At 49.6% G+C, this 120,789-nt stretch overlaps 3 protein-coding genes and 1 non-coding gene across 4 annotated transcripts; 2 read left to right on the top strand and 2 right to left on the bottom strand.

Moving 5' to 3' along the window:
• Positions 1 to 5,900: 5,900 nt before the first annotated feature.
• On the bottom strand, positions 5,901 to 81,954 carry LOC122212856 (protein Shroom2-like). The gene is given in 10 exon segments (XM_042926831.1): positions 5,901 to 6,213; positions 9,142 to 9,414; positions 15,513 to 15,684; positions 16,590 to 16,767; positions 16,770 to 17,113; positions 21,580 to 22,158; positions 55,018 to 55,115; positions 56,624 to 59,084; positions 64,235 to 64,366; positions 81,772 to 81,954. Coding segments are annotated over 10 exon segments (4,680 nt in total). The 5' UTR covers positions 81,948 to 81,954; the 3' UTR covers positions 5,901 to 5,946.
• Positions 11,893 to 11,977, bottom strand: TRNAR-GCG. The gene has a single exon. It is a non-coding gene; the product is annotated as a tRNA-Arg (tRNA).
• A 5,848-nt stretch (positions 81,955 to 87,802) lies between the features above and the next one.
• LOC122212858 (testis-specific Y-encoded protein 3-like) lies at positions 87,803 to 94,832 on the top strand. The gene is made up of 8 exons (XM_042926836.1): positions 87,803 to 87,902; positions 91,650 to 91,962; positions 92,143 to 92,671; positions 93,365 to 93,442; positions 93,587 to 93,698; positions 93,791 to 93,936; positions 94,030 to 94,114; positions 94,640 to 94,832. The coding sequence occupies exons 1-8, from the start codon at positions 87,803 to 87,805 to the stop codon at positions 94,666 to 94,668; spliced, it is 1,392 nt and encodes a 463-aa protein (XP_042782770.1). The 3' UTR covers positions 94,669 to 94,832.
• A 6,023-nt stretch (positions 94,833 to 100,855) lies between these two features.
• LOC122212853 (testis-specific Y-encoded protein 1-like) lies at positions 100,856 to 103,719 on the top strand. The gene is made up of 5 exons (XM_042926829.1): positions 100,856 to 101,677; positions 102,900 to 102,977; positions 103,134 to 103,245; positions 103,384 to 103,529; positions 103,635 to 103,719. The coding sequence occupies exons 1-5, from the start codon at positions 100,994 to 100,996 to the stop codon at positions 103,704 to 103,706; spliced, it is 1,092 nt and encodes a 363-aa protein (XP_042782763.1). The 5' UTR covers positions 100,856 to 100,993; the 3' UTR covers positions 103,707 to 103,719.
• The last annotated feature ends 17,070 nt before the right edge of the window (positions 103,720 to 120,789 follow it).

Below are 120,789 nucleotides of genomic sequence, written 5' to 3'. Positions count from 1 at the left end.
ATCTACACAAAATCGAATTTGAAGACCGCGGCCTTATACGGAGACAGACAGACTTAGGTTTTCCCCCCACCTCTGGGGACAGGAGCCCCCTAGACCAAACACTCACAGTGCTCCATTACCACCAGTGGTGGCCAACCTTATTACTGGGTCTCTCAAGATATGCTGACATTTTGACTGATTAAAAATATTAGAACAGGGGCGCCTGGGTGGCTCAGTCGGTTAAGCGGCCGACTTCGGCTCAGGTCATGATCTCGCGGTCCGTGAGTTCGAGCCCCGCGTCGGGCTCTGTGCTGACAGCTCGGAGCCTGGAGCTTGTTTCCGATTCTGTGTCTCTCTCTCTCTGACCCTCCCCTGTTCATGCTCTGTCTCTCCCTGTCTCAAAAATAAATAAAACGTTAAAAAAAAATTTTTTTTTAAATTAAATTGGGGGCACCTGGGTGGCTTGGTCAGTTCAGCATCTGACTCTAGATTTGGGCTCAGGTTATGGTCCCACGGTTCCCGAATTCGAGCCCCACATCAGGCTCTGCTCTGCGCAGACAGCGCGGAGCCTGCTTGGGATTCTGTCCCTCTCCCTCTCTGCCTGTCCCCTGCTTGCTCTGTCTCAAAAATAAAATAAATAAATCAAAATATTAACTTTTTAAACACAGGGTGGAAGCAATCCAAGTTCAAGTACATTTGGAAACCCTGAGTGAATCTGAAAACTAGTCTTTATTGCAGTCTTCCTTGGAAACTTCACTATACTCTGAGAATCTCTTCGAGAGAAATACATAGCAGAGACACCCAGGCTCACTGGATAGTTTTCCTCTTGGCTTTTCTCTGGAGACTATCCTGCGTGCCTTTCAGTACTTAGATCCCAGGGGCTGTTCCTGTTTGGAACCTTCAAAAATTGGCACACCCCATCGGCTCCTCCCTGCTGACCTTGCGTTCTATGTCCTTTCTGGTCTCAGGCTTGACAGTAATAAAATCAAGGCACTCGCTTCCTGTGACCCATGCAACATCCCTCTATCTCTGGACACCGACGCAGAAGAGGCTGAAGGGAGAACCTGGGAGGGTAAAGGTAGAGGCAGCAAGATTGAGACGGTAATGCGACGAACTCGGTTCTTGTTTCCCTCTGTGCGTTAAGTCAGCAGCACGTGCTCCATGGCCCGACCTCAAGTGCCTGGCACACAGGTGTTCCATACATGGCACCCAGGAGGAGGGGAAAAAAAGGAAATCTCACGCTGCTCGGTGATCCATACTGTGTAACCGGTTTTATTTCTTCGCCCATTCAATACCTGTGTATAAATTAAGCGCCCACTCATACCAGGCACCAAGCAGAGAAGCACAGACATACACAAAACCCTGCCTTGTGCTCTGAGGGCTGAGGGTTTAGTGAGCTACGACTGACAGCCCTGAATACACCTCCACGTGGTCCTCGCTGGGACGGATCACGCCATCTAGTAGGCCTCATCTTTGAATCTGATGACCTGGTTTATCTGGCACAGCCCTATGCTTTCGTGAAATTTGCCAAAGACATCGTCATCACGTTCTGTTAGGTCTACCATGTCATTCCTCTCCGCCTGCCTGTGTCAGGAGGTGCCGGAATGACCACAAGCCTCTGGGGGACCTGGAGGAGACGAGGAGAGGGAGCACTATCCAGCTTGGGTTGACTGGGATGTTTATGTGGGTCACCGGGACTCAAGATGTAGCACACACGAACGATAAACACACCGTGCATTGCTTTTCTTCTCTTAACGGGAAGTGCACAACCCAGGCTCTCAGAATGTCTGTGCTTGTAGGTACAGACCTGCAGCAGTCCCGGCAGACAGGTCTGAAAATGGAGCAAGTGTCTGGTGTCCCCATATCCCAGGCTGTCTCAGGGTACCCGGCACAGCTCATCCCGTACAAGTCTGATGGGCCCGCACCAAAGACCAAGCCGTCACCAATGTGGTTCACCAGCCCGAGCACACAAGTTCTCAGGGACGCAACCCTGCACGCTGTCATCAGCGGGTCATGGAACATGGCAGACAGATCGCAGAACGGCCCAGCCTAGCACCACAGCAGCACTCTCGGACTGCATTTGAACTGCCCCCAGTTAGTAATCTCTTGACCATTCCAGAACTCAAAGGAGACACGCTGAAGTCACCTGGCAGAAGCCAGAAATAAAAACAAAATGTGTGGTATTCATCCACTGAAAAAAAATCTGACTTGTGAGTTTTTCATTCTCAGTAAATATCCACTCTAATTCTGAATAATTTTTACTTATGAAATTTGTTTCTTTAATGCTTATTTTTGTGATAGAGCAGGGGATAGGCAGAGCGGGGAGGGGGGGTAGACAGAGGGTCTGAAGCAGGCTCTGAGATGTCAGCGCGGTGCCCCACGCGGGCCTCAAACTCATGAACTGCAAGATGGTGACCTGAGCCAAAGTCGGACGCTTAACCGACCGAGCCACCCAGGTGCCCGTTGAATAATTTTTATTAAAGAGACTCCCCGCTCCCATCCAGCCTTGACGCCTCGCAAACCTGCTGCAGACCAGAACCCTTTCTCATCCTCCCATGCAACAGAAATCCCCGTCTCCTGCGCGGCTCTGGCAGATCGTTCAGGGAAGGCCTGTCCCTCCAAGACCAGAGAGAATGATGCACCCACAAGAGTAGACGCCTCCGCAGCACTTTTTTCCAGGCCTAGTGTGGCCTCTAAGCACATGAACAACATGTGCTTGCTTGAGCTCCCCAGGCCTTCTCCAGTGACACAGGACGAAACTCGGAGAGCCCGAGTACCTTGGTCACGGCCATACGACTAGGGAGCGGCAGGCAGAGGTGGCCTCGCCCTGGGGACGTGGCTTCTGGGTCCAGGACGCTTGAGCGCTACCCCATCAGAGCAGACGCCGGCGTGGGAGATGCAGCTCATCAGTGGCCCAAATTCTTCACACCTGGTGCCCACACTCTGCCACGTGACGACACGGCTCCTCCCACCGAAGAGGTGGGGCACATCCCACCACCTCTCTGAGTTCAGCTGTGGGGCTTGCTTTGGCAACAGAAGGTTAGCGGTGTGATATAATCAGGTATGTGGAAAAACACCTTTGTGCCCGGGTCGGTTCTCTCGTGCATCCGCCACAGACTTCCCCAGGCCAGGCTGCCGGTTCCAGGAGAAAGATGAGAGACACACGGAGCAGAGTACCATGATCGCCGCGTGCATGAGCTCAAGAGATACCGTACTGCACACTGAGATCCCACAGTTGCTTGTTATGCAGCATCACTACGGCCACGGCTGACTGATACAACCTGTGTCCCCTGACTTTTGCCTGCCTGCAAACCGATCAGCCTTAGCTAGGCTGGCCTAAAGTTACACACATATAGAGAATCCATCCCACAATTTATCAGTGGCTTAAGAATTTGACCTATGGTGAGGACAGTTGGATTAAAAAAAAAAAAAAAAGATAGAACATAGGTAAGTCAAGACATGCTCCATTCACTCAAAGACACATTTATTCTGTTAAAAGTCAAGCAGGACGATACGATGAGAGCTAAGTGGTAAGGGTCGAGCATGAATTACGTACACATTTTCCACACTGGACTGCAGGATAAAAGCCACAGGCCATACCCCTGACTGAAATCTCGCCATACAGAGCATTCCACAGCTGTGCTACGACAGAGGGGGAGGAATCAGCCGCCACCTAAGAATGCCAAGGGCAAAACATTAGCACCAGATTGTTGTTGTATGCAATAACATAGCTATGTACAAAGATATGTACATCGACTCACTGGAATCTTTGGGTCCCTGCTGACTAGACGCTGAAGAGGCAAACAGGGGAAGGTACAGGACAGTGACCCCATGTGCTTCGCGGCAAGGGGGACAGAGCACTGTATACTGCTGTGTGTGAGAGAAGGTCCTCAAAAGACCTAAAAGGCTGGATAGAGACACACACCTCCTGTTACTCACATTTTACATATATATCATCAGAATGATTCACTGTATTCGAGGGGAAAGATCACAGATAAACGCTTTGTCTAAATTAAAAGCAAAACACGCTGAAATTACTGTGTTTGTCCCCCTGAGGAGAATGACAGTGGTCCGTGGACAGCCAACTTCACCTTCTCTGAAGTGACCAGTTTTCACAGGAAGGGACTACAGCAGGAGGAAAGGAGGACACGTCATTGGCAGGATGGGGATTTTTTTTCAAGTCAGAAATCGCTTAATTCAATAGGACTGGAAACTTCTGAAAAGGCATAGAGCTTTCTGGCATGAGTGGATTGCCAAAAAGAGGGTTTATTGCGTGCGTTACTGAAGCTTGCCACTTTGGGACCCCCGTGGGGTGCAGAGACGTCAGTGCTGTGGCTCAGGGGTCCAGCTCCCCCGCTCTGGCTCATCAAGTACAGACAGCGGTCTGTTAAGACATTTGTGTGCACGTGTGTTCTGGGAAGGCAACCGTCGCCGCGGCCAAAGGGACGTGTCCCCACCTGTTGGAAAACTTTCATGGGAATAGGGGAAACGAGGATCCAAATGATCCCTCGATCAAACAAATGTCCGATCATCACATCAACATGACGTCGTCCAAGGGGCTGTCTTGCCATTTACCACACGTTTAATCGGATGAGCATCTGTGAAGAAGCTCTACATCGGCGTAGATTAAACAGAAGTTATAACCAAGCCGATGGCAGTTGAATGTCTTTCCACGCGCTTATTTTATTGCCTGTGCACACGGCCTCTGTGCTGAAGCACCCAGTTATGTTTCTTGCCCATGTACTAACCAGCTGTTTGTTCTCTTGCTTCTGAAAGTTCTTCACACGTTCTAGATCCTTTGTCATAGACATGATTAGCACATCTTTCCTCCCAGTCTGTGACTTGTCCACTGGAAACTGACAGCATGACAGTGTTTTCTTAGTGAGCAGACTCTCTTGAGAAACTTGCGATTTCAGCTAACAGGGGACAGAATCTATAAACTGTGGCAGAAAAAGATCGGGTTTGGGAGTTGTAATACTCCATGGGGCCTCTGAAAGCGCAGAGAGGAAAGGTTCTTACAAGTAAATGGAAAGTAACCCTTACGGCATGGCAATAGATTTAATTAAAGAGGCAAAAACAGAAACGTAGGCAATTGTCACTAACAACCATACGCACACAAAATAAGTGTTACAGGCAGAAGGTAATTTCAGAAATATGCTGTTGGTCTCATGAAACAAGTATCTAGCAAGCACATGACTCCTACTGGACACACTATTGACCGAGGACTTTCACTTTGCAGGAAAAGATCACTTGAACCGTGACGCCAGGACTGAAGCTCCTTGTGCTGTGCACGTGTTTTAAAGCATGCACACGATTCTTTCTGTGGCGATTTCAGGATGCGTGAAGCCAACACATAAGGTGTTCATTTCACAGTGGGTTTTTAACCACTGGGAAACCATTCCCCTTTCCAAAAGGTTAGTAACTTCTCATCATATCATCGTGGTTTTGCTGGGAGACTGAATGAAGGACGAGGAAGGGTCCACACCATCGGACGAATGGGGTACAATGGGGCAGCCCACGCTTCCCAGGGTAAGGAATCGCAGGGTAAGACGGGAGCCAGGGGTTCCCCGCTCATGCGCCTTCGAGACTCACTCAGGCTGCTTCCCGGGCGGTTGGTTCAGGATGTGAAGACAGGAAGGGCACCCCTACCAGTGAGAAGGACCACTTGCATGCACTACATAGTCTATACTGAGGGAACCCGCCACCCTCCGGAGGCTGGGCCACGTGTGGTAACTGGCAAAGCAAAATGGCTAATGGTCAGATGTTCTGCTCAGCGTTCAACGAGGAAGCTAAAACACACTAAATAGACCATCGCAAACACACACGGAAGTTATTGCTTCTCTAAAGCAGCCATCCCGCTAGGGGACGACTCGGGTTGCAGGACATAAATACCGGCTGGGGTCTCCGCGTGCCCTCCGGAACCGAGCTCAGAGGGGCACTTTCCGGCCTCCGCCAGGGAGGGCCCTCCTATTTGCCTCTTTCGGGCTGCAGGCTGTCGAACAGACACTTGAGCTGCTCTTCGCCCAGGTGTATCTTGTCTTCCAGCTCGCGCTGCTCGATGATGAGGGCGGACTTCATCTTCACGAAGTGCTCGCAGTCGGCCAGGCTCTCCTCGCTGAGGTAGCTGGCCAGGATGTCGAACACGATCCGCTCCCAGCGGTCCAGGTTCTCCTTCAGTTCCTTGGCGTCCTCGTGCTGCTGGATGAGGACCTGCTGCTTCTCGAGCAGCGATTGCTGGGGAGAGAGAGAGAGACAAGCCCGTTGAGGACCAGGGCGAGAGCAGGGGCTCCGGGCGGCCGCCGCAAGATGCCGGCCACGCTGTGGGCTGCTTCAGGGGACACCCTGACGCCAGGTTAGGGACCAGAGGTCTGACGGCCTCTGCACGGAGATACTCGGGCGCGGCTAGCCCCAGCCCTTCCTCGAGAGCTCACAGGCTCGTCCCGCCTCCCATTTCTTCCCACTGGCCTGGAACGGCTCACAGGAACAGCCTTGACGAGAAGAGCTGTCCCCGGACAGATAAGGACAGAATTCTGAGAGGCTCGAAAGGTGTAAAGGACTTAGGGATCCCATGCGCGTCAGAGGCCTGCCCGTGACAACACCGCGGCAAAGGCAACAAAAGGCGCGGATTCCGAAGAACTCATGGAGCGGGGTGTGTACACCCTTCCGCAGGAGAAGAGCCCCTGGGCGAGCTTGCAGGGCATGCGTGAGGGAGCAAGGACAGGCAGGACAGACGCAGGGTGACGGGGGAGATTCCCCGGCTCCCCGCACGGGGCCCGCTCTGGGGGACACGGACGACCCCGTTCCCAAAATGTGGCACTCACAGCCGCACCGTCTCTCCGCAAAATACACACCTAACGGTCCCTGCCTTCTCTAAGTTTAACAAAAACTAAGAAAGGAAGAGATGAGTGCATTCAGTCTCCCACCGTCGGCTGGGGGAGGCCGGGGCTTCATTTCCTCCGTGTGATTTTTACTTGGGCAGCAGGACAGCCGCTCTCATTCCGCCACTTTGCAACGTGGCCACGCACAGTTACCAACAGCCACCGTGAGAGTCCAGCATGTGGCGGCTCTCTGTAAAACGCCCGCACACAGAGAGCGCGCGATGAACGTGAGCGGCCACCGTCACTAAGCAGAAACTGTCTTGGTGGGCGGGTCACTAAGCAGAAACTGTCTTGGTGGGCGGGTCACTAAGCAGAAACTGTCTTGGTAGGCGTCAGGTCCCCTGCCCACTCCCGTGCAACACCGCCCTCTTCAGGTCACGTGCACAGGGAATTCTCACGCAAAGAGGAGGCAAAGCAAATCCGTTATACCCAAAGGGAAAGGTGCTAACAGACCCTAGAAGTGTGCTTTGGATTATTAACATCGGTCCGGCTGGGGCGCCTGCACGGCTTTGTCAGGTAAGTGTCCGACTCTTGAATGTTGGCTCAGGTCACGATCTTGTGGGTTGTGAGTCCGAGCCCCGCATCAGGGGAAAGAGCCTTGGGATTCTCTCTTTCCCTCTCTCTCTGCCCCTCCCATGCTGGTGTGTGCAGGAACTCTCTCTCAAAATAAATACATAAAAACTTAAAACCAGTCAGGCTGACTAGGGACAGGAGGCTGCAGAGGCTGGGAGAGGACCTGATGGGGACATTTTCTGTCTGGAAAGATGGAGGGAGCCTCAGAAAACGTTCTGCGGTGTCTTTTAACTAGTTACTATGTTGTCTCTGAAAACCTTAGCGTCTCCAAACTTCCGCTGCCTGATACAGATTTTCCTCCAACGCCAACCCTGCTGGAGACGGGGCCTCCTCACTGCCCCTGGCTGGGGGAATGCAACACTCCATTCACAGGGAGCCCCCGGGACGTGCTGAGGGCTCCAGAGCCTGGTACTCAGGAGGACCACGTGCGTGGTCCTTAGCGTTGGCATTCCTTCATCATCCCCAAATTCTAAATAAAGTATCTGTCCGTTCCACCCACACGGAGGGAAAGATAGATTATAGAGGAGCTGAGTTGCAAAGACCACACTAGTTGTTCACTTAAATCAATACTCGAGAACATTCCAATTATGTATAAACGAATCTCTTTCTCGTTCAAGTTTTTTTTTAAGAATATTTTTATTTTTGAGAGAGACAGAGCACACATGAGTGGGGTAGAAGCAGATAGAGAGAGACTCCCAAGCAGGCTCTGTGCTGACAGCAGAGAGCTCAATACGGGGCTCCAACGCTCGAACCACAGATCATGACCTGAGCCAGTCGGACACTCAACAGGCGGAGACACCCGGGCACCCCTCGCGTTATCTTCCTCTCCTCAGATACACGTGGCAAAGACGAGGAAATCAGAAAGTAGAATCTGAACATCACCCAAGGGTCCCAGCTATTTTGTCAATGCTTATCCAGTATGTTCAAACGGTAGTCATCAACGACTTAGCTAAGCACAGAACGACAACGTCTGCGAGCTGCGCTCGAGAACATTTAGGTCGCCTGAAAGCGCTCTCACCTACAGTAAGGGAGAGGGCTAACTCTTCTGCTCCCCTTTCAGAGAAGGAGCCGTATTAATAATAAAGATGATCATTTGAGGGCCTACACAGAGAAGCAAACTCCATGTTCTACTGATATTTGACCCAGGAAGTGAAGCCAACAAGGGGGCTATTACTTCCTGCATTCTGCAAACCCCCTAAGAGACACGTTCCAGGCTGCACACCTCAAGAGAGGGGGAAGAGGCAGACAAGTCCTCGACTGCTTCCAGACTGCCGTGTGCACTCCTGTTAAAAGCAGCGACAACATCACATTCCATTCTCAGTGAGACCCACTTACACGCATGGTCAAGAAAGGTGAAAGAGACTATTTCCTAGGAAGAGACGCTTATCAGTAATGATCCGTGGGAACAGGTGAGAAGATGTGAAAAGGAGCCCACAGTTCTTCCTGAACATCACAACAGCCCTGCAGTCCCATGACCACGCCTGTCAGGCCCTGCCCACCACACCCCCCAGCACCTGTCTCCCTCAGTTACCAGCAAAGTGAGGGAGAGCCCTGGACACCCGAAGGCGTCCTGCGCTGGGAGGTGCACAGGCCGCCGCAGGGACCGCATGAGGCTTCAGGGCACCAACTCATGACGCCCCCCGCGGAACCTTCCCGCAACCACCTCCCGCCCCGCCCCCCGCCGAGTCCAGGTCAGACACGTTGTATCTACCCGATCACCAGGAGAAGTAGTGTCATCCAAATTATTGAGGGCGTTTTCTACCCTCGCCAGACGGCCCGACAGCGACAGCAGAAGGTTCACCACTTTGTCCAGGTCCCCAATGAACATCCGGAACTTGTCAAACTCGTTGGGTTTGCACACATCTTTGGCGATGGCGTCCACCTCGTCCCCCAGTGCGCTGTTGGCACGGATGTCCTCCAGCAGGCTCTCCCGGGCTTCCCGAAGCACTTGCAGCTTGCGACTGATGCTCTCGATGAGCTCCTGCTGTAGGGCACAGGGGGGCATGCAAACACTCGTTAGGGTGACCCGACCTGGCACCTACAGCGGCTGCCCGGGCCCTGTGGTCTCACGTAAGTGACCTGCGTGGGGAAGAGTTGATTTTGCATCAACTTTCTAAGAGAGGCTTTCTAAGACCCGGAGAGGGAGAACAACTCCCGGTGAAGTCCCTGGCGTGACATTTAGACATGCAACTAACCTATTCTCCTCCCGTTAGTGTCCTATCACACAGCGATAGGTAGGACGTGGCCCCTCGAGATAAACCTCATTTCACCTTCACCTTGGCCGGGATTCTCGGGGCCCACGTGAGATTCTGTGCTTCATAGTCTGCAATCTTCCAGTGCAAGAACTGACACGTGCACAAGTTATGGAGTCTCACGCCTGCTACTGAATGGCGTGATTTAAACATATGCTCCACACACAACTGGCAGCTTAAAGTTAAAACAAATAAAGGGATGTCAGTAAAATTAAAAGTCTTTTGAGAGCAACCTGACTTGAATGTGACCGAAATGCACATATATTACTAACTTTTAAAAAATATGGCAAGAAAGGGGCGTCTGGGTGGCTCAGTCGGTTAAGAGTCCGACTTTGGCTCAGGTAATGATCACGGTTTGTGGGTTCGAGCCCCGAGTTGGGCTCTGCTGACAGTTGAGAGCCTGGAGCCTGCTCTGGATTCTGTGCCCCCTCTCTCTCTCTGTCCCTCCCCCACTCATGCTTTGTCCCCCTCTCTCTCAAAAACAAAAGCATTAAAAAAATATTTTAGATAAAATAAAATAAAATAAATATGGCAAGATATAGTCTCAAAAGTTATCATTTTATGCGTTTTTAAGCGTACCACTCTGTGGCATTAAGTACATTCATGTCGTGGGCAACCGTGACCACCGCCCATCTCCAGAACTTCCTCATGTTACCCAACTGACACTCTGACCATTAAACGTGAGTTCCCCACCCCCCTTTTCCACAGGCCCTTTAAGTGATTGTCTTTTAAAGGGGCAAAAATAAAAAACAAAACACGTAAACTGGCCTTCCTGCTGAAGTGGCAGGATTTGAGTGGCAAAGATGGTCTGCCCCCTCTGGCAGATCTGGGGAAACGTACAGGGATGGCTCTAAAGGAACGCAGCAGGTGAGCCCAGGCTGCCAAAACCACTGTCTTCCGAGCACGGATGTCTGTGTGCCGTCAGGCCCACCCACAGCAGAAGCGCCAGGGCGTTCACCCCCACGTGCTGAACCACACACAGCCCACGTGAACCCCCGCACGCCACAGCGCCGAGGTGCACAAACCCAGATGAAGACTGCAGAATGTGAACGCTCATGTCCAGTTAGGATGTTCAGCTCAGCCTGCTGCAACAAGGGACGCCACGTATAGAAAGCGGACCCATGAAGTCCCCCCACACCGTCACCGCGTGTCCTGGGCCCTTTACAGACTCCAACCCCACAGGGAGCCGGCAGAGCCGAGCGGAGAGAAGTCACCCGCCCGGAGGGAGCGACGTCTCATCAAGCTCTCCAGGACCGTGATCTTGGCTGCACAGGGGAAAAGGAGCCCGCACCTCCAGGACTGACACGAAAGCTGAACGCGTGCCTGCGTGACAATCACCAGCCTGGCGGCTTGCGGTAGGTACCCGTACTTGGCAGGTATCAGCAGTCCTGCGTGCAGGCTGAGAAGGTGCCCCGGCTTAACAGACAACAGTGGGGTAAAACCCGCCTGTCATGGGGCCGCCGGGGTGGCTCAGTCGGTTAAGTGGCCGACGTCAGCTCTGGTCGTGATCTCACGGTTTGTGGGCTCGGGACGACAGCTCAGAGCCTGCAGCCTGCTTCAGACTCTGTGTCTCCCTCTCTCTTTGCCCCTTCCCCGCTCGTGCTCTGCCTCACTCTCTCTCTAAAAAATAAGTAAACGTTAACAAAAATTCAAAAACAAAAAACGCCTGTCCCGATGACAGTTTAGGTGGGCAAAGTCACACGGCGGGATGAAAGACACGCTGAACCACGAGCAAGCCATCGCACGCTTTGCAGGAGCTGATGACGTGGAGCTGATGACGTGTCCGCTTTGTCTGCGGAGGAGACGCTGACGAGAATCCCCATCTGGCGTTGATGCGCGTGCACAAGTAAGTATGACGATAAGTCCACGGCCTGGAAAGGCATGGGCACTGCCTGCTCGTGGTCCAATCTGCCTAGGGCTTATCACATTGTCTGGGTATCCTGCAGATTAAGATAGCAGGCAGTTTCAGAGGAGAGCTGTCCTTGTCCTCACTGCAGATTAATCGGCATGGGTTTTCTCCTAAAACACCCAACATGGAATTTATAAACTGCTTTGGGCTTTTTCGGGTCACGTTCTAGTTAGTCTTCCCTCACTAATTTATTTATTTTACTTATTATTTTGAGAGAGAGAGAGGGAGAGCAGAGGAGGGGCAGATACAGAGAGAGACACAGATTCCGAAGCAGACTCCAGGCTCCATGCTGTCAGCACAGAGCCCGATGCGGGGCTTGAACCCACAAACTGTGAGATCACGACCTGAGCCGCAGTCAGACGCTCAACCAACTGAGCCACCCAGGCACCCCTTCCCTCACTAATGTAAAGCTGTATGCGTCTACAGTTCTGATATTTTCTCTCAGAATGTGGGCTGATGCTTGTGTCTCGGTGCGTCTGGTTACCTACCTATCTGGGGAGACGGTTTAAGTCAACTTCGAGTCCCACGGCTAAGATGGCCTTTTTCAGATACTCATAACTTGAGGGAAGAGCACAAAATGGATTGTAGGGATGGAGAACCTTCCAAATTGTCACCTGCAGGCAACCCGTAACCCGAGTGAACACCTCAAGCAATTCAGAGGATTGTGGATGTGTGAGGACCCCTAGCCAGGGCTTCTGGTAACTTTCCTGTTTCATTCTTCTTTAGCAATTATCGTGATAAAGATTTCACACCAATGCATGATACGCGCCTTCAAAACCTGCAATAACAGCTGAGCGAACTTGAAGCTGGGCGTTTTGGAAGGAGCCCAAATTCCTCTGATTCCTTTATATGTCGTGCGTAAAGTTTTATTAGAAATACCCTCCCCTTCTTCCATAAAGGGGCAGACACTGACTTTCAGGGATCTTGGGACAAGGCCTGGCCCAGGAAGCATACGGATCACTGGCTATCAGCACCAGCCGGGGTGCAGCAGGCCTCACCCGCCACGTCAGATGAGCCTCGCGTGAGCCCATCCGCTTGTGTTCTGCAGCACATGGCATTCAAGAGGGCCTGGGGGGAGAGCAAGTGGTGGCAGAGGCCAGCCACCCCCCCCGCCCACCCTGGGTCTCACAGCAGGTGCACTCCTGCCCCTTACCTCTGTTTCCGGTGCCCCCCGCACACCTACTTTTGTCCCCCTCTGGGCGGGGAATGAGGTCTTTTCTCTCTGGGCCTCGTGCCCACGTCTAAGTTCCAGGGAAGAACCACAACCCTCAGATTCCAGATGTTGACCATGGAGTGTCTGCTTCTGCTGAAGAATCCCATATCTCAGTTGGGCCTCTTTCTGGGCAGAGTGTGCCTGAGCCGCCTCGGGTGTAAAAACGGATTTCGCCTTCCTGGGGTAATGCTTCCAACCAGCCACCACAATTCCCTCTCTGCATCCCTGTGTCCTCAGCCTTCTCCTAAAACACAGGGTCACCCGATTTGGCACTCGGGCTCTGTGAGCATGCAGCGATGCTGGGACCATGACAGCCAAGGTCCCTCTGGGCACGTGGGTCCACATGCGATTCGGGGTCAAGCCGCTCTACCGTTACGGCCCATCAGGTACATCCACACGGCACGGACCTCCTTCTCCCCACCGTGAACACTTTGTACAACCACACGACACAGTGTATTTGTGGGTTATGAGAAGAAGGCTGAAAAGACAGGGTGCCAGCTGCCTTTGTCAAATCAAGCCGAAAAGCAAGATTACTGAGTCACTAACACCACAGAGAACTGTGATTTACAGCATTTGCCGTTTACTGTGAAATTACTCAACATTTGCATCTGGAATAAGATATGTCAGTTGGGTTAAGAATTTAATCATGCGAGGGTGCCTGGGTGGCTCAGTCGGTTGAGAGTCTGGCTTCAGCTCAGGTCATGATCTCATAGTTTGTGAGTTCGAGCCCCGCATCGGGCTCTCTGCTGACAGCTCAGAGCCTGTTTCGGATCCTCTGGCCCCCTCTCTTGCTGCTCCTCCGGCCCCCAAAATAAATAAACATTAAAAAAACCCAAGAATATAATCATGCGGAGTAGGTTGGGGGGGTGCGGGGAGTAGGCTGTCAGGAGCCAAGTTCACAGGGATTCATCTCAATCCCAAAGCAGTCATCTAAGGTGAGGCAGTTGCCCAGCAACTTGAGCCTCCCAAAAGCAGAAAGAGAAAAGAGCCACCCAGATGAAGGCTGGGCAGTACCAGGGCGTGCCCCACCCCAAACTCATCACAGCACGAGAAACAAGGCCATGTCGTAAAAAGAGTCTGCCTTTGTTCGGCTCAGGTCATGATCTTGCGGTTCGCGGGTTCGAGCCCCACGTCAGGCTCTGTGCTGACAGCTCAGAACCTGGAGCCTGCTTCACATTCTGCGTGTCCCTCTCTCTCTCCCCACCCCCCCCGGCTCACGTTTGGTATGTCTGTCTGTCTCTCTCTCTCAAAAATAAACATTAAAAAAGAAGAAAGAAAAAAGAAAGAAATTGGATATGTGATTGGAAGCCAGATACAAGCCCAGGACTAAAATTCTTATCTTTTATTCCCTTTAATTCCCTTGAACAAAAAAGCAAATATTCCCCAAACTGAAAGTAAATTTCTGTCATGCATGGGTCACAATATTTCTTCTATTATATCTGAAATCAGCCAGTGGTGTTTTTAAACCACCAACTATACACGCATAATCTTTTGGTAAGATTTCTGTTAAAAGAAAAAAAAAAGTGTTTGTTTTATGAAAGCAGTTTTCCAAAGTACTAAGCATATGGCAAATGCTCACAAAAGGCTGCTTCCCTCCTTTTCTTTCCCTGGTAGTATTTGACGGGCTCAAGGCCCTGGAATAAAGAGTACGTGCTAGCCTCCGAAACGGACTTTCTTTGGCAATCCCGTCATCCGTTTAATGCTAAGGCCTTCCTAAAAAACTAGGTAATCACCTAGATGCCACAGGTCTGGCGTGCTGACAGATCATGGAGATTTAAAGCTAACAGAGCAGTAATGCCATTGACACTGACAGCAGTAATGCTGTCCCTACCATGACTTCATGGCCACTCACTATGTAGTCCCTGACCTCATTTCTGACTTTATCTCCAGTCCTACCCTCCTGGTCCACATAGCTCCAGCTAAAGCCACTGCTGCTTCTCCAATGTGTCACGAGCCTACCACCTCAGGACCTTCGCAGCGGCTGGTCCCCTTACCCCAGTGCACCCAGATATCCACACGGCTCACCCTTCACACCACTCTAGGTCACTGTTCAATCATCCCCTCGCCGGAGCCCTCTCTAGAATCACCTTCCTTTGTTTCACTCGATTCTTTCACTCTGTTTTGATTCTCTCACCATCCAATGTACCACATTAAACGTTGGCAAACTCTTTCCATAAAGGGGTAGACAGTAAAGATCCTCGACGTTCCAGGTGGCGTGGTCAGCTGCAACTACTCAACCCTGCTTCTGTGGAAGGAAAGCCACCAGAGAGCGTCTCTAAATGAAAAAATGTGCCTGTGCGTCAATACAGCTTTGCTCACAAAACCAGGTTTGGCCCACAGGCTGCAGTGTGCCGACCCCCTACTGTGTATTTGTTTTCATGTGGGCTGAACAGAGGCTCCCCTCTGGAAAGGAAGGGCTCCGTTCTGTTTGGTCTCCTGCTGTACCCCTAAGCGCCTGGGAGTTCTAGGAGACAAGAAATGACGCTGCTTGGTGGACAAAGCACTTTACAAGCACTATGTGGGGACTGTGATCTCCTGGCTGCAGGTATTAGAACCTGATATTCAAAGAGAACAGGTAACTCGCCGAAGGTCACAGAATGAAGTCCGCAGCATTTTAACTAGGGTGGAAGGCACAGATTACTTGGACCGTGACGTGCGGCCCCTTCTCTGCCAACGAGCACGGTTTCATTGGCCACGGCCTTTCCTACCTTCTTCACCGACAGGTCGTGGTCCAAGTCGCTCCCCGAATCCTCCTCGGGCTCCTGCTGCTCCTGCAGATCCTTCATCTTGATCAGCAGCTCCGCCTTGGGGACCGAAGTGCTGTAGTACGTGGAACTGGCGGCCAGGGACACGGCCGCCGGCACGCTCGGCTCCTCTCTCCTACGTAGAAAGGTCAGAACCGCAACTGGCTGTGACCCTACGCGCACGTGCCCCCTTCCGGCTCACGGCCTCGGTCCCGACGAGCCAACGGGGCCGCTAACCAAAAGACAACAGCCGGGGGATGGGACCGCCAAAGGGGGGCGGAGGGGCAGCCCTTGGCTGCAGCCGTGTCTGCTCCCTCTTGCTTTGATCCGACTCACCCCCCCGCCCCTGTCTCGGGCATCTCACGGGCACTCCCACCTACTGTCAGTTAACGACGTGTACGGACACAATGGATATAAACAGGACAGATGTGAGCACACGCCTGTGCAGGTGGCCCACGGAATGAGACAGGTCGCAAAGCACGTTCCCCCAAACCGTGGAAATGCATCCGTTCGCTCCGTTCCACAAGCGGGAACAGAAAGCCTCCTTAGTAACTAGGACATTCAGGAGCCTTCGTGACTGACATCTGGGGCTGTGGGGGTGTCCTGTCCGCCGCACGGTGTTGGGCAGCCTCCCTGTCTCCACCCACAGGATGCCGGGAGCACCTCGCGGGGGCGACAACTAAAAACGTACCCGGACATTGCCAAGTGTCCCCTGGAGGGAGACGACGGCCCAGCTGAGAAGCGCTGTCTTCTGAGAGGCGCCTGCGGGCATCGCAGGAGCTGCGCTATCCTCACATCTTTGCCAGGCCTCAGAGTCGTCATCCCCAGCCACGGGCCTTAGCGCTTCTTTTGGGAGGGTCCCCGGACGGCCAAAACGTGCTAAGTAAGCACTGGGCAGTACTTTCGGAAACCTGCCCCCCAGAAGCAATCATGAAAACAGACACACGGAGAAGGCACTTGCCCCCTGGAGCGAACCAGATGCTAAGAGGGAGCAGCGCCCCAAGCGGCCACACCGCGCCCCTGAAGGCGGTGCTTACTCACTTCTCGTCCGTGGTCCCAGGAGAGGGGACTTTGGCGAGCAGCTTCCTCCGCTGCTGGGCTTCTTCCAGCAGGTGCTCGTCTTTGGGGAAGATCCCCTCCATCAGGTCCATGGTGGTTCTGATCTTCACGCTGGGGTCCAGGATGTCGGCCAGAGACTTCTCCTTGCCCACGATCTCCGGGCCAGCTCTTCTGACTTCAGGTCTTCGGCTGTCCTCTCCTTGGTCTTCACGTAGCTGAGCCCGGACGGAGAGGCCCCGCTGTCCTTGGCAGTGGGCGCGGGGGCTTCGGGGGGCTGGGGCGGGGGCTCGGCGCCCTGGCGGCTGTACACGCAGAAGCGGGAGTAGGACTGCTCCGAGGTGCTGAGGGTCTTGATGTGGTCTTTCTCCAGCCCGCTGGGCAGTGTGGGCAGCTCGGTGGCGCGGGCCAGGCCCTGGCGGCTCTCCTTCTCAGGCCGGCTCTCCGAGTGCACAATCTTGATGGGCACCATCTTCACAGTGGTATTGTTGTCAATCACCCGCTCGATTCTGGAAAGAGAAGAGCCGTGTGCTGAAAACGCAAAGTGAGCCCTGCCGTCGACGCCTACCCGGGAGAGAAACCCGCTGGTCCCTCACCTGCTCTTCCGGCTGGGGAACCCAGGCTCAAAGACCTTTGGCCACTGAGCTGGAAGGAGCCTCCGTGATCACAGACCCAGGACGGGGAATGGAGGTCGAGGAGGCCTGCGTTCCTGACCCTGAGCGTCTGGACACCTTTTCCATTTTCAAAATCACCCACACCCCTAGGGGAGCCGGGGGTGTATCCCTGGGCTTGCTGACTGAGAGGAGGGTGGTTTAACACGCGTTTTCATGCGGATAATAGTGCAAACATTAACAGGCCCTGCTCGGTGACATTCTCCTTTGTCGGGGGACCTGCAACAGGCTTCCTTTCACAGTTATCATTAGAGCCTTCCCTCGCTGCCTCTCCAAGCAGGGCCAGTACATACCCACGGGTGCCTGCGTGGTTCTGGGGCCGCCGGGAGACTTCTAGCAAGATTGCCCGTGTTTTTTTTTTTCTTTTAATGTTTATTTTTGAAAAAGAAAGTGCAAGTGGGGTAGGGGCAGATGGGGGAGCAGAGGACCGTTTGAAGTTTAAGCAAAAAATCCCCAGACGACTGTTAAAGATTTAAAAGTAAGCCACCTAGGGGCACCTGGGTGGCTCAGCCGGCTGAGCGTCCGATTTCGGCTCAGGTTATGATCTCACGGCTCGTGGGTTCGAGCCCCGTGTCGGGCTCTGTGCTGACACCTTGGAGCCTAGAGTCTGCTTCCGATTCTGTGTCTCCCCCTCTCTCTGTCCCTTTCCCACTCACACTTTTCTCTCTCTCAAAAATGAACAAACGTTGGAAAAACAAATAAGTAAAAAAGTCAGCTACCTAGTGTTAGCACACGAGTTGAAGCATTTGTTTTGGTAGGAATGCCCATTCTGAAATCCCTCAGAGGCTAGGAATGCTTCCTCTCCTCTCTCCGCACTCCTGCTGGGGGCTCAGGGCCTGGTACACAGGGAAGGCTCAACAGCGCGTGAAGGTGGGAGCCTGCCCTGCACCCCGGCTGGCGCCCCAGCAGGCAGGAGCGCGTGCACACTCATGGTCAAGGGGTAGCTGGAAGGAGGGAGAGGCCGGACATGGAGGGAGATGAGGCGAGCAGCTCTGCTCAAGAGATCCAAGTCAGCAGAGAGCAGGGCAATTTCTTTTACATTTTTATTTATTTCTAAAATTATTTTTGTTAATGTTTATTTATCGTTGAGAGAGACAGACAGAGCATACGTGGGGGAGGGACAGAGACAGAGGGAGACACAGAATCGGAAGCAGGCTCCAGGTTCTGAGCTGTCAGCACAGAGCCCGATGTGGGGCTCGAACTCAGGGACCGTGAGATCATGACCCGAGCTGAAGTTGGACGCTTAACTGACTGCCCCACCGAAGCACCCCTTTCTTTTAAATGTTTAAACGTTTATTCATTTTTGAGAGTGGGGGAGGGCAGAGAGAAGGGGATAGAGGATCGATCCAAGCAGGCTCCATGCCATCAATGCAGAGCCCGACGTGGGGCTCGAACTCACGCACTGTGAGACGCTTAGTTGGATGCTTAACTGACTGAACCACTCAGGCGCCCCAAGAACAGTATCTCTGAGCTGAGCCTAAATGACCGGCAGCTCAGGAAGCCCTGACACAGGGGGACCCTGACCCTTCCCCTGCTGACCCATCGGTAGCTGACCGTGCCTCCCTGGTTTCTTGTTCAGCCTGCAGGTCACTGGGATCGCACGCTCTCATACCAGGATTGACCGACGGGGCACACCGTGGGGACGGTGACTAATTCAGTGCACTGTGAGCGACTTTCTGGGTAGCAGCTCTTGGAGGTGGCACGGCCACCATGTGCCTCACTGAGCTTCCTAAGAACAAAGTGTACACATGTGGGTCTGGGTATAGACACTGACCCGGATTCGGGCCCTCTGTGAGCACTCATACAGCAGGGGACATGGTGCACAGGCAACCTTTTCCGACCCAAAAGACACGATGGGTGGGAACACTAAATAATGTGGGTACCCATCACCCCCCAGTATCTTCAATAGGCACTGTCCCTGTTTACTGAAATCCCTCTCAAGCTCCTGGAAAAGACAGAATGAGAAAATCAACACTGGCTTCAGGCAAGAAAAAAATGAAACCCACTCCCTACGTCCTGAGCCAACGCAGGTCACGAGCACTGTGGGAACACATGGCTGTTTCTCCGAGGAGCCCGCAGAGCTCAGACCAGCTCCCGAGAAGCGGGGGGCCTGAGGGGCCCAGGCCAGCTCGCCTGGAACAGTGTCGCACACTTGACCCGCCACACAGACCACGTTATTGCTTCTTCTTCCCTTCAGAACGGACAACGCTGCCTCCCACTGACAGGTTATCTCAGTGGTGCCCACAGTCTGCATGACACAGAACACAGACGTGGCCCCCAGATGAAGCTGTGGTTACGAGGCCACACTTGCGGAGATACAGGATGCTATCAGTGGTGTCCTCTCTGCCGAGTTATTTTCAAGGTGGAAAGAAAAGAACAGGGGCGCCTGGGTGGCTCAGTTGGTTAAACATCTGACTTTTTAAAAAAAATTTTTAATTTTTTTTTTTTTTAATTTTTTTTTTAACGTTTATTTATTTTTGAGACAGAGAGAGACAGAGCATGAACGGGGGAGGGTCAGAGAGAGAGGGAGACACAGAATCTGAAACAGGCTCCAGGCTCTGAGCAGTCAGCACAGAGCCCGATGCAGGGCTCGAACTCACAGACAGTGAGATCGTGACCTGAGCCAAAGTCGGACGCTTAACCGACTGAGCCACCCAGGCGCCCCAATGTTTATTTATTTTTGAGAGAGAGAGAGATACAGTGTGAGTGGGGGAGGGGCAGAGAGAGAGAGAGGGAGACACAGAATGTGAAACAGACTCCGGGCTCTGAGCTGTCAGCACAGAGCCCAACGCGGGGCTCGAACCCACGAACCGTGAGATCATGACCTGAGCCGAAGTCGGACGCTCAACCAACTGAGCCACCCAGGCGCCCCTTAACATCTGACTCTTGATTTCGGCTCAGGACATGATCTCTTGGGTCTGGAGTCTGAGCCCTGCGTTGGGCTCTGTGCTGAGAGTGTGGAGCCTGCTTTGGGATTATCTCTCACTCTCTCTCTGCCCCTCCCGTGCTCATGCTCTTTCTCAAAATAAATCAATGAACTTAAAAAAAAAAGAACGGCTTGAGACTCTACAACAAAAAGGTCCAACAGAACTTTCTGGGATGATGGAAATAAATGGTATGTGTGCCATTAACCACACGTGGTGCAGCTGATGCACAGAATTTATTTTGCTTTTCATTAACTTCCATTCCTACGGCCACATGTGACTGTGGCTACCATATTGGACAGCAGGGGACATCGGGGCCAGAGCATTCCCTGCTGCGGGGCTCACCTGTGCACTGCAGGATGCGAGGCGTCCCGGCCTCTGCCCGCTGGATGCCAGCAGCAACACTCGCTCTTCAGCTGCGACCCCCCAAACCTCTCCAGACACAGCCAAATGCCCCCCCGGGGGCAAAGCCACCCTCCCCCAGATGGACAACCATGGCCCTAGCGAGCAAGATGAAAATTCTGCACTTCTGCCCTTTCCCAGTTCTTCAAAGGCACTCTGAGAGGACGGCAAAGGGAAACATTCAGTGTTCGGGACCGGTCGGTCCCTGCCTGACCATATTTATCAACGTCTCCACGGGCACGGCAGACAAGTCCACGTCGGAAATTCTAACAGCAGCGCCATGGAGTTGAACAGGTTTTTCCTCTGCCTTTATAACATGTGTATACCAGCTCTGCTTTTCACATATGACACAGAAAAAAAATGTGTTGGGGCACCTGGGTGGCTCAGTCGGTGAAGCGTCCAACTCTTGATTTTGGCTCAGGTCTGATCTCACAGTTTGACCGTGTGAGGCCCCGCGTGAGCCCCACATGAGCCCCGCATGAGTCCTGGCTGGGGCTCTGCGGTGACAGCGTGGAGCCTCCTTGCGATTCTGTCTCCCCCTCTGTCTCTGCCCCTCCTCTGCTCACACTCTCTCTCAAAAATAGAAACATAAACCTACAAAACGTGTGGAAATACCGGACATTATGAAAAACACCAAAGTCTCCTGAAGGCGTCAGGCTTACTGCACACCGGACTCTCCAACCAACAAGTGCTCAGGGAAAGCACAGCCCTCATGGGCAGATGCCCGGAGGGAAGGCACACACCACCGCTGGGCCTGGACCACGGGGACAGAGGACAGTCCGCACCTGCGGCACATCCCCTTTGCTCCTGGAGAACAGGGCACCCCCGCCCCGACCCCAAGTTAAAAATCCACGTGGCCCCTGGAGCTGTGGGTTGTCCCCCATGGGGTCCAGACACCGCCCACACCGCCCAGGAAAGACACCAGGGACACCTCCCGCGGGAGCCCAGGGAAGGGCAGGCGCGGGGCCAGGGCCCTACCTGGTGGAACTCTCGTCCTGGACCAGCAGGGGAGGTCTGTCCGTGAGCTTCTGCGGGGCGAACTGGGGCGAAGGGGAGCGAGAAGTCTCCATGGCGGCCGGGCGCGGGGCCCGCAGCGAGGAAGGGAGCGGGGCTTGGCGCTCAGGCCCGGCCCGGTGCCCGTCTACATGCCTCCCCGCGCACTCGCCGTCTTCGGGCCTTTGGCCGAGGGCCGGGCGGGGGGCGCACGCGTCCGGGGCCTCGGGGGACGGCGGGGGCCCGCTGGGGGTGCCGCCGGCCAGGCCCCCCAACTGCCCGGGCTCACGCTTGGGCGGCGGTGGCGGCGGCGGCCTCCGCGGGGCTGGCTGCTTGGGGACGGGCGCGGCGCTCAAGGGCCTGGGCTCCTGCCCGCGGGTGTGCGGGGCCGAGGGCGCGCCCTCCGAGGATCTGTAGTCTCGAGGGAGGGTCCCCGCTCGGCCGCGGGCCTCCGGGGGCACCTCCGGAGCCCCCCAGGCGGGAGACGGCTGACCGAGCTGGGCCAGCGTCCGGGAGTCCTGCTGTCCTGCCGCACCGCTTGCCGGCCGTCGGACATCTGCTTGTCTACAGGGAGAAAGTGTACAAGTGAGCGCACGATGCCAAGCCGCATCTCTCCAAACCGGACTAGATCCAGATCTCGATGACCTTCTTAACTCATTTTCGGTAATGAAAGCCAGATACGTTTTCCCACACCTGTCCCCGCCGTTCGTGACGCGAGGTATCCAGTCCAAGCACACACAGGAGGCTGCATGTTGCTACCTCACGTAACAGGACGGGAAATACTAAAATCACACGCACACACTTAAGGTACAGACGTGTACTTGCAGACACAAGTTGCATTGTGGGGCAAGAAAATTCACTATTTATTTATTTATAAAGGTTCAGACCTCTTAAAATTTTTTTTCAATGTTTATTTACTTTTGAGAGAGAGAAAAAGAGAGAGACAGAGACAGAGAGCGTGTGGGGGAGGGGCAGAGAGAGAGAGACACACACACACAGAATCCAAAGCAGGCTCCAGGCTCTGAGCTGTCAGCACGGAGCCTGACGTGGGGCTTCAACTCGGGAACCACGAGATCGCGACCTGAGCCCAAGTCAGATGCTTAACGGACTGAGCTACCCAGGAGTCCCCTTTACACATTTTTAAAAACAACACTGGTGAAAAATCTCATATGGCTATATTTAGAAATATTTGTTTCTTGATGTAACAGTATTTTTATGTGGCTTATTTAGGAAAATTGCCATTTACAAAAAGGCATAGAGCTTTCTAACATGAGCCTCAAATCAATTTATGAATAAAGCCTTTAAAATCAGTAGTATATTATTTTTCTCCTAAAGTTTTATTTATTTTGAGAGAGACAGAGGCAGCGTGAGTAGGGAAGGGGTAGAGAGAGAGGTAGACAGAGAGAATCCCCAGCAGGCTCCATGCTGCCTGCGTGGAGTGTGATGCGGGGCTTGAACTCACAAAGCCGTGAGATCATGACCCGACCCAAAAGGAAGCGTTGGACGCTTAACCGATGGAGCCACCCATGCACCCCAATCAGTCGTATATTATTAAAAAGGAGAAAAACATGGGGCACCTGGGTGGCTCAGTTGGTTGACCGTCCCACCCTTGATCCCTCGATTTTGGCTCAGGTCGTGATCCCAGGGTCAAAGGATCGAGCCCCACGTTGGGCTCTGTGCTGAGTGTGGAGTCTGCTTAAGAGTCTGTCTCTCTCTCTCTCACTCTCGCTCTCTCTCCCTCTGCCCCCTCCCCCACTCATGCTCTCTCTCTCTCTCTCAAATAAAATTTAAAACAAGAGACAAAAACAAAGACTTTGGGCGCTGCAGTGGCTCACTGATCATTCCATACTGCTACCCGTTCCCAGCTCTACCGCCACATTCGATGCACATACGCGTGTGCTCAGTACGCACAGACGCACACACAGGAAGGTCTCCGCAAAACCCGGACGGAGGCACACGCTCCAAGCACGTTTCTCTGCGCTGCAAGCAGCGCTCACTCACGGGCTAAGCACTCTCAACTCTGTGACAGAGCAGCCTGCCATGCCTTTGCCAGCACAGTTCCTTCCAACCTGACACAGTAAGAAAAGGAGCCTCTGAAGGACCGTTCCATTCAGGGAAGAGCAATTTGGCATTGACGAGATCACCTCAGAGCTGTTAAAGCAAACTCTAACGAGGGCAGCACGGGGGGAACCAGAAGACAGAGCACCGGTGCCCGTAAGTGACGTCCCCCTCTAACAAGCTAGGTAAGGCTTTCCCCCTCATTCCAGCACCCCCTTGGGGCCCAGGAGCGAGCCTGCCTCCTGGGATGTGATGCCCGGCCTGGGTGTTATGGATGCCCCAACCCCAGCCAGGCTGCTGCACGACAAAGTCCAGTGCCCGGCGCGTGTCCCTCTGACCGTGTCCCTCGGGGAAAGGGCCCCTCAGCTTCAGTGGATGCTCTGGAGGAGAACCCTGACCATGCCCAAGTCCCTCCCCTTCCCGTCGTCAGCCAGCCGGGGGCGGCTCCCCACCTTGTGCTGCCGTGAGCACAGCCACACACGGCTGGCCCCGGCCGCACCTAGAAGCTGGAAGCCGTCCACATCTGGGAGAAGTCCGAAGAGCTCAAGTCCCACAGGGGCCCTGAGAGAGGGCGGGTGTGGTCTCTGCTTTCAAGACGCTGAAGACACGGCCTCGGCTTCGAAGATGCACGGTGACAAAACAGCCAAGCAAAAGAGCTTAAAATATTAACCCAGCTTCAGAAAGTTAGATATGCAAGAAAAACATACATACTAGCTACACACTAAGAGAAACTAGAAGTTTTCAAAATAACTTTTTAATAAAAACGATTTTTTTAGATGTTTATTTTTGAGAGACAGAGAGTGAGCAGGGGAGAGGCAGAGAGGGAGGGAGACACAGAATCCGAAGCAGGTTCCAGGCTCTGAGGTCAGCACAGACCCCGACGCGGGGCTCCAACTCACAAACCATGAGATCATGATTTCAGCTGAAATCAGACGCTGAACTGACTGAGCCACCAAGGCACCTCGGAGCCCTTCCTTTTTAAATGTTGAAAAAATTTTCAAGGATAGGGGCTCCTGGGTGGCTCAGTTGGTTGAGTGTCCAACTTCAGCTCATGTCATGACCTCATGGCTCATGAGTTTGAGCCCGCATCGGGCTCTATGCTGACAGCTCGGAACCCAGAGCCTGTGTCTCCCGATTCTGTCTCCCTCTCTCTCTCTGCCCCGAACCCACTCGCATTCTCTGTCTCTCTTAAAAATAAACATTTAAAAAAATTTTTAAAAATTTTCAAGGATAAAGTCAATGGTGATAGAAATGGTGATAGAAAGATCCACACAGAGTAAGAAAATAAGAAGTCTTAAGGATTTGCCAGCAAAGGCACCTAACCATTTAGCTCCTAGGAATGCCTGGAACAGTGAGTCAAGCCATACAAAGGAACATTTAAAAGGCAGCTGCATTCCAGACTCCCAGCAATTGATATGCAGCTCAGGTCACTCACTGTCATGCAGAACATGCTAATGACACGTTATCAAGGAGAAGGCTGCTCCAGGAGGAGGCTCCCAGGACACCTGCAACCCCTGGGCAGGTGGGAGCCCAGCGCCTGGGTCTGAGGCAGGGCAGCAAAGCAAAACCAACCTCATCTGGATTCTCTCTCTGCCCCTCCCCTGCTGGTGTGCACTCTCTCTCTCTCCTAAAATAAATAAATAGACTTTAAAATAAAAGCTGACGGGTGCCGGGGTAGCTTAGTCAAGTCAGCATCTGACTCTTGATTTCAGCTGAGTTCATGATCTCATGGTCGTGGGTTTGAGACCCAAGTCCGGCCCAGCACTGATAGCATGCAGTCTGCTTGGGATTCTCTCTCCCCCCAGCGCCTGGCTGTTTTCTCCTCTGCCTGCTGCCATGAAAGGTCCGAGGCAGGGCAGCGAAGCAAAACAAACCTCATCTGAAGAGGAACCCCCACCCCCCGCCCCGCCCCAAGGCCACATAAATGCTGCTCAGGACCCCAGACACCCTGTGATAGGGGCAGAAATGACCAGAAGTCCAAAAGGAGAAAGACTATATACAGACACATACATACATACACACACACACACCAAATGCCCAGGGAATCCCATCAACACCGGTATTATTCAAATCTACGTTGTTGATTTGGGGATGCGGCCGGTCAGCCCCATGTCTAACTGTGCTTTCTAGATCCGAGAAGTGACGGTTTTATTTCCAGGTTCTTTCTGCTCGTGATGAGCCCTGTTGTGGCCCTGGGTTCCTCTCTCTGGGCCACAGGTTTCTGTTCCGTCTCACACAGGCCCTCTGCTCCTGGTCACCCGTAGCCCAGGACTGCTCTCACTCTCCAATGCTTGCGTGGTTCACAGTCTCCACTCGCCTCACTGGCCTATAAGCGCCTCCACGGAGGGCAGGAGACCAGGCTATCTTCTTGAAGCCTCACAAGCAAATATTGCATGCACCATGGCACACGGTCACCCAAACATCAACGTACAAATGCATCTGCTGCTTTCAGTCACTGTGCACAATGGTAAGGAGCAAGGCTGTGTTGCTTTCCTTCCTCCCTTCCTCCCTCCCCTTTCTTTTATGTTTATTTTTTATTCTTGAGGGGGGGAGGGAGGAAGGGGGGGGAGGGGGAGAGAGAGAGAGAGAGAGAGAGAGAGAGAGAGAGAGAGAGAGAGAACAAGTGGGGGAGGGGCAGAAAGAGAGGGAGACACAGAATCCAAAGCAGGCTCCAGGCTCTGACCTGTCAGCGCAGAGCCGGATGTGGGGCTCGAACTCACAAACTGTGAGATCATGACATGAGCCGAAGTCGGACGCTTAACCGACTGAGCCACCCAGGTACCCCATTTCTTTTCTTTTCTTTTTTTTTTCTTTTCTTTTTTCTTTTCTTTTCTTTTTTTTTAAAGTTTACTTATTTACTTTGAGAGAGAGAGAGAGAAAGAGAGAGAGAAAGAGAAAAGAGAGAGAAAGAGAAAAGAGAAAGAGAGAGAGAGAAAGACAGCAAGCTGGGGAGGGACAGAGAATCCCAAGCAGGCTTCACACTGTCAGCTCGGTGCCTGACGCAGGGCTCGAACTCACAAACTGTGAGATCATGACCTGAGCCCAAATCAAGAGTCGGATGCTTCACGGGCTGAGTCACCCAGGCGCCCTGCGAGGCTGCATTTTCTGAGACGCAGCCAGTCAGGTTCTCAGAGAAATAACTTTGCAGGTGAACATTCCCATCATAAGTGAACATTTTTAGACTGCTCTGCAATCACTAATTAATTCAGCACTGCTTTGCAAGTAGGGTTAACCATTGTCTCCATCAAGGAAAAGAGAAACATTTCTAGCTCTCGGATGACTTACGTGACGCGTACCACAGGGTCCTCCTTTCCTATGTACTTAGAGGGACAATGAGAGGAGAGGGACACACGGTCACTTGTGACCTGGACACACATTTCCTGCTCACGGCTCTTCCTCCTGATGCACTTCAGTGTCTGAGGCCATGGTGAGGCTCTGGCCCACATTTCATTTGGGGTTTCGCTAGGCAGACGCTTCCCATCACAGCACCATTTACCAGCTGTGTGACATCGGCAAGAGACAGTGTGTCACCAAGCCTCATTTCCTCACCATGGGATACCGCGGGGGGAGGGGAGCCACGCGAGGCAGAGGCGGCAGAGCCCCCCGCGCGGCGGGATCCATGTGGCGGCCCCCACCGGCCACACGCTGCGCGGAGCCCCCAACGGGAGAGTGCCCCGTGTGGCGGAGCAGACCCGAACGCAGGTCTCCGCGGCAGCACCGCGTACCCCCCGCCCACGCCACGCCACAGCGCGGCACGGCGAGGCAGGGCCGCCCAGGCCTCCACCTGGGGAAGGGCATCCCCGTGGCAGCTGCTCCGGGGCGCTTACGGTACCGCCACAATCCCGTGGGATGGAACTGCCCAAGTGAACGACGGGGAGAGACAGAGCAACCTTCCGGTGGAAGACAACACTCGGGTGTTTCCTCCTTTCATTTCAATATTGCGAAAAATGCTAACTCCCACCGTTCACAAAGCCAGCCCGCCGCCGACGCCAGCGACGGACAGGGTGGCTGGCGTACCGGAGACGGTTCAAGAGCAGTACTTGCGAGTGTATGTGGCAAAGCCAGGTCTGCACGGGACAAAATGACTCCACAGGCCAACCGGGTAGGACTCGGAAGTGCTGCCTTCCAGGCAGAGACAGGCCTCCCAGAAGCGGTGGAGGTCGACATTCACAGTTTTAGGTGGCACACATCCATTGCCTGCGGGTATGGAGGACGGCGATTTTGCGAAGGCTGGAACCGTTTATTAGAAATCACAGCTTCTCTCCCTGTATCTGCACGGAACACCACCAGGCAGGCTGTCTCAAGAAGAACACTGCCACCGGACATTCAGACGAGCCAGGTGGCTGGACAGACACGGGACGCTCACGCCACAAGTACAAGTCTCCGGAACGAGTCCCTGGTGTCTCCGCTGATCTTTGTGTGCCCCAGGGAACTCCCAGCACACACACATGGCCGCAGTGAAGCACACGCAGGAAGGTCTTCTGTCTACACAGCACCCCTCAGGGCCAAACAAGGTGGGAAAAGGTGACGATGATGGGCAAGGCATGGAAGCGAAAGAGGCAATCGACCGATTCACTGATGAACGGACGGAAACGACTAGAAACGTCTCCAACAGCATGAACACCCAGGGATAATGGCACCACCCACTCTTTCCTTGGAAATGCCAGACTACCACAGGATTTCCCAGATGGTGAGCCCCTGGAGGCTAAAGGCTGTCTGGCTGTCGTATCCCAGTTTCCGAGTATGCAAACGACATCTACCAAATGCATGGACAGGTACACTAGTGATGAGGGAGAGAGCGGTTTCCATGAGTCCTGTCCCAATTCCGTGTCTCGCAGAATCACCTTCTGGGAGGGGAGGGGCGCTGAAATCGTTTTCAATCCAGTCATCTCTTTACTGCAACGTCTCCACTAAAGTTATTCCCTCTGCGTCAGACCCAAAGAGGCTCTCTCTTCTGTGATTCTAATGCCACATGGGGAAAGAAATCACTTTAGAAAATCAGATGAATGTTACTTCTTCATTATCTTAACAGATGGATAAAAAGACTTGCTTCCTTTGGGTTTTGTTTTTTACTTGCAGGAATTTGGGTGGTAAATAGGAATGAAGCTGAATTGAGAGGGACTGGTAAGACGTTTGTAGTTAAGTGGAGGAGAACAGATTAATAGAGAGATTCCACACACACAGAGGATCCAAATCAGAACGTACAACAAGCACAGATTTCTTGAAGGACTAGTGTCCAATCACAGAAAATACTTAGATTTAGAGACTGCAGTCTGTGACCGCCCCTCAAGCATCCAACTCTGTGTTCAGAACACGTGTTTTGAATCTATTCCAGGCCTCTTTCATTTCTGTGGCTAGAGATACTTGTTCCTGGTTCCAAGATGTGACACTTGGAAATTTTTGTTTGTTTTAATGTGTTCATTTCATTTATTTTTGAGAGAGAGAGAGAGCGCGAGAGGGCGCATGAGTGGGGGGAGCACAGAGAGGGGGACAGAGGATCTGAAGCAGGCTCTATGCTGACAGTAGACAGCCCGACATGGGGCTCAAACTCACGAACCGTGAGATCATGATCTGATGATCTGAGTCAAAGTCAAACAAACACTTAACCTACTCAGCCACCCAGGCACCCCTGAAAATTGATGAATTGTTTTGTTTTGATTGAACCAAAATCAGGCAAATTCTCTCTGCCAATGAAAGCTCCAGACCAGTGAGAAACAGGCACAAATGGACTAAAGATGACATTTTCACGTGCTCGGTTAGCAAAGTTTTCTTCAGGCATTCCGTTATCAGCTTTCCTAAAAATACGTTCTGTGCAAAGTTCAAAGTGGGCAAGCCCGATCCGAACTGCAAGGTTTTAGAACTAGCCGAACTGATCAAATCAAGATTTCAGGGGGAAGTGGGGCTGGCCAATGACACTGCTCCACTGCTGGCTATAGACTGCACTCACTGTGGTCTGCAGGCTTTAAGTAGGTGACCCGGCAGGGCACGATTAGTCTTCTGAAACCGCAGGACACAAGAGTGTGTGCCACAAGTCACCCCACAGTCTCAGCGCACCCTGCCGTCTCTTCTGATGGGTGTTTGGATCCCCTGGTCCAGCTGCACCTGCGGCCAGCCAGGACCCCACTCTCAGCATGGGTCAGCCCATGTCCGACCAGAAAATACCTGAAGCAGGACACACAATACAAACCACAAGAGATACAGTAAAAAGTTCTCTCTGCCTTCTGAGACCCTGGCAGCTCCTTCCGCAACTCATGGGAAGCTATTACCAGTTTGAAGCCTATCAAAGGAAACAGGGGAAATGTAATCAATGTCAGAGGCTTTCGACCCTCCCAGGCATGAGGTTACCCTGTCCATATTTCTTTCCAAGATGTGTAAAAAAGCAGCTTCCTGAACCCACCCCTCCAATTCTCAAGAACATTCTGAAGGAACGTAGGGGATGATGCTACAGAGATGCAAATCTAAGCTCTCCTCGAACTTACTCCAGGAGAAGCCAGCTCGGGGCAGAGGTAGGGGCTGATGAGGACACGTACGCCTGCAAATCTGTTATCTTAGCAAAAGCCTTCCTGGGAATCTGGATGTCAAGCCAGTGCTGAGAATCTCTGCTTTATGGGACCCTCCCCTCCCAAATTCCTTCTCTCCCCTTGTTCTAACCACTTGATCTGAGTATTACAAACTATGCCTGAAGCTTTAATCCTTGGCTTGGCATGTCCCTTCGAAACCAGACGATCATCCTCTGAAGACACAGTGAGATTAAGTACCCCTTGGTACCAGCCTTGGAGGGATAAAGCCTTGATGTTTCATTCTCCACCAAGAAAGGCTTCTCAAACCCTGGGCCCAGGGGATTTGGGCCTTGGCCTGTAGTTTGTCAAACCCTGCTCTAAAAGGCAAGGCAGATATTAATTTCTAAACAATTTTAACTCCTTTTGCTAAGTACTATGAAGAGAATGCCAAGGGAGAAAAGAGGAGAGACTTTACAGAGAGGGGGGCCTGCTGAGTTCCTCTAAAGCTATGATTTTATAACTGCAATGGCTCCTTTTTAGCTATTAGTGGGAGCAATGGTCTCTTGTGAACATCCTTGGGTGAACCATGGTGAATGTTGCAACCTGTCGCTGCAAATCATTAGAAGCAGTCAGAAGGAAAAATCAGGTTAGTATCGTATTATGGCAGACACTTCATTTACCTCAATAATAGTTTCGGGAACATCTAGGCTGCGTAAGTTTTTATTAGGTATGATATGTTCTTGATAAAAACTTAAAAGCTGCAAACATTAGGGCACAGGGAACAAGTGATACATGAATTTGGGTTTACCCTACATCTTGTGCCCTACATGTACAAGCTTTTCTCCTGAGCCACTTAAGTTTTTAAAAACACATGTTTGTATTCCTAGAAATCTAGCTATGGATCTGGGAAGTCTTGACATTATAGAACATCTCCACCTCTATTCCTCCCCACACCCCACCACAATTTTATCTTTTATTTTTATTTTGGGAGAGAGAGAGACAGAGAACACACACATGCATGCAAGAGGGGGAGGGGCAAAGGGAGGGAGAGAGAGAGAGAAAGAGAAGGAAGGAGGGAGGGAGGGAGGGAGGGAGAGAGAGAGAGAGAGAGAGAGAGAGAGAGAGAATCTTAAGCAGGCTTCAAGTTCAGTGCAGAGTCCGACTCAGAGCTCGATCCCATGACCACACCACAATCTTATCAAGGTATTGTTTACACACCATAAAATTCAAGCGATGGGAGGTTTGGGTAAATGTATAGAGTTGTGTATTCACCACCACAATCAAGTCAAAATACAACTGCACTGCCCCAGAAAGTTCCCTCTTGCTCTAAGGCACTTACTGCAGCCCTGACTGAAAACCCTGTAACGTAGTGTGTTTGTCTGCAAGGACAGCCAACTTTAGGCAGACGTAGAAGATTAAAATTCCTTAAAACTACAAGTCAGGGGTGCCTGGGTAGCTCAGTCAGTTAAATATCTGACTCCTGATTTCAGCTCAGGTCATGATCTCATGGTTCATGGGTTCAGGCCCTGCATCAGGCTCTGTGCTGACGGCGTGGAGCCTGCTTGGGATTCCTTCTCTTCCCTTCTCTGTCTGTCCTTCCCCCATTTATGCTCTCTCTCTCTCTCTCAAAATAAACTTTTGGGGGAAAAAAAACACCTACAAATCAAACCCTACTGAAATCATTGGGAAATGCCCATTTCAACAAATTTGAGAGTGAATCTATTCACGACTTGCACAAATTAATGTTCTGAAAGCAAAGCCACGTTGCAGTGACCTTTCCAGACTGTGAGCAAAGTATTCCATGGGAAGGATCAGCCACCCTGGGCCTTTCCACTCTTCTTCTGTCCTCCCCTTGTTGCATTTTACAAACATGCGTATGCTTTAGCCACCATTAGCATGGAAAGTAGATATGCCTGACCCTGTCCCCCAGAAACTTCTGGCTCCTCCTGCCACCACCACCAGATCAAGGCCAGACTGCATGCTTGATCTTGCAGGCTCCCTCTCATCCCTCCCAAGCCACCTGCCACTCCTCAGGGATGCATGTTCCTGCAACATACATTTTGGCCAAAGGCCCTCCCCTGCCATTTATGCCTCACGGTTTCCATATCTCTGCTTTGATCCACACTCTTCAGAATACGCCCCATGGACACCATTCCCATTTTCTTTAAGATCCAATCTTTTCCATGAAGCGTTTCCAGGACCTGTTTTTGTTTTTGTTTTGTTTTGAGAGAGACAGACAGAACGTAAGCAAGTGGGGGGGGGGCAGAGAGGGAGACACAGAATCTGAAGCAGGCTCCAGGCTCTGAGCAGTCAGCATAGAGCCCGATGCGGGGCTCAAACTCACGAACTGCAAGATCATGACCTGAGCTGAGGTCACATGCCCAACTGAGGAGCCATCCAGGTGCCCCCATTTCCAGGACCTGTTGACAAACAAGCCTTTCTTCTGATGAACCCCCATAAGGACTTAATCTTTACCTGTTTGTCCCCAAACTATACTCAATTTATCTGTATTATTTCCGTTGAATATCACTTCTCCTGGATACGGTGATAACACCCACTTCTGTCCGTAGGCCTAACGCAGTGCCCTGGCACAAGGCAGGCTTCAGCAAAGACTCAGTGAGGTAACAGGAAGAAAGGAGGGAGGGAGTAAGGGAGGAGAGGAAGCCAAGGCCGGCAGGCTGATTTTCTTGGGCCTTCTGACTACCTGACATCACAGTGTTTATTTCTGTAACCCTCCAAAATTCGTATGTTAAATCCTAACTCCCCCTCACCCAGGGGATAGTGTTAGGGGGTGGGACGTGGGGGAGGTAATTAGGGCATAAAGATGGAGCCCTCAGCAGTGGGAGAGTGCCCTTGTAAAAGAGACATGAGGGGCACCTGGGTGGTTCAGCTGGCTGACTGTCTGACTTCGGCTCAGGTCATGATCTCAAGGTTCCTGAGTTTGAGTCTTGCATCGGGCTCGCTGATATCAGTACGGAGCCTGCTTCTGATCCTCTGTCCCCCCCCTCACTTGTGCGCGCTCTCTTTCTCTCTTTAAAAAGAAAAAAAAAGAGAGAGAGAGACACAGGAAAGCGTTTGTGGCCCCTCTCTCTGCCCTCCACCACGTAAGGACACGGCAAGAACAGAGCTGTCTGCAAACCAGGAAACGGGTCTCACCAGGAACCAAGTCAGCTGCACTTCAATCTTGGATTTCCAGCCTCTGGAACTGGTGAAAAGTAAATGTCTGTTGTTTAAGCACCAAGTCTACGGTAATCTGTTTATATTATTATCTTCCCTGACAACAGAGGAGAAGATCCTTCAAGGGAGCTTCTCTCTGTACCTGATTCCATTTTGCAGGCTTCCTGGCACCTCACCACGTAAATACAGATCAGTAACCAGAAACATACTGATGTCACCCAAAGACCTGTCCACAGAGCCCGTGGTTCTGATCGAATACTAATTAAAACATAGGGGCAAACACACACACACACACACACACACACACACACACACACACACACACACCCAGTATGCTGGAGCTGTGAGGCCTGGGAGAAGATTCCATGCCCCGACCTGGTCTTAAATGAGAGGCGGACGGCGTCAGCTCTACTGCGCAGCCATGTCCTGACTCAGTCCTTGCAATTTCACATCACGTTGCATGAATGCTATAGAAACCGACGCAACTCACAGAAGCAGTTAGGTTTCCTTGCCCATTAAACACAATCTGAAGCCCCTCAATTTTTCAACAAAGCGATGACCATAATAAAAATATTAACTGGGGACTGACTAGCCCTTTACTCTTTCCAATGTGTTTGTATCTATAGTTAAATGGCTTCTATGTATTTTACTTGGACGCACTTACACCCTGAGCAATCAAATGCTTTTGGGGCGGTGGGCCACAGCAAAACTCACAACAGGAACATTATAATGAACATAAAAACATCCTGATGAGGGAGAACGAAAAGGAGAAAGGCACAGGCATGGAAAAGTGCTCAAGCGAGCAGACCCTGGCAGGTATGGAAGTCTGACAGCTGTGCCTCAGACGGGCTCCTGTCAACCAGAGCAGGTGGCCGGAGGTGCTGGGGTACTGGGTAGGCAGGCACTTCCCAATTCTTCAGCACACACAACCCTAACCCTAACGTCCATTGGCAGAGGGCAAGCATAACTGAGAAAATCCAGTACTTCTGCCTGGCCTGGGAGGACACGGCAGCCCCAGAGCCTACGTGACTTACTGATAACCTGAGCTAGGGTGTAGACATTCATCTGTGACTCCTACTCTCTGTCTACAACATCACGTGAGACACTCCTCTGAAACCCCTATGTTCTTCTCTTCCTGACCAGTTTTATCTTCTTTGCAAAAACTCTGTAGAATGTTTCAGGTGGCAGTCTACAGCTCATAGTAAGGTCACAGACCCAGAGCCCCAGATGGTTATGCTTGTGACGTCACTAACGCAAAGGCTAGTACACAACTGCCAGGGGCCAGGAGCCAGCAGGATGGGAATGGACTGTGCAAAACCACCAGGCAGGGGCAATGGCATGATTATTAAATACTTATACACAGAAAAGGACAAAACTAAGCATAACCAACCCTAAATGTTTGAAAAGCACACAACGCACTTCAGGGATCTATCTGCAATCTAAATAACAATGATCATGAAGAGAGAGGTCCTACCGCCAACAGGAAAATGAACACAAGATATGAACAGTAATGAACCAAAGAAAAAATACAAATGGCTAGACAAGACACAAACTCAACTTCGCTAGTTACTGGGCAAATGCAAGTTAAAAATGAAATTGCTCTTTTCCTGTCGAATCACAGAACTTTTAAAATGTCTGATGTGGGTGCCTGGGTGGCTTAGTCAGTTAAGCATTCGACTTCAGCTCAGGTCATGAGCTCACGGTTTGTGGGTTCAAGGTCCGTGTCGGGCTCTGTGCTGACAGCTCAGACCTTGGAGCCTGCTTCAGATTTTGTGTCTCCCCCTTTCTCTCTGCCCCTCCCCTGCTCACACTCTGCCTCTCTTTCTCTCAAAAATAAACACTACATTTTTTTTTTAATTTATAGTTGGGGCACTGGCTGGCTTAGTTGGTTGAGCGTCCAACTTCAGCTCAGCTCATGATCTCAGGGTTCGTGAGTTCGAGCCCCACATTGGGCTCGTTGCTGTCAGTGCAGAGCCTGCTTCAGATCCTCTGTCCTCCTCTCTCCCTGCCCCTCCTCTGTTCTCTCTCAAAAAATAAATAAGCATAAAAATAAATAAATGAATGAACAAATAAATGTCTGATGTAGCCAGAGTTTTGAGAAAGCAGGACTGCCCTAGGCTACTAGGTGGTAGGGCACAAACAGCATGCACTTTATGGAAGGCAATTTGCGCGTATTTTCCAAAAGCCTACCAAGCAATTCCGTATCTAGAATTTGATCCTAGGGAAATCAGCATGCCAGAACATGAGTATTTCACAAGATGTTTGCTGCAGCCTCACCTATATAACTGTGAAAGTGTGGAAATAATCCTAAAAGTCTACAGGACCTCTACTGGACATTCGTATCTTACAATGCCACGCATCATACACAGAACTTCCTTATATATTTTTAAAGTTTTTCTTAAAAAAATTTTTTTTAATGTTTATTCATTTTTGAGAGACAGAGATAGCGCAAGTGGGGTGGGGCAGGGAGAGATGGAGACACAGAATCTGAAGCAGGCTCCAGGCTCTGAGCTGTTAGCACAGGGCCCGACGCAGGGCTCGAACTCAGAGAGTGTGAGATTATGACCTGAGCTGAAGTCAGACACTCAACCGACTGAGCCACCCAGGTGCCCCTAAACTTTTTCTTTTTTAAATGTTTATCTATTTTAGAGAGAGAGAGAGAGAGAGAGAGCGCACACACACAGGGACACACAAGTTGGGGAGGGGCACAGAGGATCCGAAGAGGGCTCTGTGCTGACCAAAGAACTTCCTTATATTTTTACTTTTTTGTTTTAATGTTTATTTATATTTGAGAGAGACAGAGAGAGAATGCGAACAGGCGAGGGGCACAGAGAGAGGGAGAGAGAGAATCACAGGCAGGCTCTGTACCATCAGTGCAGAGCTTGATGTGGGGATCAAATCCATGAACCTTGAGATCGTGACCTGAACCAAAACCCAGAGTTGAACGCTTAACTGACTGAGCCACCCAGGCGCCCCTAGTCTCCCCATAATTTAAGAGAAAATCATTTGCTTCAGCTGTCTTTCTCTTACCACAATTGTATGTGACCCCAAATTCTCAAAATTCTATACATTGGATTGTCTAATTATTGTCACTCAGCTAAACCATATTTGGAAATGGGTTATTTACCCAATAGGCTTTAGATATATTAATTGTACATAAAAGCTTACCTTATATACTTTATTACTCTATAAAATGTCTAATATGTGAGTGTGCCTATGTTGTACACATATATACATATACGTGCATGCACGTGGATATAAATGTTAAAACACCATCCTAGAGTTTCTAATTATTCCATCTTTAATGGCCTCTGAGTATGTTTAAGGGCCCACTGGCTAGACTTTGCAAGAGTCATTAAATAACAAATGTTATGCAAGTTATACCCCAAAGCACTTCATCTGTTAGCAGCTGACTTTATGAGGCATTAGCACAGGACACCGGATGGGTTTGACTGTCAAGGGCACTGCTATTCCATCAACAAAGCCTGCAGGCAGGAACACCATTGGCAGACAGGAGCTCATTTTATTTTAAATGGATCTCAAAGACATTAATGTGTGTGTGTGTGTGTGTGTGTGTGTGTGTGTGTGTGTGTGTGTGTGACTTATATTTATAGGTCTTCTTTCCCATGAATGTTGATGGCACTAAGACAATACAACCTGGGGGCTGGGTGTGTGACCTCAAGGGGGATTGCAGTGCCTGGCTTCTGTCCCTGCGAATGAAAAACTAGTATGGTCTCAAGGGACCTCAGAAATCAGTGATTCCAAACGCTTTATCCTTCCTTCCTTCTTCTTTTTTTTTTTTAATAAGTATTTTAAAGCTTTCTCAGTCTTTTTTTTTTCAATGTTTACATATTTGAGAGACAGAGTACAAGCGGGGGAGGGGCAGAGAGAGAGGGAGCCACAGAATCTGAAGCAGGCTCCAGGCCCCGAGCTGTCGGCATAGAGCCCGATGCGGGACTCAAACCCACGAACCGTGAGATCATGACCTGAGCCGAAGTCGGACGCTTAACCGACTGAGCCACTCATGCGCCCCTTATTATAGTTAATTAAAAAAAAAATCTCCTAAGTCCACATGAAATTTAACTTGCTAGATGACACAAAATAAGAATATACTTTTTTCCTAATCTATTTTTTTCAACAGCATATGTGACATGATTTTTTTTTATTTTTTTTTTAACGTTTTATTTATTTTTGAGACAGGGAGAGACAGAGCATGAACAGGGGAGGGTCAGAGAGAGGGCGACACAGAATCCGAAACAGGCTCCAGGCTCTGAGCTGTCAGCACAGAGCCCGATGCGGGGCTCGAACTCACGGACCGCGAGATCATGACCGGAGCTGAAGTCGGCCGCTTAACCAACTGAGCCACCCAGGCGCCCCGTGACATGATTTTTTGTCTTCTGTTGTTTTTCATGCGTTATTAAATCTTCAATTAAAAAATAAGCTCATTTTTGGGCTACTGATTCTCTTGTATTAATTAACTTTTGTCTGTTCTCGAACCACTGCTGCACTACTTGAATTCTTGTTGCTTTATAATACATTTAAGTTCCTGTGAGGACTCGTCTTCTCCCTTATTACACTTTAAAAAATAATTTTTTGTTAAAGATTTTATTTATTTTTAATGTTTATTTATTTTTGAGAGAGACAGAGTGTGAGGAAGGGGAGGGGTGGAGAGAGAGGGAGACACAGAATCCGAAGCAGCTCCAGGCCCTGAGCCGTCAGCACAGAGCCCGACGCGGGGCTCGAACTCACGAACTGCGATCATGACCTGAGCCGAAGTCAGATGCTTAACTGACTGAGCCACCCAGGCGCCCCAAACTCCTTATCGTATGGACAAAGAAACGGAGGGTCAGAAAGGCAGCCTGCAAGTTATACCCGCGCAGCTCAGGATACACGTCCCCAGTCTCTCAGCCTGGTTAGGGATTCTTTGTACCACACGCCCCCTCGGGAGTCCACACTGCAATTCCTTCCCACTGCACTATAAGCATCCTGGGTTTGAGACATGAAAGGTCAGAAGAGACTAGCTTTGCCAACGAGCACCGCCATCTCCTCTCCTACTTCCTTGTAGGTCCTTTCAACGTCAGAGGTGGCATGAATCCGCAGGAACCCAACAGATTAAAAACCAGCCATACTGCACGCAAGGGCTGTGTGAATCCAGCACTTAAGCCCCGGTTTGCTTACTGTAAAGTGAACATGGTATGCAATGTGCTCAGGCCCAAGATATGTGTGTGTGTGTGTGTGTGTGTGTGTGTGTGTATGAAAATGCTTGTGAACTTTAAGAATTAACACAAGAGATTCTGCAAATGTTTTTTTAAAGGCAAAAAACTAAGTAACTGTAGGATCTCGTCAGACCTCCAGCTCTGTCTAGAAGCTGCCCAGAAAGGACCTAATTATCTAAGGAAAAGCCAGCTGGAAAACCCAAGTGTCCACTAACCAGGGAAAGACGGGTTGATCCAGTGGACACAAAATAGCAGCCCTGGTTTCTACCACCTTGACCTTCTTTAATTTTAATGCACATAAGACGCAAAGAATTAAAGGCCGTGAAAGTAAAGCAAACGCATTCTAAAAACCACATAACATATCAGCTTCCCAACACACCACTGAAATTCAAAGGTGGATTTGGGGGAAGCGGCCAGTCTATGTTAAACAGGGGGCACTTAGCACAGGCGCTTCCCAGGGCCATGTCACTCCAACTGGGCAAGAGATGCCTCGTACAACCTGTATGGTTAACACCAACATACATGTGTGTTCCGTTCGTGCATCTATAAGGATACCCTGCAAATTTTTAAGGGGTGTGTGTCAGCTTGAGTGTGTATGTATGTGAGAGAGAAAAGGAAACCATATTTCTTCCACCATGAATGACAAAAAGCAAATGTGGAGATGTACCTCCTACTACTGTCCGTGGAATACTTTTCTGCAACACAATAATGAGAAATATTTATAGAATACCCCTCAAAGATTCTGCTTCACAAGGGAAATATGCCAGCCCTTCATCTGACCTGCACCCAATTTGCAGATATTTTACGTGACATGTTTCATTCATTCATTCTGTAAGTCTTCAGTGTGGAAGGCGGCAGGCCATTTTATAGGTTTCTGAAAACCTTTCTTCAAACTCCTTTTCCTTTTTACTTCTCAATAGCATGGCCACTACATATGCATTTTAAAAGAACGCCTGCCCATGGGAGTCAGTAAATGCAGACTCAAACAGTGTATGCATGTGTGAGCATACACACACACACGTACATGCAGCAATTTCTCTGAAAATGGCATCCTCCCTCCAGACACCAAAGCATCTGCTAATAGCAAAGGCATTTCACAAATCTTTCTTTTACAATATAGAAGGTAAAGACTCAGAGCACACGTACAGTAAAACCTGTGAAGAAACGGCATGCCTCTAAGCTGTCACAATCACAGTGGGGAGCAAAACCTAAGACCTGCACAGTACTCAGAACCACACTGATTCCATTTTCTACATTTAGGCGTTTTTCACTGCAATTAGCAGTCTACGTGTGAATCTAGCCACAGAGCATTGTTCCATACCTAAACGTGCACACCTGATTTTGCTGCCCGCCCCCCCCCCCCATTTCCATGTGGCCGACTCACCATTTCCTTTCAATATCCGCAGTCAGTGCCTCGGTCATGAAAATGCTAATTTCCTACTGGCACAGAAAAAGCAAAGGCGAGACGCTGTTCACACCATGCCGGCCTTCCGCCGATCTCACGCAGAGCGATGCTCCCACATCCCAGGCTACCGGTCTCACCGGCACCATGGCTCGCAGCCCAGAATGCGGTATGGAAAGCCACTGCCTTCTCATTTCAGAGCACGTTTAGCCAGCTGCCAAACCGAAAGCTGCGAAGTCTGCATGGATCCAGAAGCACAGAAGCGGCACAGGCGCGTGTCTGCACACGTACGTGCGTGCGTGCGTGCAGAGCTGGAATCTGCACCCCAACCTGCATCATTTTTCATTTCCAGGCAGCACAATAAACAAGGAAAACATTTACAGACCTCCCCGGATCTCACCCACTGTGCTGCCTGAGCTGACAACCTGCTCGTAAAGACAGGAGAACAAAAGAGACACTCGTAACTACACATGGAAGCAGCAGAGGCATGAGGCGACGGGTCCCATCCCGGGCGAGCTGCCTAAGAACAAATCCGGGAGTCTCTTACCGGCTCCCCGCTGGCTGCCTGCGCGTGGTGGAGCAGCGGGAACACGGCGGGGTGCTCCCTCCAGGGACGGGGCAGCCTCACCCTGCCGCAGCCCCTGGGTCTAGCTGCCTCCGGCACAGAGGAGCCTCAAAGCCATGCTCACAGCAGCTGGCCTGTCTGTGCCTGCTGCCTCGTGATGGACAAGTTCACGCAGGCTCTGTCAACTCTAACCTCCCTGACTCAAGGCTCCCTTGTATTTCATGTTACTTCATCACCAACTCCTGACCTCAGGGGGAACATTCCCAAGGCTTCTATGCTTAGAACCCCCACCCCCAAAGACTTGCCCTTTTAAAGCTACCAAAAGGCTCGGGTGTCTTCCTCCTTACCGTTTAAAAGGAGGAAACACAGGAAAGCCTAGTGAATGTATTTTATGGAGCTTTGTCTATTTAACTATGCTAATCACATAGCATGTGCGATACACTGTTTGACCCTAAAACCGTAATAAAATCAGACAGAACAATGAAAGAAAAAACCCCACTGAAAAGCCTATTTTATATCTGTCTGCATTCTCTTTATACTCTTGGGTTTATTACACACTCATTAGGAACATAATCTACCAAACAACTGATAAAGTATTTCCGGAAGTTTTACTGTGTGCAAAGCCTTCAGTGAAGAAGACAAAGAAGTCACAGGCTGACCGCGCCTTGGCTGACCGTGACTTACCAGTTCATCAGTTCACAATGATCCATATTTAAAGTCCCTGCCCTCCACCTCCCTTCCTAAAGCAGCCCAAGACCTCAGTGCTGCCCCAGTACAGGAAGCATGCTCCCACCCACCACTGGCCCTAACAGCGCCCTCCCATCTGGACAGTCCCAGCCCTCCCGAGTCTTGTGCTTACCTAACTTCAAGGTGGGTTTTCTCTTTTCAACCTGCTTCTATCAGCCTCTTCTAAATTCACGGCAGTTAGTTCTGAGTCTTGCTCATTTAACCGAGTCACACATACTACTCTGCAGTACCTACTGCTATATTCGTAAGAGTGACTTTTTCCTTTTATCCACACCTACTTATCTTCAGCACTGTGCCGACGCATTAATGTTATATCTAGGAAGCACTGAAATAAGTCTCCGAGGAAGGCTGCTGTAGGCCAGGGACATGAAGTCATTAACTGAGGTGGCCTGACGCAATGAGAATGAGAATTTAAACCTGTGTCTTCAACCCCAAAGCTTACCTTCTTCCTAGACTGCTCATGTCCACTGATTATTTACCAAGTACATGGTCCTGTTACTAAGACAAGGCAAAATTGGCCTCAGGCCACACCCTTAACACTCAGTGCACAGGGCACACCCACCCACGTAATACACGTCCAGTAAGATGGTGGCTGATTAGATATTTCACCCCACTCACTGTTCAAAAGGTACGTTCCTAATATTTACAAACTGAGTAACTCAAAATGCATTATACGAATACCATTTTGGGGGTGCCTGGGTGGCTCAGTCAGATAAGTGGCGGACTTCGGCTCAGGTCATGATCTCATGGTTTGTGACCTTGAGCCCCGCATCGGGCTCTGTGCTGACAGCTCTGAGCCTGGTGCCTGCTTCAGATTCTGTGTCTCCCTCTCTCTCTGCTCCTCCCCCACTCATGCTCTCTCTTTCTCTCTCTCTCGAAAGTAAACATTCAAACAAAAAGAAGAGCATTTTAGGGGCGCTTGACTGGCTCAGTCAGGGGAACACTGTGACTCTTGACCTCAGGATTGTGAGTTTGAGCTCCATGTTGGGGTAGAGATCACTTCAAAATAAAATCTTTTTTTTTTCAATGTTTTATTTATTTTTGAGAGAGCGCGCATGAGCAGGGGAGGGGCAGAGAGAGAGGGGGACAGAGGATCCGCAGCAGGCTCTGCACTGATAGCAGTGAGTCCCATGCGGGGCTCGAACTCAGGAACTGTGAGATCATGACCTGAGCCAAAGTCGGACACTCAACCGACTGAGCCACCTAGGCACCCCTCAAAAATAAAATCTTAAAAAAACAAGAATAAAATTTTACATAAACACTTCATTTTAGAATGGCTTTAGGGGTACCATGGTGGCTCAGTTGGTTAAGCAGCCGACTTTGGCTCAGGTCATGATTTCACAGTTTGTGGGTTTGGGCCCCACATCGGGCTCTGTGCTGACAACTGGGAGCCTGGAGCCTGGTTCAAATTCTGTGTCTCCTGTCTCTACCTCTTCCTGGCTCACATTCTGTTTCTCTTTCTCAAAAATAAGCACACATTAAAAAAAAATTTAGAATGGTTTTAGACTTACAGAAAAAATATGACAATAAAAGAGTTCCAATACACCCAACACCCAGTGTCCCCTACAATTAACAACTTACATTAATGTGCTACATTTGTGATAATTAATGAGCCAGTCTGAGGACATTAATATTAACTGCAGCCCACACTCGATTTAGATTGTTTTTTAGTTGTGGTTGCTGTTTTTAAATGTTTATTTACTTTCGAGAGAGAGAGGGAGAGTTCGTGCATGAGCAGGGGAGGGAGAAGGGCAGAGAAAGAGACAGAAAGAACGAGGGAGGGACAAAGGGAGAGGGAGACAGACAGAGAATTCCAAGCAGGCTCCACACTGTCAGCACAGAGCCCGATGTGGGGCTCAAACCCAAGAACCATGAGATCATGACCTGAGTGGAAGTTGGACGCTTAACCGACTGGGGGCACCCAGGCACCCCCAAATTTTTTTTAACTTAATGTCCTTTTTCTGTTCCAGGACTCTACCCAGAGTACCACTTTACATTTAGCTGTGTCTCCCCAGTTTCTCCTAAGGAACAACTTCTCAGAATTTCCTTGTTCTTGACGCCCTTAACAGTTTTGAGGAATATCGCTCAGGCATTTTATAGAACATCTCCCAACAAGGATCCGTCTGATGGTTTTGTCACGATTACGCTGCAGTTATAGGATTTGGGGTAAGATCACGAAGGTAAAGTGCCATCCTCATTACATGACATCGAGGGTCATGCTGTCAACACAACTTATCTCTGCGTATCACCTGGCAGGGGCTAGCATATGTCCTTCTCTCCCTCCACCTTTCCATCCTGTCCTCTCTACACAGTGCATATTTAAAGAGCTGGGAGTTGTGTGCCACCTCCTTGAGGGCAGACAAACTACACAGATTATTTGGAACTTTTCTGCACAGACTTGCCTTTTCTCTCCCCCATTTATTCCATCATTTGTGTATATCAGTATGGACGCAAGAATATTTATTTTATACACTAGGTTATAATCCAACATTATTTTCTTGTTTTAACTATTCCAGTTCTGGTCATAGGAAGCTCTTTAAGACGGCTCCTGTGTCCTTTTGACATGTGCCTACTGTCATTGGGCTTATTTAGTTCAGTGCTTTCTTACTTTTTTGGCACTATAAGACATTCCAGGCTCATTTTGCATATTCCCTGGCCCAGCCCTAAACCCAGCCATTCTCCCAAGGAGCACTGGTTGCTTTGATTCCAGAAGGTTATTGGAGATCAAGATCTGGACGTTAGTTGTGCTTGCGGAATTTTTAAAGAACGCCCTCAATGAATTATTTCCAAAGAGAAAGCACTTTTATAATACTAAGGTTTATAATTTGGGTTTTCATATATCCAAGTCAACTATGTTTACTAGAGCAAGGCATAATTATTACGGTGTCTGGGACACTCACTGGGACACTCATTGCTTGTGCTATGTTAACGGTAGCAAGACTTTACGTTATCGATATTGTTGAAATGTTGATACTATCCAAAGCAATCTACACATTCAATGCAATCCCTATCAAAATACCACCAGCATTTTTCACAGAGCTAGAACAAAGAATTCTAAAATTTGTATGGAGCCAGAAAAGATCCTGAATAGCCAAAATAATGATGAAAAAGAGACCCAAAGCTGGAGGCATCACAATTCCAGACTTGAAGCTGTATTACAAAGCTGTAATCATCAAGACAGTATGGTACTGGCACAAAAACAGACACAGAGATCACAGGAACAGAATAGAGAATCCAGAAATGGACCCACAAACGTGTGGCCAACTAATCTTTGACAAAGCAGGAAAGAATATCCAATGGAATAAAGACAGTCTCTTCAGCAAGTGGTGCTGGGAACACTGGACAGTGACATGCAGAAGAATGAACCTGGACCACTTTCTTACACCTTACACAAAAATAAACTCAAAATGGACGAAAGACCTAAATGTAAGACAAGAAACCACCAAAATCCTAGAGACAAAAACAGGCAGCAACCTCTTTGACCTCGGCTGCAGCAACTTTTTACTAGACATGGCTCCAGAAGCAAGGGAAAAAAAAGCAAAAATGAACTACTGGGATCTCATCAAGATAAAAAGCTTCTGCACAGTGAAGGAAACAATCAACAAAACTAAAAGGCAACCAACGGAATGGGAGAAGATATTTACAAATAATATATCAGATAAAGGGTTAGCATCCACAATCTAGAAAGAACTTACCAAACTCAACACCCAAGAAACAAATAATCCGGTGAAGAAATGGGCAGAAGACATGAACAGATACTTTTCCAAAGAAGACATCCAGATGGCAAAGAGACATGTGAAAAGATGTTCAACATCATTCATCATCAGGAAAATACAAATCCAAACCACACTGAGATACTACCTCACACCCATCAGAATGACTAAAATTAATAACTCAAGAAACAACAGAAGTTGGCAAGGATGCAGAGAAAGGGGAACCCTTTTGCACCGCTGGTGGGAATGCAAACTGGTGCAGTCACTCTGGAAAACAGGAGGTTCCTCAAAAAATTAAAAACAGATCTACCCTAGGACCCTGTAATTGCACTACTAGGTATTTATCCAAAGGATACAGGAGTGCTGATTCATAGGCGCACATGTACCCCAATGTGTATAGCAGCACTTTCAACAATAGTCAAATTATGGAAAAAGTCCAAACGTCCATCAACTGATGAATGGATGAAGAAGATGTGGTTTATATATATACACACAATGGAGTATTACTCAACGATCAAGAAGAATGAAACCTTGCCATTTGCAAAAACGTGGATGGAACTAGAGGGTCTTATTCTAAGCGAATTAAGTCAGAGAAAGACAAATATATGATTTCACTCATATGTGAAATTTAAGAAACACTGCAGATGAACATAGGGGAAGAGAAGGAAAAATAAGGTAAAAACAGGGAGGGATGCAAACCATACGAGACTCTTAAGTACAGAGAACAAACTGAGAGTTGCTGGAGGGGAGGTGGGTGGGGGGACGGGCTAGATGGGTGATGGGCATTAAGGAGGGCACTTTTGGGATGAGCACTGGGTGTCGTATGTAAGAGATGAGTCACTGGGTTCTACTCCTGAAACCATTACTACGCTACATGTTAACTAACTTAAACTTAAATAAAAAAGGGGCGCCTGGATGGCTCAGTCGGTTAAGCACCCAACATTGGCTTAGGTCATGATCTCACGGTTCGTGAGTTCGAGCCCCATGTGGGGCTCTGTGCTGACAGCTCAGAGTCTGGAGCCTGCTTCAGATTCTGTGTCTTCCTCTGTCTCTGCCTCTTCCCTGCTCACGCTCTCTCTCTCAAAAATAAACAAACATTAAAAAAAATTTTTTTTAATTACAAAAAAAGACTTTATATTATAAACACTTGTAATAAATTACATACAAGTCCTGGTCTTTAACTGACACAGAACATTTGCGCTCTTGAAGAATTCCACAAATAAAAAGGGAACAGAACAAGATAAGCACCTTAGCACTTACACTCCAGAAGAACTCTTCTCCCTCGCCTCTTGGGAAGTTTTGGTGAAGCCTTGAGCCCTTCCCGAGTTGGTCATTAGGGTCTGAGGACCCTACCCCACACCATCACTGCGAGTCAGAACATCACAAAGGAGCCCGTGGTTCGAGCATCCCGCACCGTCCCCTACCCCTACGCTGTGAAGGAGCCCCAGCACCTCTACTCGGTGGACCGTTCAAGCTCCAGAAGTTCAACCACCTCCCAGGAGACAAGTACAATGAAGATGACAAGAGAAATGGATCTCATGTGGCAAGAGAATCATAAAAGAAGGCTCTTTGGAATGTGTAAAGAGAGCTCCATTCATGACCTGCATTCCCAACCCTGAAAAGTACACTCACCGACAGCCATCCCTCGGCCAAACCCCAGGGCCGGCGAACCTTTCTGCCACGTTTTTCTGGAGCACAGCCACACACTCCTGTATGTACCTGCCATCGCTGACTTCACGCTGCAAGACCTGAGCCATCACAACGTGAATAGTCTGATCCCCGAAGTCAAGAAAAGTCACTGTCTGACCCTTTACAAACTTTGTCGACCTCAGAGCTACAGCTGCATTTCTCAGACTTGAGTCATGTCCAGATTCATTTCATTTTTCAATTATTTTCAAGATTTTATTTTTGGGGTGCCAGGGTGGCTCAGTCAGTTAAGCATCCAACTTTGGCTCGGGTCATGATCTCACAGTTAGTGGGTTTGAGCTCCGGGTCAGGCTCTGTACTGACAGCTCAAAGCCTAGAGCCTGCTTCAGATTCTGTGTGTCCCTCTCTCTCTGTTCCCTCACCCCTGCCCTGTTTGTGCTCTGTCTCTCTCTTAATAAATAAATAAACATTAAATTTTTTTTTAATAAATAAGATTTTAATTAATCTCTACACCACCATGCGGCTCGAACTCACAAGCCTGAGATCAAGAGTCACATGCTCCACTGACTGAGCCAGCCAGGTTCCCCCAGACTTATTTTATTTTATTTCATTTTTTTTGAACCCTATTACTACTTTTTCATTGAGGCCTTTGTTCAGAGTTGCTCCCCACTGACAACTGAGAGCTGCAGGATGATACTAAGGCAGGCACTTCCCCAGGAGATGTGGGACTCCTCGGAAGGGTCATTTATTTATTTATATATTTTTTTCAATATATGAAATTTATTGTCAAATTGGTTTCCATACAACACCCAGTGCTCATCCCAAAAGGTGCCCTCCTCAATACCCATCACCCACCTTCCCCTCCCTCCCACCCCCCATCAACCCTCAGTTTGTTCTCAGTTTTTAAGAGTCTCTTATGCTTTGGCTCTCTCCCACTCTAACCTCTTTTTTTTTTTTCCTTCCCCTCCCCCATGGGTTTCTGTTACCCCCAGACTTATTTTAAATTAACTTATTTTTTGTGGAATCCCAGTGTTCACAGATTTTTAAAAATTGAGATAAAGTCCACATATCATACAATTCACCCCATGGAAGTATACAACTCAGTATTTTTTAGTATGTTCACAGAGTTGTACAACTATCTATGCTATCTAATTCCAGAACATCCTCGCCACCCCCAGAAGAAACTCCATACCTACCACAGCAGCCATTCTCGTTGCCCCCGACCCCAAATTCCTGGCAACACGAATGTACTTTGTGTCTCTGTAGATTCTGCCGACGTATGCGATCTCACATACGGCTTTGATTATTTCTTACTGTACTGTGAAACATGTCTAAATATAAAACATTTCACTTTCTTTGTTTTCATAGCTCCTAGGCTATAAAACACAAAACAAATTTGCACGTTTTATGAGAGCAAGACTACAAAGCAAATGTTTAATCCGATGGTGGGGGGAGTTTTCTGGGAACAAACTGTTTCTCCCATGGCCCCACCTGATACTCAGCACTACTTCTTTCCAGTTCAGCTACCGGTTTTCTGGATGTCACAGAAGGCCTCATTTCACCCGTCGCTTTTCTTTTGACTGACAGGACAAGGAGCTCTGGGGGCCAGGCACCTTGATATCTTTTGCCGATCTAGAAGGATAGCTTAATGGATGAATGTGGACAGGTTTTTTCCTCCCCACCAGGGTCAGTTATGTGAGTGCCACTGACAATGAGACACTCCCTCATGTACAGGGTGCGGTTACGCACATCACCCAGAATATCCTTTTATGAATTGAAGAATTAGTATGGAAACAATGACAGAAAAGTAAACGCACACGGAGAACATGCTTATTCCCAAGAACATGCTCCGAATGCTGTTTGAGAAAACCTGAAGTAGATCTATTTTTTTCAATAACTTTTTTGGTTTGTTTTTCAATGTTTATTTATTTTTGAGAGAGAGAGAGAGAGTGTGCGAGCGCACAAGCAGGGGGCAGGGGGGAGGGGGGAGGGAGGCAGAGAGAAAGGGAGACACAGAATCCAAAGCAGGCTTCAGGCTCTGAGCTGTCAGCACAGAGCCTGATGTGGGGCTGGAACCCACGAACCATGAGATCATGACCTGAGACGAAGTCGGACACTCAACCGACTGAGCCACCCAGGCGCCCCTGAAGGAGATCTATTTTTCAGGCAACCATTCTGTTACTACCCGTGCTTGTCTTCCTCCCTCGTCTTCCTTTCCTCTGAATTCTGGTGGGGGTGGCAAGGATTTCCGTATTGGGAGTGGGAGGAAAAAGGGCTATTGGGGTGGGGCTGGGGGCACAGACGTAAAACACGCCCCCGGCTCTGTGTGCTCTTCCGTGAAGTCCTGGGCGATGTGTAGTTTTAACACATGCTTAGAAATATTGGGACGCAATCTCAATCGCTTAAGAGAAATAGGTGACTTTTCTTTAATTTCAGGTGTGTGGACCTTCAGCAAATGCAGGGGTTAAGCCGATTGGAGACTGGGTGCGAGAACCTGACAACCAAGCCTGTGGCAAGTGAGTGCCGAGAGCCGAGTCCCCATCTCACCCGCATCTGGCGACAGCTGCGTATTGGTAAGACGTACCCTTGCCCCACGTGGTGGATCACGTCAAGTTATCTCATAAGTTAAAGAAAGTAAGCCTATGTCAGGAGTGACTGCTTAGTGGGTAGGTGGTTTTCTTTTGGGGTGACAAAAATGTTCTGGGATTAGATAGTGGTGATGGTTGCATAACATCAATGTAGTAAATGTCACTGAATGGCACACATTCAAATGGGAAATTTTATGTTGTCTGGATCTTACCACAAATAAATCTTTACAACCTCATTGAAGGGCGGGGGGCGGGTGGCAAGTAATTTGGAGTAACCTCAGAGACAAAGAACGGCCACTGAGGCCCTCTGGATAGAGACCTACAAGCCTGTGAGTCCTAAGGGGAGGAGGTGGAACTGAGAGCCAGACAGCGGGCCAGTCCTCACAGTCATCCTGTGGGGAGCTCAGCGTTGGTGGGCCTGGCATTCCCCAACGGTTTTCTGCACACACAATGATTTCAAAGTTCTAATATAAAAATGCCAACAAAGGAAAAGGAGCAAAGGCGAAACCTGCCATTAGGCTGCCTTATCCTGGCCCCAAACAACGTGCCTGTATTTGGCACGTCTACTGTCCAAAGTTTCTAAAAATGAATGACGCTGAATGGATGGTGGCCTTGAGGTAGGCAGGTATAGAAGGAACGCATCAACTCAGCCAGGACCCTACTGGGTCATCAGGGAGGACTCTGCCGGCCCTACACCTTGCTCCTCTCTGTGAGGCAAGTTTTCAGTCTGCCATCATTTTAGAATGTCCACTTTTGCAATGATGCTTAATCATGTGACCACCCTACAAGAATGCTATCATGCCCCCTCACAGGCTGTACTTTCTGCAGGGCAGGGAACTAAAAGGCAATGTTTATTGGTCATGGATGAGAGGTGTATATATTATTTTTTATTTCTTAATTAAAAAAATTCTATTTTAGAGAGAGACAAAGAGAGAGAGAATAAGCGTGCACATGTGCAGGGGAGGGGGCAGAGTAAGAGAGAGAGAGAGAGAGAGAGAGAGAGAGAGAGAGAATCGTAAGCAGGCTCCACATTTAGCACGGGGCTTGATCCTGTGACCCTAGGATCATGACTTGAGCCAAGATCAAGAGTGGGACGCTCAACCCCAACTGAGCTACCCAGGAGTCCCAGGGATGTGCATATATTTCTAACCTGAGTTAATCACTCAGGTTTGATTAAGACATTTGGCTTCACCCACTAATGGTAGGAAAGCCAACTTAATATGGATCAAATAGAGTGCCACGCTAGGTCCCATTAGAAGAAATTGGAACTGGGGCACCTGGGTGGCTCAGTCGGTTGGGCAACAGACTTTGGCTCGGGTCATAACCTCACAGTTTGTGGGTTCGAGCCCTGCATCCAGCTCTGTGCTGATAGCTTAGAGCCTGGAGCCTACTTCGGATTCTGTGTCTCCCTCTCTTTCTGCCCCTCCCCAACTTGTGCTCTCTCTCTCTAAAATAAATAAACATTAAGAATAAATAAATAAATAAAATAAGAAATAGGAACTTGGTTCTTGAGTCAAAATGGAAGGCACCTTAACTAGACAACCGACCAGAAGAGTCTACAAAAATTAACAGGAAGAAAAGATGATCTCCAAAGGAGGAAAAGCAGACTTTGCCAATGCCTTTGTCAAAATGAACAGCGTTAACGTAAGGAGTATTTAAATGTGTATGGCTGTGAGTGGGTGCTTTCCCAAACCATCTCAGCCCTCAAAAGAGAGGATTTTGACCTCCACCCTGTTCAAAGGCACTACCAGCCATCCAGGCAAGGAGACCAGCAGGCAGCAAGGGGGTGACTCCATGAGAACTGGGAAGGGTGGGGTGCAAACACACCCACCAAGTGAGCATCAGTCCGCACCTCAGTGGGGAATGCCTCTGTGCTGCCGTTCACTTCGAAGGGCAACTCTTCAAAGTGGGATCAGTGCACCAGAAGGTGCCTGCAGTGGTTACGGGCCACCAAAAAGCCCTCCAGAGAGGTTCTGCCAAATTCCTCTCTCTTCACCAGCCACACTCAAGGATGGCCGCCTCCCTCTTCCTTTTATTTTAAATCCTCCCGCAACGGGGCGCCCGAGTGGCTCAGTCCGTCGAACACCGGACTTTTGATTTCAGCCCTCGTCATGATCTCATGGATCATGAGTTTGAGCTCTGCATCGGGCTCAGCACTGATGGCTCGGAGCCTGCTTGGGATTCTCTCTCTTTTTCTCCCTCTGCCCCTCCCTTGCTCTTGCTCTCCCCCACTTCAAAATAAAGAAAGAAAGAAATAAGCAAGTAAATAAATATTTAAAAAATTTTAAATGCTCCCCTATCAGGTGTGGCCTCAGCCACTCAGTGATGGGGTGACACTTCCTGAGAGGGCCGATGTAGCAGACAGCACTGGTTTAAGGTATAAGGCAGAAACGACATTCCTCCCAGTGTTACGGACTCACTGTATCCCCCTAAAATTTATACGCTTGCGTCCTCACCCCCAGGACCTCAGAATGTGACTATTTGGATGGAGGGTTATTGAAGAGGTAAGTAAGGTAAAGTGAAGTCATCAGAGGGGACCCTGATCCAGCCTGGTGCCTTACAAGAGATCACGACACAGACACGTGGAGGGAAGACCACGTGAGGACGCGGGGAGGAGGTGGCTGTCTGCAAGTCATGAAAAATGCCTAGGGGGAAATGAGGCTGACATCTCGAACTTGGACTTCTGGCCTCCAGAAGAGTGAGAAGACAATTTTTTTTTTTTTTTTTTGTGGATGCTACCCAGTCTCTGGTATTTTGTTACGATGGCCAGAATAAGCTACTGCATCCGACTTACGAGGGACCCCAAGTCAGTGGGGGAGCAGCTTTGCAGGAAGCAGACTTGTGCTGGCCAGAATGATGGGGCTTGGAGAGCTGGTACAAAACCTCAGAGAACAGAAGCCAGGAGACTGAGGGTCGGATGTGGGCAGGGGACGCTGCCCACCACAGAGAAAGCTGGTACTAAGTGCATGCGATTGGATTTGCTCTCATGGGAGTGGGCTAATTTCATCTCAAACACCCGTCTTCCCCAGGACTCATCCAGAAGTCACCCCATCCTCTTTCCTCCAAGATTCTGAAGCACCACATAACTTTTCACCCAAATTATACTTATGTGTCACCTCTTCAGTGGTTAAGTATGGGTGTCTGTCCTTCCCTCCTACATTGTGAGGTCCTTCAGGAGCAGAATCTTTGTCCTATTTATCTTTATATAGAACAGAACCTTGACCCTCACAAAAATGTTCTCTATGTGGTTTGCGTAAACAAGTAACTCTTATCTTGATGCCCTACTGTTGTCTCAACAGAATACAATGAAAACCATTCATTATCCTGCCCCACTATCAGATCAGTAATTTTTTTTTAAGATTTTATTTCTAAGCAATCTCTACGCCCAGTGTGGGGCTCAAACTCACAACCCTGAGATCAAAAGTACCATGCTGTACTGACTGAGCCAGCCAGGCACCCCAGTGATTCATATTTTTTATAGACACACTTATATTGTTTTAAATTCATGCAGGGCACCTGGTGGCTCAGTTGATTGAGTGTCTGACTTCGGTTCAGGTCATGATGTCACAGTTTGTGAACCCGAGCCCCACGTTGGGCTCTGTGCTGACAGCTCAGAGCCTGGACCCTGCTTCGGATTCTGTGTCTCCCTCTCCCCCTCTGCCCTTTCCCCACTCGTGCTGTTTCTCTGTCTCTCAAAAATAAATAAAACATTTAAAAAATTTATGCAAAACATTAGGTATCTTAAAATCTTTGTATTACAGGATTTTATTTTTGGTGAGCAAAAGACAGTCCTTAACCTGAGTTTTCATTTCTTTTATTCCCAGATTTAATGTTTTAAGTACATTATTTCTTACTGATATAAAAACAAACTCTGTACTGATACAAAAAACAAACATTCTCTGAAAAAAACTGGGAATGGCTTTTCAATGCTCCTATTCTAGAATTTCATTGAGTCCTGCCACTCTTTGAAAGTGCACACAATTCTGAAAATTGCTGGGTCTGTAGCTCAAAAGCAGAAAGCTTCTGGAACTAATTTCTTCAGGGTGGTTACACAGTCCGCTAGAAGACACATCCATGATAAATGAAGCATATGGTCCCTCCCCCTGTTCCTCTTGACCCTTTCACTATTGATAGTGCCATTTACCACACACACACACACACACACACACACACACACACACACACACACACACTGTACATTAGAGCTATTCATTAGGACTCTGTTCACCGCAGGGGCACTAACTCTAACCACCACACAAACCCTCTGCAGGATCAGTGAAATACATACATGGCAGGAGCACAGGGGTGAAACCAGAGCTCGCACATGCAGGGTGCACCGAGCGCTCTCACAACTGCAACACAGGCTAGAAGTGGGCTTGGAAGAAAGAGTACAGCTGGTGCTGGGCACGTGACTTACCCAGAATGTACAGTAATAAAGCTGTGATTGTGTTTCTCAGAAACTGCTCGATTCCGTAGGTGTATTATTCAGCGGCCATTCCTTCTTACCCAGGGATTCTTGGTTTTAGCCATGCAGATAATTACACAGACTTCCTACACAAAATACCACTCGTGTCCCCTCAGAGCCACGTAAAGATTGGATATTCTCCTGTAAGGCTAACAGCACTCGAGTTCAAAGCCAAACGAAATAAAACCCCAGTATAGAAGGCTCTCAAAAGCAAACATTTAAATTGGTTATTTCTGCAACAGAACCCTGAATTTTGAGGTTAAGTGTTTAAATTTGAATATCACACCAATCACCAGAGATTCTCAAAGCATTAGAAAGATCTGTATTCAGTGACCCAATTGTGTAGTTTTATTTCCACTGTTCTATCAACCCTCTTTTTTTTTTTAAATGTTTTATTTTTGAGAGAGTGTGCATGGGGGAGGGGCAGAGAGAGAGGGACAGAGGATCTGAAGCGAGCTCTGAGCTGACAGCAGCAAGCCTGATGTGGGGGCTGAACTCACGAACCGTGAGATCCTGACCTGAGCTAAAGGTGGACGCTCAACCGACTGAGCCACCCAGGTGCCCCTATCAGCCCTCTCAAAATAAGCTGATACCACAGGTCCTACAGTGTTCTACGCTTCCATCTCCCTCCCTCCTCGTGCGTATCAAGGGCGAGATGACACTATTGATTCATTTACTTAATCAGTCTAAATTCTATCCTCACTACAGTCAAACAGCTACACTGGCCACATTTGAGAACTACGGCACACAACGTGCTAATAACACTGCTACCATCCACCAGTCCTTCAGATCCTCTTGAGGAGCCAACGGACTTGATTTCTATTTTCGAGCTCGAAATAAGCCCGATTTAGAAAGGCTGGCTCCATTCCTTTCTGACAATCTTCGCAGGCAACTCCAATTTGGAGACCACGCCCCGGCAGCCCAGCTGTGTACTAGATCATTAAAGCATCCTTTCAACGAGCATTCTGGATAAAGCATTTCATTCAAGCACGTTACACTGGATTTCTCATTCTGTGAACATAAAGAACCGTACTGTACAGAAAACACAGCAGCCATTTTAAGAACCAAAAAAAAAAAAAAAAGCCACGATGGCATCAGAAGACATCTTCGCCCTTGAGACGCTTCTGCTGGAGGCGGCGCAGGGCTACAGGCTCTGCTCAAACGGCACCACGTCTGCAGCGGGGACGCTGAGGTGCTGGAAACTGCATCCAGTTAGCAGCCATGCTGGGTTTGGCAAAAAAACCACCACCAGAGGCCCAATCACGTGAACCAAGCATTCACCCACCATCGAGAAGGCCACCTCCAAGATGTCTTCTTAGCAACCCCAAATCCAGAATTCACCCACCTCGGATTAGGGCGTCCCTCCTCGGCCCGGACGGTGGCAGAAAGTTGCCTGTGCTCACCAGCGTCCCCCACTTGCTGTTGTGGTTCGATGGCAGCTTCCTGCCAAAAGCAGCACAGTGAGACACCGAATCATCAAGCCGCCTTCCTCAAGACATCTATTATTATGAACCCCCTCATTGTGGGTTTGCCCCGCGAGCCTGTGCCGCGGAGGCGAGGACGCAGCCTGCCGCCTTGTAATGACACTCAGCCACAGGGCTCAGTGTCTCCAAACTGTTGTTTTTTAGTATTTATTTATTTTTGAGAGAGAGAGAGAGAGAGAGCGAGAGAGCGAGCTGGGGAGGGGCTGAGAGAGAGGGAGACAGGATCCGAAGCAGGCTCTGCACGGACAGCACACAGCCTGACACAGGGCTTGAGCCCATGGACTGTGAGATGGTGACCTGAGCTGAAATCAAGAGACAGACGCTTGGGGCACCTGGGTGGTTCAGTCGGTTAAGCGTCTGACATTGCCTCAGGTCATGGTCTCACCGTCCTTGAGTTCGAGCCCCGTGTCAGACTGTGCTGACAGCTTGGACCCGGCTTCAGATTCTGTCTGTCTCTCTCTCTCTCCCCTCCCCCGCTTGCACTGTGTCTCTCAAAAATGAATAAACATTAAAAAAAAAAAAAAGGCGCTCAACCGACTAAGGCTAGGCACCCCCTGAATATTGTGTATTGAACCTACTACTGGTTCTTTTTTAAAAAAAATTTTTTTTAATGTTTATTTATATTTTGAGAGAGAGAGAGAAAGAGGCGAGATGACACTGGAATGTTTTCTTTAAATTTCCTAGAAAGCTTGAAGTCAACTTTCAGCATCAGGACTCTTACCTTATAGAAGCGCCTGGGTGGCTCAGTTAAAGCGTCTGACTCTTGGTTTCAGCTGGGGTCACGATCTCACAGTTTGTGAGTCTGCGACCCGCACTGGGCTCTGTGCTGACAGCATGGAGTCTGCTTGGGATTCTCCCCCCGCCCCTCCCCTGCTCATTCACTCGCTCTCTCTCTCAAAATAAACTTTAAAAAATTCTTTTTAATAAAAAAAATAAAAAGAATTCTCACCTTATAAAAAGTGCAACAGTTTAATGCATTGCATGTTTAATTACATTTGTTCTGGAGGAATCCAAACATATTTGAAAAAAAATACAAGGAACAAATATTAAAAATTTTAAAGGCCTCAGCATTTGAAGAGTGGCTATCGTGTATCATACACTGTCTTCACCCCTTTTCATTTCAGAGAACTGACCATTTTCTAGGCTTCCCCCCAAATTCTTTACGTGGTGTTAAGGTTGGGGCAAGCTAATTATGAGGAAAGACAGCCGAAGCAAGTGACGATGGGGAGGCCGGGGACTCAGGACGGGCACACGGATACGGAGTTAAATTGTCATGGATGTACCTGTTTAGTCCCCAGGTACCTTTCACACAAGTTGACACGAGAAGAGCCGGTGCACACAAACGATGCCCAAACGGCGGGACACAAGCGACACTGACATTGGGCCATCGTATTTTCAGGGCATCCTACATGTGCCTTAAGACAGCAGCCCGGGGCAGCTCTTCCTTGGTTGGGGCACAAACCTTACCTGTTCGTAGGGGTCTGTGGATGGTGAGGAACGGGACCTTCCATGAACGTACTGTGGCCTCTCGTGTTGATCCAGACCTGCGTCCAAGATGTCATCGGCTGAGTGATACCGCCCAGAACTCCTGGCTTCTAGAGCGTTTCTCTGTTCCCTCCAAGAGGCTTGATACTCAGCAAAGGTTCCAAGTCTCTGAGGCGGTTCTGGTTTTCCCATGTTCGCCGTTTTTCCGTGAGTGCTGGGGTTCTCTCCAAAGGAGGTCGTGTGGGCCCTGTTCTGGAACGAAGGCTCTGCACCCTCGTACCCGTGGCCCGCTGTCCGCGGCCTCTCCAGCTTCTCCTTCGGGAATCCACAGAGCGCTTGCCTCTGCCCAGGTCTCTGGTGAATGGGTCTGCTGCTTTCCTCAAAAAACTTGCACCTGTCGGCGAATGTGCCCACGGTGTCCTCGGATGCACCCGGGTGCCGGTGGGGGCGATCGGGCCCTGCGAGCCCCACCTCGTTCATTTTCTCGGGTTCGGAGTACGATTTCAGCTTCTGTTGCACCGTGAACCGTTTCCGGCCCCCAATGCGGGGAACGTGCGGCAGGCCCCCTCCAGACGGGGACGGCTTGGGCAGGCCCCCCTCCCAGAAGTGGGGGGCGGCATCCAGATGTGTGCTGTGCTCCTCAGTCCGCGGCTCTGCTGACCCCGCGGGACGATCGGCCGGGCTGGGCTCCAAGTCGCGGCGCTTAAAGGACGTGGCCCTCAGGACCCGGGCTTGGGCCTCCTTCAGGTGGTCTTTATAGGTGCCCCGGAAGGAACCTTCTGGGGAGGCGCCGGGGACGCCTCCCGGCTCCACCTGCCAGCCGCCGGCCTCCCGAGCCGCCTCGTCGGCCCCAGCCAGCGCCACCGTGCTTCTGCTCTTCTGCAGGTTGGCTCGGCGCATCTGGACCTCGTTCCTCAGGGTGGTGGCGAAGCGGTCGCTTCTCCGGGTGGCTCTGCCCACCTGGCCATCGAACGGGGGCGGCCTTTCGGCACCAGCTCCCGGGCCGTCGTCGGGCGGGCGCGCCCCCTCCCGGGCCAGCGAGTGCAGCATAGGTGTCTTCTGAGGGGAGATCTTGCCGCTTTCTCCCGCGGCCCACAGGAAGCCGTCGGCGGCTTCCTTCCCCGCGGCTCCTGCCCAGTGGGCGGCTGTCTGTGGCTCCTCGCTTCCCATGGGGTGGCCCTTGGCTGCCTGGTCGCTCTCACGGGTGTGCGGGGCCTCCTCCTCGTGCTGGCGGATGTGACCCCAGGGCCCGTGGCCCATCGGGTGCTCAGTGGGGAGTTCGTGGGCTTCTGCGGCCCTGTCAGACTGCCAATATTCCTCGTGGGGCTGTCCCGCCTGGGCGCTTGCCTGCGGGCACTGTCTGCTGGTCACACAGTAGTAGCGGCTCTGCCCACCGCTGTCGCCCTTCTGCTCAGTGGCACCGGGCCACCTGAGCCGAGTGGGGCCGTCGTCCTGGACACGGTGGGCAGAAGGCTCCTGGCAGCCACCAGGGACGGCCACACAGTGCTGCTCCCTCAGCGACGAGGCGGCCCTGGGGCCGTCGTGACAGAAGGGACTCTCGTCACTGTACTGGCGCGGGTGCTGGCAGCCAAAGGAGGCCTGCGGGAAACGCACGTCCGTGCTGGACAGGGAGGCCTGAAGCCGGCCAGGGGCCCCCGGGAGGCCGCCCGGCCTGTGGTCAGGGGTCGGCACCCCACCGTCCAGGGGGACGTGGGGCGCAGGGCCCGAGCTCCCGACTCTCTTCCCATTGCCGGGCCGTGCCGGCCTCCACTGCTGACTGGTGGGCTCTGATCTCCAGTCACTGCGGGGCTGGGCCCGGGGTGGGCCTGGAAAGTGCTGCACACTGGCGGTGTCTGAGAGTGGAGGGCCCTGGGCCTTCTCGTGGCTCTTGGTGGCAGCGAAGCTGTCACTGCGGAGAGGGGGAGGTGGTGGAGGAGGGGAGGAAGGTGCTTTTCTCTTATCGGGGACATACCAAACCGGTCCCAAATTTGATTTCCCAGGGGTGGCCAGCTTGGTCTCAGGACTGTCCTCTGGCCTGGGGCTTCTGCTGCCGTCACGGGGGGCCCGGGGTGGCAAGTACCCGAGCCTGTCCTCCAGGCCCTGGGGGTCACTGGCAGCCTGGCCCTGCCGGCCGCCCGGCCTGGAGGCCTCCCCCAGGCCCACGTTGTAGAGGATGTTCTCTGCAGAGGACGCATCAGCCTTGGGCAAGGCGTGGTCGGGCGTGCTGGAGCTGGTGGAGAATGAGCCGTAAGCTGAGTCCCGCTTGCTTGGGCCGCCCAGGCGGTCAATGCTGCCATTGGACCTGGCGGCGGAGAGGCGTCTGGAGGGGTAGGGCTGGGAAGGGTGGTCCAGGCTGTCGACGCTCCCCAGGGAACTAAAGTGGTCAGAGGTACGCTGTAGATTCGTGTGCTCCCACGTGCCAGACAGGTCATGGGAGGAAGAACTAGGAGGAAAGAACCAGAGAGAAGAGTTTGCTTTTGAAGCGAGCAATAGTAAAGGGGACAAATGAGGAGAGCAGGACCAAGAACACAGCTGGCCCCACACAGAAACGTCCAGATGCCGGGGCGCCCGGGTGGCTCAGTGGGTTAAGCGTTCAACTTCGGCTCGGGTCATGATCTCACGGCTCGTGAGTTTGAGCTGCGCGTCGGGCTCTGTGCTGACAGCTCAGAGCCTGGATGGAGCCTGCTTCGGATTCTATGTCTCCCTCTCTCTCTGTCCCTCCTCTGCTCGCATTCTGTCTCTCTCTCTCTCTCTCTCTCTCTCTCAAAAATAAATTAACATTAAACACATTTTTTAAAAAAGATTATTCTGTGACCCGTGAAAATGACAGGAAATTCACATTGCAGCACTCACAGATAAGCTGTGATTGGAACACAATTATGGCCATTTGTTTACACACTGTTTGTGAATACTTCTGAGCTACAACGGCAGAGCTGGGTACCTGCAACCGACAGAGACCCATGAAGCCTAAAATATTTCCTACCTGCCCCCTCAAAGAACAAGACTGTGGACCCCGGGGTTTAGCGTATAAAAGGATTCTTCTTATGGATTACTAAAACCGAAGAAGCAATCAAATGACAGTAATTTTCTCTTTTCTTTTTAAAATTTTTTTACGTTTATTTATTTATTTTGAGAGAGAGAGAGAGAGAGAGAGAGAGAGAGAGAGAGAGCAGGGAGGGGCAGAGAGAGAGGAAGAGAGGGAGAATCCCAAACAGGCTCTGAGCTGTCAGCGCAGAGCCCGATGTGGGGCTCGAACTCACGAACAGTGAGACCAGGACAAGTTGGATGCTTAACCGAGTGAGCCGCCCCAGTGCCCCAAATAACGATAATTTTCAAATTAAAAGGGGAAATCCAGAGATAGCGTTACTTTTCCACACCCAAATATTAAAGTACCAAGAGCTCCTCTTAACTCTCAGTTAATGGAATATTTGATAAAGGACCCAAGCCACAGGCTTTCTTAGCAAAACAAACACTGCCGTGCTCAGGGGACTCATTAACTTGACAGAGTTCACTGGAGCTGTACCTGAATGCCAAAAATACTGGTTCTGAAGCAGGATGGGGCCTAAGACAGGGAAATACAAAATGAGGTTTGTTGCTACAAGCTGGGAGATATGTTTGTTAAGGAATCAGTTATTCTATGAGGTAGTGACAGTGTATATAGGAGGCTAATGGCTCTCGATGGTAAAACTACTTATCCAAGCATGTTAAAAATGCTTCCGTGGGGAGCCTGGGTGACTCAGTCAGTTGAGCATCCCACTCTTGATTTTGGCTCAGATTACGGTCTTACAGTTTCTGGTTTCAAGCCCCGTGTGGGGCTCTGAGCTGGCAGCGTGGAGCCTGCTTGCGATTCTCTGTCTCCCTAGCTCTCTACCTATTCCCCTACTCTCTCTCTCTCTCTCTCTCTCTCAAAAATAAACATTTAAAAAGAGAAAAACTGTTTTCATTAAAGTTCAACAAAGCTGGAACATTCAGGCTTCAAGGTAAGAAACAAAAAACAAGAAAAACTAGGGGCGCCTGGGTGGCGCAGTCGGTTAAGCGTCCGACTTCAGCCAGGTCACGATCTCGCGGTCCGTGAGTTCGAGCCCCGCGTCAGGCTCTGGGCTGATGGCTCGGAGCCTGGAGCCTGTTTCCGATTCTGTGTCTCCCTCTCTCTCTGCCCCTCCCCCGTTCATGCTCTGTCTCTCTCTGTCCCAAAAATAAATAAAAAACGTTGAAAAAAAAATTAAAAAAAAAAAAAAAAAAAAAAAAACAAGAAAAACTACCACAACCCTGGCGACTTTAGGTTTGGGGAGAACCAGGATGAATGGGAAAAATGTGTGATTAGGGCAAGGACACAGGAGACCGAACTGGCGAAATCACTCTTAAAACAAACACAAGGGTTGGGATGAGCACTGGGTGTTGTATGGAAACCAATTTGACAATAAACTTCATATATTGAAAAAAAATAAATAAATAAAAATAAAATTGCAACCCACTCCCCAAAAAAACCAAAAACAAAAACAAAACACAAGGGGCGCCTGGGTGGCTCAGTGGGTTAAGCGTCCGACTCTTGATGTTGGCTCAGGTCACGGTCTCAGGGTTCGTGAGTTGGAGCCACAAGTCGGGCTCTGGGCTGACAGCGCAGAGCCTCCCTGGGATTCTGTCTCTCCCTCTCTCTCTGCCCCTCCCCTGTTCTTGTGTGCTCCCTCTCTCTCTCTCTCTCTCTCTCTCTCTCTCAAAAAAAACAAACATTTAGAAAAGCACGTCACTGACCATTTATAAATCAAACAAATGAACAAGAGAACCAACGAAAACACACAACAAGGGCTCCATCTACAAGTTCTGAGGATACGGCAGCTACCAGGGACAGTGACATTGTCCTGAAGGCAGGGGACCGTTGGCTTGTATACCCTTTCCTAAAAGGACAGAGCAGTGCCCCTCTCAGACAGAACAGGAGGCGGTTCTCCTGCACCCTCCCCTCAGTGCCCTGGAGGTGATTTCTCTGTAACATTTGAGGTCTGGGCAGCTATAAATAGTGCCCAGCACCGATCCCACACGCATGTGGGCAGCAAACGTGATTCTGTCATCAACAAACCACCAAATGGGCTTAATGGAAATCGTATTACTTTACGTCACTTTGATAATGAAAATAAAAGGCCCACTTTTCACTTAACTTTTACTACGCAGTTGAGAATCTGTGGTTTTTCAAAAATACCCTGGACTCCAAATACCATCATCTCTTGTCACTTTCAACAGGTCAATGCACTGAGATGTATTGCCTTCACAGAAGTACTTCAGAAGTTTGTAGCAGACCGGTGTTTACTAACGATCAAAAACTGATTTTGAGATGGTTACGTTAGCTCTACACACACAGGCACAAATGCCCTTCCATAACAGATATGCACGCACACTCACATACACAAACACATACATTCAAGCACACACGCGCAAGCATGCACTTGCATACATGTGCACACGCCACACTTACAGATACACCTGTACATATACATACATATACACACTCATACATGGGCTCGCACACACCCAAAGCCACCCTGCTTAAAAAATATTAAGTTTACTTATTTATTTGGGGGGGGGGGGTGAGAGAGGGTGAGAGGGAGACAAGAGACAATCCCAAGCAGGCTCTGCACTGTCAGCGAGAAGCCCGAAGCTGGGCTTGAAGCATGAGATCGTGACCTGAGCCGAAGTCGGACGCTTAACCCACTGAGGCAGCCAGGCGCCTCCCCCCTCTCTAAAAATTTTTTTAAGTTTATTTATTTATTTTGAGAGAGGGAGACAGAGCCATCATCCTTTTAATATGAGACTTGTGAGGACGCTGGCCACTCACCCAAGGTGGCCAGGAGAGGCCTCCTCCAGCCAACACCCCTGTGGTGTGGCCACACACCTGCCTGACACATTAGCCCTTCTGGCCCTGAAATGTGGACTCCAGGTAGCCCAGAACTCCCCCTCCATCCACTGACCTACAACTCCCAGCATCTGGGTCTCCTGCTCAGTGGGAAAGCACCCCTGGGCCCCCGAGGCTGGATGGCACCCTGGCATGTGGGCTGTGAAGCCCTGATTTCCTCTATAAGGAGAGCCCTGGGGGCTGGGGAAAGGGTGTTGATGCTTAAGAGAACGGCCTGGGAGCCTCGCTGGAATACACTTGCCGAACCCTTAGGCAGAGCCTGTCTTCTTTTTCTTAAGATTTTTTAATGTTTATTTATTTTTGAGAGACAGAGAAAGACAGAGTGTGAGGGGGGAGGGGCAGCAAGAGACAGGGGGACAGAATCTCAAGTAGGCTCCAGGCTCCGAGCTGTCAGCACAGAGCCCGACGTGGGGCTCGAACTCACGGACCGTGAGATTATGACCTGAGCCCAAGTCAGAGGCTCAACCAACTGAGCCACCCAGGCGCCCCGCTTCTGCCTTCTAATGTGCACATAAAAGTCTCAGAAGAAGGGTGGTTGCTGTAGGCACATGGGTGGACGGACAGCCCTCCCACTCAGCTCAGGACCACCGACCTGGCTGGCCCAAAGGGATTCAGCCCAAAAAGGTAAGTCCCCAAGCTCCTGATTTATTAAACAACATAAATGAGAAAGCACACTTGTTCATCCTTGCCCTTGGTGTTTTAGTTTTTGTTTTCTTTTTTTTTAATGTTAATTTTTTTTTTTTGAGAGAGAGAGAGAGAGAGAGAGAGACATAGAGAGAGAGAGAGAGAGAGAGACAGAGACACAAAGTGTGGGCAGGGGCGGGGGAAGAGAGAGAGGGAGACACAGAATCCAAAGCAGGTTCCAGGCTCTGAGCTGTCAGCATAGAGCCTGACATGGGGTTTGCGAACCACGAGATCATGACCTGAGCCGAAGTCAGACGCTTAACCAACTGGGCCACCCAGGTGCCCCTAGTTTTTGTTTTCAAGGCTTGGACACCTACCTACCCAGTGAAGAATTTAGACATTTCTACTGGTAATGGTGTGTCAGCAGCTTTTCCTCATCAGAAAAAAAGCCTCTGACTGTTGATTTCGGCTCAGGTCATGATTGTACCGTTTGTGAGTTAGAGACCTGCATGGGGCTCTGCGCTGACAGTGCAGAACCTGCTTGGGATTCTCTCTCTCTTCCTCTCTCTCTGCTCCTCCACCACTGGCACGGTGTCTCTCTCTCTCTCTCAAAATAAATAAATTAAAAAAAAAAAAGAGGGGTGCCTGGGTGGCTCAGTTGGTTAAGCATAGGACTTTGACTCAGGTCATGATCTCGCCGTTCATGAATTCAAGCCCCAAATCGGGCTCTATGCTGACTGCTCAGAGTCTGGAGCCTCCTTCAGATTCTGTGTCTCCCTCTCTCTCTCTCTGCCCCTCCTCTGCTCACTCTTTGTCTCTCTGTCTCAAAGACAGATAAATGTTAAAAAAAAAGAAAAGAAAAGAAAAGAAAAGAAAAGAAAAGAAAAGAAAAGAAAAGAAAAGAAAAGAAAAGAAAAGAAAAGAAAAGAAAAGAAAAGAAAAGAAAAGAAAAGAAAAGAAAATCACGCTGAAGTCAAGAAAGGTGCTGTTGTGGCAGGGCTGGGAAGTCATGGGCGTTGGTGGAATGTCGAACACCGTCCATCCCAGTGGGAAACAGTGCCTACCTGGGGTGGTGACGGCCGTGCCAGGAAGGACAGGAGCTGGCAGAGGGGAACGGAGATGCTGATGTGTCGGGGTGGCTATCAGAGAACTTGGTGGCATGCCAGGAGTGAGGCCTCCAGCTCAGTTCATTCTTCCTGAAAAGAACAAAAAAACAAAAAAAACGCAGACAACTCAGGAATTGCAAATAAAGGACAACCCTGTGCCAAGACGGGAGTGAGACACGGAAATATGTTACAGCTACTCCCGCGTGACTGATAGCATTGATTCCGGGGCTTTCCACGGTATCTGGATATGAAAAATTGTTAACTTTTATTAATGCAGAACCCATCCTAAGGCAGAGTGAGAGTCATGAGCTCCAAAATGTGAACTAAGCCTTATTCTTCAATTTTTGCTCTAAACAGGTAAATAAATCTTGTCCTCGCCTCAGCCATCAGTAGGACCCCGGAAGGACTCTTCTGTCTTTCCTGTTTCAGCATAGCTAGGCACACAGCCGTCAGCCTCCTTGAGGAGGAGAGATGCACTAGAGAGAAGTGCAGGGGGTCCCCAGCTCAGCCGGGTCACACACAGTTTAGACCACTTCCTTTTTTTTAAAGTTTATTTATTTATTTTGAGAGAGAGACAGAGAGCAGGGGAGGGGCAGAGAGAGAGAGACAGAGAGAGAGAGAGAGTCCTGAGCAGGTTCTGCACTGTGAGCACAAAGCCCATTGCAGGGCTCCAACTCCTGCACCGTGAAATCACGACCTGAGCCAAAAGCAAGAGTCAGATGCTTAACCGACTGACCCCCAGGCGTCCCTGGATGACTTCTATTTACTCACTTCACTAAGTAAACGCAGACATCTTGACATTAACTGAGACTAGCAGAGGCGCATTCATTCCTCTGAGCCTCTCAAGTGCCTGTGAAGTCAGCTAAGGGTCTCCATCGTGTGAATTCATGATGCCCTAGAACGACGGCTCTAGTCCGTTCAGCCAGGACTTGTGAACACAGTATGCAGCGTCTTCCTGGGCTCCTGCGCCCCTGTCCGCACCCTCCCATCGGTGGCTTATTCTTTTTTTGGCTACACCACCTGGGAATGATAAGGGAGGTTCAGTCGCAAATCCCTACAGCTGCCATGTAAATGTTCACAGAGCATCCAAGAAAACGGTGGTGTGTGAGGAGAGCCACGCACCTGCTTCTCCCAGTCTCCATGTCTCCACGTCTCCAATTTGGGACAGAACTCACTCACTGTGGCCAGTCTGCAGCTCAAGAGGCTCAAACTGAGCCTCTCTAGGTGCTTGACAGAGAGCAGACATTCTTCCAGGCAGGCAAAGACATTAAAGGATATTAATGTTAAAAGCATATTAAAGAAACCCGGGGTGCTTGGGTGGCTCAGTCAGTTGAGCGTCTGATTCTTGACTTTGGCTCAGGTTGTGATCCCAGCGTCATGAGATTGAGCCCCACGATGGGCTCTGGGCTGGGTGTGGAGCCTGCTTGGGACTCTCTCTCCTCCTCTGCCCTTGCCCGGCTCGTGTGTTCGAACACACACACGCTCTTTCAAAACAGTAGTAAAAAGGATTAAAGAAATCTGAAAAGTATGTATAACTTAAACCTTCTGGCAACTCACGGGGCGCCTGAGTGGCCGAGTCACTTAAGTGTCTGACTCTTGATTTCGGCGCAGGTCGTGACCTCACGGTTCCTGTGTTCCAGCCACGCTGACAGTGTGGAGCCTGCTTGGGATTCTCTCTCTCTCCCTCTCTCTCTCTGCGCCTCCCTCAAAAACAAATACATAAACGTTAAAGTAAAAACGTTCTGACAACTCATAATTAAGGAGGAAAAGTAGATGGGTGGCAAAATGTGGAATGTGTTGACTTCAGGAGTTTCCCCATGAACAAGAGCAAAAAAACAGACAACTTCATCACACCACAGAAGTAAGGGGATTGCAATCCCAAAGTGTACCTCGTCGAGTTTCTCCAAATCCTCGTGAGGAAGGTTCTGGCTACGTGAGTCTCGTGTTCAGGTGGCATTTTCTGTGCTATCGCATCAAGGATGTGTTTCATCTTCCTTTATACTTAATTAATGAAGGAAATAAACTAGACTGAGAGTGGAGGCAAAGGAAACAAATAAAAAAAGGAAGCCTGAAAAAGAAAATGCCTTATAATCTGTGGCAACATGTTCCAACCCAGCACATGGCAAGACTGGGATATGTGCTGGCTGACTTGGGAGTGGGGGGCAGCAGGGCTCCAAGAGTGCACGCACTCCCTCCTTTTTAAAAAGACAATACAGGGGTGCCTGCGTGGCTCAGTCGGTTAAGTGGCCGACTTCGGCTCAGGTCATGATCTCACAGTCTGTGAGTTCGAGCCCCGCGTTGGGCTCTGTGCTGACAGCTCAGAGCCTGGAGCCCGTTTCAGATTCTGTGTCTCCCTCCCTCTCTCTCTCTCTCTCTCTCTCTCTCTCTCTGCCCCTCCCCTGCTCATGTTCTGTCTCTTGCTCTCTCAAAAACAGCTAAACATTAAAAAATAAAATAAAAAAATAACACATATAGATGCATGTCTATTCCAAGAAGACATAGTTGACAACCACAGTAGAAATTAAGAGCTTTTAAAAAAAAAAATCACCCAGTGAAAAGGTTGTACCTATAAGCTACACATAAGGATATTCTGGCTATTGGGGATAGTGACGTTTTCCTAAAACATAATGGGCTTTTCATCAGGTCCTTTGAATTTCCTAGTGCATAATGAATGTATTTGGGAAGGTTCCAGCTACCTTCTGTTTCTCAGCCCCTCTGACTACCTAAAACGGCTGGATTCATGCCAATAAGAGAGAGGACGACGTCCTGGACCCAAAAGTGTTCATTCAATCACAATGCTGTGAGGATGCTGGTCTGGCAGGCTGTGGGGAAAGAGCTCTCTGGCGCCACCTAGTGGTCTCACACAGCCACTGTCCCTCTGGCTGCGTTTCAGACAGACCCAGATGAACAGAAACAAGAACAGATTTAAGGTCTTCATTTTCACAAGATCGTGGGCTTTCTTCTCGCACAAGATACACACTCAGGTGGCTTTAAGCCATTCAGCCGCCAGAAATGTGGGGACCCTGAGGAGTGCACAGGCCCACAGGATGTGCCAGGACAGGAGAGCACAAGTCCCCAGTTTGAGGGCCTGGGTGAAACCACTATGCCATACTTGGTTCTTAGTGGTATCCACCCTGGCCACCCGCAGAGCCATGAGCATTAGAAGTGAGTAAATGCGGGGTGCCAGGGTGGCTCCGTTGGTTAAGCATGAGACTCTTGTCTTCCGCTCAGGTCATGATATCTCACGGCTCGTGAGTTCAAGCCCCACATCGGGCTCTGTGCTGATGGTGCAGAGCCTGCTTGGGATTCTCTCTCTCTCCCTCTCTCTCTGCCCCTCCCCTGCTCCCTCTGTCTCTCTCACACACAAAATAAATAAATAAACTTAAAAAAATTTTTTTTAAATAATAAAATACAGAGGTGCCTGGGTGGCTCAGTCAGTTAAGCGTCTGACTTCAGTTCAAGTCATGATCTCACCGTTTGTGAGTTCAAGCCCCGCATCGGGATCCGTGCTGACAGCTCAGAGCCTGGAGCCTGCTTCACATTCTGTGTCTCCCTCTCTCTGACCCTCCCCCATTCAGGCTCTGTTTCTCTCTGTCTCAAAAATAAACATTAAATTTTTTTAAAGTAATAATAAAATACAATGAAATCTCAACAAAATTGTACCGACATTCTTCTCAAAGCTAGAACAAACAATCCTAAAATTTGTATGGAACCACAAAAGCCCCGAATAGCCAAAGTAATACTGAAAAAGAAAACCAAAGCAGGAAGCATCATAATCCCAGACTTTAGCCTCTATTACAAAGCTGTAATCATCAAGACGGTATGGTATTGGCACAAAAACAGACACATAGACCAATGGAACAGAATAGAGAACCCAGAATTGGACCCACAAATGTATGGCCAATTAATCTTTGACAAAGCAGGAAAGAGTATCCAATGGAAAAAAGACAGTCTCGTTAGCAAATGGTGCTGGGAGAACTGGACAGCAACATGCAGAAGAATGAAACTAGACCATTTCTTACACCATACACAAAGTAAACTCAACATGGATGAAAGACCTAAACATGAGACAGGAAGCCATCAAAACCCTAGAGGAGGAAGCAGGCAACTACCTCTTTGACCTCAGCCCCAGCAATTTCTTGCTCAACACATCACCAAAGACGAGGAATTAAAAGCAAAAATGAACTATTGGGACCTCATCAAGATAAAAAGCTTCTGCACAGTGAAGGAAACAATCAACAAAACAAAAAGGCAACCGACGGAATGAGAGAAGATACCTGCAAAGGACATGTTGGATAAAGGGCTAGTACCCAAAATCTATACAGAACTTATCAAACTCAGAACCTGAAAAACAAATAATCCACTGAAGAAATGGGTGGAAGACATGAACAGACACTTCTCCAAAGAAGACCTCCAGATGGCCAACTGACACATGAAAAGATGCTCAACGTCACTCACCATCAGGGAAATAAAAATCAAAGCCACACTGATATACCACCTCACACTGGTCAGGGTGGCTAAAATGCACAACAGGAGATTATATAGATGCTGGAGAGGATGTGGAGAAACGGGAACCCTCTTGCACTGTTGGTGGGAATGCAAACTGGTGCAGCCGCTCTGGAAAACAGTGTGGAGGCTCCTCAAAAAATTAAAAATAGAACCACTCTATGACCCATCAATAGGACTACTAGGAATTTATCCAAAGGATACAGGAGTGTTGATTCATGGGGGCACATGTACCACAATGTTTACAGCAGCGCTTTCAACAACAGCCAAATTATGGAAAGAGCCTAAATGTCCATCAACTGACGAATGGATAAAGAAGATGTGGTTTATATATACAATGGAGTACTACTTGGCAATGAGAAAGAATGGAACCCAGTCATTTGCAGCAACGTGGAAAGAACTGGAGGGTATTATGCTGAGTGAAATAAATGAGTCAGAAAATGACAGATACCGTATGTTTTTGCTCATATGTGGATCTTGAGAAATTTAACAGAAGAGCATGGGGGAAGGGAAGGAAAAAAATAGTTACAGAGAGGGAGGGAGGCAAACCATAAGAGACTCTTAAATACAGAGAACAAACTGAGGGTTGATGGAGGAGGGGAGAGGGGAAAATGGGTGATGGGCATTGAGGAGGGCGCTTGTTGGGATGAGCACTGGGTGCTGTATGTAAGCGATGAACCATGGGAATCTACCCCAAAAACCAAGAGCACGCTTTACACACCGTATGTTACACAATTTGACAGTAAATTATATTACAAAGATTAAAAAAAAAAAAATTCCCTCTGGAAAAAAAATAATAAATAAAATAAAAACAAAGAAAGGAGTAAATGCAAAATGGCATACAGCAAACCAGTCCCGAATCACTCCTTCCTGTGGGATGTCTGCTACGGTCGAGACAGCCCCAAGACAAATATCGAACAGGAATGAATAGGGACGCTACCGAAAGAATGCTCCCTCCTTGGCCGCAGTCAGATGTAAGCCAACTGGAGAGACCGGTAAGGAAGCCCATTCTGGGAGGGAGAAACACAGAGGGTGATTTCTGGCCTCGCAAACAGCCATGAGGGGCGAATGGGAGCGCTAGAGCCACAAAGGCCTGTGCAGCCCAACCCAGAGACGCCGAAGGTCCTGCTTCTGAGCAGGTGCTGCGGGCAGGGATGTGACAGACGGACCAGCAACGCCCCACGTTGAGCCTGGGGCTGCGCAATCCCAGAATCACTGGATAGGCAGTGGGGCTTCGTCCGTGCTCACACCGGGCCAGGGTCAGCCCAGTGTATGTAGGAAAGGAATCCTGTTTGTTCAAACGGCTGTTGATGTTTGGAATCCTTAAAACACATGCTTATTGTAGAAAATATGGAATATTTAAAAATTAAAAGGCCAAAAAGACGCCCAAGGAAAAGAAGCCATGATCTAAAGACAGCCCTCTGCATGACCTCCTCTCTGTCTCTAGACAATTTGGAGAAGCCTGCAGACTCCGTGTCTCCATTTCACTCTGCGGCCCGCCTGGTTTTGGGAGTATTCTCTCATGCCACTGTCACTCTTCCCAAATGGCACCTCTAATCAGTGCTTACTATTCCTTTCATATAAATACAGAAAAGCCATAGTACTGGCTACGAACATTTTCTGCTCCTACAGATGAAATTATTCATCCTAATGAGGGTTGTTCCCCCGAAGCCTTTCCCACAAATTACATACCAAGATTAATAAAAATTTACTTCAATTTTTAGAAATAATTTTATAAGCGAGGTAGTCTTTGGGGGATTTTTGGAAGGACAGGGTTTACACCACAAATATGAAAAATGCTAGCATATCATTTAAAATTAAGAATGAATCCAGGGCCGCCTGCGTGGCTCAGTCGGTTAAGCGTCTGGCTTCAGCCCAGGTCATGATCTCATGGTTTGTGAGTTCGAGCCCTGCATCGGGCTCCATGATGACAGCTCAGAGCCTGGAGCCTGCTTTAGATTCTGTGTCCCCCTCTCTCTCTGCCCCTCTCCCCTGCTCGTGTGCACTCTCTCTCTTAAAAAAGGAATTATTAAAATAAATGCTTCAGTGAAATGTTTGTCATTCTCATAAAGAACAGAATCCCTTCCTTGCCTAAAAAAAAATTTCGTGACTGCTGGGTTATTTTCATAGCCTTTTAGAATGAAGCCAACAGGCACCACCTCACAAAACAAACAGTCTGTGCTTGGTCACCACAAGCTGCGTCAGCCTGACCGTACCGGACCCGCTGGCTGGGAGGCCGGGGAGGCCAGAGGGGGAGGCCAGGTGCCTTGGCTTTGGGTGTGCATTGTGCCGGGGGTTATGATGGGATCTGGGGCTTTTAGGCAACCCTGGGGTTGGAGAAGGCTCCTTGGCGGGAGGAAATCAATAGTGATCCGTTGGGGGCATCTTAGAGAAAAGAATCGGGGGCCCGAGGGGGGAAGAGGCCTGGATTTCAGAGAAGGGGTGGTCTGGGCAGGACTGCAAAGGTGCCTCGGTGACCCGTGGGTGAGGGGAACAGCCCTGTGTGAAGACTTTAGAATTCAAGGAAAGGAGGGGGTACAGGCCAGCAGGGGAGGTGGAAGGTGGTGGGGGGGTTGTACACTGGAGAGGGTGACTGCAAGCACCCTTTTTAGTCCTTCAAAAGGAAACACATAAAAACCAGCACTCTACAAACACAAAATGAACCTTGTTCTGACCCAGCCAAGCCTGTGGATGACTACGTCCTGAGCAGCCTCTCCCTCTGCTGGTCTGTCTACCTCCTGCCAGATCAATCTCCTAGCCACGCTGCTCTAGACAGCTCTTGCTCTCACTCCGGAACCTTCAACTGCTCGCAGCTGCCACAGGAGCCCAAGCTCCCACATTCTCCGGCATCTAGCCAAGCTGTGGTCTGGAGGGTGCCCCTGGGCCAGCTGCGTGGGCATCAGCTGGAGACACATGTGGGCAGGCTGGTGGCCTTGCACTAGCCCTCCCGGCAGCTCAGAGGCAAGCTCAGGGCCAGCACCGTTCTGCCCCCAGCCACCTAGTCACCCGTCCCCCTGCAGTCCGTTTGCCTGCACCCCCTCTGCCCTTCCCTGGTATTGCCGAGGTAGGACCAGATTTGCGGCTCAAACCTGGCTCAGCCTTCCAAGGGCAGGTCAGTGGCCCAGCCTCAGGTAAGACTCTGCTGCAGTCTGCTTCCCGGCCTCCTCACATCTGTTGGCTCACCACCTGTCACAGCTTTCCCAATCCAGGCCTATGAGAGCACCCTCAGCAGGCAGCTCCTGGACGGCAGGACCTAATGGTATGATTGCACGGAGCGCTTCTAACACGTTACACGAATGTATGAAGACACAGGGCCGAGCACTCGAGAAACGGCAAAGGGCTCCCTTCCCCGGTGGTGGTCAGACAACATACTGCTGTGGACGGTGATGTCATGCTGGATTGAATCCATATAGTCCTATGGGATGCGAGCCACAGAGTTCCCGCCTTTATACATGAGAAGAATTAAGATAAAAATTCCCAAATGGCCTAAAGAGCTGAGACTGATACAGGACATCAAAGCTGCATTTGGAACAAACGCCAGGCTGAGAGGCAGCATTCCCACAGGATGAAAGAGGCGGGGCGCCCTAGCCCTGCCTGTAACCCTGCCGCATCGCCACCCATAGCTGCTTCCAAGAACATCGGTGCCAACCAATGTCAGGGCTGCGTGCAGACCCACCTGCTGCAGGATAGCTCCAAGGAGCCAGGAGCAGAGGGGCTCCCAGCACAACACAGGGGCGGTGCGGAGTTCACTGCAGCTTAGTGGCATCCAGAAAACAAAGCAGGCTGCAAGAAATGTGCTCGTAGCGAGCACAGCTGTTGTCACTAGACTTGAAAGCCGCTTTCTTGAAATCTCTAACTCGGCCCGAAGTCTGGCTAACCCTTTCAGCCTCCAGCGAAGAACCTCTACCCTTGGGTGTTAATCTGCTCCTGAACGCAAGCTTAGGGGCTGTAATTAGAGACACAAAAGGATTTAAGGCCGCCGGCAAAGAGGCAGAAAATCACATGAACCAACCCTATCGATAATCCGGACCCGGCAAAACTACCTGCAACACCGGATGATGGTTTGAGAGTACCATAAATGATGAGGTGGGCAGGCGTGCTTCATTGTAACCAAAACTATCTGTTCCCATACGAAGTTGGAAAAAAAAAAAAAAGCCAGAGCAGTTGCAAGCTTTCCAAACTAATGGATAGCGTGGTATTTAAAAGAAATTTTCCCGAGGATATTTGAAATTATATGTACATTTTAGAAGCTGAGGCTATGGTAATTTTGTCTCCAAAGAGAGAGAGGAGGACTGTGTCCCAGCACTCTTCATGCCATTTCAGTGCACATTCGATAGGATCAGAGCGCAGCAGCCTTAACCCCAGGTCTGAGCAAGACGCCCCCTTTCCCAACACGCTGTGCGCATCAGGCAGACCCTGAGCACATCTCCCGAGGCTGATCTAGTAGGATCAGGAAAATGCCACAAGTGACCCGGTTTCTGGTGTTCACCTGTTCCGAGCCCATCTTAGGCCATGGTGTACCCTCTGTGCCTGCCCAGGACAACAGCCGTGGCTGTCTGTGAAAACACAGGCACAGGAGCCACTCCAGACCCGCCCGGCAGCCCTCCCAGGGAGGTGGCGTGGACACACAGGACAAAGGTGCAGATGACGACTGTCAGCGACACAGAAGAAAAGGTTACCGCATCCGCCCCGAACTTTCCAGTGAGTAGCACTTCCTTCCTCCGCCAAGCAAAGTCGGAACAACAGAGTAGCCCGGAGGGAAGGTCTAGGAAGGAGCTTTCGGCTCAGACTCTCTTCATGGCCTAACAGTTCACCTGACTCCCGGGCAGACACCCCCGCCCCCTCCCTGACCACCTGGGCATCGTGCAGGAGAACAGATGTGCACTTGGTGGGGATCACGGTTACAGGTCTCTGTTTCCAGCTGACCCCACACGGGGAGAAAGGAAGAGCTCTCTCTCTTGAGCCTGGGAAAGAAACTTCACCGGGAGAGATAAAGAGCCACTCGCACCTCCTGACTCACCTTCCCTTCCCGGCTCCTAAGCGATGACAAGACAGCACTGCCCATGGCCCAGGAAACCAGATGCCATGGCTTTGTCCAAGCGGCCCCCCTCAATCCCATCCTGCCTGCTCGCTCCCCTGATCACCACACACAACAAAACAAAACAAGCCTACGGGTAAGAGATACACTAGCAGGAAGGAGTTAGCATGTGAACCGCTGTTTCTACTCATGAAACTCTGGGTACGTAGTTTGCACGGAGGTACATTTCCCCAGAACCTCCGAGAACCACCATACCTGCACTGGCCACCCTCAGTCTTTGCCATAAATGTCAGCCCTTCTCTGGGCCTCTGAGGACGGGCTGGGAGTACAATCAAGTTAAATAAGAGTTGAGCAAGCTAATTCATCATTTGGCCATACTCTCCGGCGGGGCAACACAGGATATTTACGTGTTTGTGGTTCAGTCTATGAATAATTTACAGAGTGCCTTTTTTTTTTTTTGAGAGAGACAGAGAGAGAGAGAAAGAGAAAGGGGGCACAAGTGAGTGAGGGGCAGAGAGAAACAGAAGCAGGGCTCACCCGAAGCAGGGCTTGAGCTCACTCGATGTGGGACTCGAACTCACAAACTGTGAGATCATGACCTAGGCTGAAGTCAGATGCTTAACCCACTGAACCACCCAGGCGCCCCCAGAGTGCTTTTCTATAAACTGGTCGGGTTTTGTCTGTTTGTTCGTATTTTTAAGAGTACATGATCTACTTTGGAGCTGTACATAAAGTTCTAGAAAATGCTAATTGATCTGTGAGACAGAAGTCCGATAAGTGGTTGCCTGGGGATGGATAAAGAGGAGAATGGCAGCCTTTAAACACAGATTTAAATTTCGGCAGAGAAGAATACACGTTACCAGTTCCAGAGAAATTGTTTTAAAAGTACCTACTGGTGCCTCTGTAATAAGGACAATGTAAAACTCAGTTTGAAGTTTTAGTGGTCCTTCCTCTGAGCATCTTCAGGATTTTATAGCAGTGAGTTGCCATGTGCTGGGTGACAGCAACAGACCCTAATACTAACTAATTAACCAGGTTACAGAATTTCATTCATGTTTCTGAACAAAGCACCATTTCAGACTTTTTATTTATTTATTTATTTTTTTTGAGAGAGATAGAGAGAGCAAGCGGGGGAGAGGGGCAAAGAGACTGACAGAATCTCAGCACAGAGCCAGACGTGGCTCCACCCCATGACCCTGGGATCATGACCTGAGTTGAAATCAAGAGTTGGATTCTTAACTGAGCCACCCAGGCACCCCTTAGACTTTTTTCTATTAGGCAAAAAATAATATCGACATATCGTATTAAAAATTAATACAAAGTTATTTAAAAAATTGTTGTAATACCTAAGTGTTATTAAAAGTATTTCAAATTGCACAATGGTATATGTCAAATATATATTTTTAAAAATGATCAAAATAAAGTATGTTTTCATAAAAACAGAAGTGAACAATCATTATCTTGTTATACGTATTGCTTAAAACATTAATTCCCATCTAAACCAGAAAATTATCCTGTACACCCCTCATTTAAAGAAAACTGGACATACAGAATGCAAAAGTGGAGTTCTACACAGTGGCTCCCATCAATCCTTTGGGGCAAAAGTCTCTTCCTTCTCCCCAAGAGTCTTTTAGATAACTTGTCACTGGGGCGCCTGGGTGGCCAGTCATTTAAGCATCCGACTTCAGCTCAGGTCGTGATCTCGCGGTCCGTGAGTTCGAGCCCCGCGTCAGGCTCTGTGCTGACAGCTCAGAGCCTGGAGCCTGTTTCAGATTCTGTGTCTCCCTCTCTCTGACCCTTCCCTGTTCATGTTCTGTCTCTCTCTGTCTCAAAAATAAATATTAAATTTAAAAATTAAAAAAAAATTTAGATAACTTGTCACCTCCGTCAGCTAGCAGGCGCCCTGCATCTCCTCCCTGTCCCTCCACTGACCAGTTCTCTGTGGCATAGATGCTTTGCTTGGAATAGAATTCAGATCATTCTGATATCCTTAAAGATGTTCCTCTACTTAAAAAAAAAAAAAAAGCTTCTAAAGATATGGGAAGACGCCCAAATTCATTCATAATGAAAAGTGCCCATTTAAATTGTTTTGAATTTTTAAAAATGTTTATTTTACTTTTGAGATAGAGTGTGCATAAGAGAGAGAAGGGGAGGGGCGGAGAGAGGGAGAGAGAATCCCAAGCAGGCTCCACGCTAACAGCGCAGATGCGAGGCTCAACCTCACAAACCGTGAGATCATGACCTGAGCCGAAATCGAGTCAGATGTTTAACTGACTGAGCCATCAGGTGCCCTAAAAATGCGCATTTAACCAATGAAGCCATTTTTCACCCATCACATTTGAAAAGAGTACAGAACTAAACTGAAAATAACCTCTGCTAGAGTGGACCTGAGCCTGAAAAGTGGTCCGAGAAATTTGGAGGTGGCTATCACAGTTCGTGCTCCCCAAACTTCTGATTCAAGAACCCCAGGTTGGAAATGGACTGCAACGACCTGTACGTACAGGTACACGGACTCGGGTACAGTTACAGGCTTTCACCAGAAGCACCAGAAATATCCGTCTACAGAGGTTCTGTAGAACAGCGGAGGATCCAGACTGTGGAGCAGCGTGGGGTCGTTAAGAGAAATCGCGATCAGACCTCAGCGCAGTCAACCCAGAACGATTTCTGCGGATACAGACGTTAGGTGCACAAGAACGTGTATGATACAAAGAAGCCCAAGATCAGCAGTGAGTGCCAATGCTGCTCTCCGGAGACGCACAACAGAGGTGCAAGGCCCCTGGGCCACCCAATGCCCTTCTGAGCCCGGGGAGTCGACTGCACCCTGGTGTTACTTTAAGAACTGAATAAATGCAGAATACATGTTAGCTTTAGAATATATCGTAGCCAGCACTCCAACACCCGCCTTCTTAGGGTCCTTCTTCTTGTCCCGATCACAGAGCAATAAACAGATCTTCTCTGGGGCACTGCCTAGAACAGAACAGGGTGCACAGCTGACGGTTTCCTGGGGACCAACCCTCCTGCTGACTCCTACGAGCACAGGCACACTGAACCCCCAAAGCTTTTCCTCTTTAAAAATGCAACGAGCTGGGGTGCCTGGGGGGCTCAGCTGGTTAAAGTGTCCGACTCTCGGTTTCAGGCTTAGATCATGAGGTCATGGTCTCACGAGTTCAAGCCCTGTGCTGGGCTCTGTGCTGTCAGCGTGGAGCCTGCTTGGGATTCTCTCTCTCCCTCTCTCTCTGCCCTACCCCACTCACACTGTCTCTCTCAAAATAAACTTAATTTAAAAATTGTTTTAAGTTAAGAAAAAAAAATTTAATATAAAAAATTAAAATAAAAATACAGTGAGTTTTTTTAATGCTAGTTTTTATTGTTATAAACATAACTTGTGAGTATAATAATATAATTTATAAAGTTCTATAAAAGTAATAAGTAATACGTTACTTAAATGTACATTTAAAAATGTTTAAGATGGTAAATTTTTTTTTATTGCTCACCATGATAAATATACTTTTATTTATTTTTTTATTTTTTATTTTTTTTAATTTTTATCCAAATTAGTTAGCATATAGTCAACAACAACTTCAGGAGTAGATTCCTTAGTGCCCCTTCCCCATGTAGCCCATCCCCCCTCCCACACCCCCTCCAGTTACCCTTAGTTTGTTCTCCATATTTAGCAGTCTCTTCTGTTTTGTCCCCCTGCCTGTTTTTAGATTCTTTTTGTTTCCCTTCCCTTACGTTCATCTGTTTTGTCTCTTAAAGTCCTCATGTGAGTGAAGTCATAGGATATTTGTCTTTCTGTGACTGGCTCATTTCACTTAGCATAATACCCTCCAGTTCCATCCACGTAGTTGCAAATGGCAAGACCTCATTCTTTTTGATTGCCAAGTAATACCCCATTGTATATATGTACCACATCTTCTTTATCCATTCATCCATCGATGGACATTTGGGCTCTTTCCATACTTTGGCTATTGTCGATAGTGCTGCTATAAACATAGGGGTGCACGTGTCCCTTTGAAACAGCACACCTGTATCCCATGGACACATGCCTAGTAGTGCAATTGCTGGGTCATAGGGTAGTTCTATTTCTAGTTTTTTGAGGAACCTCCATACTGTTTTCCAGAGTGGCTGCACCAGCCTGCATTCCCAAGATGGTAAATTTTCTGTTATATGTATTGTACCACAATATCTTTAAAAATTAAAACTAAGAACAGGGGGCATCTGGGTGGCTCTGTGGGTTAAATGTCTGACTCTTTTTAAAAAAAATTTTTTTTCATGTTTATTTATTTTTGAGAGAGAGAGAGAGAGAGAGAGAGAGCGCGCACAAGCAGGGGAGGGGCAGAGAGAGAGGGAGACAGAATCCAAAGCAGGCTCCAGGCTCTGAGCTGTCAGCATAGAGCCTGACACGGGGCTCAAACCCACAAGCCGTGAGATCATGACTTGAGCGAAATTCGGATGCTTAACCAACTGAACCACCCAGGTGTCCCCTCTTTTTTTTTAATGTTTATTTTTAAAAGAGAGAGACAGAGACAGAGTGACAGAGAGATACAGACAGAGACAGTATGAGTGGGAGAGGGGCAGAGAGAGAGGGAGACACAGAACCTGAGGCAGGCTCTAGGCTCCAGGCTGTCAGCACAGAACCTACGTGGGGCTCAAACTCACAAACCATGAGATCATGACCTGAGCGAAGGCAGACACTTCCGATTGAGCCACCCAGGAACCCCCTTAATCATCTGACCTTTGATCTCAATTCAGGTCTTGGGCTCATGCCCTATGCTGGGCTGCATGCTGGCGTGAAGCATACCTAACAAACCAACCGACCAACCTTGTAAGAATGGGACATACACAGTTCTCTGACTGCTCTTATGTGTTCCACTCACCTGGACTTTGTGGGGCGCCTTCCCATGTCAGGAAACGCTGACATCATTTGTAACAGCAGCACTTTACAGTTTGGGTGGTCTCTAATTCATTTCAGTAATTTCCCTTTGCTGAGTATCTAGGATCCCAGAAACGAAAACTGTGGGTCCAAGACCTGCCTTTTGAAACATGTCGCCAAACTACTCACCGGAAAGTCTGTCTAACCTGTAGTCCAATCGGCATTGTATCAAATACATGCTGGTTCCCCACAATCTCACCGATGTGTCTTGCTAACTGTTAGATCTCTGCCAACAAGACAGCCAGAGCCTACCATCTCAGGGGGCGCCTCCGGGGGCGGGGGAGGGGGGCTGGCTCAGTTTGTCAGGCGTCTGACTCTTGGTTTTGGCTCAGGTCATGATCTCACAGTCTGTGAATTCAAGCCCCGTGTCAGGCTCTGCGTTGGCACAGCGGAGCCTGCTTGGGATTCTCTCTCCCTCCCTCTCTCTGCCCCTCCTCCCTCCTTCCCAAAACAAATAATAAATAAACATTAAAAAATACTACTGTCTCATTTTCAAGTAAACCCGCAGATTCCTATGAGAGACGACAGAGGCAACCTCAATCAGCTGGGGAGCTGGTAAGGACTCCCCGAGGCAGTTGATAACACCCAGCTCACCTCTGTGGAGCACGCTTCCCTTCGCATCATCATTACTGCACTAAGCGCCACTAAATCCTAGAACACGTATCCTGCCTTAGAAAGGTTGTTAATGTGACCACAAAGGAATAATTATACAATATGACGGTGTCTCCCCTATCTCATCCTCTCCAAAGGGCTCCCAAACTGCCCATCTAAGAGTTTATTTTTCTGATTTACAGAGAGGGTAGTCTGTACCACTTGGAAATGAAGTTGTTAATTCAGTGTGGCAATGAAATAGAGTTTTTTCTTCCTTGTTTCTGAGCCTCCTCCTTGGATGTGGTTTCAGTCACAAAAAAAAAAATTGAGGGGTGCCTGGGTGGCTTAGTCGGTTGAGCATCCGACTTCAGCTCAGGTCATGATCTCGCAGTCTGTGGGTTCGAGCCCCGCGTCGGGCTCTGTGCTGACGGCTCGGGACCTGGAGCCTGCTTCGGATTCTGTGTCTCCCTCTCTCTCTCTGCCCCTTCCCCGCTCATGCTCTGTCTCTCTCTCTGTCAAAAATAAATAAACATTAAAAAAAATAAAAAATAAAAAGTGAATTCCTTTGGGAATAGGCTTTCAAGTCTACTTGTACTAAAAATGGAAGTAAATGCTTCAGTCCATTTATTTTTTAACACACGTTTAAAAAATGTTTATTTGCTTATTTCTGAGAGAGAGACAGAGAGAGAGCGAGCAAGGGAGAGAGAGAGAGAGAGAGAGGGCGACAGAATCCGAAGCAGGCTCCAGGCTCCGAGCTGTCAGCACAGAGCCTGACGCAGGGCTCGAATCCACAAATCCATGAGATCATGACCTGAGCCGAAGTCGGACGCTTAACTGAGCCACTCAGGCTCCTGAGTCCATTTATTTTTTTAAATTTACAGTTAAACTTGAAAGAATACACTAATTCCACTTAAAAAAAAAAGAGGAGGGGCATGCAAACACTTTAGTGTGAATTAGCCAACTACAAAATGCAAGGTAGAGAATTACTTCTATTTGAAGACAAGAAATCACAAGTACCTTTATGGGGGTTCAGGGTCGCTCCTGTGCATAAAAACATCACGCCCCTCATTCCACTTTTCTAACCACTTCAAGTCCTCCAAAGTTCTGCAATCTGATTTGCAGGAACAGGCAGCGCGCTCCCCCCAGACCTCAGCACTGCGCTAGAAACTCCCAGTAGCTGACAAGTGTACAGGCAGCCCTGCACCATTTTCACTCAAAGGCGAAAACGCAGTAGCCTGCCACCTTGTGGAAACAAGAGGTAACAACACTTCATCTGAAGCGTCAGTGCAGCTCTCTAACAGAAGAACCTACATATGCCTGAAGAAAAGAGAAAAGCATTCTAACAGGCACATGAAAAGATGCTCAACGTCGCTCATCATCAGGGAAATACAAATCAAAACCTCAATGAGATACCACCTCACACCGGTCAGAGTGGCAAAATTAACCACTCAGGAAACAACAGATGCTGGCGAGGATGTGGAGAATGGGGAACCCTCCTGCACCGTCGGTGGGAACGCAAACTGGTGCAGCCGCTCTGGAGAACAGTATGGAGGTTCCTCAAAAAATTGAAAATAGAACTACCCTCTGACCCAGCAACTGCACTACTAGGTATTTATCCAAAGGATACAAAAATGCTGATTTGAAGGGGCATATGCACCCCAGTATTTACAGCAGTAATATCAACAATAGCCAAAGTATGGAAACAGCCTAAATGTCCATCAACTGACAAATGGATAAAGAAGATGTGGTTTATGTATACAATGGAATATGTTCCATCGTGATGAAAAAGAATAAAATCTTGCCATTGGAGCAGTGTGGCTGGAACTAGAATGTATGATGCTAAGCGAAATAAGTCAGAGAAAGACAAATATTATGTGATTTCACTCATAAGTGGAATTTAAAAAACACAACAGATGAACCCGGGGAGAGGGAAGGCAAAATAAGATAAAAACAGAAAGGGAGGCAAACAGAGAACAAACTGAGGGTTGACTGGGGTGGTGAAAATGGGTGATGGGCATTAAGAGGGCACTTGTTGGGATGAGCACTGGGTGTCATATGTAAGCGATGAATCCCTGGGTTCTACTCCTGAAACCAAGACCACAGTGTACATTAAATAACTTGATTTTAAATCAAAAAAAGAAAAGAAAAAAGCATTCAAATTCACTTAATGTATCAAATAAACAATGCATAGTACTAGAAGAAGGCATCTTTTAAGTTTTGGATGCTGGATTCACCCTTGGCCAAGGAGTAGAATTTTGTGGTCATGTGTGCGCGCGCACACACACACACACGCACACACACACACACACCCCTTAAGTCCAAATCGGGATTTGCTTGCAGTGATACAGATCAGCAGACCTGGCTTCACCTTTTGCTATTTTACTCACTTCTGTTTGTGAAAATGGCACGAGGCGTGGGTGTTACCTTTTCACTACCAGCTTCAGGGTTTTATGAGAGCCCTTCACCAGGCAAATCGCCTCCTGTCTAAACCCTGAGAGACCAATGTCGTTGATGCCGACGATCTCGTCCCCGGCCAGTAACTTGTCCACTGCCGCAGCTTTACTTCCTTCTTCAATCTGCAACAAAGACGCACGTGCCATGAGCCTCCAAACAAGCAAAGCAAGTCCCCAGAAGTCAGCCAGGAGCAACGTGCCTGTGACGTGTGCCGCCCACAGCTCTATGACTGGCTCTGCGATCGGCCAGGACCCCATCTAGGCCCTGAGGCTGCGCGGATTCCTATTTGACGAATGAGGGATACATCCCTCACCCAGCGCTTGCCTCTGCGGGGACCTGGGTACCTTCACCGAGGGAACAGGAAAGAGCGCATGCGCTCCGGAACACGCACGACCCAAAACGGTGGATCTAAAGATACAGGGCCCTTTTCTGGAATCCTTTATCCAAACAATAATGATGGATTATTTTTATTATGTACTGTTTCTCATACATTAATCCCAGGCCTAGAATCTTGTAACTGCTTTACTGAGAGAGAGTTCAAATACCACAAAACTCACCCACATAAATATACAAGTGAATGACTTTTTAGTATATTCACAGAACTGTGGAACCATCACGTCCTAAACCTAGAAGAAACCTGGTAGCCGTGAGCAGTCACCTCCTGATCCCCTCCAGCCCTGGCCACCACTAACCCACCTGCTGTCTCTATGCATTTGCCTGTGCTAGATAAGCTCACAGAAAAAGGATCCTACAGGGGTGCCTGGGCATTTCAGGTGGTTAAACGTCTGACTCTTGATTTTGACTCAGGTAATGATCTCACAGTTTGTGGGATAGAGACCTCCACTGGGGTCTGTGCTGACAATGTGGAGTCGGCTTGGAATTCTCTCTCTCCCTGTCTCTCTGCCCCTACCCTGCTCGCTCTCTCTCTCTCTCTCTCTCTCTCTCAAAATAAATGAACAATGGGGCGCCTGTGTGGTTCAGCTGGTTAAGCATCCAACTCTTGATTTTGGCTCAGGTCATGATCTCATGGTTCATGAGATCGAGCCCTGTGTCAGGCTCCACATAGGCAGCATGGAGCCTGCTTGGGCTTCTCTCTCCCTCTATCTTTGCTCCTCCCCAACTTGTGCTCTCTCTCTTTCTTTCTCTCAAAATAAATAAATTTAAAAAAACATTTAAACAAATAAAAAGAATTCTGCAACATGTGGCATTTTTAAAAGCGTTTATTTATTTTAAGAGAGAGAAAAAGAGAGAGGAAGAAAGAATCCCAAGCTGGCTTTATGATGTCAGCACAGAGCTCCACTCATGGCTCAAACTCATGAACCAAGAGATCATGACCTGAGACAAAATCAAGAGTCAGATACTTAACCAACTGAGCCACCCAGGCGCCCCGAGAAATCTTGGTCTTTAAATACTAAACCTAGTTTTTTTTTCTATACAGTAATAATAATCTCAGCAGCAATTAACCCTGCCTGCTTTCTCTACTAGTGCTTGGCAAACTATGGTCATGAGCGAAATCCAGCCAGATGCGGATTTTTTTGGAAATAAAATGTTACTGCAATAGAACCACACCCACTTGCTTACATATTGCTACAGGACAGCAATGAGTAGCCTGGCCCACAAAGCCAAGAATATTTACTACTTGGCTTGTTACAAAACAGTTTGCCAACCCCAGTTTTATACCAAAAAGCAATTATCTTGACAAACTGCTAGGAAAACCGGTGAACAAAGTTAATGTTTGTGAGAGTATCTGTGTACAGTCTGAAAGTTCACTGCCTGACTGTTTGCCGCGGCCAACCTAACAGTTACTTACAAAGCCCTCACAAAGCAGTAGAGCAGTACATCTTTCCTCCGGGTTAAAAAACTGGGTACTAAGCAACTTACATGCCTCAGTTCTGCAAGTGAATGATAGTTGCCTCAAACCTCCGCTTAAATCTAAGGACGACATTTGAACTCTCAGGTTAACCAAGCAATTATTCATTGCAAGTCAACACCATCAATGCAAGTAAACGACTACTTCTTAACTGAATGGGTGGGTTCATATTTTTGTTAATAACTGGTTTCAAAAGTCTAGACAATTTTATCCCAACACAGTAACAGACACATTGTAAATAAATTTCCACCTGCCCAAGATTACACACTCAGCCAGGTACACTCAAAGTGCAGGTGACATTCAGTGGAGAGCTTAGGTTTTTGACACGTCCTGTGCGAGAGGCCAAGGGGCTATCCAGATGGAGGGTCCGTGGGCAGCTGGCTGTGGGAGAAGGGCATCCAGGGAAAGGTGGCCCACCCGTGGAGTGACCCCAAGCAGAAGATATTTAAAGATTTGAGGGGCAGGGTGCCTGGGTGGCTCAGTAGGTCAAGCGTCTAACTTCAGCTCAGGTCATGATCTTGTGGCTCATGGGTTCAAGCCCCGTGTCAGGCTCTGTACTGACTGCTCAGAGCCTGGAGCCTGCTTCCATTCTGTTTGTCTCCCTCTCTCTCTCTCTGCCCCTCCCTGACTTGTGCATACACATTCACTCTCTCTCAGAAATAAATAAAACTTAAAAAAAAAAAACCAGGGGGCTGGGGAGACTGAAGGAGGCTGCCCGGACAGAAGACAGAGCCACGGGCAGATAACCACAGAGATGGAACCCTGGATCCCCAACAATTAGAGCGCTGGTGAAAGAGGGCACCAGGTAAACCACAGGAGATAAAGGAGAAAGGGTGAGCATTGCAGAAGCCTCCACCACCAAAGTTCACACTGACAAGGACGGCCGGCGACCCTGCCCGTGCGGGGAAAGCCCCCAGGGGAAGCTGACCAACGCTCTGGCTGGGGTCACTATCAGAGCCCGCAGCACCGTGGTGGCTGGGGTCAAGACCAGCACCTGTCCCCCAAAACAGGGACCCAGAGGCTGCAGACCCTCAAGGCAGCATTCAAGGCGTGCCTGGGTCAGTTTCATCTCCTCTCTCTCTCTCCTCTTGGCGCTAAGTACACAATCTGGAGGGCAAAATCTAGAATACAGAACACATGCAGATGGTAACTTGGGTCTGTACCCAGTGAACTATTGCCTGAATTCCATTAGGTAAATGCTTTGGTGGCATGAGTGCAAAAAAAGCCATCTGCGTTCAGAGTTTGTACTTATTCTTTCAGTAAGCATCTACAGAGCAAGTACGATGCAAAAAACCGCTAGATACTGGACAGTGGGTCTTGCAAGATGTAGTTCCCACCTCGAAGACATTTCTAGGCTTAGAGGCCAATGCTTCTCAACATGTAATGTGCACACAAGTCTCCCAGGGTTTAAAATGCAGATCTGCGGGTGGCTGCATGGCTCAGTCAGTTAGGCATCCAACTCCTGATTTCAGCTCATGTCGTGATCCCACAGTTTGTGAGTTTGAGCCCTGCATCAGGCTCTGCACTGGCAGTGTGGAGCCTGGTTGGGATTCTCTCTCTCTCCCTTTCTCTCTCCCTCTCCACCCCCCCAACCCCGTCTCTGCCCCTCTTCTGCTCTTGCCCTCTCTCTCAAAATAGATAAATAAAACTTAAAAAAAAATTTTTTAAATGCAGATCTGATTCAGCAGGTCCTGGGTGGGGCCTGAACTTCTGCGTCTCTAAGACCATCCTTAACAAGCTCCCAGGAGAGGAGACAATGCTTTGAGTTGCAGTATAGAGATATAGGGACAGATAAATGAAGTACCAGATGAGTGAGAAGTCTGCTTGCCCTCTATGGTGTGGATGGACCCTCCAGGAACATTTTCACAGAGCCCATGGCATTTGGTGCAGCCTTGAAGGATGCACTTTTTGGAGACTCGTCACAACACACAAGGGCCAGGTACCATGAGGAAGCCACAGAACATACAAGTTTTTTTAAGTTTATTTATTTATTTAAAGGAAGAGAGAGAAACCCAAGCTGGCTCTGCACTGACAGTGCAGAGCCCAACACGGGACTCAAACACACGAACCATGAGATCATGACCTGAGCTGAAGCCAGGAGTCGTCACTTAACGGACTGAGTCACCCAGGCGCCCCTGAATCACACATTCTAAAGGGGTTAAAATGGTGAGTTTTGTGTCAGACACATTTAGCATACTAAAAGTCACACATTCTTCTGTATCTACAAGAAAAGATCCTGACCCCACGATAAGAGTGAACATAAGCGTCCTCCCTACAGTGATGCCCTTTGAATTGCAGTGAAAGAGAACGTCTTTAGGCAAAACCACCGTGACTAAGGACCTGCAGGGTCTCACGACAGTTGTTAAGGCAGCAGGCCCTGGAGGGGACACGTCACCAGTGTCTGGCTCAGCTACCACTTGGTGGGTTTCTCCGCGTCATCCCCACAAACCCTTCTATGGACAAGTTGTGCAAGACTCCCGTGAAGCCCCGTCATGTCCTCTGGCTTCGCCAGAGACGAACACCATGTTACTTCCTCTCATCTGTAAAGACTTCTCCAGTTTCTCCTCTATAAAGGAAGACTGCATTCCAAAGCCTCCTTCAGCCTCGCCCTAAGCACTCCACCTACACTTCCCAGAAAAAAAAAAAATCGGTCTGGGTTTGGGAGATAAAGTAACTGGGGCTTTACCCTCCCCCATGCACCCCCGCCCTTGGCTTCCTCCCCAAGACAAAGTTTCTCTTTGATATTTATTGTGCTCCTGGGGGAAGAAGCTGTAAAAGAAAAAGCAGCTTTGAAAACCTGCATTCTATACTCCCCCCCCCCCAACATCTCACAGCAGGTGGGATTAATTAGGCTTCAACTTGGCGAAGAACAAACCTGAAGTCGGTGCTACCTGCACAGGATAAGGACTCTGTGTGCCCGCACGTGACAGTGTATCCAAACCCAACGCTGACGGGCATTCCGTCCCGAGGACCACATGCTACAAAGGACCGTGCTTGGCACTGTTAACCAGTAGGGGCGACCACCTACGCGTACAGAGGGTGGGAGCCACCAGCAGAGTAGTTCCGGCCGAGGTCACCTGCTCCAACCCAAAAGAGTCCCCCGCACAACGGGAGGCGGGCAGAGACAAACCCTGCCTTGCCCACGATGCGGGCCCACGTGGCACGCCCTTCACACGTACAGAACGGGAGTCCCGAGCGCCCACGCCAGTCCACAAATTCCACCCGGAGTCACTAACTGGCATTCCGTACGGCAAACCCACGCTCACCGTCCCGATGAAGTGAGATGTCCCGTGACGTCAAGAAGGCCTTACTCTTCTTATAGGAATATGTTGTCTGGAAACAGCAGTGGGGAGAAACAGTTAACGCAAGCTTTTATTTTTTATCATTTATTTATTTTGAGAGCAAGCGGGCGAGCAGCAACGGGGAAGGGTCACAGAGAGAGAGAGAGGCAGAGAATCCAAAGCAGGTTCTATGCTGGCAGGTCAGAGCCCGACACAGGGCTCGAACCCACAAACCGTGCAATCACGACCTGAGCCAAAGTCAGACACTGAACTGACTGAGTCACCTAAATGCCCAAGAGTCATTTTGGAACAAAGTTTTCATACTTCTTGTAACGGACGTTACAGATGATCGGGAATGAAGACCCACAGAGGCAAAAGAATCGGGTCTGGGAGTGGACCAGACATACACTGAAAGAAATCGCGTCCAATGCAGGGGGCAGCACGAGGGGCAACGTTCACCTCTGTCTCGGGGGCGGAAATGCAGTTTCACAAATGGGAAGGGCCATGAACACAAATTGAAAGGAGGTACGTGTTTCAGGGAAGACATCCCAAAGTCAGGTCTTGACGTGAAGACAGGGGCACGGGCAGGAAGCCCAGGCATGTCACAGGAATGTCAGCCTGGCAGGGTGTAAAGCTCTCACAAGAGGGCATTTGAAGATAAGGGCAGAAGGGAGAAGATTAGGAACTTGACCTTGAATCAGAATCTGGGACAATATCCTGTAGGCAGTGAAGGCCCAGAGAAAGCAGGCATGGAAGTAGGAAAATGATAGTATTCATGCAAGTATTTGTGGAAGATGAACCTTGCAGGCACAACACGTGAAATGAATTTCTGCCTAAGAACAAGGTGGTGATGATGAAGATCCTCACCTTCATCTTGGCGCTGGACAGACACGAGGGCTCAAAACGACACAGGGCAGAGAACAGGAACGTGGGCAAGGACTCTAGACGCTGTGAGGGAAGACCTCACGATGTGGTCACAGATGGACACAATGGGCCAAAGGAAAGAAGCCACTGGTGTGAAGGTGTTGTGCTTGAGTGATTCAGAAAATCACGATGGCCAGAGATCAGAATGAAAGGAGGAAAACGACACGGAGTCTAATATCCTATTTCAAAGGCCACAAATCACACGTGCAACTTATCAGTTCTACCTCAGGAATGGTCCAGACAACAGGAACTGCATGACAAAGCAATGCCTTTTGTTAGACGGGGCAATCCCTGACGTCACCGCTTCAGGCTGCTTAATTTCAGTATTTTACTCATTCTCCCAGAACCAAAAAGTTTCGGAAAGGAAACCTGACTCATCCAGGGGAAGTATCAAGTAGTGAAATAACCTGAATGTGTATCTCTGGTAACAGACAAGCCCACTGAAAACTGGAAACTTCCACCTAAATGTGTTGGAGACTGGAACAAGTAATAATTGCCGGCCCCCCGTGACAAGAGAAGCCACACAAGCCAGGCAGCCGAGCTTCTAGAAGGCTCTTCGGCATCTTGGGACCGACCGGCACCCTCTCCACGGCCAAGATGCCCGAGAGAAAGGTCAACTCGGGTGCAGGGGCGGTGAGGGAGCCCCAGAGAAGACACGCAAGTTGTCAGCTAAAACCTGCACCAGCAAAAGTGGAAATGGAACAAAACCTCTTCAAACAAAAAAAAAAGGGGCAAACAAATGGGAAAACAGGCTGAAGGGACTGGCCAAGAAACTACAGATCTACCTGAGGAAACAGAGGAATGAAAGCTTCAGGAGAGCCCAGCCTCTGGAGAAGCAGAGGTGAAGGAAGCCCAGCCTAAGATCACACGCCACGTCTTACTGGTGGGCCCTGTCTCCTTACAGAATCCAGAGGGGAGTTTCATCGCTATTTTGGAAATGTAAGCTTTTTACTAAGTCTGGGAATATTTTTAAGGAGGGAATCTCACCTCATCCAAGTTAAGTGTAACTTTTTTTTTTAAGAGGAAAAATCATTTGCTGGTTATGTATTTTTTAGTACAACCAGGAAAGAGCAAGATATGGAATCCCAGGAGGCTCTGGCTGTCTGGGTCAGCTTAACATTCCACGGGTCAGGGGAGCAGTTTTTACAGCCGACAGTACAAAGCATTCTATGTGGCAATCTGGAGGCACGGTCGTGTATTTCGTGTGTCTCCAACACTGAAAGTTACCTCTCTCCCCACAATTCCTAAAGAAAACCATTCCCTGATCTTGGCGCACTCAGTTCCTGAGCATGCTAGCCCAGTTTCCCTAAACACTTTGGTTGTGTGCCGTGAAAAACCTGGAAGTTTGAACAAGTCGTGTTTAGGATGTTAAATTGTGAATTGTGAATGAGGTGGGGAGCGCTGTGGTTGAACAGATTATCGACACACAAGATGCTGATACTTATCTCTTCCTAAGGAAAATCTGCCTCCACATTTCAAGCTGTAAAGTCACCGGAATAACGGTTTACGTAAGAGTGACAGACTACATCTGTTTAGGTCTTTGGTATCTGTGTTAAAAACTGTACAAAATGAGGGGCATCTGGGTGGCTCAGTCGGTTAAGCGTCCGACTCTTGATTTCAGCTCAGGTTATGATCTCACTATTTGTGATTTCAAGCCCCATGTCCGGTTCTGTGCTGACACTGTGGAGCCTAGTTGGGATGCTCTCTCTTTCTCAAAATAGATAAATAAACTTCAAGACAATCTAGACAAAATGAAATGTCTGTGTACGGATCATCAAACCACCAACAAAATCTCAATTGTGGAAAGAAAAAAAAAAACACCTCTTCTTTTTCCTCATGGTCAACAACCAAAATCAAAAAGCAAGAGAAAAGACAAAACGATGCCCCCTAAAACTAACAAAAGAAACCACAACCCACCTCCTGGGCTTTGGTCTCCCGGTGAGCGAGTTGGTGTTTACTCCGAGGCATTTAAGAACGCGACGGCTCGCTCTGACTATTCTAACACGTTCCTTTCAGCCTCCCTAAAAGGAGAGCTGGTCACGTGAGACCCCGTAAAAAGAAAGGCAAATGTGGCCTGCACAACGGGACCAAGGCAAGTTAACTACCGGCCAGACCCCGGCCGACGAGATACATAAAAGGAAGACACGCCTGGGTGACGAGCTCGTGCGCGGAGGGGGAATATGGCCAACAAAAGCGTCAAGGCAGAAGTCCCACGGAAGAGGAGGACAAGATCTGGAGGCTGCACTGGACAGCCACAGACAGAAACCGAAATCTGGAGGACGGCTCAAGCACAATCGGCAGAGGAGGGGCTCTGCATCTGGCAGTCGGGAGTACAGCGCAGAAGCCAGGCCAGCTGCGCCAGGAGCCAAAGGAGAAGCATTCCTCCCAAGCCCGGCCAGGCTGCCCACCTGCAGCCGGATGAGGCCTGAGCGGGGCCTCCTCTCTACGGGGCAAAGGTCCGGGACAGGAGGACTCTGCAAAGTCCTCAACACCACATCGTCCCTGCATCCGAGGAACAGAGGCCTACGCACGTAAGGGACGGCTTCCGGAAAGCCACATCCAAGGAGCATCTTCTAAACACCCTCGTGTGTCAGAGAGGGTTCAGGCCAGAAGGGACACGAAGACTTCCGGCTCTCACGTTGCCGGTTAGCAATGTGCCGCCTCCGGTCTAGCTCTGCCCTCCGCGGCCTCCCCTGAAGATCCCGCAGAGGGGCCCTGTGACCATTTCTCCTTGCCGCAGGCACCAGTAAGGACCGTCAGCAGAGGGCACGGGAGGGACACCAGAAGGGGACTCCGTCACCGTTTCCACTTGTGGCCTGCCTTTGTCTGTACCTCCTGCCCTGAGGCGGCCACCAAGTGAACAAGGCAGTTTCGAGGGCATGGCGACTATGTGGGCATGGAGCCAGGCAAATGCGGCTATTACATGAGGGTGGCCATCACTGTAGCATAGCCACGCGTGGAAGCAGCTGTTAGGTGGGGGCAGCCGTCAACTGGCCGTGGCCATGAGTGCGCATGGCAGTTACATTCATGCAGCCTTACAGGGTGTGACAGTCAAGTGGGCACAGCGTGAAGGAATGTGTCAGTCAATGGGTGGGGCAGACACCAGGGCTTGGTCATTAGGTGTTTGTTGCAGTCATGTGGGCTCGGACATTGAATGAGCCCAGCCCGGCAGCGCCTTGGGATGTGGTCAGGCAGATGCATCAGGGACATGGGCGTGGCATTCAGACACAGGCAGCCATTATGGAGCATGGCAGTCACATGGCTGTGGCAGTCGGTGGACACAACAATCATACAGATGCAGCACTCCTGTGGGTGGAGTGCTGGGTGTGGCATTTACCTCAGCATGGGATTCACGGGGCAAGACAGAAAAGAGTCAATTGATGCGCAAGCATCAATTGAGCGTGCGGGCCTGAGGGTGCAGATTCAAGTGTGTGCCATGGTGACATGAGCACAGCACTTGCAGGTGTGCCAGGAAGGAGGCAGTCACATAAGCACGGAAGTCAGATGGGTGTGGCAATCACGTGAGCATATCGTGACACTGGCAGTAAATAGGCAGCCATGACAGGGCATGGCAGTCAAATGAGCATGAAGGTTATGGGCCTGCAGTAAAAAGTAATGAATGTGAATAGAGGGGCCTGTCTTGGAGGTGCCATATTACGGGATATGACAGAAAAGTGACAGTGGCAGTGAATGGGCCTCCCTTTCCGGGCAGGCAGCGTCTGGAAGTGGGTGGTCAAGAGACAGGAGCCCGTGGGACACTGAGTCTCCGGCAGGGCCAGAGGTGCCGCAGGCCGAAGGCTTGCAGGCCACAAGCGAACAGCCTGTGCAGGAAGGCCAGGCCCGACCCGAGAGGCAGGTGGGCGGCCCCAGCGAGATATCGGTGCCGCTGGTGCATGACATAGTGGCGGTGGAGGCGCTGTGGGGCCTGGCGGAGGAGGAGGTTGAGGTGGCGGCCGCGGAAGAGGACGCGCCTGGGGAAGAGGGGCATGAGCAGAGGAAGAAGGGGGAGGAGGACGAGGAGCAGGAGCCGGGGAAGGAGAAGGTCCAAGTTCACGAGGAGGAGGACCTGAAGGGCGAGGGGGAGCAGCAGGACCAGAAGAGCAGAAGGAGGAGGAGGAGGAGGAGGAAGAGGGGGAGAGGCAGCAGGAGTAAAAGATTAGAAGGAGGAGGAGCAGCAGAAGCCCAAGCAGAAGGAGGAAGAGCAGAAGGAGGAGGAGTTGGCGGAAATGAAAGGGGAGGAGCAGGAGCAGCAGGGTATACAAGCAGGCGCGGCGGCGGCCGGGGCGCCGGCCGCGGCGGTGGCGGTGGAGGCATTGGCGGCGGCAGTGGCAGGGGAAGGGGACCAGGAGGAGGAGCAGGAGGAGGAAGGGAAGGCGTGCGAGCCATTAAAGGGAGAGCAGAATTGCAAACCGAGGAGGAAGAGGAGCAGGAGAAGGAAGCGCTGGAGGAGCAGCAGCAGGGCGAGGAGGAGGTGGAGGGCAAGGAGGACAAGGAGGAGCGGGAGGAGGAGGAACAGAAGCCGAGTGAGCAGGAAGGCCGATGGGTGGAAGAAGCCCAGCAGCTGCAGGTGAAGCAGGATAAGAAGGAGCAGGTAGAGTCAGGCCTCCGTCCTTGCCCTTCCCCACTGGAGGCTCTGGAGGCTCTGGCGGCCCTTCAGATAGAGCTACAGCCGGTGAATAAACAAGCCAGCCGGGAGCACGCTCGACTCAAACTCAGGATGTGGCAGAGGCGGCAGCGACATCTGCAGCAGAGAGGTGCCCTTATCCAGGGCATCCGTGGTTTCTGGGCCAAGGCTGTATCCTTCCTGCTGCTGGTGGAGGGTCCAGAGGGGGCTGGGCTTGCGCAAGAGGAAGGAAAGGGCGGTGCCATTTAGAGGAACCCAGGACAGGGACTGGAGCTAAGCCACGCTCCAGTGGCCGGGAACGTGCAAACGTGATCCCATCCGGTGGTCCTGGCTCTGCAATGAGTGTGGGAGGAGGGCAGTGCCGGGGTGGAGGAGGCATGTGTGCTTTACGTCGCACCTGGCACGGAAACAGCGCTGGGAGAGTGGGGAGTGGCGGTGGAGGTCCAGGCCAGGTCGGGGAAATGACCCAGGGCTTCTTCCCACACAAAGCCGCGTGGGGGCACGTTTCTGGGTCCCGCTAAGCATCTTGCTGCGGGGAAGGCGATGTGAATGCCCACTGGTCGGCGCGAGACCGGATGTGTGCTGTCTGGCTGTGTGGAAGTAAGCGTCCTCAGTGTCCTCACGAGCACACAAAGCTAGGCGTGGTTGCGGGCGTCTGGGCATGCACAGCCTCCTGTGCGTGTCTAGCAGAGCCCTGCGCGATCCTGAGACCCCGTGGGCCTGGACGCAGCCTGTGGGGAGGGCTTGAGACCCTGGGGGGAGGACGCCAGTCCCGGGGGGAGGACGCCTGGAGGCTGTCCACACTGGTTCTCTGGTTCGAGCTCTCTCACGCCCAGCACCTGAAGGCTCTTTGACCTGCGGCAGTTTGTGAACCACCCTCAGATGTCAGCCCTGATTAGTAAGCCCGATGAAAGCATGCTTCGCCACATGACCAATTTGAAGGTCGGCCTGGGAGTGGGAGGTGGTGTGGGTGGCTGGCTGTGTGGGGAGGGGAGGTGGTGGGGAGAAGTGATGTGTTCCTTCCTCAGGGGAGGGCGGGTCTCCTGGAACAAGATTTCACATTTCTGCCCCACTGTACCACGGCAGGTGGAGGAACACAAGTTTCCCAGGGAATGCCGGAAGATCCTGCTGTTTTTTGGCAAGAACTCCTACTTCCAGAATGAAGTCGTTACGAAGGAGTATGTCCTAGGCCTTGATGGTAAGTGTCCACTGACTGCATGGGCGGCAGTGGGTGGAGGGTTGAATGCGATAAGTTCTCTGGCGCCTTCTCACATACTCGTCTTCCTGCAGGGTACAGGGCGTCTCATTCCAGTCCCATCCAGTGGTACCCAAGGTACAGACAGGAGGCCTACAGACGCAGGCATGACAACAGCAGCCTCAACTTCTTCAACTGGTTCTCTGACCACAGCTTTGCCGGCTCTAGCAGGATTGCTGAGGTGGGGCCCTGTAACAAGGAAGGGAGGTGATTTTCATGGGTTCCCCCACTGCGTGGGATAGCTACCTGAGGCCTGGCCTGTCTCCCCTACCAGATAATCATAGAGGATCTTTGGCCCAACCCCCTGCCGTATTTCAAGATGAAGGAGGCCCCAGGAGAGAGAACTGAGAGGGAAAGAGGTGAGCAGCCAAGGGTGTGGGCACGGAAATGTGTGCCGTGGGGTCCAGGGCACAATTCTCTTCTGCATGGAGGCACCGAGACTCACAGCGGCACAGGAGGTGACCCCAGGTCAAAAGGGCATCAGCCTGAGACAGGGAGTCTTAAGAAGTAACGTGTCAAAGAGGCTTTGCCCCTTTGGGGAGCCTGAAGGTGGGAAGGGGGCTAGACAAAAAGAATGAGCAAAGCGGGACAACCAAAGCTGGCTCATCACATAGCACGGTGACAACTGTCATTCCCGGACCATGAACCCCACCCTCAGGCCTCCTACCACCATCCCACATGTTGTCTGGCTTCTGGATCCCCTTGTCAGCTTTGGCACAGCTTATCACACCCTCCCATCCTACTTTCCGTTTGGAAACATTCACGCAACCTTACTCAGGGCCAAGATAAGACTCTCACCTGTCCTGTGTGTGTGTGTGTGTGTGTGTGTGTGTGTGTGTGTGTGTGTGTGTGTGTGTCTGTCTGTGTGTACCCATATACCCCAGGGATATGCACGATCTTGAGAAGAGTATGAAGGAGCGTCGCACTTCATCGACCCCAGTGGAAACCCTTCCGATGCTCACCGATGGTCCACAAGATTCTCCTGGCCATGAAATAAGGACAAGGGTGGTGGTGACACGTGGCGCAGGGCGGGGGTCCAATACATTTGAAGAAATATAGAATGGGAGATAAACAGCATGAAGTGTTTGTGTGTGTCTTCCTCTCACGTTCGCTCTGGGGCGTGTCCATGTATACATGCGGCTGTCCAGAGGTGTAAGTGTTCTGTGCCTGCACATTGGAGTTCCAAGGAAGGGCGGGACGTAGGACATTGTCCGTAGGGATGGGTCACACATTGGGATTGCATGTGAGGTCAGTAAGATTGAAGCAATGGGGACTTGAGTGAGGGAGGCCAGGGCACAAACCTGAGAGAAAGGCCAGTGCCCAGGTTCATAGCTTTCCTGTGAAAATGAGGAAATTCAAGGAAACGGAGAGGCCAGCACAGGCCAGGGATGTCCAATATTCAGGGTTTGGGCATGTCCATGATGGTGCCCCCAGAATCCCTCATGGGGACACCCTCAGTCATGTTGACTGAACCGCCACACAGGGAGGAATTCCAGGGTTGATTACCCTCTGGTTTTCAGACGTCTACCAATGCAGACTGTCTTGTGGACAAGGTCAGGATCTCAGGACCAGCCACACATATTTGAGGGATTGTGAGCAGGTTGTAAGATTGGTGTCCAGGGGAAGGAACCGAGGGACCAGAGGCAGAGTGGGTGGGTAAGACCGATGAAGTTCTGCTTCAGGCAGAGTTGACAGGGACAACATACACACTGCAGAGAAAACAGCCCACTACAGTCTCACGCAACTCCAAAATCACAGCCAACTTTTCTGGTTCCACTTCCTGAAGCTGAGCCTCCCAAACACCGCTTCACTTATTCTCACACACACCACACACACACACACACACACACACACACACACACACACACGACTCCTGAAGGAGTCCTAGTGCTGATGCCCTTGTGTGAACTTTGCTGTTTCTGAAAAGACCTCTGGTTACGAATGGGTGGCCCAGATTGCAAGCCAACAGAGGGGAGGGTCGCGGGGAGGTGGGGCTCTTCAAGGGCACGAACACGCCAACCTCTCCCGTGTGCCCTCTGCCCTCTCATCATCAGCCGTGATGAGTCGGGTGATGCTCTTCCTCTGTGTCCACAGGCTTAAGCCGTGTGTCCAACACGCCATGTGAGACTTGTGAGAAGACTCCCAAGTGCAAACACCAGCAGGCGCTCAGGGAGGTCGCCTCGTCCCAGGCAGCCTGTGTTCCTTTGCCTGAGTGCCAGGACAAAGGCTGCCTCAGCCACATAGGGAACGATGGACTTGTGAGGCCTTAGCATTCTGTGCAGAGGTCCCCAGCAGGCCTGGAGCTTAGAAAGGACTGGGACGAGCCTCACCTGCGAAGACGTGAGTGCTGGGATACTCCTTACACAGCAGATGGCTGCTTGCCAGAGATGTCTGTGCTAGGGATGGGGCAAAAGCTCCACCGTGCGAGCAGTGCAGTAGACAGAGTTCAGCCTTGTCCATCGCAGGCTCTTCTGTATCCCCATGTAACACGGCCCCCAGCACAGCGTGCCTGACACTGACATCCCGACACTAATATTCCTGTCTCCCAAGCTGCCCAAGCTCCCCAGGATCCCCACTGCACAGCTCTGCAGTACAAGAGCCTTCTCTGCAGTGGGTCTATTCCAGAGAAGGCGTGGGCAGTCCCAGTGCATGGAGGCCTCTTGCCCCTATCATATGCAGACAACATGGTCAGCGGGGTGTCAGCACGCTGTGGAGTTGAGGATCTGTGCGACCAAGCCTTACCTCTTCCAGGGCAGAGGCTGTCGCACTCTCTAGAAGGGAAGGCAGGCCTTTCTCTCGCTGCTGTCTGCACACTGGCTGGAGAGGCACGTCTTCTCAGCTGCTTGATGGGTAAATGTCAGGGTACCCTGGAAAAGCTCCCAGTGCTGACCCGAGTCTTTGGGTGTGAACATCCAAAGAAAGTATGGCCAGTGATTGTGCAGTGGGAATACGGCCTCAGTGGTCATGAGGCTGGGCCCTTTGGGGCATCTTCCTGCACAAGCAGGCCGTTACTTGATAGGTGTTGCCGAGCAGGAACAGTTTAGGGGACAGGTGAACACAGGGTCCCCCACATGTTAATATCTCCAGCCAATACCTCCTTCGGGGCCAGGGTGACGTTTCCGCCCGGCCTGTCCCAAAGACAAGAAACGGACAAAGTGTGGGTGTGGAATACACTCACGGCACCCAGAGCCAAACCCTCAAGTGTGGACACTTGAGGTCCGTGGGCAGAGGCCTCGGTGCTCTGTGTCCGAGGGATTACAGCCCTCATGCTGCACACCCGGCATCCCCGGGTGTCCTCCCGTATCCGCAGCTCTCCCCGGGGAGCCCTAGGGTCCAGGAGCTGCTAAACCCCCTGCACAACTGTATCTGCTGCCCAGCGGCCTCTTCCACCCCAACATCAGCGTGTGTGGGCTCCAGAGTGCTGTCCCTCGAGAGAGGACACCCTCAGCAATTCAGGAGCCTTCTGACTTCCATGTCTCTGAATCACACGTGTCTCATTGGCCTGTCGGGATCGTCACGTTGTTCTCTGTTCACAGGAAATGTCTCACATTGCCTGTGCTCCTCTGTCTCCCTGAGTGAGCCCTGGCGTGTTTGTGTCTTTTCCTGGCTTTGCCTGTGCCGACACCTCTCTGGTGATGCCTCCTTGCCTGGCCTAAGTGGGCACAGCTGTACCCGTGTAACCGCCTTCGTCTCTGCACACCTGTGTGTTGGGTCAGCTGTGGCTCTGGTGGCCTGTCTTGTCTTTGGTGTATGCTTCTGCGCTTGAGTGTGCTTCCCTCTGCATTCAACCCCTTTCTTCCACTGACAGATCCAATTGCTGTCCTGCTGTCAGGTGGAGGGGCTTCTGCGTGTTCTGTTCTATGTTCCAGGAGCCAGAAATCCTTCCGTGCCTGTAGGACCTTCGTCAGAGGATTGGCCATGCACTCACTGCCAGCCAGTTAATGTCCCCAAATGCAGCTGGCTTGCTGTGAGCATTCCATCACACCTCTATTTTCTGTCCTTCTGTTTTCAAACCCTTTGCGCCCGAGGGGCTCAGTCGTCACTGGCCTGCACATTGCAGATGCAGGCGTAAATTGTGAAAAGCGGACCGGCAACGTTTTCCCACTTACTCTTTTGCCACGTGGCATGTTCCTGGCTGGGAGAGACTTCCCCCTGCCAGTGTGTGTCTCGTTTCCGTGTGCCTCCTGTGTGTTCTGGTCCCTAATTTGTCCATTACGTCCTACCTGGGAGTCTGATCCATGTTTGCAGGAACGAGGCTGACACCTTTGACTGCTGGGTTCTGAGCTCAGCTTAGTCCACCAGGACTAGTGCGTGCCTGAGGGACACAATGGGCAGTGACGGATGTGCCCGTATCCTTCACGTGCAAGCGCTCCGTCCAGCCACCTTCACCGGGACATTTCTCAGCGACCCCTCTTTGTTTGTGGTGAGAGCACTTGCCTCTGAGAAATCTGACGAGGCGGTGAAGCATTGCTTACGGCTGCCCTGTGCAAGTTAGATCTCCAGAACTCATGCACATGGCATGACTGCATCTTCACACCCGAGCCCCGACACCTCCTCATCGCACCCTCCCCTGATTAGCACCACTCTACTCTCTGGTGGACTGCATGCCTTTAACTCCTTTAGTCTCCTCAGGAATCCATCAGGCAGGGCTCACCACCACTGTGCTTCTGTCAGGCGCTGGCTTCTTTCAGTGAGCCCAGTGCTTTCTGCACTGATGCTCAATGCACCCGCAGAAGGGTGAGCCACACTAAGCCCGGCGGCAAACCCTTTGGCCCTACATTTCCCACACGTGTGCCTGGTGGCAGAGGTGCACAAGGAGCCCGCCTGCATGCGTCTCCCAGGTCCTCCACAGGGTACAAAGTACCGCCTCAGGAGGCTGATCCGCATCACATGGGCATAGCTCTGCTTGCACGTGTTAGCCTTTCGTATCATACAGGCAGCCCAGACTTAGAAATCCTGCTACCTGCTTACAACTATCCAGCCCTCGTGCTTCTGCAGACGCTCTGTGTCTGTACGGACATTTGAGTCACGGTCTCGTGACCTTCCAATACAGCTTGATGGTCCGTCCTTAGCTTACAGCCTGGGATGCGGTTCTCACTCATTGTCCTCCCCTCGGGTGCGAGTTTCCTCCATCACTGTGGTGGAAGGTAACCTTTATCACCATACGTTGGCTTGAAATTACTGGGCGGATCACCTGTCTGCGACCGGGGATCCGAAGGAGACCTTGGCTCTTTTGCTCACGGCCCACCTTTTCTATGTGATGAGTCGCTTTGGATGAGAAGCTTGCCAGAGGCGAGGGGGCCTCAGAGTTGAGCACATTTCCTGGGCATCTGTGAGAACTTCGTTGGTTCCACTTGGAAAGCATTGACATTCATGGATGTGCAGCCTCTGCTTTTGCTTGAATTTGCCGAGCTTTGGGACGTGATTTCTTCCCGCACATGCTGTGCCTAAACCTCTGCTGTGTCTTTCCGGCAGTCCCGTTTCCTGTCTCCTGCTGGTAAGTGCAGGGCTTCCAGCAGCCCTGTGGGGAACGGGTCCTTGTTTTCTTCCCTGCGGTGCCCTCTTCCTCACCCCGAATGACCTCATTGCAGCTTCCTTCTAGTTCAGCGATCGTTTCAGACTGCCCTTAAGGTCCAGGTGGGAGCGGTGCCTTTTGTGCTGAGGGCTGACCACTGTACAGCATTCGTCTCTGTGCAAATTGCACAGGTGAATTTCACCAGGTGAAAGTGCACACTGCAGTTGCCCTGTCTTCAGAGTCAGCCCACCTGTCTCCGCCTCGGCTGCCCCTGCTCTCCTTCCTCCTACCCTCTCCTTACCTCCCCCTCCCTTGTCTTCTTCCTGTCCCTCCCTCCCACTTTCCTTCCAGCTCTCTTTGTCTTCGTCTCCCTCCTCTCCATCACTAATGCCTCCCCCTGTCTCCGCCTGTCTTCCTTGTAATAGGTGCCCCTCTGTCTCTTCTTGTCTTGCTCCTCCTCCCTGTCTCTCCCGCCAATCTCCCCGGACTCTCCCTCTCCAGGCCGGTCTTCCCCTCCACTCGTCCTTCCTTCATCTGCTCTGCTTGCACGTGTCTCTCTCTCTCCCTCTATAGCTCTGTCTCTCTGTGTGTCTCTTTCTCACTGTCTCTCTCAGTGGACCTTCTGTGTCTGGGTGCATGCTTCTTCAGAATTCTTGTTGGTGCCTGGGAAATGTGAAGGGAACTCGTCTGCTTTCGTGTGTACTAGTGAAAGCAGGCACGGGGCTTTCTCAGAGACAGACACAGACAAGTTTGCAATTCTCGGTGAAGGGCCCCTAAGTGCCCTGCTTGGTTGGAGTTGTCCTCCTTTTCGTGGAAGGTTAGATTTCCGGCCCAGAGCAAACTACTAAATCCTACTACCCATCTCCCTGGCGCTCTGTACGGAGATCAGTAGGGCACCAGGGGCAGATGGGGCTCTGGGGATTGTTCTTTGCTCTGAATTGCAGTGCAGTGAGTTCTACTGAGCTGCTTTCTTGCAAGGACACGGTGGTGGGGTGGGTCTAGGGTGGGTGTCACTGGTTCTGGGTGGGCACCCACCTTACCTCCGCCCTCAGCCTGACGGCCAAGGAGGAGAAACCTTGCAGACGGCCATGTGGCTCTGGTAGGCGCGACACCAAGGACTTCTCCAGGCCTTGCCCAGCTTCATGAAAAAGGGGCAAGGGACGGAGCATGCCGTGGCTCACGGCGTGGACATTCCTGTGCTGAATGCTCTGGTGCCCGCAGTGAGGCCTCTGGGGAAAGGGTGTACAAGCGACCACAGACTGTGTGATACCCGGGACCTCGCAAGTCAGGCCTGGAAGGTGACAGCGCTGAAGAGGACATGCAGCAAAACGGGGGTCACGCTGGCGGCTGGGCACTTGCCCCAGAGCCCGGACCGGCCGCTGGCGCGCGCTTGCTGGCGACCAGCACCCTGTCTTGCTGTCTTGCAACTGATTGCTCTGTGAACCTGGCTAGCGGGCCTGACCTGCCCTGGAACCACTTCTCTCCCAGGCCGCATGCGCACACTCTTCACTGCCTCTGTCTCGGCCCCTCCTCCACAGCAGCCACAGCCAATGCGGAGTCCTCAAATCCCAGAGGCTGTGCGCCTGCGCCCAACTTGGGCGGGCTGCAGCGAGAGGCAGCAGGGAGCTAACAGCCTTGAGGCCCAGGCTCCCTCCACCTGCTTCCACTTCCTTGTCCTTGTCCTGAGGCTGCCCTAGCTACACTGGGGCCGGGGCCGAGCGTCATGGCCAGCGTGTCGCGGTCCGGACAAAGCGGAGATTCCCGCCGACCCTGGGCCCTGATCGTCCTGGATGCGAAAGGTGGAGAGTCCCGGCCCCGCGGGAATGCAGGGGCGCTGGAGGGCGTGGGCTGGCCGCAGTCCCCAGGTTCAGGGGCGGCAAGCGCCCATCCTGTGCAGGAAACCCAGGCCGGGTGTGAGATACAGGTGGCAAGCCCAGCGGAGGAATTGGTGCTGATATTGGATGACGGAATGGTGGCGGCTGAGGTGGTGATCGGGGAGGAGGAAGAGGACGGCGAGGCGACCAAGGATGAGGTGGCTGGAGAGGAGAATTCTGAGGAAGCCAATCCAGAAGCAGAGGACATGCACGAGGAGGAGGAGGTGGAAGTTGAGAGACAGCAGCAGGAGGAGATTCAGGAGCAAGAGGAGAAGCGCGAGGCAGATGCAGAGGCGGAGGAGGGGCCCCAGCTCTCACAGCCGCTGCAGCAGCAAGAGCCAGCGCTGCGTCCTGCCTCAGCCCAGGACCCGCTGGCAGCGCTGGAGCGTCTTCAGCTGGAGATCAGCGCTGGGAATGCCCAGGATTCCAGGGCCTTATGGCGGCTGAAGCGCAGGATTCTTCGGAGGCAGATTTCTCACCTGGATCACAGAAGGGCCATCATCAAGCACATCCCTGGCTTCTGGGCCCAGGCGGTATCCTTCCTTGTGCTGGTGGGTGATGGCGGGGGCTGTTGTGCAGGAGGGCTGGGCACTGAGAGCAGGGTGCCTCAGGGCGATGGCCCCCAGAGAGGAGAGCTGGGGAATGGTCCCTGGCCCTGGGTTGGTGTGGTCTGGGATCCAGTGTAAGGCCTTGGACAGGGGCGGTTGTTGGGGATGGGGGGACTTGGTGACTGGGTCTGTTTCCTCTAGGTCTCCGCCAACGTTGGCCTGCAGGCTGGTCTCAAATATTACTTGCAGACACGAGCCATGTGTCCCCATGCTACCAGAGCTAGGGTAGCACAAAGCAGCCTTCACTCAGAGCAGATAAGGCAAGGAAACATTTCGCTGCAAAATGGGAGAGTTACGCAGGCCGCACACCCACCTTCACATTCACAGGCTGTGCACGTTTCCTAGCAGTTCCTTCAAAAGAGAGCATTTCAGACACACACTCATGACCTTTAGTGGAACCACGCCACGCCCCTTTGCCAGACAGTAGGACGACTGAGACCCACTCCGAATGGGGTACAAGCTGCCTCCTCAGACCCTGACACACACACACACACACACACACACACACACACACACACACACACACAGAGGATTCTCTCCTGGTATCTCCACCCCTGCTTCCCTCTCTGTCCTCAGGCTCCGGCTCGGTCCCACCCATGTCTTTCTCTCCGGACTGGCTGTGTCACTGTGTCTAATCCTTTTCCCTCCTCGGCCCTCCTCGGCCGTGCTTCTCGATCTCTTTCTCCCTCCCACACCCTCTGCTTGCAGCGTAAGTGTGCAGTCGGGTTCCTGTAAGCCATGTTATTCCATCTGGACTCAGGAGGCTGGTGACAACATAGGTCTTCACGGGAATATGCCAAGAAACCCAGCCGTGAGGAGGGGTCAGAGCACATGCCGACATCACAAGCTATGATGGGCTGCTGGCAGCCCACACAGGTCAGATATAGGAAGGAACTGTGAGGCGTGCAGGCAGTGGAGTCTCCCCCTGCTGTGTGCAGACAGCGTGGGAGGTACAGGAAGCCAACGGACTGCCCAGTGTCGATGGGGTCTGATGCATCTGCAGAGGCTGAGGAGTGTGGGGACTAGTGTTTCCTGGTCTTTCTGCACATGCCGTGATCTAGTCCCTTGCTCTTAGCCTGGGAGGGTTGGAGGGGGGCTGTGTCTGTTTCCACAGCATCTGAAGGCACAGCTCCTTGACACAGCACAGATTCTGAATCACCCCCAGTTGTCGGCCATGATCGGTGCCCAGGACAAAGACGTGCTCAGCTACGTGGTCGACTTGGAGGTGAGACCGGGGAGGCTGTGGCTGGGGGCCGTCCCGTCGGGTGTGGGATTTGGGCAGGAGAGGGTGAGGCAAAGGTGCTCACCCTCACAGCCAGGCAAGTAGCTCAGGACCCCGAGGGAGGACACTTGCCCCCTCCTGTCCCATTGCTCACGGCAGGTGGAAGAAGTGGGCCATCCCAAGTACCGCTGCAGAGTGATGTTTTTCTTTGGGGCCAACCCGTACTTCCGGAACCCAGTGATCATTAAGGAGTATCAGCTGAGCTTTGCTGGTAGGGTGTGGGTCCCATGATGGTGCGGGGCAGGGGGATGAGGAGCATGAATCAGGGGCAGGAGGGAGGGGGAGGGGGAGGGGCAGGTGGGTGGGGAGGAGGCCGTCAGCTTGCTCCTCAAATCCTCTCTTCCTGCAGGCTACAGGACATCGCGTTCCACTCCAGTCCAGTGGTTCTGGGATTATGAACGTGGAGCTCCCAGTCGCAGGCATGACCCCACCAGCCTTAACTTGTTCAACTGGCTGTGTGAGCACAGCTGCCCAGGGGCGAACAGGATTGCCGAGGTGGGGCCCCTGAGGCCTTCGTCAGCAGTGGGGATGTGGGTGGCCCCCGGCCAGAGAGGAGAGTGGGCTATGCCCAATGTGGCGCCGGCCTGTGTCCTCTTCCAGATCATCATCGAGGACCTGTGGCCCAATCCCCTGCAGTACTACCTGAGGGAGGAAGGGACCAGAAGACAGTGATCTGACGTGCTCATGTGTCGGTGAGAACCCCAGTATGCGGTGTGTTGACCTGCGTATTGTATGGGCAAGGGAGCGTGGGCCACACATTGGCTTGGAAATGGAAGGTCCGCCGACACAGGGACACAGGTAGCATGGGGAGAGGGTGGGAGGATGACAGGGGACCTGCAGAGCCTCAGCTGCAAACACACAGAGGGTCGAAGCCTGCAAACCAAATGCAGTTGTGCTGTGGGCTGGGGCTTTGGAGAGCAACTCGGGAGGAGCAGTGCTTCACCACAAATGCTCCCCGTGGATGTCCGCCCTGTCCCGGGCTTCCCCCTGCTCCTTCAGTCTGGATTTGCCTGCCAGTCTTTGGGTCAGGAGCTGCCGTGTCCCCAGGAGCCACTGTGGTGAGAATCTCGCACTTCCTTCCATGTGCCCCACCACGCCATGTCCTCCCGCAACTCGACAGCCATTCTTAGAACTGGTCCAAGGCCATTGGGGGCTGGAAATGAATCCCTGGGTGAGAAAGCAAGGGGGATCGCAAAAGGGCGAGGCACAAGAGTGACACCATCTGGGATGTATCTGCAAATATCCCGTATCATTCTTGGTGTCTGTTGCGTGGGGGTGCGTGTGTGTGCGTGTACGCAAATGTGTCTGCGTGTGCCCACATGCGTCAGGGGCTCTGCATCTGTGTGGGCGTGAATGGCGCAGAGCTTCTATCTTTGCCCATGCAGAAACAATGGAGGACGCCACCAGTGCTGGAAGAGATGGGTGGATGAGTCTCCTGTCTTCTACGTGCCCCGGAGAGAATTGAGGAAGAGATAACGTGTGGCAGCCTTGAAGAGTTTCCACGATGTTTATGTGGACACATACAGGAAGCTAAAAACCCTTCTGGTTTTGGTGTGTGTGTGTGTGTGTGTGTGTGTGTGTGTGTGTGTGTGTGTGTGTGTGTGTATGGGGACCTGAGGAGGGACGATGAGGAAGGGACCTGAGTGTGACTGTCCTGCCGCTGCCCGGGTGATTCTGTGTGTGCAGGAGAGGTGCAGTACTGGGGTGGGGCCGGTGTTGCCATGTGCACAGAGGCCTGCCTTCTTGGGCAGGAAGAGCCTGGAAGGAGGAGGAGGAAGAGACAGACCTGTTATTTGGAGGTTTATTGTATAGGCCAGAGCCGAAAGGCAGGGAAGGGGATTGCACAGTGGGACCAAATTGGTCCATTGGGTCGTGGTACAGTGTGGCCAGGACTCGGGGGGTTTCATCCAGGACCCTTGCTCCCAGAGGGGTGTTGTGTCCTTGGTGAGATAGAATCCAGTCAGCAAAGCCTCCAGTCAGGATCAGAGCTAAGACCACATGTCCCCGGACAACTCAGGAGCAGGCAGCCTTCTCATAGTCGACGCCAGTATACCTTGCTGCTGCCTCCCACACCCGGGGCTCCTTTGACCCCGAGCCCTGTCCTCAGACAGTGGCTCAGGATGGGAGATGTGTGAGGGGGAGGGGCAGGTGTGGGTTGTGGGCAGCAGCGAGGCTTATGAGTGGGAATTCATGGAGAGAGTACGCACGAGGGCAGAGATCCAGCGTGAGTTCGTGCGAGTGTTTGTGGGCGTCTGTGGCAAACTGGGCCTGAGATCCGTGGTGGTGCCGGCAGTGTGAGCGTGCATATGTTCATGCGATTGCGTAGCCGTGTGTCTCTGTGTGTGCAGGAGTGGGTGGTTAGGCCACTGGAGAGACAAGGAGAGACACAGCGGTCTGTGTGAATGAGGTGCTTATGTGGGACGGTCAGGTGCCAGAATACAAGAGTGCAGTCCCTTCCCTCCTGAGTCCTGATGGTAATCGCTGGGATGGGTGCAGTCGTTGCTGTGCCAGGGGGCTCAAGTCAGGATGCAAAAGGGAGATTGGTGCAAGGTCAAGAGGGGGGCCGAGGGGAGGAAAGCCTGTGTCCAGTGGCCAGTGGACCACTTGTGAGTAAGTGTGCTTGTGTGTGTGTTAGTGTGTGTCTATGTGGGAGTGAGTGTGTGTGTGTGTGTGTGTGTGTGAGTGGCTCTGGTGGGCCGACAGTAGCAAATACGTAGGGGCTACATGGTGTGCCCAGGCTTTGTGCACAGGGTAGCTAGGGAACCCAACCTGTCAGGCTACGTGGTGTGCAGAGGGCGTAGGTATTTCCCTGGAGGGAGCCGTCCAGCAAGAATCTCTGCTCTTGGCAGACGAGCCATGTTTTGTCACCAGTCAGCTCTTCCTTGGGGCTCTCCTCTCTGCTTCCTGTGCACCAGGCCCAGGGAAAGGGAGGAGCTGGGACCCTAGACCTCAGGTGACTTGAGTCCCCCAGGGGTGCCATAGCAGGGTGGTGTGGGTGTTCCATGTGTGGATGGGCAGGTGAGCAGCCTGCCAGCTGCTCTCTGAGGGGACAGTTCCTTGCCAGCAACACCTCTCCCCGCAGCACAAGATCACCACTGTCGCTGCAGCTGGGCTGGGGACATGTCAAGGTGTGTCCCAGAACTGTGTTCCCCTTGCATGTAAGTGGTGCCAGAATGCGCCTCTCAGTCCCTGTGCGGGTGACCCTGATTAGCCTCAGGCTTTGTCGACTCCTGGCCTCATGTAAATGGGGAACTGGGTTCCTTTCTCAGTGTCTCAGCGGTTGCATGTCGACAGAGGATGCTGTGGACATTGTGGTCAGGATTCTGACCGGGCTCCCCCCGCCCTGCCCCAAACCACAGTGGGCAGCACATAGCCCACTGTGTGTGCGCTTTGGGGAGGCTAAAGCTGTACAGCCCCTCCAGTATTCTTCTCAGGTGGTGGACGGTCAAAGGGGCCTAGGGAGGAACACTGGTCCCAGTCTGCTGCCGGCTGTGCCCACAGGTGTGTGTGCCCAGCTCCTTGACGCTGAAGCTGCAAGGCTTCCGCACTGCCCCCAAAGCCCCATCCCTAGAATTTGCGTGTGGGCCAGATGGAAGTGAAGTCCCAGTGACCCTGCGGGAGCACAGCGGATGGTCTCGTCTGTGCCTGGCCACCCACCTACCTGCCTTCCCCGCAGCCCGTTGCCCCCATACAGGGCTTTCGGTAAACACATGGCCACCGTCCAGCATGAGAGGAAAGGCTTGACGGTGTCCCAGTACCGCTGGTCATGTGTTGGCTGCTGCCAGCTGACAGCATGGAGACCCCATGGCCCAGTGGAGGATGTCCGACCTGTCCTACAAGGAACTGGGGACGACTGTACGGATGCATCAGGTCCCATGCAGTAACCTAGGCCTGACCTTATCCGCCTAGGGGGTGATCGAAGCGCCTTGGGGTCCCAGGCCTGGCATATGTGTCGGTGAGCTTCCTCCTGGATGGCGCTGCCGACACAAGGCTGGCTGGTCAGGGGTCGCGTGTGAGGCCCGTTGGGTCCCGGCCTCTACGTCCGATACTGCTGTAGGTGTTGTTGAAAAGACAGAGCACGATATGACCATCCCTTGGGTGTCGCTGCACCGGGGATCCCGTCGCTGCTCCCAGGTTCCCACTACCGAGTCTCCCCGGGAGGCCTGGGAGGTTGCCAGGCTCCTTTTGCAGGGACACAAAGGCTTGTGAGAGCCCATCCGCAGGGTCCGGTGCTCATTGCGGATGACTTGGGGGCAGTGCGAGATCTATTGCTCCCGTCCTTAGAGGAGATTGTGGTAGTCTTAAGGGACAAAGATGTGCCTGGAGAATAGAAGGATGTCCAGAGGAAGCATTGGAGGAGGAAGAGGACGAGGAGGAGTAGGAGGATGAGGAGGAGTTGGAGGAAGAGGATTGGGAGGAGTTAGAGCTGGAAGAGAAGGGTGAATGATTGGGTGCAGGAGAGGGAACAAGTGGAGGAGGAGGATGTCCAGGATGAGGAGGAGCACGAGCCAAAGGAGCAGGAGCAGCTGGGGGAGGATGTTGAGGAGGACGAGAGCAGAGGGAAGAGGGTGGGGAGAAAAGATAGAGCCAGGGTTCCAGAGCATGAGTAGAAGTGTAGGAGCAGAAGGAGGAAGAGCCCGAGGAGGAAGAGGTGGAGGGAGAGGAGGAGCAGGAGGAGTTGGAGGAAGAGGATTGGGTGGGGTTAGAAGAAGAGGAGGAGGAGAAGGAGCAGTGAATGACTGGGTGCAGGAGAAGGACAAATGGAAGAGGATGATGTCCAGCACCAGGAAGAGGAGGATTACGGGCCAGAGGAGCAGGAGCAGCTGGAGGACGGAGTCGACTAGGACGAGAGCAGAGGGAAGAAGAGGTGAAAGGTCAGAGGTAGGGCAGGAAGGGCAGTAGCAGGAGAGGACCTGGAGAAGGAGGAAGAGTCCTAGGAGGAAGAGTTGGAGGAGGAAGAGGTGAAGGATGAGGACAAAGAGGATCAGATGGAGGAAGAAGATTGGAAGGAGTTACAGGAGGAGGAGGAGGAGGAAGACGAGTGAATGATCGGGTGCAGGCGAGGGAAGAAGTGGAGGAGGAGGAAGTCCAGGACAAGCAAGAGGAGGAGCATGAGCCAAAGATCTGGAGCAGCTCGGGGAGGAAATTGAGGAGGACATGAGCAGAGAGAAGAGGAGGAGAAGATAGAGCCAGGACTGGAAGAGCAGTAGCAGAAGAGGGGGAGCAGAAAGATGAAGAAGCTGAGGAGGAAGAGTTGGAGGAGTAGGAGGAAGAAGTTCTGGAGGAGGACGAGGAGATGGAGTTGAAGGAAGAGGAGTAGGTGGAATTAGCGGAGGAGCATTAGGAGCAGGAAGGGGAGGAGTTAGAGGAAGAGGAAAGGAGAGGAGGAGGAGGGGAGAGGAGGTGGAGGAGGGAAGAGGTGGGGGGGGAGGTGGAGGAGGGGAGAAGAGGGAAGGAGTAAATGACTGGGTGTAGGAAAAACAACTTGTGGAGGAGGAGGAAGTCCAGAACAAGGAGGAAGAGGACAGGAGCCCAAGGAGCAGGAGCACTGGGGGAAGATGTTGAGTAGGACGAGAGCAGAGAAAAGAGGACGGGGAGGAAAGATAGAGCCAGAGCTGGAAGGGCAGTGCAGGCGAGGACCTGGAGAAGGAGGTAGTGGCCTAGGAGGAAGAGTTGGAGGAGGAGGAGGAAAAGGTGTAAGACGAGGACGAGGAGGATGAGATGGAGGAAGACGATTGGGAGGAGTTACAGGAGGAGGAGGCGAAGGAGGAGGAAGAAGAGTGAATGATTGAGTGCAGGAGAGGGAAGAAGTGAAGGAGGAGCACGAGTCGAAGAGCAGGAGCAGCTGGGGGAGGAAATTGAGGAGGACGTGGGTAGAGGGAAGAAGAGGAGGAGGAGAAAAGGTAGAGCCAGGGCTGGAAGAGCAGTAGCTGAAGAGGGTGAGCAGAAGGATGAAGAGGCCGAGGCTAAGACTTCCAATACTATGTTGAATAACAGTGGAGGCGGTGGACATTCCTGTCTCGTTCGTGACTTTAGCTGAGAGCTTTTGCTCATTGAAGTGATATTAATGTTGGGTCGTTCATACATGGCTTTATGATCACAATGTGTGCTCCTATCCCTACTTTCCTGAGGGTTTTTACCAGGAAAGGATGCTGTATTTTGTCAAACACTGTGTCTGCATCGATTGAGAGGATCCTATGGTTCTCGTCCTTTCTTTTATTGATGTGATGAATAATGTTAATTGTTTTGTGGATGTTGAACCAGCCCTGCATCCCAGGTACAAATCCCACTGGGTTGTGGTGAATAACATTTTAACGTATTGTTGGATCTGAGTGTCTAATATCTTGTTGAGTTTTGCATCCATGTGCATCAGGGAAATGGGTCTATAGTTCTCCTTTTTAGAGTGGTCTCTTTCTGGTTCTGGAATCAAGGAAACGCTGGCTTCATAGAAAGAGTTTGGAAGTTTTCCTTCCATTTCTATTGTGGGAACAGCTTCAAGAGAATAAGTATTAAGTCTTCCTTAAATGTTTGCTGGCACTTTCCTGGGAAGCCATCTGGCCCTGCAGTCTTCTTCCTTTGGCAGGTTTTTGATTACTAATTTGATTTCTTTACTGGTGATGGGTCTGTTCAAATTTTCCTTTTCTTCCTCTTTCAGCTTTGGTAGTGTATATGTTTCTAGGAATTTGTCCATTTCTTCCAGATTGCCCATTTTATGGGGAAATAATTGCTCCTAATATTCTCTTCTTATTGTTTGCCTTTCTGCTGTATTGGTTGTGATGTCTCCTCTTTCATTCTTGCGTTTATTTATTTGGACCCTTTCCTTTTTCTTTTCATCAAACTGATGACTGGCTTATCAATTTTGTTAATTCCTTCAAAGAAGCAGCTTCTGGGCTCATTGATCTGTTCTCCTATTTTGGTTTGTTTGTTCGTTTGTTTGTTTGAAGTTGTTTTGGTTTTTGTTTTGTTTGATTTTTGGTTTCAATAGCATTAATTTCTGCTCTAATCATTGTTATTTCCTGTCTTCTGAATGTTTTTTTATATTTGGTGTTCTTTACAGCCTCTTAGGGGGTAAGGTGAGGTTGTGTCTCTGACATCTTACTTTCTTCTTTAGGAAGACCTGACGTGCTAGATAGTTTCCTCTTATGACCGGCTCTGGTGTGTCCCAGAGGTTTTGGGTTGTGGTGTTATCACTGACTTCCATATACTTTTTCATTGACTTCCATATTACTTTTTATGTCCTCTTTAAACCCTTGGTTAGCCCATTCATTCTTTAGTAGGATGTTTTTCAGTCTCCTAGTATTTGTTACCTTTCCAAATTGTTTCTTGTGGTTGATTTCGAGTTTCATAGTGTTGTGGTCTGAAAATACGCATGGTGTGACCTCAATCTTTTTGTACTTACTTAGGGTTGATTTTTTCCCCCAGGATATGGTCTATAGAGGAGAATATTCCATGAGCACTGGAGAATAACGTATATTCTGCTGCTTTATTATGAAATGTTCTGGATATATACGTGAAGTCCATCTGGTCCAGTGTGTCATTCAATGCCCCCATTTGTTGATTTTTTGTTTAGATGATCTGTCTATTGCAGCAAGGGGGGTGTTGAAGTCTCCTCCTATGATGGCATTACTATGAATGAGGTTCCTTTTGTTTGTGATTAATTGATTTGTATATTTGGTTGCTCTCAAATACACCACATAAATGTTTACAATTGCTAGGTCTTCTTGGTGTATAGACCCCTTGATTATGACATTATGCTCTTGTGCATCACTTGACACAGTCTTTATTTTAAACTCTAGATTGTCTGATAGAAGTATGGCTACTTTGGCTTTGTTTTGTTGATGGTTAGCATGACAGATGATTCTCCATCCCCTTCTTTTCACTCTGAAGTTGTTTTTACATCTAAAGTGGGTCTCTTGTAAACAGCATATCGATGGATCTTGTTCTGTCATCCATTCTGTTCCCCTATGTTTTTTGATTGAAGTATTGAGTCCATTGACATTTAGAGTGAGTACTGAAAGATATAAATTTATTGCCATCATCTTGTTTGAAGAGTTGGAGAAAAAAATATCTATATATCTATATACCTATATCTATATATAACTATATATCTATATATGTATATATCTATATCTATATATATCTATATATATAATTCTATCTATATCTATATCTATATCTATATCTATATCTATATCTATATCTATATCTATATATCTATATATCTATATCATCTATATCTATATCTATATCTATCATTTCTCCCCTCAGAGTGTCCCCCCTTAAAATTGCATGCAGGTCTGGTTTACCGGTCAAAAACTCCTTTAAATTTTGTTTGTCTGGGAACCTTTTTCTCTCTCCTTCTATTGTGAATGACAGCCTTGCAGGGTAAATAATTCTTGGCTGCATATTTTTCTGATTCAGCATTTTGAGCATATCCTACCACTCCTTTCAGGCCTGCCAAGTTTCTCTGGATAGGTCTGCTGCAAACCTGATCTATCTTCTCTTGTAGTTTAGGGACTTGTTTCCCCTTGCTGCTTTCATGATTCTCTTTGCCTGAGTACTTTGTGAGTTTGATTATGATATGCCTTGCTGAGGGTCGGTTTTTGTTTAATCTAATGGGGGTCCTCGGTGCTTCCTGGATTTTGATGGCTGTGTCTTTCCCCAGGTTAGCAAAATTTTCCACTATGATTTGCTCACATAACCCTTCTACCCCTATTTCTCTCTCTTCCTCTTCAGGACCCCTATGTTTCTGATGTTGTTCCTTCTGCATGAGTCACTGATTTCTCTCATTCTTCAATCGTGCTGTTTTCCTTAATGTCCCTCGATTTTGCTGCTTCCATAGTCTCCATAAGTTTGTCCTCTATATCGCTGATTCTCTTTTCTGTCTCATCCATCCTTGACACTGCTGCATCCATCCGTCACTGCAGCTCAGTTATTTCATTTTTAGTTTCATTCTGGCCAGTTTTTACTTCAGTTTTTCTCTGCACAAAGGGACTCTAATCTACATTGGACTGCAGCTAGTATTCTTATAATAGTGCTTCTAAATGCTGCTTCAGACATCTTGCTTGTATCTGTGTTGGTTGAATCCCTGGCTCTCGTTTCTTCATGCTCTTTCTTTCTGGATGAATTCCTTCCTTTTGTCATTTTGAATGGAGAAAAGGAACTCATGAGGTAGAAAATTCAAATGAAATATTCAAATTATAAAATGTTAAAAGTAAAAAATTAAAAACACACACGTAAAAAATGGAATGAATGATGCTAGGTTCTAGGCATGTTTCATCTGGGTGTTGAAAGTGGTTTGACACAGGAGGGAAAAAAAAGTGGGAGTGGAGAAAAATTTAGAAAATAATAATTAAAAAATATTAAAAAGGGAAATGTGAGAATTTGAAAAATCAATGCACTGAAGTAGACTAAAATGAGAATATGGGAGTTAAATAGAGTTTGTGAATATAGACACAAAAGGAAAGAATAATGTAGAAGAATATTAAGGAAAATTAGTAAAAATTAAAAATACATATGAATCTGCTCTCTGTGTTCAAGAAAAAGAAATAAACGAAGCAGAGAAAAAGGATGTAAACAAACGAAGAAAAGGAAATCGTTTGAAAATTTGAAAAAGTGAATACACTGTAATACCCTAAAATCACATGACGGAAGTAAATAGAATTGGAAAAAAAACATTACATAAAAGCAAAACATATAGTAAAAAATGAAAGAAAAATATTTTAATAGAAATTGAAATGAAAATGAAGTTTCGCACTTTCTACAATCAAGGAAAAGAAAAAACGAAGAAGAGAAAACAAATGAAAAAGAAAGAAAGACTGGAAGTAATTTGAACCGTTGAAAAAGTGAATAAACTGGAATAGAATAAAAAATTGATGGGAGTAAATTAAAATTTGAAACCATTGATACATAGGTAAAAAGAAGATGGTAATATAAATTAAAGAGAAATATTTTTATGAGAATTGAAAATAAAAGTTTTTTTCTCTTCCAGTATTACAGAAACTGTGTAAGAGTGAAAAGAAAAGAAAGGAAAAGAAAAGAAAAGAAAAGAAAAAGAAAAGAAAAGAAAAGAAAAGAAAAGAAAGAAGGAAGGAAGGAAGGAAGGAAGGAAGGAAGGAAGGAAGGAAGGAAGGAAGGAAGGAAGAAAGATGGAGGGAGGGAGGGAGGGAGGGAGGGAGGGAGGGAGGGAGGGAAGGAAGGAAGGAAGGGAAGAAAGAAAGAAAGAAAGAAAGAAAGAAAGAAAGAAAGAAAGAAAGAAAGAAAGAAAGAAAGAGGTAGAGAGAGAGAAAGAAAGGAAGGAAGAAAGAGAGAGAAAGGAACAAAGGAAGGAAGGAAAGAAGGAAGGAAGGAAGGAAGGGAGGAAGGAAGGGAAGAAAGAGAAAAAAGAAAGAAAGAAAGAAAGAAAGAAAGAAAGAAAGAAAGAAAGAAAGAAAGAAAGAAAGAAAGAAAGAAAGAAAGAAGGGAGGGAGGGAGGGAGGGAGGGAGGGAGGGAGGGAGGGAGGGAGGAAGGAAAGAGAAAGAAAGAAAGAAAGAAAGAAAGAAAGAAAGAAAGAAAGAAAGAAAGAAAGAAAGAAAGAGGTAGAGAGAGAGAAAGGAAGGAAGAAAAGAAGAAAGGAAGGAAGAAAGAGAGAGAGAGAAAGGAACAAAGGAAGGAAGGAAAGAAGGAAGGGAGGGAGGGAGGGAGGGAGGGAGGGAGGGAGGGAGGAAGGGAGGGAGGAAGGGAGGAAGGGAGGGAGGAAGGGAGGAAGGGAGGACCATGAGTCCTTGGGGTGAAGGAGTTCCAGGCCAGGCCCAGACAGTTGGCTGTTGTTCTGGAACAATCAGCTGGAGGGCAGTGGGCGTGGCTCAAGCAAATGGGCCCCTGCTTCCCCTCCCAGGTCTGGAGCCAGTTCTCTGCCTCTGCTTCCAGAGTGGCCTCCCTTTTTGCTACATGTCCTTGTCAGCTCTGTCACTGACCATATCTGTCCTGTGGGATATCTGATATCAGAGAACCGGTGCTACAGATCTCACCTCTTTGGGGAGGAGCCAAGATGGCAGACAGCATGGAAGTTTCTGAAGTGTCTCGCGTGCATGAAATATAGCCAGACCAACACTAAACTATCATACCCACGCAGGAAACTGACTGGAAGATTAACACAACCGTTTACATATCCTGAACCACAGAATTCAGCAGGTACATGACATGGAGAAGTGAACTTGGAGAGTGAGAAGGTGCAAGAAAGGAGGTGATTTTGTGAGCAGAGAGGCGAAGGAGACTGGGCAGGTGGAAGGGGGTCAGAGAATAAGGGAAACCACCCATCCCCAAAAGCAGGTGGAGATAACATGGAAAATTGGAAATGGCAGCAGGGACTAAACTAAAAAGGGAGAAAGGAGAAAACAGAGCCTTTAAATCCCATTAAGAGTGTAAACAAGGGCAACACAAAGTCTACAAATCTGCAGTTCAATACCTGGAAGTGCTGTGGTGGGAAGGGCAAATCCTCAGGAACAGGGTTCGGTGTAGGAGGTTCTCTGGCCACACAGGGAAAAGTGGTTCCACTGCTGGAAGGACAACTGGTAGAGATTGTTGAAGACACCTGGTCCCAGCAGACTCCAGAAAATGACCCCTTTCTCTGGTGCTGGAACAAGGTCGTTAAGAGTGAAGCCTGGTGCCAGATGTGTCTCATGGTTTTCCATAATTCCTGAAACGCTGCTGCTACACTAACTCGCAAACTTTTTCTGGGGCGGTCTGGCATTGGGCCTTAGAGTTGGGGTACAGGCAGCAGCAGGATCTAGCAAGCGATCCTAGGTGCAGCCAACGTTCACCCATTGCTCATTCGGCCATTGCTTTGTGAGACCCTCCCTCAGAGGGTCTGAACGGGTCAAAGCCACAGTCCTTCAGAAGTAAGGGGCCAGGGAAAACAAGTGCATCTGAGACAAAATTCAGACCTGGTGCCTGGTCACGGTGAGTGCAAAAGGGGGCAGTGGACAGGAGCTGAAGACAGGACGAGTGCATGATTGCTGATCCAGGAGAACAGACTGGGTAGCTGGATGGCGCCATTTTCACCGCTCTTGGGAATATGCATATGCACCAAGGAGAGCCACAACAATCCATCCCAGTAGGCTGGCAGTGCCATCTAGTGGAGAACAGAGTGGTTACACTGAGTCTCGCCCTCCTGGGCCACCTTGGCTCTCAAGAACACAAGTATCACAGCCTGGTTAGTATATGGACTAAAAAGCGCTACTACATAGCCTGACTTCTAGGACAAAGAGGAATAATTTCAGTCTACATCAATCTGTTAGCAGGTCCATCTATTCAATTTCCTTCCTTCCTTCCTTCCTTCCTTCCTTCCTTCCTTCCTTCCTTCCTCTCTCTCTCCCTTCCTTCTCCCTTCCTTCTTTCTTCCTTCTTTCCTCCCTCCCTCCCTTCCTCCTTCCTCCCTCCCTCCCTTCCTTCCTTCCTTCCTTCCTTCCTCTTTCTTTCTTTCTTTCTTTCTTTCTTTCTTTCTTTCTTTCTTTCTTTCTTTCTTTCTTTCTTTCTTTCTTTCTTTCTCTCTTTCTCTCTTTCTCTCTTTCTCTTTCTTTCTTTCTCTTTCTCTCTTTCTCTCTCTTTCTTTCTTTCTTTCTTTCTTTCTTTCTTTCTTTCTTTCTCTCTTTCTCTCTTTCTCTTTCTCTCTCCCTTTCTCTCTCTCTTTCTCTCTCTCTTTCTTTCTGTCTTTCTTGTCTCTTTTACCCCTGTTTCTGAATACAGGAGGAGAAAAAACTCATTTTTTTCAATTCTCATTAAAAATATTTTTCTTTAATTTATATTACTGTTTTTTACTTTTTTGTATTTTTTTCAAATTCTATTTTACTTACATCATTTTATTTTACTCTACTTCAGTTTATTCACCTTTTCAACGTTTCAAATGATTTTGTTTCTTTCTTTTTTTCTCTTCTTCGTTTCTTTTCATTGATTGCAGAAAGTGAAAAACTTTATTTTTACTTTCAATTTTTATTAAAATACTTTTCTTTCAATTTTTACTATATGTTCTGTTTTTATGTAATTTTTTCCCACAAATTCTATTTTACACCCATCATCTCATTTTAGTCTACTTCAGTGTATTCATTTTTCAAGTTCTCAAAAAATTTCCCTTTTTAACATTTTTTATTATTATTTTCATACTCCCCCCCCCACTGTGTCAAACCACTTTCTCCACTGTGTTAAACCACTTTTAACACCCTGACAAAACACGCCTAGAATCTAGCATAATTCATTCCATTTCTTAGGAAAGGCCATCTATGAAAAAACCACAGCTAAAATATTTTTTAATGGGGAAAACCTGAAAACTTTTCCCATAAGTTTAGGAACAAGACAAGGATGTCCACTCCCACCACTTTTTCATTCAGCACAGTACTAGAAGTCCTAGCCACAGCAATTAGACACTAAAGAGAAGTAAAAGGCAATGGAATCAATAAAGAAGAAAAATGTTCTTGATTTATAGAGGACATGATACTCTACTGTAGAAAACCTGACAGATTCCACGGACAAAACTGTGAGAACTGAAAAACGAATTCAGTAAAGCCAGGATACAATCAACATACAGAAATCTGTTGCATTTCCATACACTAATAACAAAGCCGCAGATAGACAAATTAAGAAAACAATCCCATTTATAATTGGACCAAAAAAAAAAGATATCTAGGGGTAAACTTATACAAAGAGGTGAATAACCTATACTCTGAAACCTATTAAATATGGTTGAAAGAAACTGAAGACAGCACAAAGAAATGAATAATTCCATGCTCACGGATTGAAAGGGCAAATAATGTTAAAATGTCTATTCTGTTTCCGATTCTGTGTCTCCCTCTCTCTCTGCCCCTCCCCCGTTCATGCTCTGTCTCTCTCTGTCCCAAAAATAAATTAAAAACGTTGAAAAAAAAAATTAAAAAAAAAAAAAAAAAAAAGGGGCGCCTGGGTGGCGCAGTCGGTTAAGCGTCCGACTTCAGCCAGGTCACGATCTCGCGGTCCGTGAGTTCGAGCCCCGCGTCAGGCTCTGGGCTGATGGCTCGGAGCCTGGAGCCTGTTTCCGATTCTGTGTCTCCCTCTCTCTCTGCCCCTCCCCGTTCATGCTCTGTCTCTCTCTGTCCCAAAAATAAATTAAAAACGTTGAAAAAAAAAAATTAAAAAAAAAAAAAAAAAATGTCTATGTTACCAAAGAAATCTACATATTTAATGTAACCTCAATGAAAACACCAACGGCATTTCTCACAGAACTAGAACAAATAGTCCTAAACTTTATATGGAACCATCAAAGAACCTGAAGAACAAAGCAATCTGAAGCAAACAAAACCTGGAGGCATCACAAACTCCAGGTGTCAAGTTTTACTACAAAGCTGTAGTTATCAAAACTGCATGGTACTGGCACAAATTGGAACGTAGACCAATGGAACAGAATAGAATACCTAGAAATAAACCCACAACTATCTGGTCTATTAATCTTTGACAGAGCAAGAAAGCATATAAAATGGGAAAAAGGTATTCTCTTCAGCAAATGGTGTTGGAAAACTGGGCAGAAATATGGAAAAGAATGAAACTGGACCACTTTCTTACAAAACACATGAAAATAAATCCAAAACGGATTAGAGATATAAATGCTGAACCTGATACCATAAAAATCCTAGAAGAGAACACAGGCAGTAATTTTTTGACATTAGCCAAAGAAACGTTTTCTAGGTATATCTCCTGAGACAAGGGAAACAAAAGCAAAAATAAACTATTGGGATTGCATCCAAATAAAAAGCTTCTGCACAGCTAAGGAAAAAATCCACAAAAATGAACGGCAACCTACACAACGGGACAAGATATTTGCAAATGACATATCCAGTAACGGATTAGTATCCACTATATAAAGAACTTACAAAACTCAATACTGAAAAACGGAATTATCCAATTAAATAATGGGCAGAAGACCTTAACAGACACTCTTCCATGAAGACATCCAGATGGCCAACAGACACGTGAAAAGATGTTTATCATCACTTACCATGAGGAAATTGCAAGTCAAAAAGACAATGAGATACCACCTCACACTTGTTGGAATAGCTAAACTCAGCAACACAATGAACAACAGGTGTTGATGAGGATATGGAAAAAGAACTTTAGCACTGTTGATAGGAATGCAAACTGGTGCAGTCACTGTGGAAAACATAGTAGGTTCCTCAGAACGTGAAAAACACAACTGCAGCAATCACACTACTGTGTATTTAGCCAAAGAATACAGAAACGATAATTCAAAGAGATACAAGAACCCTGATAATTTTGGCAGCATTATCTAAAATAGCAAAGATAAGGAACAGCCACGTGTCTATCAAATGATGAATGGATAAAGATTTAGTATGTATATATGATGTGGAATTATAATGTGGTATTATACACACATAATTATATGATGTGGTATATTATGTATAATACCCACACACAGTGGAATAGCACTCAGCCATGTAAAATAATGAAATCTTGCCATCTGCAACAGCATGAATGGAGCTAGAGAGTATAATGCTAGGCAAAAGAAGTCAGTCAGAGAAAGACAGATACCATATGATTTCATTCATAGGTGAAATTTAAGAAACTAAACAAATGATCAAAAGTTGGGGAAAAAGAGTAATAGACAAATCAAGAAACATACACTTAATTATAGATAACAAACTGATGGTTACCAGTGTTTTGGGGGGGGGGGTGCAGTTGTAGTGAGTGAAATATGTGATGGGGATTAAGGAGTGCACTTGTTGCCATGAGTACTGGGTATTGTAAGGGATTGCTGAATCAGTATATTGTACATCTGAAAGTAATATAACACTATATGTGAAAAAAATAGGGGCTTCTAGGTGGCTCAGTTGGTTGACCATCCAACTTTGGCTCAGGTCATGATCTCGCAGTTCGTGGGTTCAAGCCCTACATTGGGTCACTGCTGTAGGCATCACGCCCACTTCAGATATGCTATTCCTCTCTCTCTGACCCTGCTTGCATTCTCTCAAAAATAAATAAGATATTGTTTAAAAACCATAAAATATTTAAAAATAAATTCAATTTATAGGAAAAAGAAAAAAAAAACTTTAGAGCACCTAAATAAATTACTGGAATTTCTGATATTTTAGGTATCAGGAAATTCATTTGTTTGCATATGTGTTATTATGTCTTTTTAGGTATTCTCTGTCCTGTCCTGTTTTAATAATAATAGCAGTAATAATAGGATTCTATATAAGGGGTGTTTGCTATGTTTCAGATATTGTTCTAAACTCTTTATATGATTATTATATTCATCTCTTGGTCTTACATATATGAGAACTAAAGCACAAAAGCATTAAAAAAAACTGTGCCGATGATCATACACCTAGTACTGCTGAGACAGGATGTAAACTTGGGTACGCTGGCACTAGAGGACACTATTTCATGCCACCTCTCAGTTCCATCACATGCCACCTGTGTTGACCTTGGGAGCAGACAAGTTCCTTAACCTCTGAACTTCTTCAATTTGCTGATGTGTAAAAGGAGGTTAATAGTAACCCCTCCCTCCTAGGGCCCTTAGGACAATGACATGAATTACTTGTGAAATGTTCAGAACCTCCCCTGGTATGAGTAAGAACTAAGTAAGTGTTGGCAAGAAACATCTCAGCCAGGCTAGTTGGTCCCCAAGTCTTACGCATTTGCTCCAGTGTTAGAGGTATGGGGTTATGCTAGTTTTTCAAAGAAATGACTCGCATCGCTTCCATTCTCTTGCTGCCTTTTCTTAAACCAGTTGTAGTCATTTACATTGCCTCCAAAACATTCATTGTCTATTTTATTGGCATATGTACATAGGATTTTTTCATAACCAAAAGCTCTATAATGTTACCATGTTTTACTTTAATAATTTGGTTTCCTTGAATTTTCTGTTTAAAAGAAAAATGCTTTAATTTTACTGATTTTATCTTGGGTAACTTTATAATTTCTTGGTTAAATACAAAAGTTTTTGTATTTAAGGAAAACATCTAACACTTTAAAGTGGCCCTTGTACAGCTTTGATCATATCTGACAATTACTGATTGGTGCTATTCCTAATCACCCTGCTTTTTGGGGGTTATCCCAATCACATTGTTCAGTGAGCTCCTCTCTGGGTCACATTTGTTTCCTCTCCAATTGCTCTCTCAGGCTACCCTCACCTCAGGGGCTTCTCTTCTAAGACTGAAATTCTCTTAACTCTGTTTATCTCCTTCCAACAAATGTCAATTATACATAACTGCGATGAAGGCAGGGAGATCAGATTTTCCATGAGTCTTCCTGATAAAATTACATGATCCATGTTAGAAGGTAACAATTTAGCATTCTCCCATACAAACAAGAAATAATTAGAAATATAGTCAGAGAATTGGCACCATTTGCCATAACAGAAGAAAAAGGAGAAGGAGGTGGAAGGGGGGAAGGAAGGAAGGAAGGAAGGAAGGAAGGAAGGAAGGAAGGAAGGAAGGAAGGGAGGGAGGGAGGGAGGGAGGGAGGGAGGGAGGGAGGGAGGGAGGGAGGGAGGAGGGAGGGAGGGAGGGAGGGAGGGAGGGAAGGAAGGAAGGAGAGAAGGAGGGAAGCAGGGAAGGAGGGAAGCAGGGAAGGAGGGAACTTAACAAGAAACATGAAAGAAATATATAAAAAAGCTTTTCAGAAAACTTTAAACTCTTCTGAGAGATATTTAAAAAAAAAGCTTGGGGCGCCTGGGTGGCTCAGTCGGTTAAGCGTCCGACTTCAGCTCAGGTCACGATCTCGCGGTCC

This window comes from Panthera leo (assembly GCF_018350215.1).
Source record: "Panthera leo isolate Ple1 chromosome Y unlocalized genomic scaffold, P.leo_Ple1_pat1.1 chrY_random_Un_scaffold_81, whole genome shotgun sequence".
Taxonomy (NCBI): Eukaryota; Metazoa; Chordata; class Mammalia; order Carnivora; family Felidae; genus Panthera; species Panthera leo.
The sequence above is the reverse complement of the archived record's forward strand: the minus strand, read 5'-3'. Positions and strand labels throughout refer to the sequence as shown.

What these genes read in the sequence shown, in the direction of transcription:
- LOC122212853 (XM_042926829.1), top strand. Translation starts at nt 100,994, where the DNA reads ATGGCCAGCGTGTCGCGGTCCGGACAAAGCGGAGATTCCCGCCGACCC. An exon ending in GCTACGTGGTCGACTTGGAG is followed by an intron (nt 102,978 to 103,133) that starts GTGAGACCGGGG and finishes TGCTCACGGCAG; the next exon opens with GTGGAAGAAGTGGGCCATCC. An exon ending in GGGCGAACAGGATTGCCGAG is followed by an intron (nt 103,530 to 103,634) that starts GTGGGGCCCCTG and finishes GTCCTCTTCCAG; the next exon opens with ATCATCATCGAGGACCTGTG.
- LOC122212858 (XM_042926836.1), top strand. Translation starts at nt 87,803, where the DNA reads ATGATGAAGATCCTCACCTTCATCTTGGCGCTGGACAGACACGAGGGC. An exon ending in GGGCAAGGACTCTAGACGCT is followed by an intron (nt 87,903 to 91,649) that starts GTGAGGGAAGAC and finishes AGTCTCCGGCAG; the next exon opens with GGCCAGAGGTGCCGCAGGCC. An exon ending in GCTCTAGCAGGATTGCTGAG is followed by an intron (nt 93,937 to 94,029) that starts GTGGGGCCCTGT and finishes CTCCCCTACCAG; the next exon opens with ATAATCATAGAGGATCTTTG.